The sequence below is a fragment of the Oratosquilla oratoria genome, chromosome 12 (assembly GCF_046742065.1).
Source record: "Oratosquilla oratoria isolate Oo_2021 chromosome 12, ASM4674206v1, whole genome shotgun sequence".
Taxonomy (NCBI): domain Eukaryota; kingdom Metazoa; phylum Arthropoda; class Malacostraca; order Stomatopoda; family Squillidae; genus Oratosquilla; species Oratosquilla oratoria.
In genome coordinates this window covers 43381359-43493051 of record NC_134788.1, presented here as the reverse complement: position 1 = coordinate 43493051, position 111693 = coordinate 43381359, and the positions used below count along the sequence as shown (strand labels likewise).

The window sequence follows — 111693 nt, the reverse complement described above, 5'->3', positions numbered from 1 at the left end:
GTCTAATATCGGTCGAACCAGCGCCTTGTAGAGAGGGAGCAGGATCTCCCGATCCATGTAGGTAAAATTCCTCTTGATAATGCCCAGTCTGCTATTTGCCTTGGCTGCAATCTTGGCTACATGTGTGGAGGACTTGAGGTCTGTAGAGACAAAAACTCCTTGGTCTTTTTCCACCGTTGACTTATGCAGGCTCCTTTCTCCAAGCTTGTAGTTTGTTCTGGGGTTCCCATGACCGAAGTGCATTGTCTTGCATTTGTCTACATTAAAGGTGAGTAACCACTTTCTGCTCCATTCAGCTACTCTGTTCAAGTCTCTCTGTAATGCCTCGACATCTTCCCGGGTCTTGATGTTCATATATATTTTTGCATCGTCTGCAAACAGACTTGCCGATGATTCCAAATTATGAACAAGGTCATTATAGATGATGAACAGAATTGGTCCCACCACCGATCCTTGTGGCACTCCGCTCTTCACTGGTAGCGACTCCGAGAAAGTACCCCTTATGCCCTTATACCCGGTGTGATCTGTCCCTCAGGAAGCTGGCAATCCAATTCTTGGTGTTACCTGTTACCCCAATTGCCTCCAGTATAGCTAACAGTCTCTGATGAGGAACTCTGTCAAATGCTTTCTCACAGTCAAGGTAAATAGAATCTATCCAGTACTGGTTGTCCACTGCGTTGATTACGTCATCCAGGTATGTCAGCATGTTGGTGAGGCAGTTCCGTCCAGACCTGAAGCCATGTTGTGCGTTGCATAGGATCCGGTTTCTATTCACATGGGCCATAAGTGCCTCCCTAACAAAGCCTTCCACCACCTTTGAGACTACGCTTGTGAGTGACACTGGTCGATAGTTAAGTGCTGTGCTCCTGTTCCCTTTTTTTGTGGATAGGCGAGATGATGTTGGCTCTTCTCCAGTCTTCGGGTACGTCGCTTGTTGTCAGGGATGAATGGAAAATCTCGGCTAGTGGTTCTGACAATACCTCTGCACACTCTTTCAATACGGTGGGGGAAATGCCATCAGGTCCAGGTGCCTTATTTGCATCTACTGTAGGGCCTCTAATTTCTTCCTAACCTCTGCAGCAGTTATGTGGACATCATTTATTTCTTGACTTTGGTTGGTAGGGTTTGTTTCAGGTATCTCTGCTCCATCTTCCCCGATGAAGACGCTATTGAATGCCTCGTTCATAGTCTGGGCTGCCTCATTATCGTTTTGTGTTAGGTTTCCCTCTGCCTTTCGCAAGCTTGAAACCCTCTCTTTAACATTGGTCTTGGACCTCACATATGCCCAGAAGTGTTTGGAGTTGTCCTTTGCATTGTTTGCCACATTCTTTTCGAATACAAAATTTTGCCTTCCTCACTTCTTCTGTTGCCTTATTTCTGATGTGATTGTAGATCTGTCGTCTTCTTGGTGTCTTTCTGGCCCTGTATCTTTGCCAAGCTGCTTCCTTCTTGTCGAGTGCATAATAATATTTTCTTTACCTGTGTGGTGTCCTCTGCTTACAATTTTCGTGACACTTCAGCGTCTCACAAAACTATTTCAAATATTCTTGCCAATGTAAAATGTAGGAAAATGTGGGAAACTGTCCCAATACCTATATGAGGATGCCGACATCTGTGTCTTCTTTATTTTTATTTTGTAGTTGTAGCCGAGTGACCCCAAAATTCTGAGAACTGGCCTGACCATATTTTCTGTGGTTATAATATACATCATGACTCCTTATATCATACATACAAACTATTACATTCTTTATTTCATAACATTATTTTATATAATACATACGTATACCAAACGATACATATACGCAATTAGAGTATATTTTGTATCTCTAATCGTGCATTTGCACCATTCTGTGTGTGACAAGGCAACCCCCCCCCCCTCAGACATCCAAATCTCAGACATGGAGGTGTCATGATATATGACGGCAATGATCTGAGGCAAAACTACTTAGGACTCGCTTAGATAATCAGGTGCAAATGAGTTGCCTCCACCAAGTCTCACAATACTAATATATCATGCTACTGTAGTAGTTTTAGTTTGGAACAACGGCAGGACAAATGGAAATCAACACAAAATATCTAATCTCCTTCTTTCGGTAATTAGCCACAAGGTGCGACACTAGAAGTGTCACATGAGAAATATAGGTGAAGCTCGGACTAAGGCCACAGCTTAGTGGAGCTTATGGTTGTAGCTGGACGTGGAGCCTAACGTCAGCGAGGCGGAAGCAGATGATGGCGGCGAGGCTCGATGCGACGACTAGAAGATTGGACGAGGAGATGTTGTTGTATGTGCTGGTCGGTACTGTTCTGCCCATCTCAGAGAAACGCCGACCTTTTAAGGGAGACTGGCGGGAACGTGAGGAGCTTTCCAAGTTCCTGATTGGCTGACCGCTGGCTGGCAGGGACACCCTTGCGAACTACGCTTGCCAACTACAGGAACTTGGAAAGGCTAGTTCCGAAGATTTCTTTGATCAGTGTGTGACGGGTCGTAGGATGCATCACGTCACTACACTACAATCATTCATTTTTCCGTTTCTTAAATTAATTTTTGTAAAGGTCAAGTGGCATTCCATGGATCTTCAGATTCAAACTTAGACCATTTCCAACAAATACAAATTGAGATCATTGTAATAGGTGAATCAGATTATTAGTATCAAGTTAATGAAATTAATTTGATCAATTCAAGGGTATCAAATTAAGTTAATCAAATTGATATAGTGCAAGTGCATGCGATAATGTATTATGGTTAAGAATCTTTTTTATATCATACACAAAAACTATCACATTCTTTCTATTTTATCAAATTATTCTATATAGTACATACTTATAAGGACACCTGGACTGCCTGCATGGGTGGAATTCCCGTCTTAGTCTCATGTAAAATATAACATATATATAATAACCTGTCACTACCTTACTGTAAGAGGCTGGTAGAAAAGAAGGTAGAAGCCTTGTGTAAGTAACAAAAATATTGTTTATAAATACGAGCCGGGGAGCTCGTGTGCATCGCTGAGATGTCATTCCTTTGAAACCTAAGTGAGAATTATGCATACTCGAGATTATTCCAAGAATGAGAATCAGGCAAGAAACAATGGTCTCAAACTGTCCGGAAATAGATTCAATTTGGGAGTGGGTAGAAACAACTTCGCCAACTGTGTAGTTAATTAGTGGAATAAACTTCCTACAGAGGCAGTACAATGTTGTTCAGTTCGAAGCTTTAAGAATCATTTAGATAAACACCTAAGCAAGATGCTGTATTGACTAACATTTATTTTTTATTATTTGTCTGTTTATTATTATTTGCTTCATTCTCATTTATTATTAGTTATATGTCAATTTATCTATTTATTTATCATTATTATGATTTTTCCGCATCCGACCTAGATATGGACCAAAAGGTCTCCTGTCGGCATGCTCCGCCTTTGTAATCCTTTGTTGTAATGTGGTGGAAGGGTGGAGGAGGAAGTTCGTTGGTTCACGTATGTGCGATCACGCCCTTTGGTGAGGAGGATCTTAAAGATAAAGTTAAGGCTCATTGAACCAAGGAAATCACCACGTCACTGCAAAGCTCACCTAGGATCTTGTATATGTCTTCTCGGGGGATTCCTACATTTTCATTCTCCCGGGCAGAAGATTATAACTAATAGAAGTGAGTCGCCATGTCCATAAGCAAGGATTACAAGGGCGGCGACAGTGGTGACACTTACATCTATATTTTCATGTATACTACTCTACCTGCATGGATGAAATTCCCAACGTAGCCTGGATACCGCTTTCTCCAAGCCATAACTGATTGCCATCCCATTACTCAACCTTGACAATCGCTTCCTCCTATGACTCAAACTTGAAAACGGCTTCGTCCATCCCTTGTATGTCGCCACCCATCCTAATTGAATTACATCGGGGATTCCTAATTATCTATATTTCTAGTGGTATGGGATTATTCAAACTCTCCCAGTGTCTCTCTTTGAAAAATGCTGATTCCGTTGGTATGGGAAAGGCACATACCAAACAGGTAGAAATGACAAGGGGAGGGGAGGGGAGGCGAGGGGAGTATACTTTACCACCTATGATTATATCTACGATTGCCTTGATTCCTGATTTCACCTCCCTTGTAGTCACTGTCACCACCACTGTCAAACCTCTTCCTCTATTCTATTAGTATTCACTTAATTTCCCCCCCCCACGTCTTTTCTTATAAGTTTTCCAGTCCTTTTTAAGCAGTAGGCCCCATGCCTAGTTTCACTAGTTTCCAAGTTCATTAGGCCCCATGCCTAGTTCTTGTCATGTACTTCAAATCAGTCCTGGGGTAAAGATATTGGTACTTTTCTTCTTTCACTGTAATTTCACAGTCTTGGTACACTCAGGATCTCTCTCTCTCGTCTGCTCCCACCGTCTCTCGAGATCCCCGTATCCTACGCTAAGCTACCTTCGTCTGACGTCACTAATTTTTCTAATCCAATCTCCTCTGACTTCTCAAATAAATGTCACTCCTTATGGGCGTGACTTTGAATTCATGCACCAATAGTTTTTCCTCCTTCTCCACCTTTTCTCCAATCCGGAAAGCCGTAACAATGTCACTAGCAATATCGTTTACCTCAGCTTAGTCAAACGAAAAATAACTTTGCGCTTACAGAGTTTTGATTACATCAGCGATTATAAAACAGTCACCACCGTCGGTGTGTTTACATAGACAGAACGACGCCTTCAATGTTATTAAACAGCAGGCGTCGAGCCTGAACTCGCTGACCCAGCACCAATGCCTCCCAACCCGATTTGCATTCGGTGAAACGAGTTTGAGCACTCGGGTGAAGACTTGGGGTGCTGTGGAAAGTCCAAAGCATAGGCAGGTGAACTGGAAGGTGTTGCCCCTGTGGACGATTCTAAGGAATTTCCTGGAGGAGGGATGCACTGGCATTTGGAAATAGACATCTTGGAGATCCAGTGACACCATGAAGTCCCCTTCCCTGATAAACGCCCTTACGGCCTCTGGGGTGTCCATTCGGAACTTCGTCAGGGAAAGGAACTTGTTGAGAGGAGACAGATCGATGACTGGTCTCCACCCCCCTGTTGCCTTTGCTACGAGGAATAGCCTTGAGTAGAACCCTGGGTCCGGAGTCGAGACTTCCTTTCTGAAGTAGAACGGAGATTTCCTCCGCTAGGGCCCGCCCGCAAGCCGAGTCCGGGTGGTAGCTGCTGACTTGGATGGGATAGGGGGAGAGGCTGGGGACGGTGTGAAAAGGAAGGCGATAGCCTGCCTTGATGACCTGTATGGTCCAGTCGTCCTCCCCGGCCTCCTCCCATGCCCTCTAGTAGAGAGAGAGAGAGGCAACCTCCTATCCTGTGCGGGAGGGCAGGCGAATTCCTACAATTTTCTGCGGGGGGGTCCGGAGCCTCGATGGTGTTTGCGCCTCTGTTCTCTATTCGGAAAGGGGCAGGGATTTTCTGTCTGTGTTTTCGACTTTGAATGGGGGGGGTGGCCTTTCTTCTCTCTTGGGGTGATGCAAAGGCTGCCTCTGCGTCTGAGAGGACCTAGGGGCCGATGGGGGGGGGGGTCCTTGGCCTCGAGCTAGGGACGGCTGTTCTCTCGATGGCTCTGTTATGCATCAATTGGTTCGCGCTTGCGATTGCACAGTCCACCATTTCCGGGGGAATCCGCGTGTGGGTGAGAAGGAGGGCCCTCTTCAATGGAGCATAAATCTCTCTGAGGAGGGGGTCACTGGGGTCCCCGAGGATGGTGTCTCTCCTGCGGGACTCGAAGTTGGCCCAGGACGTTGAGAGGCAGGCAGCCTGATGCTTCAGGGCTCTGCTCGCGCTTTCCAATAGAGCCTGGAGGTCGCATTCCTCCTGGGGTTGCAGTTCGGGTAAGAACTCCCTTACTGAGGCAAGGAGGCGTTCCAGCCAGGAGTTCACCGCAAGGGACAGAGCCAGGGATTGAATGTGGTCTCTGACTTCTCTGCCGGAAAGGAGGACGTTTCTTCTGCGTAGTGATTCCGCGTCCACTTTGACCAGCTCTGGTAATATATTCCAGCACCTATGTTATGTGGCTCGCTTCTAATGTCGAGAAAAGAGCAAGTGACGAGGTGGTGAGGGAGGTAACGACTTGTGTGTCAAGTCGTGTCCCAAGTCGATCTGCTTGCGGGATAGTTGGGTACGAGGTGAGAAAGCAGTCAGTGACCAGGCTTACAGCTTAACGCTCCGAGGCGATGTGGTTCCTTTACAAAGGATTACAAAGGCAAAGCATGCCGAAAGGAGACCTTTTGATCCATATCTAGGTCGGATGAAAAAAAAAAAAAAAATGATAATAATAATAATAATAATAATAATAATAATAATAATAAATTAAAACTATAACAATGTAAATAACAATTAAAATACATAAATAAATGCATTGGTATAGTTGAATAACAAACAAACAGGTAAATAGTAAATGATAATAAATTGACATATAACTAATAATAAATGAAAATCAGACAGACAAATTATAACAAAACAAAAAACAAATAATATAACATAAATTATAATAATTACAGCATCTTACTTAGGTATTTATCTAAATGATTCTTAAAGCTTCGAACTGAACTACATTGCACTACCTGTGCAGGAAGTTTATTCCATTCATTAACTACACGGTTGGCAAAGTTGTTTCTACCTACTTCCAAATTGAATCTATTTCCGGACAGTTTGAGACCATTGTTTCTTGTCTGATTCTCATTCAATGTGAACATTTGGTCACTTTTGATGTTGTCAATTCCCTTTAAAATCTTAAAGACCTGTATCAAGTCACCTCTGAGTCTACGCTTTTTTAGGGAAAACAGATTCATGTGCTTAAGTCGATTTTCGTATGATTTATTTTTGATATTTGGAATCAGTTTTGTGGCTCGCCGTTGTACTTTTTCCAGTCTGTCAATGTCTTTAATGAGATTCGGTGACCATACGGAAACAGCATATTCCAAATGTGGACGAACTAACGATTTATATAGCTTGTTAATGAGTGATGGACTTTTGAAATCAAAAGATCGCGCAATCAATCCCAGAATCTTATTTGCTTTCTCAGAGGCTGAAATACACTGCTTGGATGATTTGAGGTCGTTACTGATAATTACGCCGAGATCTTTTTCACTATCCACTTTTGTTAACGAATTTCCAAATAACTTGTAATCGTACTTGCTGTTATTTTTACCTATGTGCATTACCTTGCATTTACTTGTGTTAAATTTCATTAGCCACTTTTCAGACCATTGCTGTAATTTATCTAAATCTTCTTGAATATCTAATTGGTTTGAGTGATCATTTGCCACTCCGCACAGTTTTGTATCATCAGCAAATTTGGAAACAGTAGATTTTAGTCCATGGTCTATATCATTTATATATACTATGAATAGAAGTGGCCCAAGAACGGAACCCTGAGGAACTCCACTTGCAACACTTTTCCATCCAGAAGTTTTTCCATTTAAAACAACTCTCTGTTTTCGACCTTTCAACCAATTACTAGTCCAACCTAATAGGCTACCACTTATTCCATGCAAAGCTAATTTAGTAAGTAGTCTTTCGTGTGGGACAGTATCAAAAGCTTTTGCAAAGTCTAGATATATTAAATCTATATTGTTTCTTTTGTCATAATTCGAGATAACTGTGTTGTAGAATTCGAGTAAGTTAGTCACGCAAGAACGTTTCCGTCTGAAACCATGCTGGCTATCATTTATCAAACGGTTACTTTCTAAATGATATTCGATAGCATCTCTGATGATAGTTTCCATTATTTTTCCTACGATCGAAGTCAAACTAATAGGCCTATAGTTATTTGGTTTCTTTTTGTCACCTTTTTTGAATATGGGAGTAACGTTAGCTAGCTTCCATTCTCTTGGGACATCTCCGGATATGATGGATTTCTTGAAAATAATTTCTAATGGAACAACAATCTCATTTTTCATTTCCTTTAAGATTCTTGGATGCCAACCGTCAGGCCCTGGTGTTTTATTAACTTTGAGTTTGTCTATACACCTTTTAATTGTTTCTTTTGTTATATTTACCGTAGTAAGTTTACCCCAGACTTTTCACAGGTTTCAGTTTGGAATTCACTTTGAGGTGTTTCGTTTACGAATACCGAGCTAAAATAATTGTTTAAGAGATTACACATTCCTTCATTTGAATATTCAAGTTGACCGTCAGCAGATAATAGTGGACCAATGTGATTCCTAACAACCTTTTTATCTCTAATGTAACTATAGAATTCTTTGGGATTCTCTTTGGATTTCTCAGCGATGTTCATTTCGTATTGTCGTTTTCTTTTTCTTATTGTCTTTTTTTAAATCTCTCTGTATTGATACATAACTTTCATAGTCATTAGATGCACCCGAGCACTTATATTTCTTATAAGCCTGTCTCTTTTTAGCAATACTTTTTTCAGTTTCTTTGTCGAGCCACTTTGGGCGAGCCTGATTTGGGGGACGTCTGTCCTTAAAAGGAATGTAAGTTTGAATCATCTTAGTGAGCGTATTTTGAAATATTTCCCACATCTGATCTACAGGCCTTTCGTTTAATTTTTCCTCCCAATCTGTAAGCTGAAGCTCCTGACGTAGTTCTATGAAAATGAGCATTACTGAAATCGGGTATTTTAGAAGCACAAGTATCTATTCTAAAATTGTTTAGGAGTTTGAATCTGACTAAGTTGTGATCGCTATTTGCAACAGATTCACCGACTTCTACATCAGTTGCCATGCTTTCGCGGCTAGTGATCAATAAATCGAGTAAGTTTCCATATCTTGTGGGCTCTTTTACATGCTGAATTAAGTAATTGTCACTAAGAAAATCAATCAAGCGACTACCTATATGGCCATGTTCAAGGGTCATCCAATCAATGTCAGTAAAATTGAAATCACCCATTATCAATAAATCCCGGTTGCAGAAACTAGACAGTTCTTGAAATAACAGTTTGTCGTCTGCTAATGATAATGTCTTTGGCCTATATATTACACCTATATTCATTTTTTGTCCATTTGTTTGTGTTAACTCAACCCACAAACTGTCATATGCATCCTGTTTCACTTTCTCTAAAACATCTGTTTCGTCCATATTTATATACACGGGCAGGTCATGACCCATGCTCCTAATTAGGATAAGGTCGTGTGATGCGTGGCAAGTCAGACACGAACGCTCTTACACTGCCGACTAATGAAGACAGAGGGTATGCGTTCTTCAACGAATTCATTGTGCTTCCTCGCGTGGCTGCCAGACCGAGGCACTGGTTAGTCATCTTGGGGCCTGACAGGGTCCGTCTTAGGCTGGTGAGCTGCATGTGCGTTTCCTCAAAGAGGCCTTGTCCCACCCGTCGGCCTCAAGGAAGCTAGGTCGAGTCGACGCAGCTGGGCGGTACACGAGTCACACGGCTGGCACTGCGAGCGATTCCGTTGGGGGTCCTCGGGGTCAAAGGTCGTGGAACGGTGATGTGAGGGATAAGGACCGAGGTCTAGAAGTGAGGGAAACTTCCTAACAAAATCCATACCATGTGGGACTGTACGGACACGAGATGGTGGATGCTGCTGCCAAAAAGGGAGCCTTAGCACAGCAACAAGACCAGATCAACCATCCAGTACATGGTCAGCGGCGCTTTGCATCGTCTCGACAAAGTCATCTGAGAAACCTGAATGGCGGACTACACTGCCACCGCCATGGCCCGTCAATGGCCAATCCCTCTCCCACCCTTTTCCCTCTGTCCCACCATACATGTCAGCTATAATATCAAGAATAGGGGTAAATCATTGACACACACAATACATAAACATTCCTTAGATCTGCGACAAGGAACGAATCTCCTTTCACGACTGCCTGGTCTACTGTAGCCAAACGAGGGATCATTTCTAGCCACTAAGGGACTTCCTTGGGAATCCTTCCACTGCCCTACATCATCTGAGAACAGCTCCAACTCCAGATGAACACAGTCTTGGCAGCCAATCGTATCTGTTCCTCCCCAATGGGAATCTTTTTGTCACACGTTTCAGTTGGGACCAAACTAATTAACCACCTCTCAAGACTCCAGTAGAGAATGTAAAATCATCCCATATGCCATTCCTTTATGGCTACGTATAAAATCAATTACCATAAACTCTTGCCCTATCCCCATCCAGATATAAGACACCATTCTCAAAATCAGCAAGCTACACTGGAACTTTATATATATATATATATAAGATGCCCTACTGAGGATTCCCTATCAAGAACCTCCCAACTGAGGCAACCTTGATAAGAATCCTTACTGATTTAAACCCATTGACAGTTCTCCATGTGTACACTTTGTATATATGTATGCAATTTTCAACTTGGCATCTGTCCTTATTATCCAATTATCATACATAGATTTCAATTCTAGTATTGTTCCACCTTTGGCTATATTGTTGGTGTATTGTAATAAATTCACAATTCTGGCTACACTTAAGAAATACAGTCATTTCATAATGGCCAACAATAAAGCCACAGGAAAATTTACAACTTTGGTGAGGAAAATAAGTAATCAAACTAAAATATTCAAGTCACTGGGTCTTATTTCAGTCTCTTCTTCATTGCGACATCCTATTGTCTTCAGTACCCCCACAATACATTTTACTCGCCTAGTTTTATTTCTATTTAACCCACTGCCACAGGTTTCCTTTGCAGCTTATCATTTAATGTGGACAAGTTGAGAGACTAAACTATCCACGCTTAACATAATAAGTAGATACTTGAAAGAAAAATAAAACATCCACTGTTTGTTTGTTCGTTATAATACCTAGTCATATTTTTTCATATACTAAATTACACAAAGAAAAGTCCCTTTCTTCAGTACTCCTGTTCAAATCGATAACCAAACAGTAGTACACAGACAAGTTGATAACATTACACTAGTGTTTCATGTCATGGATATAGATTAAAATATCAATTGATAAGACGAGTGTGGTCTGTCAGGAATACATTTAAGTACTGCAATAAAACATTATTTCTATTGTGTTTTCTTTACTGTGAAGTTTCACAATGCTAATGAAGAGTACTACAATAATTCATTTATCTGTTTGTTTATTAATCTATTTCATTTATTCATTTGTTTTGTAAAGACCAAGTGGCATTCCATTGGTCCTATAACATATCAGATTCAAGCTTAAATGATATCATTTCCAACAAAAGCAAATTGAGATATTGAACAGATTTTAGATATGGTCCTATAAAACATTCACTAAAACTACTCCACTGAAGTTACCACAGTGTTGTTATATACATAATAACAATGCCATGCAGTACTTGTTCATATGGAACACCTGCATTTAAAGAACAAGTTCAAAATCACAAAAAAGAACTTACATATATTTATTTTTGTCTCAAATGCCATAGGTCTGAGTTTGAATCTAATAACTCCCACACACAGCTCCAGTCTTTACAGAGAAATGTGCAACACAATGTCACACTAGAAGTTTTGCTTTTGTGTGAGTTATCATGTAACTTTAGAAAGCATCTTATGAGAAAGCTGCATTACACAAATCATAATGGAAAGTCATCTCTCCTCAGTTGATCTTCATATGCTGTGTGATATTACTCCTTCATAAGAAAGCTGCACTGTACAGTTTACAGTAGAAAGGCTTCTCTCCATGTGGGACATCGAATGCTAATTTAGAGTACCCCTACAAAAAAAAAGTCCATGTCATAGGTCATGCTATTGAAAAGACCTTTCTCCGTTGTGGGCCACCACATGATATTTGAAATCATCCTTACTTGAGAAATCTGCATCACACACGTAACACTGTCAAAGGCTTCTCTCCAGAGTAGGTAAAATCATGATGTCTCTTGTAAGTTACATAATACAGGTCACACTGTGTGGGCCAACACGTGATGTCTGAGGACTCTTTTTCTAGAGAAAGTTTTATTGCACAGGTCACACTGGAAAGGCTTCTCTCCTGTGTGGGATATCATGTGATTTTTAAGATGTCCCTTTTGTGAGAAAGCTGAATCACACAGGTCACACTGGAAAGGCTTCTCTCCTGTGTGGGTCCGCATGTGACGTTTAAAGGTAGTCTTTTGTGAGAAAACTGAATCGCACAGGGCACAACGGAAAGGCTTCTCTCCTGTGTGGGTCATCATGTGATTTTTAAGACCACCCTTTAGTGAGAAAACAGAATCGCACAGGTCACACTGGAATGGCTTCTCTCCTGTGTGGGTTGTCATGTGATTTTTAAGACTACCCTTTTGTGAGAAAGCTGAATCACACAGGTCACACTGGAAAGGCTTCTCTCCTGTGTGGGTCCGTATGTGACGTTCAAAAGTAGCCTTTCGTGAGAAAACTGAATCACATACGTCACAACGGAAAGGCTTCTCTCCTGTGTGGGTCATCATGTGATTTTTAAGACCACCCTTTAGTGGGAAAGCAGAATCACACAGGTCACACTGGAAAGGCTTCTCTCCTGAGTGGGTCATCATGTGATATTTAAGACTAACCTTGTGTGAGAAAGTTTTACTGCACAGGTCACACTGGAAAGGCTTCTCCCCTGGGTGTGTTATCATGTGATGTTTAAGATCACCCTTTCGTGAGAAAACAGAATCGCACATGTCACAGTGGAAAGGCTTTTTTCCTGCGTGGTTCATCATGTGACGGCTGAGATTACCTTTTTGCGAGAAAGCTGAATTGCACCGAGCACACTGGAAAGGCTTCACTCCTGTCTGGGTCATCATGTGAAATTTGAGAACATGCTTTTGTGAGAAAGCTGAATCGCACTGGTCCCACTGAAATGACTTCTATCTTGTGTGGGTCATCATGTGACATTTAAAATTAACCTTTGATGAGAAAGCTGCATTAAAATGGTCACATTGGAAAAGCTTCTCTTTTCTTTGGGTTGTCACATGATATTTAAGATGATTTATGAGACAACTGTGCCACAGATGTCACACCAGTCTCTTTTGTATGAGAATGACATGGAATCTTCGGATAGCTTTCCCAGAGAAATATTGATAGTTACCCTTCTGAAAAAAGAGAAAACATAAGATTGACATCTAATCTTTTAGGTGTATAGGATTGTGGATGTTTTGTACACAAACCATTTCATTCTCAAATTCCTTTGTACCTACACAGAACATGTGTACATGTCATCACCTAACATAAAATGGGTAGAAATACTAACAGATATGGCCCTATGATATATTGCATTCTACCTTTTCATTAGAAGTGTACTGAAAACCATCCGTTACATGCATACTCACACCATCATGACTCGAAATTTCTCTAGCTTTATTTCATCTGGTCATAAGATTTGGAGGGGGGAATGGCCCATATCAGTCATTCTCTAATACAACTCCAATGGCTCACAATACCTGAATCTATAAATGACCTACTCTAGTAAGGTTCATTCAGTTCACCTCACTCATCTGACTGACATAAGGTTTTGTTTCCTCCACTACACATCAAATTGGGTCTTTGTTTGTTACAGCTCTTGACAAGGAGTCTGCTGTCTTGAAATATCTTCAAGACTTCTTTCCTAAACTTTCAGAAGCAAAAATGAAAGCTAGTATCTTTATTGGGCCACAAGTTACAAAAATTATGGAGTGTTCAGAATATCTACAGTTCACAGAAAATGAGAAAATAGCTTGGGAGTGTTTCATTGCTGTACTACAAGGCTTTCTTGGAAACAAGGCTGATAATCATATTGAACTGGTTCAAGATTTAGTGAAGTTATGGTGAGATGGGCTGCAGAATGTCCTTGGAGGTTCATATCCTAGATACTCACCTCAACAGCTTCAAGGACAATATGGGAGCATATTCAGGGTAAAATGGCTAATGCTTCCACCAAGGTATAATGAACTCTGAACAGAGATATCAGGGGACCTTCAATGAAAACATGATGGGAGACTACATTTGGGGGCTCACACATTAAAGTGATTTGTTGTATTCATGCAAATCAAGGAAAACTGTCCACTTTTAATCATAGAAATTATCTTCACATATATTATCAAATAAAAATTTAGCGTCATTTCTTTCTGTCCATAAATGGTGAAAATGGAAATTTAGCTATTTTGGGGCAAAAAATTATTCTAAAATCCATAAAAGTAAAGTTTGACAGGAATAAGTAAGATTTATATTGTTTTGCTTTGTAAAGAATTTGAAAATAATGTCTACCTAACTGGTTGTGACGCTGGTGATATTACTGGCAAAATATTTTTTTCCTCCTTATCTTTGTGGAAACTTTATTTGACATTACTATGAAAAAACATCCATCAGGAGCTAAGATGTGAGGGAGGAAAAAATGGTGGATGGGAGTGAACTGGGTGAGAGTAGTGGGTATGTCATTTTTTATTTGGTTACCTACCATACAATGGGGAAAAACCCTTGGTATATAGATAGTATTATCTCAGTTTAAAAAGTGTCCCTGCCTATCTACATGAACCAATATAAAATTGGGCATTTTGTGAGTTTTGGTCTCATTTGAACATTTCCTACATTACTGTTTCTCAAATACACTTCCCATATATAAACACTTTGTAGAAGAAAGTAGTACTAGTACATAAATATGCATTATCAACACCATTTATATCCAGTACACTGGTTGCACCCAAACCTTAGGGTACTGATTGGAAAACTCCTATACCCTCTTATGCCTTTATTTATTTATTCATCTATTTATTTTTTTAGGAATGTCCCCTGTGGGGCTACAGGGAGAAGGATGCCTAGTCCTAATCCCCATCCCGTTTTTGTCGCCTCTTACGATTCAAGTGGGAATACTTGGTGACCGTATTCTTTACTGAAGCAGCCTTGCTGTGGACGTGGTGTGTCTTGTGACACTGCTTCTGACCCAGGGCAGTGGAAAAGATGCAGGGATGACTCATCATCCAAGAGGTGCCAAGATAAGAGGGAGGGAAGAGGGTGGAGGGGAATGGAATGTGATAGGAATGGAATGGGTGGGAGTGGTTTTTATGCCCTTTTTTGGGGGGGCTACATCCCTTATGAGGGGGAAAAAGCCTTTGGTATATGTATGTATGTACATTGGTTGGACAGTGGCTTGTGTCAGAGAGTTGATCCAGCAACTTTATATTTTACACTTTGGTAAAAGAATATGAATGGGTCACAACACACACTATCATAATGACCAGTTTCACATTTTTGGAACTTTCACTATCTCCAAGAAGTTGATATGATGTGTGTAAATGGACATGATATTAATATGACCAAATACATAGTGACCAATAAATGCAGTCAAGTGTTGACTGGTGGCAAGTGGTATGGATACATAGATGGGCACTTTCTAATGACTAGGCAAGTAAAGCAGTATTTTCCTATAGAAGGGACACAGGACTTGGACACTGTATATGGCGTCAATGAATCCTGTTTTTATGGGTGTTTTCACCAATTTCATTTTATTGTGACCAAGCAAAAATTGGACCATGTGTAGTTAAGTGTGTATGTATGTATGTATGTATATATGTATGTATGTATGTATATATATATAAATATATATATATATATATATATATATATACACAATATATATATATATATATACAATATATATATATACATACATATACATATTGTACTTTCACTTGTCAATAGTTACATACTTTGAGGTAAGGGAGTTAAAAGGTGTTAAATTCCACTGAACTCAATTCATTTGAGCAGCACCCTTCATAAAAGGTTTGTATAGTTACTTGGAAATAAAGTCCATATAGCAACCGGTGCTATTAGTGGGGTTTGAATCAACAACTCAGCATATGACCATTGATAGAGTGCACAGCCTTATTCCATTCAGCTGCCCAAAGAACTCACAATCAGCACTGAAAGAGCCATGTTTATATACAATGACCTTTTTCCCTTATGGGGAGCTAGATAAATCAGAGGTACATCGTACCTATTCCCACCCACTTCACTTCCCTTCACCACCCTTTCCACCCCCTCCTTCTCAGATCCTCATGGATGGTCATCAGACCATATGGCCTATATTAGGCAGTTCTATGTTCTGTACCACCTGTCATCTACATTCATAAAGTTATCTACAAAATTTGGGCAGTCAAGCGAATTTAGGCTCTGTGCTCTCTCAATAAGCTGGTGTACAGTTGTCAATTTGAACCCATTAAAGTCACTTGTGCTTATGACATTTTGATTCCTAATAATCATACAAATAATTTGACTAAGGGAACCCCCCCCAAGTCAACTGAATTTGGTGGTGTTTATCATCATTTAATATATCATACTAACTTACACATGATAAAATAGAATGGGTTTAAAACACCCATAGAAACGGGAGACATACACATTACATCCACACCGCTTAATGTCCTAGCCCTGTACCACTTTCATAACAAAATGCTGCTTTGCATGCCTAGCCTTGAGAAGATGCCCATCTATGTAGCCACACAATATAATGGCGTTTGCTTTGACCTATTCCTACCGTTTTGTATTACAATGTAAACAAACACATAGTTGCCAGATTGATTCTCTGACATGAATAACTGGCCAAACTGTGTACCAGTTATAAATACTGACAATATCATATACCAACAGATCCATTCCTTGTAAAAGGGGGGTGGGTGGCAGAGTCAAAGCATACCTTTTGCCCATCACACATCCATTCATTCCTCTCAAACTCACGTAACTATGGGTTCAGATTCCAAGACTTCTCTCCAATTCCTATCTGAATTACCTGCCCCAACAATCCACCCACATATGGTAAAGGTGATAACTTTTGCTGCAACCATACAACTGGTCTAGGTCTCATCACCACGTACCTTCCTTTTCTTGATCAAACTTTACCAGAGGTCCACCACACATTCTCCTATCAAGGATGTCAGATATTAATGATTTAGTGCAAATCTTGTAAATCTGATAGATTTCTATTGTTAAACTCTTGTTTTCACTTTTTCAGGGGACCCACCCACTAGTTAATTTTGACAGACACCAAAAGCCTATAGATGAAACTGTAAAATCATGATTTCTGACACCCTTGCATGAAATGTAAATCAACCTACTAACCTAACTGGTCACCATCTACACCAGTGGTTGCCAACCCTTATGGCTACATCCATTTTTAAGCTTAATATAAATATTGTGCTATTGGATCCATAATATAAATATATATATATAAATAAAATAAATAAATAAATAATAATTATAACAAGTTCAGACCAAGAAAAGTTTTTCCACAATTATAATAACTGATGGTTACAGGTAGTTTCAAAAGCTGAACATATAAATTTGCCTGGAATGTTTACAAATTTACAGTATATGATATTTTCAACTTGATGGAATAATTATTTTGTAAGAAGCTTGTGGAGCCACATAAGTGGCCTCAAAGAGCCGCAGATTGCCGACCACTGCCCTATACCTACATGAGACTGGGTTGGTGGTTAGGTTAGACTCATCCCCACTCAAGCCCTCCGTTAACCACTACCACAACAATTTTGTGAGATTAGCTTATCGAGTACCACTACAAGTGAGTTACAATTATTTCTGTGTGACAAATTCGTGTCCTGTGGCAATTTTTACTTATAAATCAGAATGACAACACAAACCTACTTTTAAATTAGATTACAGTGAATTCCATTTTTGAGATATAGCTTTCATTATATTCTGAGTATTACGGCCAATAACGCATAAAACATCGGTAGCCCAGGAATGCAGTACACTAACAAATGTTCAATAATTTTTAAATATATCTCTTATATCTGTTACTCGCATGCCTGGCATGCAAGAATGTAAACACTGAACAAGCGCTTGATAAGCTGCCTTCATTTTGTCAAAGAATTTTGCAGCGGTGATCGGAGCCAATGAAAAACCAGGCCACATAAAGCAGCCTTTAAAGTGGTCACAAACTAAGCATTACTTGCTATATGCTACTCACTTTTGGCACTCACGTTGTTACAAAGCTCTTGCGTATCCGTCATCTACGAAATGTTTTTTTTTGGGGGGGGGCTACCGGGAAAAAACTAGCAAACATCTTTACTTATACCTAAAATAATAATTCTACAATTATTTAGTAGATAGATAGATAGATAGACTTTAATTGGCAATTTCAGTAATTCAAGCTCCCGCTCTTTCTCTCTTTTTTCTCTTTTTCTTTTAATCTCATTAACTCAAGCTCCCGTTCATGTCTCATTCTCTCTCTAGTTTAATTTTCTCTAATTCTAAAGATACTACTGATCTATTAAAGGGAGATTGGGGCGGAGCGCATGCTTCAGGCTGCAAGGGGGGATCACTATCACTTACAGGGTCTCCTTCAGTTATATCACGAGCACTCTCCTGACGCAGTAGATCGAATGCGTCTGCGTCCAGTACAAGCAAGTCTACGAGTGATCCGATGACCACTCGTTTGTGTTCATCTTTACGTAATCTAGCCGGAGCATTAATTTGGTAGGTTTGAGCCAACAGTTTCCAATCATCCATTTTGAGATCATACTCTAACTGATCCACTGAGGGATTTTTGATCAAAGTTTCTATGTGTATACATTGTGACGAATGTGGATAGGAGGTAAGGGAACACGGGCTGAGGGAAATACTTTTATTCCTGACTAGTTTCGCCTGAGTGGCTTCTTCAGAGGAACATAGTTTGAAGTCAAGTTGGTCAATATATATGGCAAAAGAAGGAACGTGGTAAAGTGTCAGGTTGGTCCCCCACTCGACCTCATCTGTCGGTGTGGCGGACTGTCACAGCGGGTGGACCAAGTATCCTCCTGTTGTTCGCGTGGCTGAAACGTCCGTCTGGCTCAGGGACTCTGTGTTTATCATTCGTTACGATGAAGTGTGCTGCTGCTTTAGCCCATATTAAATCCCCAGTCCTCTTATTGATGTTATCATGGATGTTGATAAAAACGGACTCCATCGCCTTTCTTTCCTGCCGTGTGATGTTATCCATCAGAATTTTTGCCTGGTCCCATTTTGGTAGATGGCCTCTTTCGTCGACATGGTTAACTAATGCACTACTAACCCTGTGGTGCCTTACATCTGCTCGGTGTTCTTTCAATCTGGTGTCTAAGCCTCTGCCGGTTTCACCGATGTATTTTCTGTCACATCCACCACACGGGATTTCGTAAACTACGCTGTTTGTATTTGTGGTTGGGTCTTTTTTCACATAAACACAGAGCCCCTTTTTTCAATAAACACAGAGCCCCTGATCCAGACGGACGTTTCCACGGCTGATTAATTATATTACAAGTGACGACTGACTAGTGCCCGGAGAACTCGTGCATATCAGTGCCACGGCATTCAGTGCTCCGCGTCCAGGAACATGTCGGCGAAGAGTGTTGCCTTCAGTGATTACCCAACCTAATTGGTCTGCAGTATCGCAGCAAGAGGGGTGCAGAATCGCTCCTTTCGGGACATCCTGACCGGAAAGGAACTGGCAAAATTACGGAGAGACGCCAGCATCACCGACCTCAATTCCCGCCCTGAGGTGCCACCCATGAGGTCGGTCAGTTCCCGCCGAGCTCAAGTACAAAGGCCTTCCCACCCCAGACGCGGACCCGCGCCTATTTGAAGACATCCCCGCAACCAGCAGAAGACGCTAAGAGAAGTAAAGAAAATACCAACTTAGTGGTTAAGTATTAGTTAGATAGGATACATAAGTGAAATTAGGTTATCTGTCATAATATCCTACTAAGTATTGAGTAGCATGGTTACAATGTTTGATTGTAGAAATAATCTTAATCATTAAAACTCACAATAGGATGATCTGTTTGATTAGCCTAGGACGGTCTACTTAATGAGGTGTCCCCCACCCCCCTCTTTGACTTATGTACACGCGCGCCGAGAAGGGAGCGTGCGTGGTCCCGGTCGGTGGCTCAAATCTTCTGGACTTCGGCTTTCCACTGCAGCTATCCACCCCCCTTCATCTCACCTAAGGTAGGTATTTCCCACGCCCCCACAACCTCCACCTCCTCCTTCCACTGTCCAGGGATTTTGTGACAATATATACTGTATATATATATATATATATATATATATATATATATTTGTATGTATGTATGTATGGTATGTATGATCAATTTAATCAAATGAATTTAGAAACTGTGAGTTTTGTCTCTCTTTTTTTCATTAAAATCCAAGGCAACCCCCCCCCCCCTTCACACATCCAAATCTCAGCCATGGAGGTGTCATGATATATGGCGGCAGTGATCTGAGGCAAAACTACTTAGGACTTGCTTAGATAATCAGGTACAAATGAGTTGCTTCCACCAAGTCTCACAATACTAATAAATCATGCTACAATCATTCATTTATCCGTTTCTTAAATTAATTTTTGTAAAGGTCAAGTGACATTCCATGGATCTTCAGATTCAAACTTAGACCATTTCCAACAAATACAAATTGAGATAATTGTATTAAGTGAATCAAATTATCAGTATCAAGTTAATGAAATTAATTCTATAAATTCAAGGATATCAAATTAAGTTAATCAAATTAGTATAGTCCAAGTGTATGCGATAATGTATTATGGTTAAGAATCTTTTTTATATCATACACAAAAACTATCACATTCTTTCTATTTTATCAAATCATTTTATATAGTACATGCATATATATAAGGACTCCTGGACTGCCTGCATGGGTGGAATTCCCGTCTAGTCTCATGTAAAATATAACATATATATAATAACCTGTCACTACCTTACTGTAAGAGGCTGGAAGAAAAGAGGGTAGACGCCTTGTGTAAGTAACAAAAATATTTTTATAAATACGAGCCGGGGAGCTCGTGTGTATCGCTGAGATGTCATACCTTTGTAACCTAAGTGAGGATTATACAGACTCGAGATTATTCCAAGAATGTGAATCAGGCAAGAAGCAATGGACTCAAACTGTCCGGAAATAGATTCAATTTGGAAGTGGGTAGAAACAACTTCGCCAACTGTGTAGTTAATGAATGGAATAAACTTCCTACAGAGGCAGTGCAATGTTGTTCAGTTCGAAGCTTTAAGAATCATTTAGATAAACACCTAAGCAAGATGCTGTATTGACTAACATTTATCTTATATCATTTATTTTTTATTATTTGTCTGTTTATTATTATTTGCTTCATTCTCATTTATTATTAGTTATATGTCAATTTATCTATTTATTTATCATTATTATGATTTTTCCGCATCCGACCTAGATATGGACCAAAAGGTCTCCTGTCGGCATGCTCCGCCTTTGTAATCCTTTGTTGTAATGTGGTGAAAGGGTGGAGGCGAAAGTTCGTTGGTTCACGTATGTGCGATCACGCCCTTTGGTGAGGAGGATCTTAAAGATAAAGTTAAGGCTCATTGAACCAAGGAAATCACCACGCCACTGCAAAGCTCACCTAGGAACATGTTTATGTCTTCTCGGGGGATTCCTACATTTTCATTCTCCCGGGCAGAAGATTATAACTAATAGAAGTGAGTCGCCATGTCCATAAGCAAGGATTACAAGGGCGGCGACAGTGGTGACACTTACATCTATATTTTCATGTATACTACTCTACCTGCATGGATGAAATTCCCAACGTAGCCTGGATACCGCTTTCTCCAAGCCATAACTGATTGCCATCCCATTACTCAACCTTGACAATCGCTTCCTCCTATGACTCAAACTTGAAAACGGCTTCGTCCATCCCTTGTATGTCGCCACCCATCCTAATTGAATTACATCGGGGATTCCTAATTATCTATATTTCTAGTGGTATGGGATTATTCAAACTCTCCCAGTGTCTCTCTTTGAAAAATGCTGATTCCGTTTGTATGGGAAAGGCACATACCAAATAGGTAAAAATGACAAGGGGAGGGGAGTATACTTTACCACCTTGGATTATTTCTACGATTGCCTTGATTCCTGATATGTTCCCTATAACCTATAAAAATAAATAATAGAATCAGGAGTGCCGGTATTACCCAATGAACTTGAAGTCTTTATCTCGTGCGAGTTATCATGTGACATTTGAAAGGATCTCGCGAGAAAGCTGCATCGCACAAGTCATGCAATCAAGTCTTCTCACCTGTGTTTATCATATGCTGTTAGATGCTACTCTTCCAAGCTGTTGGAATTTCCTTTTTTTTTCCGGAGTGGGTCATCACGTGATATTTCAAATCATCCTTATATCAGAAAGCTTCATCCCAGAGGTCACACTGTAAAAGGCTCAATCATGTGTGGATCATCATGCGACATTTGAGAAAAAAAAAATCGTGAAAAAGGTAATTTTCGCAGGAAATTTAATTTTTCCGACACAAACCTGAGGTACTCCTTACAATAGGATACTTCGCGTAGCGCAAATATTTCTACCGCTAAATTAAAATCCTCACTCCGTGGGTCTGGGCGACGCTTATCCTCGGTAAGGGGCCCTATTGGGGCAAGGGGGCCCTTCCCCTCCACCACAAGTCTCGCACACTATACTCCATTCTCTGAGCCAGGTATGAAATTAATCACAAGGTTTGTCAGGCAAGGGAGAAGGAACTTTTTAGAGGGGTGGCTGAGGAGGGCCATTAGAAGTAAGGAGTACCTCAGGTTTGTATCAGGGAAACATTAATTTTCTCACGAAAATTACATTTGTTCCGAAGAATACAAACTCTTCGGTACTCCTTATCACAGGAGACTCGGACTTAGGAGGAAAGGAAGTAGTTATCTAGCCTGGGAAACCTCCGTAAGGAAAACATTTTAGTGTGCTAAGACCCAAACTTTGAAGGGCACCTAGTTCTATTCCCAGGAGTGGAGACAGACAGGGCATACTCACTTTGTACCACCGGAAGGGCTTGAATTGATTCCCTTGGAATGCTTGAGAGCCCTCGGTGAGGTAAGGGAATGTAGGAGTATGAGAAGGACTTTGGATAGGTATCACCGTGTTTGCCGAGCCAGAACCTGGATGAGTTGTCAGGGTCGGTTGTGTGCTATTGGGGAGGGGTATATCATTTCAGGACTTCTTGGGCGGCCACTATGGGACCCAAAGAGAAGTTCCCTAAAGATTCCCACATAACTTCTCTGAGGTAAAAGGAAGTGAACGTAGTCTGGCTCTTCCATATACCTGCTTGAAGGACCTGGTTGACTGACAGATTCTTTCGGAAAACTAGGGAGGTCCCTATTGCCCTCAGGTCATTGGCTTTGGCTTTAGGGCAATCCGTGGGGCTCATTCCGTAGGCCCTGTGGATGACTTCCTTGATCCAGTAAGAAATGGAATTCTTAGTGACGGGCTTACTCTTACCCATAGTAGAGACGAACAACCTCTGCAATTCTGGTCTAAGATGTTTAGTCCTCTTGAGGTAGGTCCGGATGGCACGTACTGGGCATAGTACCATTTCCGCTTGTTCGCCCCCTACAAAGTCGGCTAAGGAAGGAACACTAAAGGACCAGAATCTAGGGTCGGCTTTGGCCGGATCCTGGTTTTTGGCAATGAATTGGGGCAGAACAGTGAAGAAGACCTCTTCTCATCCTTTTGAGTGGGCCACTCTATAACAGATGGCACGTAACTTCCCTACTCTCTTGGAAGATACTAGGGCTAAGAGAAAAATTGTCTTCAAGGTGAGGTCCTTCAGATGTGCGTCTCGGAGGGGTTCGTAAGGGGGACCCCGCAGAGAGTTCAGGACTAATGCCACATCCCACGGAGGGGACGTGATTTCCCTGGGGGGCACGATTTTCTGAAATGTCTGAAGAGCATAGAACATTCTGGTGACAAGGCTAGATCCATGCCCTTCAGAGAAAACACCTGATTTAGCGCCGCCCTATAGTCCTGGACTGCCGAGAGGGAGATCTTCTTGGACTTCCGGAGGAAGTGGAAGAAGGAGACAATCTCATGAATGGTGGCTTGATCTGGGATTACAGTCCGGGAGTGACACCATTCTGTAAAAGCATTCCATTTCCCTTGATAAAGGTTAGCCGAGGAAGAGCGAATAGGAGCGGACATGTCTTCCGCCACTTCTATGGGAAAACCCTTCTCTGAACGCGTGAAGCGAAAGAGCTGACGGGTTCTTGTGCCAGGACCCGTTGATGGGTTGATGTAGGAGGTCCTGGGAATGCCCGCTTGGAGAGTCCCGCCTGGGCCTGCGTGCGGATGGTCCGGGGGACTCAAAGGGGAGGCTACCTCCTCTGGACGAGGAGGAGTTACCCGCGAGTAACGCGCGCGTGGGTACACCTTGGGCCTCCTGCCCGTTAACGGGCATGGAAAGGGCTCCGTTGATCACCCGGCTCGTCTTACGATGGGTTCAAGGTGGACTGCGGGACTCCCGATCAGAAGAAGAGGCTGAGGCGCTCTTTGTCTTCGAACTCGGGTTCTTTGTCCGTTTGGGGGTTGAGCATCCGGGAAGGGCCGAGGGCGAGCCGCAAGCAGCCGCATTCGAGAAAAGGCTCGTACAGGAGCGGTAGTTAGAGGTGGCCGGAGGCGCATGTCCGTCCATGCTAACCGCCCTGGGTGAAGGACTAGGAGACAACTGGGCCCGAGATTGACTCGAGGTGGATGTTGTACAACCTTTCCGTCTACTACGCTTTGGAGGAGGGAGAGACCTGCTCGTCTCCTCCACAGGCGTAGTATGCCTTCTCTTTGTTTCGCCGGGTGACGGGGGAAGCCATTTTCTCTGCTTGCGTACCATGGTCCTTGCATGCACTCTCTCGTGAGCACGAAAATACAGGAACCACTGCTTATCATCCCATTGAGCGCACGTTTCACACGGGGATGAAGGAGAACACTCCATATTCCTACACTTGATGCACCAAATGTGTGGGTCTGTGTGTTTTGGCGGGAGCGGGGAAAGGCAGAGATATTTCCCTTCGGCGAAGGCACACAACCTATCTTGAACAACAACACTAGAACCAGATTCCATACTTACAGAGAAGGGTAGAATACTCGGGGCGGTTAAAGAAATGAAGCGGGATAGGAAGAGGGCACTCAAGAAATTCCAGTTGACTGGATGTTTTTGATACAAGACGCTCCAAAAAAGGACGCCGCTGGAAGGCTTGTGGAAATGGACGAAGCAGGTTGCCCTATTTTCGTCACTCCACAAACACAAATAGTGAACCGCAGAATAAGAAGGGTACACTATAGCTCGGTGGCAGTTATTTAAATAAGAGAAACTTCACTATCGTTCAAAGAAGGGAATTCTACCGTTCCCGAATTTCACCTCCTCTGTCACCACTGTCACCACCACTTTCGGTCCTCCCGTAATTCCACTCACAAAGCCCCTTGCCTTCGTTACGTCAGTTCCAATAACTTTTCAAGTTCCTCTTATGCAGTAGGCCCCATGCCTTGTATTTCTCATGTAATTCAGACCAGTCCTGAGGTTAAGGAAAGTTAATTAGTTTTTTTCATTTTCTTTTCACTACTATTACACTGTCTTGGTTACACTCAGGATCTCTCTCCCTCGTCTGCTGTCGAGATCTCTCTACCATACGCCAAGCCACCTTCGTCTGACGTCACTAATGTTTCTAATCCAATTTCCTCTGACTTCTCAAATAAATGTCACTCCTTATGGGCGTGACTTTGAATTCATGCACTAATAATTTTTCCTCCTCCTCCACCTTTTCTCCAATCCTGAAAGCCGTTACAATGTCACAAGCAATATCGTTGACCTCAGCAGCATTTGTCAAACAAAAATAACTTTGCGCTCACAGAGTGTTTTGATTACATCAGCAATTATTACAACAGTCACCTCCCGTCGGCCGTGTTTATACAGATAGAACGGCGCCTCAAATCTTTGTTTATAAAAACAGTTGATGCCGAGCTAACGCGAGTCTGACTAAGCAATTGTTGCTTGTCGGTGACTAAACAATTTGCTGATTCAGCATTTTAATATCCTAGTGTTTCCTAACCTTATTACCATTCGTACCTCTATCTACTGGCCTCTTATACCGAAACTGAACTTGGGTAAATTGAAGCAAGTATTGTGAGAGATGTCGACTCGTTGGCTACCGCGAAGAGAAAGGAGTATAGTGTGCTAGACTTGTGGGGGATGGGGGGGGGCGTGCCCCAGTGGGGCCCCTTACCGAGGATAACCGTTGCCCAGACCCACGGAGTGAGTTGTTTTAAAACAACACACAGTGTTTAGCGGTGGAAAATTTGCGCTACGCGAAAGTATCCCATGGTAAGGAGTACCGAAGAGTTTGTATTCTTCGGAACAAAGAGACTGTGCTGTACAATACGTAACAGGAAGTAGTCAAGGAATTATTACAAGTTATAGCACACCCTCCTTGAAATGATTGATACACATGTGCCAACTCATCAGCAATAGGGGGAAATGAGGTTTGTTGTATGTCTCTAATTATTGAGCCTCGAAGACAAGGGTGCACACTAGTGAAAATAATGTTGCATTTTCTTCTGTGACATTTCGACATACCATGAAAAAACATACACATTCTTGAAAATTCTTTAATTGTTTCTCCTGAGTTATCTGTTGCCAATTTATGCGGAGTTTTTGACAAAGGCTGGCAAATCCATTGCACCAAATGAAATATGCCAGAGGAAAATGGCATCAAAATAAAAAACGGATCTCATATCAGAAATGCCAATATCATGAATATTCTGGTAAACACTACTGACGAATGTCAATAACAGAAGTAATCCGCAAAACAAAGATATATTTCTCCATTGCGCATATCCGGAAGCTAGTTGAGACTAGATGTATGGGTTACCTAGTCTACACATATAGCCCAGTTCTTCAAGATGGTCGCACAGTCATGGCCATCTTCTTAGAAAATACCAAGAGTCCTCCTCTGTAAAGCTTGTACCCACCACGGTCTCGGCCGGGCTGATTACCATCTGTGAAGGAATAAAGAGGGTTCTCGTTTCCCCCATCCTCCATCTCGTGTCACCGTACCCTTGGACTCTGGAACCAGACTTATGGCACTACAAAAAAGGTCAACGCGCCCTGCGACCTGACACTTTGGACCTCAGTTGAAACCACAACAAAAAAGACATCTATTATCCTAGTTTCAAAGCAAACTCTGATGGAGTGTTGTTTTTATCTGATAATGAATACGGGCACCTATCTTATGTGGCTCGCTTCTAATGTCGAGAAAAGAGGAAGTGACGAGACGGCGAGGGAGGTGACGACTTGTGTGTTAAGTCGTGTCCCAAGTCGATCTGCTTGCGGGATAGTTGGGTAGGAAATGAGAAAGCAGTCAGAGAGCCAGGCTTACAGCTTAACGCTCCGAGGCGATGTGGTTCCTCGTCTATTTCGTCCATATTTGTATACACGGGCAGGCCATAAACCGTGCTTCTAATTAGGATAAGGTTGTGTGATGCGTGGGAAGTCAGACACGAATCGCTCTTACACTGCCGACTAATGAAGACAGAGGGTATGCGTTCTTCAACGAATTCATTGTCCTTCCTCACGTGGTTGCCAGACCGAGGCACTGGTTAGTCATCTTGGGGCCTGACAGGGTCCGTCGTAGGCTGGTGAGCCGCATGTGCGTTTCCTGAAAGAGGCCTTGTCCCACCCGTCGGCCTCAAGGAAGCTAGATCGAGTCGACGCAGCTGGGCGGTACACGAGTGGCACTACAAGCGATTCCGTTGGGGGTCCTCGGGGTCAAAGGTCGTGGAACGGTGATGTGAGGGATAAGGACCGAGGTCTAGAAGTGAGGGAAACTTCCTAACAAAATCCATACCATGTGGGACTGTACGGACACGAGATGGTGGATGCTGCTGCCAAAAAGGGAGCCTTAGCACAGCAACAAGACCAGATCAACCATCCAGTACATGGTCAGCGGCGCTTTGCATCGTCTCGACAAAGTCATCTGAGAAACCTGAATGGCGGACTACACTGCCACCGCCATGGCCAATCCCTCTCCCACCCTTTTCCCTCTGTCCCCCCATACATGTCAGCTATATCAAGAATAGGGGTAAATCATTGACACACACAATACATAAACATTCCTTAGATCTGCGACAAGGAACGAATCTCCTTTCACGACTGCCTGGTCTACTGTAGCCAAACGAGGGATCATTTCTAGCCACTAAGGGACTTCCTTGGGAATCCTTCCACTGCCCTACATCATCTGAGAACAGCTCCAACTCCAGATGAACACAGTCTTGGCAGCCAATCGTATCTGTTCCTCCCCAATGGGAATCTTTTTGTCACATGTTTCAGTTGGGACCAAACTAATTAACCACCTCTCAAGACTCCAGTAGAGAATGTAAAATCATCCCATATGCCATTCCTTTATGGCTACGTATAAAATCAATTACCATAAACTCTTGCCCTATCCCCATCCAGATAGACACCATTCTCAAAATCAGCAAGCTACACTAGAACTTTATATATATATATAAGATGCCCTACTGAGGATTCCCTATCAAGAACCTCCCAACTGAGGCAACCTTGATAAGAATCCTTACTGATTTAAACCCATTGACAGTTCTCCATGTGTACACTTTGTATATATGTATGCAATTTTCAACTTGGCATCTGTCCTTATTATCAAATTATCATACATAGATTTCAATTCTTGTATTGCTCCACCTTTGGCTATACATTTTACTCGCCCGGTTTTATTTCTATTGAACCCTCTGGCACAGGTTTCCTTTGCAGCTGATCATTTAATGTGGACAAGTTGAGAGACTAAACTATCCACGCTTAACATAATAAGTAGATACTTAAAAGAAAAAGAAAACATCCACTGTTTGTTTGTTCGTTATAATACCTAGTCATATTTTTTCATATACTAAATTACACAAAGAAAAGTCCCTTTCTTCAGTACTCCTGTTCAAATCGATAACCAAACAGTAGTACACAGACAAGTTGATAACGTTTCACTAGTGTTTCATGTCATGGATATAGATTAAAATATCAATTGATAAAGTGAGTGTGGTCTGTCAGGAATACATTTAAGTACTGCAATAAAACATTATTTCTATTGTGTTTTCTTTACTGTGAAGTTTCACAATGCTAATGAAGAGTACTACAATAATTCATTTATCTGTTTGTTTACTATTCTATTTCATTTATTCATTCATTTTGTAAAGACCAAGTGGCATTGCATTGGTCCTATAACATATCAGATTCAAGCTTAAATGATATCATTTCCAACAAAAGCAAATTGAGATATTGAACAGATTTTAGATATGGTCCTATAAGACATTCACTAAAACTACTCCACTCAAGTTACCACAGCGTTGTTACATACATAATAACAATGTCATGCAGTACTTGTTCATAAGGAACACCTGCATTTAAAGAACAAGTTCAAAATCACAAAAAAGAACCAAATACATATATTTATTTTTGTCTCAAATGTCATAGGTCTGAGTTTGAATCTAATAACTCCCCACACAGCTCCAGTCTTTAGAGAGAAATGTCCAACACAAAGTTACATGACAAAAGTTTTGCTTTTGTGCGAGTTATCATGTGACTTTTGAAAGCATCTTATGAGAAAGCTGCATTACACAAATCATAATGGAAAGTCATCTCTCCTCAGTTGATCTTCATATGCTGTGTGATATTACTCCTTCATAAGAAAGCTGCACTGTACAGTTTACAGTAGAAAGGCTTCTCTCCATGTGGGACATCGAATGCTAATTTGGAGTACCCCTACAAAAGAAAAGTCCATGTCATAGGTCATGCTATTAGAAAGACCTTTCTCCGCTGTGGGCCACCACATGATATTTGAAATCATCCTTACTTGAGAAATCTGCATCACACAGGTAACACTGTCAAAGGCTTCTCTCTAGAGTAGGTAAAATGATGATGTCTCTTGTAAGTTACATGATACAGGTCACACTGTGTGGGCCAACACGTGATGTCTGAGGACTCTTTTTCGAGAGAAAGTTTTATTGCACACGTCACACTGGAAAGGCTTCTCTCCTGTGTGGGTTATCATGTGATCTTTAAGATGTCCCTTTTGTGAGAAAGCTGAATCACACAGGTCACACTGGAAAGGCTTCTCTCCTGTGTGTGTTAACACATGATTTTTAAGTTGTCCCTTTCGAGAGAAAGTTTTATTGCACAGGTCACACTGGAAAGGCTTCTCTCCTGTGTGGGTTATCATGTGACTTTTAAGATGTCCCTTTTGTGAGAAAGCTGAATCACACAGGTCACACTGGAAAGGCTTCTCTCCTGTGTGGGTCATCATGTGATTTTTAAGACTACCCTTTTCTGAGAAAGCTGAATCACATAGGTCACACTGGAAAGGCTTCTCTCCTGTGTGGGTTAACACATGATTTTTAAGAAGTCCCTTTTCTGAGAAAGCTGAATCACACAGGTCACACTGGAAAGGCTTCTCTCCTGTGTGGGTCCGCATGTGACGTTTAAAATTAGCCTTTCGTGAGAAAACTGAATCACATACGTCACAACGGAAAGGCTTCTCTCCTGTGTGGGTCATCATGTGACGTTTGAGATCGCCTAGTCGTGAGAAAGCAGAATCGCAGAGTTCACACTGGAAAGGCTTCTCTCCTGAGTGGGTCATCATGTGATATTTAAGATTACCCTTGTGTGAGAAAGTTTTACTGCTCAAGTCACACCGGAAAGGCTTCTCCCATGTGTGTGTTATCATGTGATGTTTAAGATCACTCTTTCGTGAGAAAGCTGAATCACACAGGTCACACTGGAATGGCTTCTCTCCTGTGTGGGTCATCATGTGATTTTTAAGACCACACTTGTGTGAGAAAGCAGAATCACACAAGTCACACTGGAAAGGCTTCTTTTCTGAATGGGTCATCATGTGATATTTAAGATTACCCTTTTGTGAGAAAGTTTTACTGCACAGGTCACACTGGAAAGGCTTCTCTCCTGTGTGGGTCATCATGTGATTTTCAAGACCACACTTTTGTGAGAAAGCAGAATCACAGAGTTCACACTGGAAAGGCTTCTCTCCTGTGTGGGTCATCATGTGATATTTAAGACTAAACTTGTGTGAGAAAGTTTTACTGCACAGGTCACACTGGAATGGCTTCTCTCCTGTGTGGGTTGTCATGTGATTTTTAAGAGGTCCCTTTCGTGAGAAAGCTGAATCACACAGGTCACACTGGAAAGGCTTCTCTCCTGTGTGGGTCCGCATGTGACGTTTAAAAGTAGCCTTTCGTGAGAAAACTGAATCACATACGTCACAACGGAAAGGCTTCTCTCCTGTGTGGGTTATCATGTGATTTTTAAGACTACCCTTTATTGAGAAAGCAGAATCACACAGGTCACACTGGAAAGGCTTCTCTCCTGAGTGGGTCATCATGTGATATTTAAGACTACCCTTGTGTGAGAAAGTTTTCCTGCACAGGTCACACTGGAAAGTCTTCTCCCTTGGGTGTGTTATCATGTGATGTTTAAGATCACCCTTTCGTGAGAAAACAGAATCGCACATGTCACAGTGGAAAGGCTTTTTTTCTGCGTGGTTCATCATGTGACGGCTGAGATTACCTTTTTTTGCGAGAAAGTTGAATTGCACTGAGCACACTGGAAAGGCTTCACTCCTGCCTGGGTCATCATGTGAAATTTGAGAACATGCTTTTGTGAGAAAGCTGAATACCACTGGTCCCACTGGAATGACTACTATCTTGTGTGGGTCATCATGCGATATTTAAAATTAATCTTTGATGAGAAAGCTGCATTAAAATGGTCACATTGGAAAAGCTTCTCTTTTCTTTGGGTTGTCACATGATATCTAAGATGATTTATGAGACAACTGTGTCACATGTCACACCAGTCTCTTTTGTATGAGAATGACATGGAATCTTCGGATAGCTTTCCCAGAGAAATATTGATAGTTACCCTTCTGAAAAAAGAGAAAACATAAGATTGACATCTAATCTTTTGAGGTGTATAGGATTGTGGATGTTTTGTACACAAACCATTTCATTCTCAAATTCCTTTGTACCTACACAGAACATGTGTACATGTCATCACCTAACATAAAATAGGTAGAAATATTAACAGATATGGCCCTATGATATATTGCATTCTACCTTTTCATTAGAAGTGTACTGAAAACCATCCGTTACATGCATACTCACACCATCATGACTCGAAATTTCTCTAGCTTTATTTCATCTGGTCATAAGATTTGGAGGGGGGAATGGCCCATATCAGTCATTCTCTAATACAACTCCAATGGCTCACAATACCTGAATCTATAAATGACCTACTCTAGTAAGGTTCATTCAGTTCACCTCAATCATCTGACTGACATAAGGTTTTGTTTCCTCCACTACACATCAAATTGGGTCTTTGTTTGATACAGCTCTTGACAAGGAGTCTGCTGTCTTGAAATATCTTCAAGACTTCTTTCCTAAACTTTCAGAGGCAAAAATGAAAGCTAGTACTATCTTTATTGGGCCACAAGTAACGAAAATGATGGAGTGTTCACAATTTCTACAGTTCACAGAAAATGTACTACAACGCTTTCTTGGAAACAAGGCTGATAATCATATTGAACTGGTTCAAGATTTAGTGAAGTTATGGTGAGATGGGCTGCAGAATGTCCTTGGAGGTTCATATCCTAGATACTCACCTCAACAGCTTCAAGGAAAATATGGGAGCATATTCAGGGTAACATGGGGAATACTTCCATCAAGGTATAATGAACTCTGAAGAGATATCAGGGGACCTTTAATGAAAACATGATGGGAGACTACATTTGAGGGCTCACACATTAAAGTGATTTGTTGTATTCATGCAAATCAAGGAAAACTGTTCACTTTTAATCATTGAAATTAGCTTCAGATAAAAAATCTAGCGTCATTTCTTTCTGACCAAAAATGGTGAAAATAGAAATTTAGCTACCGCGTATTCTGGGGCAAAAAATAATTATGAAATCCATAAAAGCAAAGTTTGAATGGAATAATGAAGATTTATATTGTTTTGCTTTGAAAAGAATTTGAAAATAACGTCTACCTAACTGGTTGTGACACTTGTGATATTACTGGCAAAAGAATTTTTTCCTCCTTATCTTTGTGGAAACTTTATTTGACATTACTATGGAAAAGCATCTATCAGGAGCTAAGATGTGAGGGAGGAAAAGATGGTGGGTGGGAGTGAACTGGGTGAGAGTAGTGGGTATGTCATTTTTTATTTGGTTACCTACCATACAATGGGGGAAAAACCCTTGGTATATAGATAGTATTATCTCAGTTTAAAAAGTGTCCCTGCCTATCTACATGAACCAATATAAAATTGGGCATTTTGTGAGTTTTGGTCTCATTTGAACATTTCCTACATTACTGTTTCTCAAATACACTTCCCATATATAAACACTTTGTAGAAGAAAGTAGTACTAATACATAAATATGCATTATCAACACCATTTATATCCAGTACACTGGTTGCACCCAAACCTTAGGGTACTGATTGGAAAACTCCTATACCCTCTTATGCCTTTATTTATTTATTTTTCTCTTAATTTTTTTAGGAATGTCCCCTGTGGGGCTACAGGGAGAAGGATGCCTAGTCCTAATCCCCATCCCGTTTTTGTCGCCTCTTACGATTCAAGTGGGAATACTTGGTGGCAGTATTCTTTACTGAAGCAGCCTTGCTGTGGACGTGGTGTGTCTTGTGACACTGCTTCTGACCCACGGCAGTGGAAAAGATGCAGGGATGACCCGTCATCCAGGAGGTGCCAAGATAAGAGGGAGGGAAGAGGGTGGAGGGGAATGGAGTGTGATAGGAATGGAATGGGTGGGAGTGGTTTTTATGCCTTTATTTTTTGGCTACATCCCTTATTAGGGAGAAAAAATCCTTTGGTATATGTATGTATGTATGTACATTGGTTGCAGTATGTATGTACATTGGTTGGACAGTGGCTTGTGTCAGAGAGTTGATCCAGCAACTTTATATAACTTTATATAACTTTGGTAAAAGAATATGAATGGGTCACAACACACACTATCATAATGACCAGTTTCACATTTTTGGAACTTTCACTATCTCCAAGAAGTTGGTATGATGTGTGTAAATAGATATGATATTAATATGACTAAATACATAGTGACCAATAACTGCAGTCAAGTGTTGACTGGTGGCAAGTAGTATGGATACATAGATGGGCACTTTCTAATGACTAGGCAAGTAAAGCAGTACTTTCCTATAGAAGTGACACAGGACTTGGACACTGTATATGGCGTCAATGAATCCTGTTTTCATGGGTGTTTTAACCAATTTCATTTTATTGTGACCAAGCAAAAATTGGACCATGTGTAGTTAAGTGTGTATATATATATTTATATACAATATATTTTTTACAGTTACAGTTGACGTTTTACTGGAAGAGGGCTTATGTGGCCTGTGACTCCAGTGTGGCAGCCTGATGTCTAGTATGATGTTGGTACTGGCCGCGTGCACTGTTAATTTGTGCTCTATAATTATATATTTGCTCTTGTCCCTCCCAGAATTTGTCTAGCCTTGCCTCAAAACTTTTAACTGTGTCTGCATTTACCACCCATTGTGGCAGCTCATTCTAATTATTAATGACTGTTATTAAAGGAGTACTTTCTCAGGTCCAACCTTGCTCTTGGTTTAAATATCTTCCGACTATTTCCCTTTGTACTGGACCCCTCTCTAAATTCAAAGAGACCTTTAGTGCAGTTTCTGTCATATACACCAGTGACGATTTTGTATGTCTCAATTTGGTCCCCCCAGGATCTCCTTACACCAAGGTGGGCAAGTTCAACTTCCTCAGTCTCTCTTCGTACGATAACTCGTTGAGGGATGGCAATAATTTAGTTGCTCTCCGCTGTACATTTTCCACAACCTCCAAATCCTTCAACAGATGGGGACACCACACCGGGTTGGCGTACTCCAAGTGTGGCCTTACAAGAGCCGTGTACAGAGGCTTGAGAATGTTTGGTTCTAAATGTTGAAAGGTCCTTCTGATCAGTCCTACTAACATATTGGCTTTATTGATTTTTTCTGCCAAGTGGCTGCAGAAATCTAGTTTTTTCATCTATGATCACCCCTATGTCTTTTTCATTTCCTGTCTTACTGATGTTGCCGTACAAACTATAACCCTTCTCTTCCATTGTGGTCCTCCCTATCCTCATATACTTGCTCTTCTCTGGATGAAAACATAGGAGCCACCTCTCTGTCCATTCTTTGAGTTCGTCCAGGTCCCACTGTAACCTATCACAGTCTTCATTGCTTTGTATTGTCCTGTATATCTTAGTGTCATCTGCATATAGATACACTTTACTTCCATTCACTGCTGCTTCTGGCAGGTCATTTATGAATATTACAAAGAGCATGGGGCCAAGAACAGAGCCCTGTGGGACTCCGCTTTTTACTTCCTTCCATCTAGAAGCCTCTCCATTTATCAACACCCTCTGTTTTCTCCCTGTTAGAAAAGTTTAGAATCCATCTTAATATTTTACCTTCTATCCTGTAGCTTGATATTTTTCCCATCAGACGTTTATGTGGTACTTGGTCGAAGGCTTTCATAAAGTCCAAATACACCACATCCACAGCCTACCCTTCATCCATTGCCTCAGTCCAGTCATCCAGGACCTTTATTAACTATAGTGTAGTTGATCTCCCAGAAATGAAGCCAAACTGTTTCTCACTAAATAACTTATTCTCCTTCATATGCCTAATTACCTCCTCCTGCAACAGTGACTATATAAATATATATATATATATATATATATATATATATATATATATATATATATATATATATATATATATATATATTGTACTTTCACTTGTCAATGGTTACATACTTTGAGGTAAGGGAGTTAAAAGGTGTTAAATTCCACTGAACTCAATTCATTTGAGCAGCACCCTTCATAAAAGGTTTGTATAGTTACTTGGAAATAAAGTCCATATAGCAACCGGTGCTATTAGTGGGGTTTGAATCAACAACTCAGCATATGACCATTGATAGAGTGCACAGCCTTATTCCATTCAGCTGCCCAAAGAACTCACAATCAGCACTCAAAGAGCCATGTATATATACAATGACCTTTTTCCCTTATGTGGGAGCTAGATAAATCAGAGGTACGTCGTACCTATTCGCACCCACTTCACTTCCCTTCACCACCCTTTCCACCCCTCCATCTCAGGTCCTCATGGATGGTCATCAGACCATATGGCCTATATTAGGCAGTTCTATGTTCTCTACCACCTGTCATCCACATTCATAAAGTTATCTAATCTTCTAAAACAACCAATAGTTTCAGCACTTACTACATGGTTACTTGGTCTATTTCATTCTTAGTACTCATGTAGTAAGTGAAGACACTATTGGTTGTTTTGAAAGAAGCTTAGACACTACTGTAACTTGGGAATTATCACTGAATCAGTTGCCAGTAGTTACAATACTTGATGGCAACAACAGCAGACCTGTCTGTCATCATACCAATACTGCTTTTGCACATATAAACATCAATTCTCACTGCATGATATGAGCATACTCTTCAAATGTCTATGATGTGTTGGTGAGATCAATATACAATTCTACATAGTGCTGCATCCTGTCTGTATCCCATTTCAGTGAGGGTGAAAACCATGCATCTACTATGGTAAATAAATTTTGAATAAAATGAAGTTTGTATGCAGCAAAGTTTATCGAGTAATACAATATATTAAGTAATGGGTCCATCAATCTCCTATATCAATCAATTCATGATGTTTGTCTGGCGTAGAAGACATTATGTTCCTTACTAGTTGTAGGCTACTTATCTACAAACTTTGGGCAGTCAAGCGAATTTAGGTTCTGTGCTCCCTCAATAAGCTGGTGTAGAGTTGTCAATTTGAACCCATTAAAGTCGCTTGTGCTTATGACATTTTGATTCCTAATAATCATAAAAATAATTTTACTAAGGGAACCCCCCAAGCGAACTGAATGTGGTGGTGTTTATCACCTTTTAATATATTATACTAAATTACACATAATAAAATAGAATGGGTTTAAAACGCCCATAAAAATGGGAGACACACACATTACATCCACACCATTCAATGTCCTAGCCCTATGCCACTTTCCTAACAAAAGGCTGCTTTGCATGCCTACCCTTGAGAAGATGCCCATCTCTGTATCCACACAATATAATGGCGTTTGCTTTGACCTATTCCTACCGTTTCGTATTACAATGTAAACAAACACATAGTTGCCAGATTGATTCTCTGACATGAATAACTGGCCAAACTGTGTACCAGTTATAGATAATGACAATATCATATACCAACAAATCCATTCCTTGTAAAAGGGGGGTGGGTGGCAGAGTCAAAGCATACCTTTTGTCCATCACACATCCATTCATTCCTCTCAAACTCACGTAATTATGGGTTCAGATTCCAAGACTTCTCTCCAATTCCTATCTGAATTACCTGCCCCAACAATCCACCCACATATGGTAAAGGTGATAACTTTTGCTGCAACCATACAACTGGTGTAGTTCTCACCACCTACCTTCCTTTTATTGATCAAAATTCACCAGAGGTCCACCACACATTCTCCTATCAAGGATGTCAGATATTAATGATTTAGTGCAAATCTTGTAAATCTGATAGATTTCTATTGTTAAACTCTTGTTTTCACTTTTTCAGGGGACCCACCCACTAGTTAATTTTGACAGACACCAAAAGCCTATAGATGAAACTGTAAAATCATGATTTCTGACACCCTTGCATGAAATGTAAATCAACCTACTAACCTAACTGGTCACCATCTACACCAGTGGTTGCCAACCCTTATGGCTACATCCATTTTTAACCTTAACATAAGTATTGTGCTATTGGATCCATAATATAAAAATATATAATAAATAAAATAGATAAATAATAATTATAAGTTCAGATCGGGAAAGATTTTTCCACAATTATAATAACTGATGGTTACAGGTAGTTTCAAAGCTGAATGTATAAATTTGCCTGGAATGTTTACAAATTTACAGTTTATGATATTTTCAACTTGATGGAATAATTATTTTGTAAGAAGCTTCTGGAGCCACATAAGTGGCCTCAAAGAGCCGCAGATTGCCGACCACTGCCCTATACCTACATGAGACTGGGTTGGTGGTTAGGTTAGACTCATCCCCACTCAAGCCCTCCGTTAACCACTACCACAACAATTTTGTGAGATTAGCTTATCGAGTACCACTGCAAGTGAGTTACAATTAGTTCTGTGTGACAAATTCGTGTCCCGTGGCAATTTTTACTTATAAATCAGAATGACAACACAAACCTACTTTTAAATTAGATTACAGTGAATTCCATTTTTGAGATATAGCTTTCATTATATTCTGAGTATTACGGCCAATAACGCATAAAACATCGGTAGCCCAGGAATGCAGTACACTAACAAATGTTCAATAATTTGTAACTTTATATCTTATATCTGTTAATCGCATGCCTGGTATGCAAGAATGTAAACACTCAACAAGCACTTGATAAGCTGCCTTCATTTTGTCAAAGAATTTTGCAGCGGTGGTCGGAACCAATGAAAAACCAGGCCACATAAAGCAACCTTTAAAGTGGTCACAAACTAAGCATTACTTGCTATATGCTACTCACTTTTGGCACTCACGTTGTTACAAAGCTCTTGCGTATCCGTCATCTACGAAATGTTTTGCTGACTTTTTTTTTTTGGGGGGGGGGGGCTACCGGGAAAAAACTAGCAAACATCTTTACTTATACCTAAAATAATAATTCTACAATTATTTAGTAGATAGATAGATAGATAGACTTTAATTGGCAATGAATCAATGCACATGAAGTGCAAATAATGACAAGTACAAATAGTTCGAAATAAAAAAATGCAAATTACCGAGGATAACACAAAAAGCATGTACGCATCTGGAAACCATGGGGCTTCCGGCCACCAGGGAGCGATCAAAGTCATCCGAAGGTTGGATGCGTTTCTTACTCTCTGGAGCACCTTTTGTAGCAAGGGAAACGGTGGGAAAGCGTAGGTGTCGAGATTGTCCCAGCTTTGCAGAAGACCGTCCTCTCCTGCCGCCAGCGGATCCAGGAGAGGGCTGAAATATATTGGGAGCTGGTGATTCCATCTGGTGGCGAAAAGGTCCACCAGAGGGGAGCCCCATTTGTTGATGATGAAGTTCGCTACTTCCCGATGGAGGGACCATTCCGTGCTGATTACCTGACTCCTGCTGAGGTGGTCCGCCCAGACATTCTTCTTCCCTGGGATGTAGCGAGCTCTGAGTGACACTTGGAGATTCTCGGCTAAATTGAGGATGTCCATAGTCAGAAGGCATAGGTCCTGGGAGACTGTGCCCCCTTGCTTGTTCAGGTAGGCTACTACCGAGGAATTGTCCGAAATGACGCCCACTACTTTCCCCGAGATTTAATCCGTAAAGTGACGGAGAGCCAGCAGTACTGTTTTCAACTCTAGCCAGTTGATATGGGCTTTCCGCTCGACTGTGGACCAGGAACCGCTGACGTGATCGTCGTTGAGGTGGGCTCCCCAGCCCTCCTTGGAGGCATCGGAGAACAGGAGGACTTCGGGGGGAGATGGGCCGAGGGGCATCCCCACGAGCAGGTTGCACGGGTCCTTCCACCAGAGAAGAGAATCCTTGACTTCTCCGGTAAGGTTGATGCGTTGTCGGATTTTTCCCCCTTGCGGGGACCACTGAGACTTGAGGAGCCACTGTAGCGGTTGTATTCTTAGTCTGCTCCTGGGGATTAACCTCTCGACGGAGGCCATATGGCCCGGGAGGACTTGGCACTGCTTCGCCGTCAGGAACCCGGTCGATAGTGCTTGTACAACGAGAGAAGTGAGATTCTGGATTCTCTTCTCTACGGGGCAGGACTTCATTAGGGAAGAGTCCAGAACCATACCCAGGTATGTGACTCTGTCTTGGAATGAAATCTGACTTCGTCTGGTTGACTATGGTGCCCAATATGCGGACGAAGGCTAGGACCATTCCCAGGTGTTCCTGGCATAGCTGGGCGGACTGTGCAAGGATTAGCCAATCGTCCAGGTACCGGAGTAGGCGAATTCCCCTGAAGTGGGACCACGCTGAGACGAGTTTGAACACTCTGGTGAAGACTTGGGATGCTGTGGAAAGGCCGAAGCATAGGCAGGTGAACTGGAAGGTGGTGCCCTTGTGGACGATTCTGAGGAATTTTCTGGGTGAGGGATGGACTGGTATCTGGAAATAGGCATCTTGGAGGCCCAGTGACACCATGAAGTCCCCTTCCCTGATAGACGCCCTTACGGACTCTGGGGTGTCCATTCGGAACTTCGTCAGGGAAAGGAACTTGTTGAGAGGAGACAGATCGATGACTGGTCTCCACCCCCCTGTTGCCTTTGCTACGAGGAATAGCCTTGAGTAGAACCCTGGGTCCGGAGTCGAGACTTCCTTTCTGAAGTAGAACGGAGATTTCCTCCGCTAGGGCCCGCCCGCAAGCCGAGTCCGGGTGGTAGCTGCTGACTTGGATGGGATAGGGGGAGAGGCTGGGGACGGTGTGAAAAGGAAGGCGATAGCCTGCCTTGATGACCTGTATGGTCCAGTCGTCCGACCCGGCCTCCTCCCATGCTCTCCAGTAGAGAGAGTGGCAACCTCCTATCCTGTGCGGGAGGGCAGGCGAATTCCTACAATTTTCTGCGGGGAGTCCGGAGCCTCGATGATGTTTGCGCCTCTGTTCTCTATTCGGAAAGGGGCGGGGCTTTTCTGTCTGTGTTTTCGACTTTGAATGGGGGGGTGACCTGTCTTCTCTCTTAGGGTGATGAAAAGGCTGCCTCTACGTCTGAGAGGACCTAGGGGCCGATGGGGGGATGGTCCTTGGCCTCGAACTAGGGACGGCTGTTCTCTCGATGGTTCTGTTATGCATCAATTGGTTCGCGCTTGCGATTGCCGAGTCCACCATTTCCGGGGGAATCCACGTGTGGGTGAGAAGGGGGGCCCTCTTCAATGGAGCATAAATCTCTCTGGGGTCCCCGAGGATGGTGTCTCTCCTGAGGGACTTGAAGTTGGCCCAGGACGTTGAGAGGCAGGCAGCCTGATGCTTCAGGGCTCTGCTCGCGCTTTCCAATAGAGCCTGGAGGTCGCATTCTTCCTGGGGTTGCAGTTCGGGTAAGAACTCCCTTACTGAGGCAAGGAGGCGTTCCAGCCAGGAGTTCACCGCAAGGGACAGAGCCAGGGATTGAATGTGGTCTCTGGCTTCTCTGCCGGAAAGGAAGACGTTTCTTCTGCGTAGTGATTCCGCGTCCACTTTGACCAGCTCTGGTAACCTCACCGGGATCGAGGCTTCCCTGAGGTTTGTCCCCGATGGGGTGTAGAAGCGTTTTTGGTGTTCCACTGGAACCGAAAGCCAACGTGCCTTCTCGGTTGTCCTTTTTGCGAGAGCGTTGGAGGCCTGGGTCATGGCTCTTACCGTCTGCGTACTCCATGGAAGGTGGGTTGGAGGAGGCTTCGCTTTCTGAGAATTGCCCGTCTTGAAGATTTCAGACTCGAATGTGGCTTCCTCTTCTTTTGGTGGGCCCAGTCGATTCGCCCTCCGAACTCTCGCGAGGATGTCTGAGAAGGAAGGTTTAACCATCATCGGGGATTCCGACTGGGAATCGTGAGGGGATAGGGAGCTTGTCCCCCTCCCTTACGGCGCTGTGGACATCGTCGTCGTCGTCGTCGTCGTGGTAGGAGGGGTCTGCACGGTCAGCGAGAAACACCGCGCTTCCATCATCGTCACTGATGGGTTCGTGGGGGTTCCGATCAAGTGGAATATGGTCTAGGGGGGCCAGACCTTGGGGGTGGTGACTCCTGACGAGCTTCCGGGTGTAACATGAACCGTGCTTGGTGCGCCCGGATAAATTCCCGCTGTTCCTCCATCTGTTCTCTCATTGTATTAAAGAGTGAACAGAGAGTGGGGAGGTCCTGGGAATGCCCGTTAACGGGCATGGAAAGGGCTCCGTTGATCACCCGGCTCGTCTTACGATGGGTTCAAGGTGGACTGCGATTAGAAGAAGAGGCTGAGGCGCTCTTTGTCTTCGAACTCGGGTTCTTTGTCCGTTTGGGGGTTGAGCATCCGGGAAGGGCCCAGGGCGAGCCGCAAGCAGCCGCATCCGGGAAAAATCTCGTACAGGAGCGGTAGTTAGAGGTGGCCGGAGGCGCATGTCCGTCTATGCTAACCGCCCTGGGTGAAGGACTAGGAGACAACTGGGCCCGAGATTGACTCGAGGTGGATGTTGTACAACCTTTCCGTCTACTACGCTTTGGAGGAGGGAGAGAACTGCTCGTCTCCTCCGCAGGCGTAGTATGCCTTCTCTTTGTTTCGCCGGGTGACGGGGGAAGCCATTTTCCCTGCTTGCGTACCTTGGTCCTTGCATGCACTCTCTTGTGAGCATGAAAATACGCGGACCACTGCTTATCATCCCATTGAGCGCACGTTTCACACGGGGATGAAGGGGAACACTCCATATTCCTACACTTGATGCACCAAATGTGTGGGTCCGCGTGTGTTGGCGGGAGCGGGGAAAGGCAGAGATATTTCTCTTCGGCGAAGGCACACAACCTATCTCGAACAACAACACTAGAACCAGATTCCATACTTACAAGAGAAGGGTAGAGTACTCGGGGCGGTTAAGGAAATGAAGCGGGATAGGAAGAGGGCACTCAAGAAATTCCAGGCGACCGGATGTTTTTGATGCAAGACGCTCCTAAAAGGGACGCCGCTGGAAGGCTTGTGGAAATGGACGAAACAGGTTGCCCTATTTTCGTCACCCCACAAACGCAAATAGTGAACCGCGGAATATGAAGGGTGCACTATAGCTCGGTGGCTTATGTAAACAAGAGAAACTTCACTATCGTTCAAAGAAGGGAATTCTACCGTTCCCGAAACTAAAGTTGGGGAAGTCCAACATTTTCTAATTCACGAACAGCTGTTTTCAAGCACTCTTTTTCCTTCCTCGAGACTGTCACTGTATACTACTTTAAATGTTTCTCTCATAGTTGTTAATTGTGAAAAGAGAGTGTCAGCAGGAGCATATAATCCACCTCTATTTACTTCATCAATCCATGTTTTAGCCATGGCGGTAGGCCTACAGTCACTTGCTTTGTGGCCTAAGTGAGGATATTTTGACTATTTGTCAAATAAAACTAAACTTGAGAAAAGGGAAAATGAAGTTTCATGTTTTGATAAGAGGCAGTTGGCATCAGAACTGTACATTACTAGTCTCTGCTTCAAAGAGTTGGATGTTGGTCCAGATGTAAATTATGAGTATGATAAACATTGATGAAAACCTAAGAGACTGTGTAATCTCAGTTTCTAATCCACAGAAAGCAATCCACGTACTTATAAAAGAAGAATTCCTCAAATACATTGGTGGTTATATTGTTAAAAAATTTAACACAAAATATCCTCACATAGGCCACAAAGCATGTGACTGTAGGCCTACCGCCATGGCTAAAACATGGATTGATGAAGTACACAGAGGTGGATTGTATGCTTCTGCTGACACTCTCTTTTCCCAATTAACAACTATGAGAGAAACATTTAAAGTAATACACGATGACAGTCTCAAGGAAGGAAAAAGAGTGCTTGAAAACAGCTGTTCGTGAATTAGAAAATGTTGGACTTGATGTACCTCATGATGTCATATCATTTTTTGCCAAAATATCTGTGTACTTTAGAATTAGGAATCTAAATAGTAACATTAAGACAAATAAGAAAAAACATAAGTCATGCAAAGGTCAAAACAGAAAGCTAATGAAACTGACCACATGAATGAGATTTAGTTTACTTTTTCACTAGGACCATATTACCTGTTTTTCTTTGTTGTTTATGTTATGATTAAGTGGTTTATATTCAATAACAAATATTGAATATTTATGCTAACATTATGAATGGTGTGAAATTAATTTTTCTTTATATTATGACTACTGTTTGCCATAATTATTATGAATATATTTGTGCTTATAATAGACCCTTTAATATTCCAAGTGTTCATCTAATTAGTAATGCATGTAGGTAATATGTAATGCAGTTAAAAAAGGGGGGAGGGGAAGAGATAACAGGCTCCAAGGGTGGTCAAGTTCAAGTCAGTACCGTGAGTAGCTGGGAGGTGCGGCGTGGATGACGTCATCACCCCTCCTCGCCCGCGCTCGGTCCGCTCGGCTCGCTGACCAGTCTAGATGGACCTTGGGAGTACCGAAGAGTTTGTATTCTTCGGAACGAAGAGACTGTGCTGTACAATATGTAACGGGAAGTAGTCAAAGAATTGTTACAAGTTATAGCACACCCTCCTTGAAATGATTGATACACATGCGCCAACTCATCAGCAGTAGGGGGAAATGAGGCTTGTTGTATGTCTCTAATTATCGAGCCTCGAAGACAAGGGTGCACACTATCCTCTTCCATACGGTGTCGCCTACGTAGGCGGCATGAGGAGCAAGTGGATACGCGAGGCTGCCATATCGGCGTCTTGATTATATTTATTGTAGTTGCCCCTGCGTAATGACATACTCTCTAAACTGTCTTCATCACATTTTCTATGGTTATCAAAATTGACGGGTGAAAGAGAGAACGATCGATATAAGCGGTGACTATTTTCTATGATGCGAGTATTATGACGAAACATCGTACGTCTGGCAGCTAAGGCTGCCCGCGAGATTTTGGCCCATATTGAAGGGGCTAGTGAAAATAATGTTGCATTTTCTTCTGTGACATTTCGACATACCATGAAAAAACATTCTTGAAAATTCTTTAATTGTTTCTCCTGAGTTATCTGTTGCCAATTTATGCGGAGTTTTTGACAAAGGCTGGCAAATTCATTGCACCAAATGAATTATGCCAGAGGAAAATGGCATACAAATAAAAAACGGAACTTATATCAGAGAAGCCAATATTATGAACATTCTGGTAAACACTACTGACGAATGTCAATAACAGAAGTAATCCGCAAAACCAAGATATATTTCTCCATTGCGCATATCCGGAAGCTAGTTGAGACTAGATATAGGGGTTACCTAGTCTACACATATGGCCCAGTGCTTCAAGATGGCCGCACAGTCACGGCTATCTTCTTAGAAAACATCCAAGAGTCCTTCTCTGTAAAGCTTCTACCCACCTCGGTCTCGGCCGGGCTGATTTCCATCTGGGAAGGAATAAAGAGGGTTCTCGCTTTCCCCCATCCTCCATCTCGTATCACCGTACCCTTAGACTCTGGAACCAGCCTTATGGCACTACAAAAACCTCAACGCGCCCTGCGACCTGACACCTTGCACCTCAGTTGAAACCACAACAAAAAAAGATATCTGTTAGGCTAATTTCAAAGCAAACTCTGATGGAGTGCTGTTTTTATCTGGTAATAAATTCCAGCACCTATGTTATGTGGCTCGCTTCTAATGTCGAGAAAAGAGCAAGTGACGAGATGGCGAGGGAGGTGACGACTTGTGTGTTAAGTCGTGTCCCAAGTCGATCTGCTTGCGGGATAGTTGGGTACGAGGTGAGAAAGCAGTCAGTGACCAGGCTTACAGCTTAACGCTCCGAGGCGATGTGGTTCCTCATCTGTTTCGTCCATATTTATATACACGGGCAGGTCATGACCCATGCTCCTAATTAGGATAAGGTCGTGTGATGCGTGGCAAGTCAGACACGAACGCTCTTACACTGCCGACTAATGAAGACAGAGGGTATGCGTTCTTCAACGAATTCATTGTGCTTCCTCGCGTGGCTGCCAGACCGAGGCACTGGTTAGTCATCTTGGGGCCTGACAGGGTCCGTCTTAGGCTGGTGAGCTGCATGTGCGTTTCCTCAAAGAGGCCTTGTCCCACCCGTCGGCCTCAAGGAAGCTAGGTCGAGTCGACGCAGCTGGGCGGTAATCGAGCCACACGGGTGGCACTACGAGCGATTCCGTTGGGGGTCCTCGGGGTCAAAGGTCGTGGAACGGTAAGGTGAGGGATAAGGACCGAGGTCTAGAACTGAGGGAAACTTCCTAACAAAATCCATACCATGTGGGACTGTACGGACACGAGATGGTGGATGCTGCTGCTGCCAAATAAAAGGGAGCCTTAGCACAGGAACAAGACCAGATCAACCATCCAGTACACGGTCAGCGACGTTTTGCATCGACTCGACAAAGCCATCTGAGAAGCCTGAATGGCGGACTACACTGCCACCGCCATGGCCAATCCCCCTCCCACACTTTTCCTCCTCCCCCCCCATACATGTCAGCTATAATATCAAGAATAGGGGTAAATCATTGACACACACAATACATAAACATTCCTTAGATCTGCGACAAGGAACGAATCTCCTTTCACGACTGCCTGGTCTACTGTAGCCAAACGAGGGATCATTTCTAGCCACTAAGGGACTTCCTTGGGAATCCTTCCACTGCCCTACATCATCTGAGAACAGCTCCAACTCCAGATGAACACAATCCTGGCAGCCAATCTAATCTGTTCCTCCCCAGTGGGAATCTTTCTGTCACATGCTTCAGTTGGGACCAAAGTAATTAACCACCTCTGAAGACTCCAGTAGAGAATGTAAAATCATCCCATATGCCATTCCTTTATGGCTAGGTATAAAATCAATTACCATAAACTCTTGCCCTATCACCATCCAGATATAAGACACCATTCTCAAAATCAGCAAGCTACACTGGAACTTTATATAAGATCCCCTACTGAGGATTCCCTATCAATAACCTCCCAACTGAGGCAACCTTGATAAGAATCCTTACTGATTTAAACCCATTAACAGTTCTCCATGTGTACATTTTGTACATATATATGCAATTTTCAACTTGACATCTGTCCTTATTATCCAATCATCATACATATATTTCAATTCTTGTATTGTTCCACCTTCGGCTATATTGTTAGTGTATGGTAATAAATTAAGAAAAAAGACACAATTCTGGCTACACTTAAGAAATACAGTCATTTCATAATGGCCAACAATAAAGCCACAGGAAAATTTACAACTTTGGTGAGGAAAATAAGTAATCAAACTAAAATAATCAAGTCACTGGGTCTTATTTCAGTCTCTTCTTCATTGCGACATCCTATCGTCTTCAGTACCCCCACAATACATTTTACTCGCCTGGTTTTATTTCTATTGAACCCTCTGGCACAGGTTTCCTTTGCAGCTCATCATTTAATGTGGACAAGTTGAGAGACTAAACTATTCATGCTTAACATAATAAGTAGATACTTGAAAGAAAAATAAAACATCCACTGTTTCTTTGTTCATTATAATACCTAGTCATATTTTTTCATATACTAATTTACAGAAAGAAAGGTCCCTTTCTTCAGTGCTCCTGTTCAAATCGACAACCAAACAGTAGTACACGGACAAGTTGATAACATTACACTAGTGTTTCATATCATGGATATAGATTAAAACAGCAATTGATAAGGTGAGGGTGGTCTGTCAGGAATACATTTAAGCACTGCAATAAAACATTATTTCTATAGTGTTTTCTTTACTGTGAAGTTTCACAATACTAATGAATAGTATAACAATAATTCATTTATCTGTTTGTTTACTAATCTATTTCATTTATTCATTTGTTTTGTAAAGACCAAGTGGCATCCCATTGGTCCTATAACATATCAGATTTAAGCTTAAATTATATCATTTCCAACAAAAGCAAATTGAGATATTGAACAGATTTTAGATATGGTCCTATAAAACATTCACTAAAACTACTCCACTGAAGTTACCACAGCGTTGTTACATACATAATAACAATGCCATGCAGTACTTGTTCATAAGGAACACCTGCATGTAAAGAACAAGTTCAAAATCACAAAAAAGAATCAAGTACATATATTTATTTGAGGAATATATCACATTCATTTTTGTCTCAAATGTCATAGGTCTGAGTTTGAATCTAATAACTCCCCACACAGCTCCAGTCTTTAGAGAGAAATGTGCAACACAAAGTTACATGAGAAAAATTTTGCTTTTGTGCGAGTTATCATGTGACTTTTGAAAGCATCTTATGAGAAAGCTGCATTACACAAATCATAATGGAAAGTCATCTCTCCTCAGTTCATCTTCACATGCTGTGTGGTATTACTCCTTCATAAGAAAGCTCCACTGTACAGTTTACAGTAGAAAGGCTTCTCTCCATGTGGGACATCGAATGCTAATTGAGAGTACCCCTACAAAAGAAAAGTCCATGTCACAGGTCATGCTATTGGAAAGACTTTTCTCCGTTGTGGGCCACCACATGATATTTGAAATCATCCTTGAGAAATCTGCATCACACACGTAACACTGTCAAAGGCTTCTCTCCAGAGTAGGTAAAATCATGATGTCTCTTGTAAGTTACATAATACAGGTCACACTGTATGGGCTAACACGTGACGTCTGAGGACTCTTTTTCGAGAGAAAGTTTTATTGCACAGGTCACACTGGAAAGGCTTCTCTCCTGTGTGGGTTATCATGTGATCTTTAAGATGTCCCTTTTGTGAGAAAGCTGAATCACACAGGTCACACTGGAAAGGCTTCTCTCCTGTGTGGGTCATCATGTGATTTTTAAGATGTCCCTTTTCTGAGAAAGCTGAATCACACAGATCACACTGGAAAGGCTTCTCTCCTGTGTGGGTCATCATGTGATTTTTAAGACCACCCTTTAGTGGGAAAGCAGAATCACACAGGTCACACTGGAAAGGCTTCTCTCCTGAGTGGGTCATCATGTGATATTTAAGACTAAACTTGTGTGAGAAAGTTTTACTGCACAGGTCACACTGGAAAGGCTTCTCCCCTGTGTGTGTTATCATGTGATGTTTAAGATCACCCTTTTGTGAGAAAGCTGAATCACACAGGTCACACTGGAAAGGCTTCTCTCCTGTGTGGGTCCGCATGTGATGTTTAAAAGTAGCCTTTCGTGAGAAAACTGAATCACATAGATCACACTGGAAAGGCTTCTCTCCTGTGTGGGTCATTATGTGATTTTTAAGACCACCCTTTAGTGAGAAAGCAGAATCACACAGGTCACACTGGAAAGGCTTCTCTCCTGTGTGGGTCCGCATGTGACGTTTAAAAGTACACTTTCGTGAGAAAACTGAATCGCATAGGTCACAACGGAAAGGCTTTTCTCCTGTGTGGGTCATCATGTGACGTGTGAGATCGCCTGGTCGTGAGAAAGCAGAATCACACAGGTCACACTGGAATGGCTTCTCTCCTGTGTGGGTTGTCATGTGATTTTTTAGATGACTCTTTAGTGAGAAAGCTGAATCGCACAGGTCACACTGGAAAGGCTTCTCTCCTGTGTGGGTCAACATGTGACGTTTAAGATTACCCTTTATAGAGAAAGCAGAATCACAGAGTTCACACTGGAAAGGCTTCTCTCCTGAGTGGGTCATCATGTGATTTTTAAGACCACCCTTTTGTGAGAAAGCAGAATCACACAGGTCACACTGGAAAGGCTTCTTTCCTGTGTGCTTCATCATGTGATATTTAAGACTACCCTTGTGTGAGAAAGTTTTACTGCACAGGTCACACTGGAAAGGCTTCTCTCCTGTGTGTGTTATCATGTGATGTTTAAGATCACCCTTTCGTGAGAAAACAGAATCGCACATGTCACAGTGGAAAGGCTTTTTTCCTGCGTGGTTCATCATGTGACGGCTGAGATTACCTTTTTGCGAGAAAGCTGAATTGCACTGAGCACACTGGAAAGGCTTCACTCCTGTCTGGGTCATCATGTGAAATTTGAGAACATGCTTTTGTGAGAAAGCTGAATAGCACTGGTCCCACTGAAATGACTTCTATCTTGTGTGGGTCATCATGTGACATTTAAAATTAACCTTTGATGAGAAAGCTGCATTAAAATGGTCACATTGGAAAAGCTTCTCTTTTCTTTGGGTTGTCACATGATATTTAAGATGATTTATGAGACAACTGTGCCACAGATGTCACACCAGTCTCTTTTGTATGAGAATGACATGGAATCTTCGGATAGCTTTCCCAGAGAAATATTGATAGTTACCCTTCTGAAAAAGAGAAAACATAAAATTGACATTAATTTTTTGAGGTGTATAGGATTGTGGATGTTTTGTACACAAACCATTTCATTCTCAAGTCCCTTTGTACCTACACAGAACATGTGTACATGTCATCACCTAACATAAAATGGGTAGAAATACTAACAGATATGGCCCTATGATATATTGCATTCTACCTTTTCATTAGAAGTGTACTGAAAACCATCCATTACATGCATACTCACACCATCATGACTCAAAATTTCTCTAGCTTTATTTCATCTGGTCATAAGATTTGGAGGGGGGAATGGCCCATATCAGTCATTCTCTAATACAACTCCAAATGCTCACAATACCTGAATCTATAAATGACCTACTCTAGTAAGGTTCATTCAGTTCACCTCACTCATCTGACTGACATAAGGTTTTGTTTCCTCCACTACACATCAAATTGGGTCTTTGTTGGTTACAGCTCTTGACAAGGCGTCTGCTGTCTTGAAATATCTTCAAGACTTCTTTCCTAAACTTTCAGAGGCAAAAATGAAAGCTAGTACTATCTTTATTGGGCCACAAGTAACGAAAATGATGGAGTGTTCACAATTTCTACAGTTCACAGAAAATGTACTACAACGCTTTCTTGGAAACAAGGCTGATAATCATATTGAACTGGTTCAAGATTTAGTAAAGTTATGGTGAGATGGGCTGCAGAATGTCCTTGGAGGTTCATATCCTAGATGCTCACCTCGACAGCTTCAAGGAAAATATGGGAGCACATTCAGGGCAACATGGGTAATGCTTCCACCAAGGTATAATGAACTCTGAACAGAGATATCAGGGGACCTTCAATGAAAACATGATGGGAGACTACATTTGGGGGCTCACACATTAAAGTGATTTGTTGTATTCATGCAAATCAAGGAAAACTGTCCACTTTTAATCATAGAAATTATCTTCAGATATATTATCAAATCAAAATTTAGCATCATTTCTTTCTGTCCATAAATGGTGAAAATAGAAATTTAGCTATTTTGGGGCAAAAAAGAATTCTAAAATCCATAGAAGCAAAGTTTGACAGGAATAAGTAAGATTTATATTGTTTTGCTTTAAAAAGAATTTGAAAATAATGTCTACCTAACTGGTTGTGACGCTGGTGATTATTACTGGCAAAAGAATTTTTTCCTCCTTATCTTTGGGGAAACTTTATTTGACATTACTATGAAAAAGCATCAATCAGGAGCTAAGATGTGAGGGAGGAAAAGATGGTGGGTGGGAGTGAACTGGGTGAGAGTAGTGGGTATGTCATTTTTATTTGGTTACCTACCATACAATGGGGGAAAAACCCTTGGTATATAGATAGTATTATCTCAGTTTAAAAAGTGTCCCTGCCGATCTACATGAACCAATATAAAATTGGGCATTTTGTGAGTTTTGGTCTCATTTGAACATTTCCTACATTACTGTTTCTCAAATACACTTCCCATATATAAACACTTTGTAGAAGAAAGTAGTACTAATACATAAATATGCATTATCAACACCATTTATATCCAGTACACTGGTTGCACCCAAACCTTAGGGTACTGATTGGAAAACTCCTATACCCTCTTATGCCTTTATTTATTTATTTTTCTCTTAATTTTTTTAGGAATGTCCCCTGTGGGGCTACAGGGAGAAGGATGCCTAGTCCTAATCCCCATCCCGTTTTTGTCGCCTCTTACGATTCAAGTGGGAATACTTGGTGACAGTATTCTTTACTAAAGCAGCCTTGCTGTGGATGTGGTGTGTCTTGTGACACTGCTTCTGACCCACGGCAGTGGAAAAGATGCAGGGATGACCCGTCATCCAGGAGGTGCCAAGATAAGAGGGAGGGAAGAGGGTGGAGGGGAATGGAGTGAGATAGGAATGGAATGGGTGGTAGTGGTTTTTATGCATTTTTTCTTTTTTTTTTTGCTACATCCCTTATGAGGTGGAAAAAAGCCTTTGGTATATGTATGTATGTACATTGGTTGGACAGTGGCTTGTGTCAGAGAGTTGATCCAGCAACTTTATATTTTACACTTTGGTAAAAGAATATGAATGGGTCACAATACACACTATCATAATGACCAGTTTCACATTTTTGGAACTTTCACTATCTCCAAGTAGTTGGTATGATGTGTGTAAATAGATATGATATTAATATGACCAAATACTGTACATAGTGACTAATAACTGCAGTCAAGTGTTGACTGGTGGCAAGTGGTATGGATACATAGATGGGCCCTTTCTAATGACTAGGCAAGTAAAGCAGTATTTTCCTATAGAAGGGACACAGGACTTGGACATTATATACGGCGTCAATGAATCCTGTTTTTATGGGTGTTTTCACCAATTTCATTTTATTGTGACCAAGCAAAAATTGGACCATGTGTAGTTAAGTGTGTGTGTATGTATGTATATATATATATATATATATATATATATATATATATATATATATATATATATATATATATATACACACATATTATATATATATATATATATATATATATATATACATATATTGTACTTTCACTTGTCAATAGTTACATACTTTGAAGTAAGGGAGTTAAAAGGTGTTAAATTCCACTGAACTCAATTCATTTGAGCAGCACCCTTCATAAAAGGTTTGTATAGTTACTTGGAAATAAAGTCCATATAGCAACCGGTGCTATTAGTGGGGTTTGAATCAACAACTCAGCATATCACCATTGATAGAGTGCACAGCCTTATTCCATTCAGATGCCCAAAGAACTCACAATCAGCACTCAAAGAGCCATGTATATATACAATGACCTTTTTCCCTTATGTGGGAGCTAGATAAATCAGAGGTACGTCGTACCTATTCCCACCCACTTCACTTCCCTTCACCACCCTTTCCACCCCCTCCTTCTCAGGTCCTCATGGATGGTCATCAGACCATATGGCCTATATTAGGCAGTTCTATGTTCTCTACCACCTGTCATCTACATTCATAAAGTTATCTACAAAATTTGGGCAGTCAAGCGAATTTAGGCTCTGTGCTCTCTCAATAAGCTGGTGTACAGTTGTCAATTTGAACCCATTAAAGTCGCTTGTGCTTATGACATTTTGATTCCTAATAATCATAAAAATAATTTGACTAAGGGAACCCCCAAGTCAACTGAATTTGGTGGTGTTTATCATCTTTTAATATATCTTACTAACTTACACATGATAAAATAGAATGGGTTTAAAACACCCATAAAAATGGGAGACATACACATTACATCCACACCATTTAATGTCCTAGCCCTGTGCCACTTTCACAACAAAATGCTGCTTTGCATGCCTACCCTTGAGAAGATGCCCATCTATGTAGCCACACAATATAATGGCGTTTGCTTTGACCTATTCCTACCGTTTCGTATTACAACTTAAACAAACACATAGCTGCCAGATTGATTCTCTAACATGAATAACTGGCCAAACTGTGTACCAGTTATAAATACTGACAATATCATATACCAACAGATCCATTCCTTGTAAAAGGGGGGTGGGTGGCAGAGTCAAAGCATACCTTTTGCCCATCACACATCCATTCATTCCTCTCAAACTCACGTAATTATGGGTTCAGATTCCAAGACTTCTCTCCAATTCCTATCTGAATTACCTGCCCCAACAATCCACCCACATATGGTAAAGGTGATAACTTTTGCTGCAACCATACAACTGGTCTAGGTCTCACCACCTACCTTCCTTTTCTTGATCAAACTTCACCAGAGGTCCACCACACATTCTCCTATCAAGGATGTCAGATATTAATGATTTAGTGCAAATCTTGTAAATCTGATAGATTTCTATTGTTAAACTCTTGTTTTCACTTTTTCAGGGGACCCACCCACTAGTTAATTTTGACAGACACCAAAAGCCTATAGATGAAACTGTAAAATCATGATTTCTGACACCCTTGCATGAAATGTAAATCAACCTACTAACCTAACTGGTCACCATCTACACCAGTGGTTGCCAACCCTTATGGCTACATCCATTTTTAAGCTTAATATAAATATTGTGCTATTGGATCCATAATATAAAAATATATAGATAAATAAATAATAATTATAAGTTCAGATCAGGAAAGATTTTTCCACAATTATAATAACTGATGGTTACAGGAATTTTCAAAAGCTGAAGTTATAAATTTGCCTGGAATGTTTACAAATTTACAGTATATGATAACTTGATGGAATAATCGTTTTGTAAGAAGCTTCTGGAGCCACATAAGTGGCCTCAAAGAGCCGCAGATTGCCGACCACTGCCCTATACCTACATGAGACTGGGTTGGTGGTTAGGTTAGACTCATCCCCACTCAAGCCCTCCGTTAACCACTACCACAACAATTTTGTGAGATTAGCTTATCGAGTACCACTGCAAGTGAGTTACAATTATTTCTGTGTGACAAATTCATGTCCCGTGGCAATTTTTACTTATAAATCAGAATGACAACACAAACCTACTTTTAAATTAGATTACAGTGAATTCCATTTTTGAGATATAGCTTTCATTATATTCTGAGTATTACGGCCAATAACGCATAAAATATCGGTAGCCCAGGAATGCAGTACACTAACAAATGTTCAATAATTTGTAACTTTATATCTTATATCTGTTACTCGCATGCCTGGTAGGCAAGAATGTAAACACTGAACAAGCGCTTGATAAGCTGCCTTCATTTTGTCAAAGAATTTTGCAGCGGTGATCGGAGCCAATGAAAAACCAGGCCACATAAAGCAGCCTTTAAAGTGGTCACAAACTAAGCATTACTTGCTATATGCTACTCACTTTTGGCACTCACGTTGTTACAAAGCTCTTGCGTATCCGTCATCTACGAAATGTTTTTTTTGGTGGGGGCTACCGGGAAAAAACTAGCAAACATCTTTACTTATACCTAAAATAATAATTCTACAATTATTTAGTAGATAGATAGATAGATAGACTTTAATTGGCAATTTCAGTAATTCAAGCTCCCGCTCTTTCTTTCTCTTTTTCTTTTAATCTCATTAACCCTTAACAGGTAAAGTCTTTTTGACAAACGATTTAGGTAAAGCGGGGTCTGACAGACCCCAAACACAAAAAATAAAAATAAAATACTTCTACTGCATTTATTGACATAGAAATCAAAACATATGTACTTCAACTTATATTCTTCCATTTACATGCTTAAAAGTGACTATAATTGTTAGACATATATTTTAATGAAAATTACAAAAAAAATGATGAAAAATAAGATATTGTTGACCTCAGAGGGTGCTTGACTGAAAGCATGAAACATGAAGCGGTTGGTCATCATCATTTTGTAGAGACCAATGTCCCAACTATCTTTAAGGAAAAGCAGAGCTACAACAAATGAATAATAAATGTGTTTCATAAACCATGAAATCTGAAGAAAAAAAATGGTGATTATTTTGACTTTGACCAATTTTACGCAAAAATTATGGACTGGTTTTAATGAAATTTTCAGGGAAGGTTGATACTAGGTCCAGCAAACAATCTATAAGTTTTTAATGGTATCTAAGTTTATTATTTATAAGTTTTTATGGCTCTAAGCACTCCTACCCTGACTCAGCAAAACCCCATCCTTCGTTGACGGAAGTTTGTGGTCTCAGAGGGTTTTGAGTTTTCTTGAGAGGACATGAGTCGAGCAATTCATACATAATGCTAATGATAATGAAGAACATATTTTATTGGATATACTGAAAGTGGAATTTGTGATACTGAAGAATCTAATTGCAGTCATCGCAGATAGGGGTTGAATGGTCCTGACACACTGGTCTTTTGCAGTGTAGGCAGTAGTTCTTGGTCTTCCTGTCAGACTTCCGGTCACACAAGGCACATCGCTTTCTCATAGAAGAGGTATCCGCTTGCTGATGGGGCATGTTCAAGCCAAAGACCGTTCTGATAGTCATCAAAGTACTTTTGTGCATCCCCTTGAAGTTCATCCTCTCCTCTGCCCATGGCCGTATCATCTCTTCTGCCAGCTCAATCAGATACTTCCGGCGTGATGAAAGTTCCGCCTGTCCATCACGTTTCCTCATTTCATTGCAGGTGATATAGGAGTTGACACCGGCGGCGTTGACCAGTCCGTACATTATGCACAAAGGCCACCGTTTGGTTTTTCGGCTGCACGTATATCGGGCACACATTTGATCAAACGCGTCAACCCCTCCTTTTGTGTTGTTATAATACAAGATGATTTCTGGCTTCCCACAGTCATCCATAACAGGTTGTTGGTGCATTGAGGAGATCTGCTGCACAAATTTTTTCTTCTTCTTGTCAGGTAAATGTGACACAAGTGCCATGGTTGTGTCAAAGAGGAAAGCCGTGCACCCTTTTCTGATGACCGTCTTGTCTGTCTTGTCTGGTACTTGTGGCTTCTTGTCCCTCAGTGTGCCTACATATATGAGCCCATAATTTTTCAAAAGATCTTGTACAAGGTGGATAGATGAGAACCAGATGCATGTGTGGGAATAGAGTGGCTGAGGTGTCCTAAAATGTGGCGAGATGTCACATCTTATGATGATATGAGAATAGTGTGAGAAGAAACATATTATCAACAGAACAGAAAATATCAAACATTTATATGTAATACAAAATATGTGATACAAATTAAATTTGAACTAAAAGAGGGGAAGGATGAAATAAATTACAGCTGTATGTGTGGGAATAGAGTGACTGAGGTGCCCTAAAATGTGGCGAGATGTCACATTTTATGATGATATGAGAATAGTGTGATCTTGTTGTGAGAAGAAACATATTAACAGAACAGAAAATATTAAGCATTCATATGTGATACAAATTAAATTTGAACAAAAGAGGGAAGGATAAATCAATCAAATAAAATGTGGCTGAATGTCATGCTTTATGATAATATGAGTATAGTGTGACCATGATATGAAAAGAAACTCACATTACCAGAACAGAAATTAAACATTGTGATAAAAATTAATGTAATCAAAAGAGGGAAAATGGAATAAATTAAATAAATAAATTAAATAAATTAGATAAATAAATTAAATAAATTAAATAAATAAATCAAATCAAACTCGGATGTATGTTTTTCTGTTGATAAAAAAGAAGAAATAATTATTTAACCATAAGTATAAATGATAAAACATTTATATGACATGAACAAACCTCAGGTAAAGTGGGGTCTGACAAACCCCACGCTACTCACACCTCAGGTAAAGTGGGGTCTGACTGACCCCACGGTACTCACACCTCAGGTAAAGTGGGGTCAGACGGGCTCAAAAGCTCTATAAAGCTTATATAGAGCAAGATTCAGGAATAACCCTATCACCCCATTAAACTACTCCACTGATCAAGAAGGTATATGGGAGTACATATCTGTATGTAATATATTAGTATATTAAAATTAAAAAACAAAAAAGTATGGGGTCTGTCTGACCCCACTTTACCTGTTAAGGGTTAACTCAAGCTCCCGTTCATGTCTCATTCTCTCTCTAGTTTAATTTTCTCTAATTCTAAAGATACTACTGATCTATTAAAGGGAGATTGGGGCGGAGCGCATGCTTCAGGCTGCAAGGGGGGGATCACTATCACTTACAGGGTCTCCTTCAGTTATATCACGAGCACTCTCCTGACGCAGTAGATCGAATGCGTCTGCGTCCAGTACGAGCAAGTCTACGAGTGATCCGATGACCACTCGTTTGAGTTCATCTTTACGTAATCTAGCAGGAGCATTAATTTGGTAGGTTTGAGCCAACAGTTTCCAATCATCCATTTTGAGATCATACTCTAACTAATCCACTGAGGGATTTTTGATAAAAGTTTCTATATTGAAAGGCATGGTTAGTGTATATACACGAGAATTCCCTTCCAGGGATATTAATATAAACCAATTCTTGGACTTCACACACGAAAAATTGACTAAATCCCTGTTCAGGGGGAGTGAAATCTATGGTGGGTCTCTATAAGAACCCGGTCTATGAACATTTATTCTATAGACGGTGTGTATACTATGGTTCAGTGCTCAGACTATACGCCCGTAACTTACGTATAGTCTGCTTCGAGGTTTCCCGATAGGAAAGAGGATAGCTCACACATAGACTGTCGCTGAATCAGAATATGGCTAACTAATGGTCTGAATCTTAGAATACACGGCTTACTGTGCAGGTATAGTTAACTTTCGAAGCTGTGGGGGGATAGTATAAATCTCCTAGGCACAGTTACTGAGGAAAGGTCACTATAACGGGGTAGTAACTATTGTTCGACGTTAGGGCTACAGCAAGTGGGTAATTTAGGAAGATCGCTAGTTAACTCGAGAGGGAGGTGGTAGTTGAATACCGGTGAATTACTTGGGTGAGTTACTGCGAACTTATTGAATAGAGGTTCTCCTTTGGAACCGGTTGAATATGTCGGACATATGAATGTCGGGGTCTCACACACTTCGGATAATCGATACCTTAAAGTTTTGTATCCTATCATCTAACCTAACGTATTGATAATTAAGCACAAATCGAACACTTATAAATTTACATCCTATCATCTAACCTGACGTAATATTGAAAATTTAAATAAAGCATGAATAATTCAGTGACAATGAGTGTATGGTAATGAACAAAGTAACAATCGCACGTGTTACTGATAATTGACGTTAAGAGGTTAGCAGACTTCGATATTACCTACGGGTCACTAATCTATTTTACGTAAATATAGAATAACATATCTTTTGGCAGGCCCCCAATTGTCATGGGTTGCTTGCTTGGTTTGGCCTGAGTTAACGTACTGAGTGGAACTTCAGTCGAATCTAGGGGTAAGTCGAGTTCCAGTTGAGAAGCAAACCCACAACAATAACGTGGAACGTATAGGTAAAATGCGTTCCGAGGAAAAGCTCTATTTGAGACTGAATGTAAATAAGAATTATAAAAATTATGGTTGAGGTAAGATAGACGTCTGCACGAAACTTAATTAACTATATTTACACATAAAGAAAAAAAATAAAGTTTTACTGATCATTTACGAACACACACTCACATTATTCTAAGGAATAACATAAATACACTTTCCTAATAAAGAAAACAAACAATTCTCAAATCACTGAGTCTTAACATATATAATTAACACAAAATAATTAATAACCCTATACAAGTCCAAAATATGGTTTGTACTACAAATACTCGCGAACAAAACAGCAATGCACCAATATACAGCGTCGAAGAGGTGAGACCTGGGGTTGTGTGAGAGTGTGTGACAGGTGGAAACCGGGGAGGCTCTTTTTATACCCGAGGAAGGCGGGGCCAAAGTTTCATGGTGTCACGGTACCACCTCTAACCTTAAAGCAATTAGTTAGTAAATAAAGGATCTAGGAGGACAACAATAGATCTTGCCTCATCCCTTAAAGGTGGAGTGACAATAAACGGATATCTATTTCATTTCCTTCTTCACACTTCCTTCTGTAAATATATCTTATCCCCTTTCAGTTAGGAAAAATCATCATCCCACATTAATTATCATGATAAATGGAGGATACAAAAAGATAGTGGGTAATTTTCTCTATACCTATATTGAATAAGCCTAACAGTACAAGACTAAATGTACATTTATCTTTGCATCTCAAATCAAGTCCATTCTTATCATATGAGGTAATAATTCAATGTTTCCACTGCTACTCAGTTGAGCTACTGCCTGCACATCAACATAGTCATCATATTGCATTCCATGCAACTAAAACACCAATTCCTATTATCATCACGGTTCTACAAATACGCACAAATTATACAATCTCTATCTAACCACCTCAACAAGTTCTGCTCCTATAAACACATGAAAATTGGATCCTTGCTAATCATCTTAAATAACATACATCCTACCAAGATATGCAGTCATAACTTACCAGAAATCATTGCTCTCTCCCTCCTGCGTGTTTTCCATTATATCTATTCCCGTTATTCCTCCCATTTATTCTTTTCCCAACTATTACTTCCCCCAGCAAAAGGACTAAGCGTCCATCTCCCAATTCACGCTGCAGAGAAAGAGAAGGAACAAAGCACCCTTTGTTTGGATTTGAGTTGGCACCACGGTTCCAACAATCTTGGCATCATCCTAACGATACGTTCAATATCGTAAAATACACACCGTACATGGATCATACACCAAAAGCAATTACAATACGTATTTCTATAAATTCTTACATAACTAGAGCACCGTAAATCTCACAAGAATAAACGTATCTCTAGATACATTTTATCTAAAACACTTTAATATCAGACCGTGAATTCGCGTCTGTATGTAAACAAACCAACACTAGCTAGGCACTACCAGCATTAGGAAAAAATAGAGAATGTAATTAGCACCAGGGGGTGACTATGGTAACAATGGCAAGGTTCGAACTCATACGTTCATGCAACGTATACTGACCATGAGTCATGTTCGAAGCAGTGGGTAGTAGGCGGGCGATTTAAAAGTGGTTTGATTCACGGTTGGCTATAACAATATATATATTGTCACAACTTTGGGTTGTGACACACGGCCTACGATTTCTTCTCATTTTCTTACGTCTGCTCTCAAACCATAGTTACCAAATACTTTCGCTCAAGGGCCTAGCCGACGCAGGTTCCACAGTTTTTCGTCTCGTTTCAGCCCTTCTCGGCCATCAATTCCCTCTACTCTTGGGAATCACCGGAACTCTTAAGGCCCCTAGCAACTACTTCTTGATATTTTACCTTCTCCTTATCCTCATTAACTATTGTGCCAACTTGGCAATCAGTTACAGTGCCTTAACGAACTTGAGAGAGACTTCTAATTATTCAGGAAAACCCTCCCCCCTCCCTTTGGATCCAGGTTACATATGCCTGCAAGCAAAGATACGAATGTTTAATATTAAGTGTGGGATTCCACAAATGATCAAGTTTACTGTTCCTTCGTGCAGTTGTAAGTTGCTACTTTATGATTGGAATTAGTGTATTACATTCAAGAGTTACCGTTCAAATTAGTTATAACGGTTTCACCACCACCCCCTGCGCGTTTGCCATTTATTGTTTAGGCTAGTTTTAATTAGACTAGTTAGGATCATACCTTCCACTCTCGTGAATGGTGTCTACCCTCAAAGAACAATTAGAACTGTTTCAACTTCCATATAAACATTGCACTGCGCTCCCTTCAAAACTAGTGATTGGAAACGAAGAAGTAACGGCAACGGTGTATGCCATACAGTATGGGCAGGCAGCTGACCCCTTGAGTGCCTGTCCACCGGCAGTTAAGCTTGGGTTCACAGAGAGTGAGGTGGGACACACGTGTCCTCGGAAGGTCCAAATGTGCATCATTCTCTCGTAGAGTGGTCACTGCGAATTCCACTCATTGATACGAACTGTTTAATCACCGTCGACCATCCACGGCTGATTAATTATATTACAAGTGACGACTGACTAGTGACCGGAGAACTCGTGCATATCAGTGCCACGGCATTCAGTGCTCCGCGTCCAGGAACATGTCGGCGAAGAGTGTTGCCTTCAGTGATTACCCAACCTAATTAGTCTGCAGTATCGCAGTAAGAGGGGTGCAGAATCGCTCCTTTCGGGACATCCTGACCGGAGAGGAACTGGCAAAATTACGGAGAGACGCCAGCATCACCGACCTCAGTTCCCGCCCTGAGGTGCCACCCATGAGGTCGGTCAGTTCCCGCCGAGCTCAAGTACAAAGGCCTTCCCACCCCAGACGCGGACCCGCGCCTATTTGAAGACATCCCCGCAACCAGCAGAAGACGCTAAGAGAAGTAAAGAAAATACCAACTTAGTGGTTAAGTATTAGTTAGATGTCATAGACTCGCGCAGGGGATTAGTAAGGATACATAAGTGAAATTAGGTTATCTGTCATGATATCCTACTAAGTATTGAGTAGCATGGTTACAATGTTTGATTGTAGAAATAATCTTAATCATTAAAACTCACAATAGGATGATCTGTTTGATTAGCCTAGGACGGTCTACTTAATGAGGTGTCCCCCACCCCCCTCTTTGACTTATGTACACGCGCGCCGAGAAGGGAGCGTGCGTGGTCCCGGTCGGTGGCTCAAATTTCCTGGACTCTGGCTTTCCACTGCAGCTATCCACCCCACTTCATTTCACCTAAGGTAGGTATTTCCCACGCCCCCACAACCTCCACCTCCTCCTTCCACTGTCCAGGGATTTTGTGACAATATATATATATATATATATATATATATATATATATATATATATATAATATATATATACATATATATATATATACATTATATATATATATATATATACATATATATATACATTATATATATATATAATATATATATATATATATATATATATGATCAATCTAATCAAATGAATTTAGAAAGTGTGATTTTTGTCTCTCTTTTTTTCATTAAAATCCAAGGCAACCCCCCCCCCCCTCACACATCCAAATCTCAGCCATGGAGGTGTCATGATATATGACGGCAGTGATCTGAGGCAAAACTACTTAGGACTCGCTTAGATAATCAGGTACAAATGAGTTGCCTCCACCAAGTCTCACAATACAAGTAAATCATGCACGGGTCCTTCCACCAGAGAAGAGAATCCTTGCCTTCTCCGGTAAGGTTGATGCGTTGTCGGGTTTTTCCCCCTTGCGGGGACCACTGAGACTTGAGGAGCCACTGTAGCGGTTGCATTCTTTGTCTGCTCCTGGGGATTAACCTCTCGATGGAGGCCATATGGCCCGGGAGGACTTGGCACTGCTTCGCCGTCAGGAACCCGGTCGATAGTGCTTGTACAACGAGAGAAGTGAGATTCTGGATTCTCTTCTCTACGGGGCAGGACTTCATTAGGGAAGAGTCCAGAACCATACCCAGGTATGTGACTCTGTCTTGGTATGAAATCTGACTTCGTCTGGTTGACTATGGTGCCCAATATGCGGACGAAGACTACGACCATTCCCAGGTGTTCCTGGCATAGCTGGGCGGACTGTGCAATGATCAGCCAATCGTCCAGGTAACGGAGTAGGCGAATTCCTTTGGAGTGGGACCACGCTGAAACGAGTTTGAACACTCTGGTGAAGACTTGGGGTGCTGTGGAAAGGCCGAAGCATAGGCAGGTGAATTGGAAGGTGGTGCCCTTGTGGACGATTCTGAGGAATTTTCTGGATGAGGGATGCACTGGTATCTGGAAATAGGCATCTTGGAGGTCCAGTGACACCAAGAAGTCCCCTTCCCTGATAGACGCCCTTACGGACTCTGGGGTGTCCATTCGGAAATTCGTCAGGGAAATGAACTTGTTGAGAGGAGACAGACCGATGACTGGTCTCCACCCCCCTGTTGCCTTTGCAACGAGGAATAGCCTTGAGTAGAACCCTGGGTCCGGAGTCGAGACTTCCTTTCTGAAGTAGAACGGAGATTTCCTCCGCTAGGGCCCGCCCGCAAGCCGAGTCCGGGTGGTAGCTGCTGACTTGGATGGGATAGGGGGAGAGGCTGGGGACGGTGTGAAAAGGAAGGCGATAGCCTGCCTTGATGACCTGTATGGTCCAGTCGTCCTCCCCGGCCTCCTCCCATGCCCTCTAGTAGAGAGAGAGAGAGAGGCAACCTCCTATCCTGTGCGGGAGGGCAGGCGAATTCCTACAATTTTCTGCGGGGGGGTCCGGAGCCTCGATGGTGTTTGCGCCTCTGTTCTCTATTCGGAAAGGGGCAGGGATTTTCTGTCTGTGTTTTCGACTTTGAATGGGGGGGTGGCCTTTCTTCTCTCTTGGGGTGATGCAAAGGCTGCCTCTGCGTCTGAGAGGACCTAGGGGCCGATGGGGGGGGGGGGTCCTTGGCCTCGAGCTAGGGACGGCTGTTCTCTCGATGGCTCTGTTATGCATCAATTGGTTCGCGCTTGCGATTGCACAGTCCACCATTTCCGGGGGAATCCGCGTGTGGGTGAGAAGGAGGGCCCTCTTCAATGGAGCATAAATCTCTCTGAGGAGGGGGTCACTGGGGTCCCCGAGGATGGTGTCTCTCCTGCGGGACTCGAAGTTGGCCCAGGACGTTGAGAGGCAGGCAGCCTGATGCTTCAGGGCTCTGCTCGCGCTTTCCAATAGAGCCTGGAGGTCGCATTCTTCCTGGGGTTGCAGTTCGGGTAAGAACCCCCTTACTGTGGCAAGGAGGCGTTCCAGCCAGGAGTTCACCGCAAGGGACAGAGCCAGGGATTGAATGTGGTCTCTGACTTCTCTGCCGGAAAGGAGGACGTTTCTTCTGCGTAGTGATTCCGCGTCCACTTTGACCAGCTCTGGTAACCTCACCGGGATCGAGGCTTCCCTGAGGTTTGTCCCCAGTGGGGTGTAGAAGCGTTTTTGGTGTTCCACTGGAACCGAAAGCCAACGCGCTTTCTCGGTTGTCCTTTTTGCGAGAGCGTTGGAGGCCTGGGTCATGGCTCTTACCGTCTGCGTACTCCATGGAAGGTGGGTTGGAGGAGGCTTCGCTTTCTGAGAATTGCCCGTCTTGAAGATTTCAGACTCGAATGTGGCTTCCTCTTCTTTTGGTGGGCCCAGTCGATTCGCCCTCCGAACTCTCGCGAGGATGTCTGAGAAGGAAGGTTTAACCACCATCGGGGATTCCGACTGGGAATCGTGAGGGGATAGGGAGCTTGTCCCCCTCCCCTACGGCGCTGTGGACATCGTCGCCGTCGTCGTAGGAGGGGTCTGCACGGTCAGCGAGAAACACCGCGCTTCCATCATCGTCACTGATGGGTTCGTGGGGGTTCCGATCAAGTGGAATATGGTCTAGGGGGGCCGGCCCTTGGGGGTGGTGACTCCTGACGAGCTTCCAGGTGTAACATGAACCGTGTTTGGTGCGCCCGGATAAATTCCCGCTGTTCCTCCATCTGTTCTCTCATTGTATTAACGAGTGAACAGAGAGTGGGGAGGAGGTCCTGGGAATGCCCGCTTGGAGAGTCCCGCCTGGGCCTGGGTGTGGATGGTCCGGGAGACTCAAAGGGGAGCCCCCCTCCTCTGGACGAGGAGGAGTTACCCGCGAGTAACGCGCGCGTGGGTACACCTTGGGCCTCCTGCCCGTTAACGGGCATGGAAAGGGCTCCGTTGATCACCCGGCTCGTCTTACGATGGGTTCAAGGTGGACTGCGGGACTCCCGATCAGAAGAAGAAGCTGAGGCGCTCTTTGTCTTCGAACTCGGGTTCTTTGTCCGTTTGGGGGTTGAGCATACGGGAAGGGCCGAGGGCGAGCCGCAAGCAGCCGCATTCGAGAAAAGGCTCGTACAGGAGCGGTAGTTAGAGGTGGCCGGAGGCGCATGTCCGTCTATGCTAACCGCCCTGGGTGAAGGACTAGGAGACAACTGGGCCCGAGATTGACTCGAGGTGGAGGTTGTACAACCTTTCCGTCTACTACGCTTTGGAGGAGGGAGAGACCTGCTCGTCTCCTCCGCAGGCGTAGTATGCCTTCTCTCTGTTTCGCCGGGTGACGGGGGAAGCCATTTTCCCTGCTTGCGTACCTTGGTCCTTGCATGCACTCTCTTGTGAGCATGAAAACACGCGGACCACTGCTTATCATCCCATTGAGCGCACGTTTCACACGGGGATGAAGGGGAATACTCCATATTCCTACACTTGATGCACCAAATGTGTGGGTCCGCGTGTGTTGGCGGGAGCGGGGAAAGGCAGAGATATTTCCCTTCGGCGAAGTCACACAACCTATCTCGAACAACAACACTAGAACCAGATTCCATACTTACAAGAGAAGGGTAGAATACTCGGGGCGGTTAAGGAAGAGGGCAGTCAAGAAATTCCAAGCGACCGGATGTTTTTGATGCAAGACGCTCCTAAAAGGGACGCCGCTGGAAGGCTTGTGGAAATGGACGAAACAGGTTGCCCTATTTTCCTCACCACACAAACGCAAATAGTGAACCGTGGAATAAGAAGGGTGCACTATAGCTCGGTGGCTTATGTAAACAAGAGAAACTTTACTATCGTTCAAAGAAGGGAATTCTACCTTTCCCGAAACTGAACTTGGGGAAGTCCAACATTTTCTAATTCACAAACAGCTGTTTTCAAGCACTCTTTTTCCTTCCTTGAGACTGTCACTGTATACTACTTTAAATGTTTCTCTCATAGTTGTTAATTGGGAAAAGAGTGTCAGCAGGAGCATACAATCCACCTCTGTTTACTTCATCAATCCATTTTCTAGCCATGGCGGTAGGCCTACAGTCACTTGCTTTGTGGCCTAAGTGAGGATATTTTGACTATTTGTCAAATAAAACTAAACTTGAGAAAAGGGAAAATGAAGTTTCATGTTTTGATGAGAGGTAGTTGGCATCAGAACTGTACATTACTAGTCTCTGCTTCAAAGAGTTGGATGTTGGTCCAGATGTAGATTATGAGTATGATAACATTGATGAAAACCTAAGAGACTGTGTAATCTCAGTTTCTAATCCACAGAAAGCAATCCACGTACTTATAGAAGAAGAATTCCTCAAATACATTGGTGGTTATATTGTTAAAAAACTTAACACAAAATATCCTCACTTAGGCCACAAAGCAAGTGACTGTAGGCCTACCGCCATGGCTAAAACATGGATTGATGAAGCACACAGAGGTATTGTATGCTTCTGCTGACACTCTTTTCCCAATTAACAACTATGAGAGAAACATTTAAACTAATACACGATGACAGTCTCAAGGAAGGAAAAAGAGTGCTTGAAAACAGCTGTTCGTGAATTAGAAAATGTTGGACTTGTGTACCTCATGATGTCATATCATTTTTTGCCAAAATATCTGTGTACTTTAGAATTAGGAATCTAAAAATAACATCAAGACAAATAAGAAAAAACATAAGTCATGCAAAGGTCAAAACAGAAAGCTAATGAAACTGGCCACATGAATGAGATTTAGTTTACTTTTTCACTAGGACCTGTTTTCCTTTGTTGTTTATGTTATGATTAAGTGGTTTATATTCAATAACAAATATTGAATATTTATGCTAACATTATGAATGGTGTGAAATTAATTTTTCTTTATATTATGACTACTGTTTGCCATAATTATTATGAATATATTTGTGCTTATAATAGACCCTTTAATATTCCAAGTGTTCATCTAATTAGTAATGCATGTAGGTAATATGTAATGCAGTTAAAAAAAAAGGGGGGGAGGGGAAGAGATAACAGGCTCCAAGGGTGGTCAAGTTCAAGTCAGTACGGTGAGTAGCTGGGAGGTGCGGCGTGGATGACGTCATCACCCCTCCTCGCCCGCGCTCGGTCCGCTCGGCTGGCTGACCAGTCTAGATGGACCTTGGGAGTACCGAAGAGTTTGTATTCTTCGGAACGAAGAGACTGTGCTGTACAATATGTAACGGGAAGTAGTCAAAGAATTGTTACAAGTTATAGCACACCCTCCTTGAAATGATTGATACACATGCGCCAACTCATCAGCAGTAGGGGGAAATGAGGCTTGTTGTATGTCTCTAATTATTGAGCCTCGAAGACAAGGGTGCACACTATCCTCTTCAATACGGTGTCGCCTACGTAGGCGGCATGAGGAGCAAGTGGATACGCGAGGCTGCCATATCGGCGTCTTGATTATATTTATTGTAGTTGCCCCTGCGTAATGACATACTCTCTAAACTGTCTTCATCACATTTTCTATGGTTATCAAAATTGACGGGTGAAAGAGAGAACGATCGATATAAGCGGTGACTATTTTCTATGATGCGAGTATTATGACGAAACATCTTACGTCTGGCAGCTAAGGCTGCCCGCGAGATTTTGGCCCATATTGAAGGGGCTAGTGAAAATAATGTTGCATTTTCTTCTGTGACATTTCGACATACCATGAAAAAACATACGCACTCTTGAAAATTCTTTGTTTCTCCTGAGTTATCTGTTGCCAATTTATGCGGAGTTTTTGACAAAGGCTGGCAAATTCATTGCACCAAATGAATTATGCCAGAGGAAAATGGCATACAAATAAAAAACGGAACTTATATCAGAAAAGCCAATATTATGAACATTCTGGTAAACACTACTGACGAATGTCAATAACAGAAGTAATCCGCAAAACCAAGATATATTTCTCCATTGCGCATATCCGGAAGCTAGCTGAGACTAGATATAGGGGTTGCCTAGTCTACACATATGGCCCAGTGCTTCAAGATGGCCGCACAGTCACGGCTATCTTCTTAGAAAACATCCAAGAGTCCTCCTCTGTAAAGCTTCTACCCACCACGGTCTCGGCCGGGCTGATCACCATCTGGGAAGGAATAAACAGGGTTCTCGCTTTCCCCCATCCTCCATCTCGTATCACCGTACCCTTAGACTCTGGAACCAGCCTTATGGCACTACAAAAACCTCAACGCGCCCTGCGACCTGACACTTTGCACCTCAGTTGAAACCACAACAAAAAAGACATCTGTTAGGCTAGTTTCAAAGCAAACTCTGATGGAGTGTTGTTTTTATCTGGTAATAAATTCGAGCACCTATGTTATGTGGCTCGCTTCTAATGTCGAGAAAAGAGCAAGTGACGAGATGGCGAGGGAGGTGACGACTTGTGTGTCAAGTCGTGTCCCAAGTCGATCTGCTGGCGGGATAGTTGGGTAGGAGGTGAGAAAGCAGTCAGTGACCAGGCTTACAGCTTAACGCTCCGAGGCGATGTGGTTCCTCATCTGTTCGTCCATATTTATATACACGGGCAGGTCATGATCCATGCTCCGAATTAGGATAAGGTCGTGTGATGTGTGGCAAGTCAGACACGAACGCTCTTACACTGCCGACTAATGAAGACAGAGGGTATGCGTTCTTCAACGAATTCATTGTGCTTCCTCGCGTGGCTGCTAGACCGAGGCACTGGTTAGTCATCTTGGGGCCTGAGAGGGTCCGTCTTAGGCTGGTGAGCTGCATGTGCGTTTCCTCAAAGAGGCCTTGTCCCACCCGTCGGCCTCAAGGAAGCTAGGTCGAGTCGACGCAGCTGGGCGGTACACGAGTCACACGGGTGGCACTGCGAGCGATTCCGTTGGGGGTCCTCGGGGTCAAAGGTCGTGGAACGGTGATGTGAGGGATAAGGACCGAGGTCTAGAACTGAGGGAAACTTCCTAACAAAATCCATACCATGTGGGACTGTACGGACACGAGATGGTGGATGCTGCTGCTGCCAAAAAAGGGAGCCTTAGCACAGGAACAAGACCAGATCAACCATCCAGTACATGGTCAGCGACGCTTCTCATCGACTCGACAAAGTCATCTGAGAAACCTGAATGGCGGACTACACTGCCACCGCCATGGCCAATCCCCCTCCCACACTTTTCCTCCTGCCCCCCCCCCCATACATGTCAGCTATAATATCAAGAATAGGGGTAAATCATTGACACACACACAATACATAAACATTCCTTATATCTGCGACATGGAACGCATCTCCTTTCACGACTGCCTGTTCTACTGTAGACAAACGAGGGATCATTTCTAGCCACTAAGGGACTTCCTTGGGAATCCTTCCACTGCCCTACATCATCTGAGAACAGCTCCAACTCCAGATGAACACAGTCTTGGCAGCCAATCGTATCTGTTCCTCCCCAATGGGAATCTTTTTGTCACACGTTTCAGTTGGGACCAAACTAATTAACCACCTCTCAAGACTCCAGTAGAGAATGTAAAATCATCCCATATGCCATTCCTTTATGGCTACGTATAAAATCAATTACCATAAACTCTTGCCCTATCCCCATCCAGATATAAGACACCATTCTCAAAATCAGCAAGCTACACTGGAACTTTATATATATATATATATATATAAGATGCCCTACTGAGGATTCCCTATCAAGAACCTCCCAACTGAGGCAACCTTGATAAGAATCCTTATTGATTTAAACCCATTGACAGTTCTCCATGTGTACACTTTGTATATATGTATGCAATTTTCAACTTGGCATCTGTCCTTATTATCCAATTATCATACATAGATTTCAATTCTAGTATTGTTCCACCTTTGGCTATATTGTTGGTGTATTGTAATAAATTCACAATTCTGGCTACACTTAAGAAATACAGTCATTTCATAATGGCCAACAATAAAGCCACAGGAAAATTTACAACTTTGGTGAGGAAAATAAGTAATCAAACTAAAATATTCAGTCTCTTCTTCATTGCGACATCCTATTCTCTTCAGTACCCCCACAATACATTTTACTCGCCTGGTTTTATTTCTATTGAACCCTCTGGCACAGGTTTCCTTTGCAGCTGATCATTTAATGTGGACAAGTTGAGAGACTAAACTATCCACGCTTAACATAATAAGTAGATACTTGAAAGAAAAATAAAACATCCACTGTTTGTTTGTTCATTATAATACCAAGTCATATTTTTTCATATACTAAATTACACAAAGAAAGGTCCCTTTCTTCAGTACTCCTGTTCAAATTGATAACCAAACAGTAGTACACTGACAAGTTGATAACATTACACTAGTGTTTCATGTCATGGATATAGATTAAAATATCAATTGATAAGACGAGTGTGGTCTGTCAGGAATACATTTAAGTACTGCAATAAAACATTATTTCTATTGTGTTTTCTTTACTGTGAAGTTTCACAATGCTAATGAAGAGTATTACAATAATTCATTTATCTGCCTGTTTACTAATCTATTTCATTTATTCATTTGTTTTGTAAAGACCAAGTGGCATTCCATTGGTCCTATAACATATCAGATTCAAGCTTAAATGATATCATTTCCAACAAAATCAAATTGAGATATTGAACAGATTTTAGATATGGTCCTATAAAACATATAAAGAAAAGTCCATGTCACAGGTCATAATATTGGAAAGACCCTTCTCCGTTGTGGGCCACCACATGATATTTGAAATCATCCTTACTTGAGCAATCTGCATCACACAGGTAACACTGTAAAAGGCTTCTCCCCAGAGTAGGTAAAATCATGATGTCTCTTGTAAGTTACATAATACAGGTCACACTGTATGGGCTAACACGTGACGTCTGAGGACTCTTTTTCGAGAGAAAGTTTTATTGCACAGGTCACACTGGAAAGGCTTCTCTCCCGTGTGGGTTATCATGTGATCTTTAAGAAGTCCCTTTCGTGAGAAAACTGAATCGCATAGGTCACAACGGAAAGGCTTCTCTCCTGTGTGGGTCATCATGTGACGTTTGAGATCGCCTAGTCGTGAGAAAGCAGAATCACACAGGTCACACTGGAATGGCTTCTCTCCTGTGTGGGTCAACATGTGACTTTTAAGACTACCCTTTTGTGAGAAAGCAGAATCACACGTGTCACACTGGAAAGGCTTCTCTCCTAAGTGGGTCATAATGTGAGATCTAAGATTACCCTTGTGTGAGAAAGTTTTACTGCACAGGTCACACTGGAAAGGCTTATCCCATGTGTGTGTTATCATGTGATGTTTAAGATCACTCTTTCGTGAGAAAGCTGAATCACACAGGTCACACTGGAATGGCTTCTCTCCTGTGTGGGTCATCATGTGATTTTTAAGACCACCCTTGTGTGGGAAAGCAGAATCACATAGGTCACACGGGAAAGGCCGCTCTCCTGAATGGGTCATCATGTGATAGTTAAGATTACCCTTTTGTGAAAATGTTTTACTGCACAGGTCACACTGGAAAGGCTTCTCTCCTGTGTGGGTCATCATGTGACTTTTAAGACCACACTCTTGTGAGAAAGCAGAATCACACAGGTCACACTGGAAAGGCTTCTCTCCTGTGTGGGTCATCATGTGATATTTAAGATTACCCTTGTGTGAGAAAGTTTTACTGCACAGGTCACACTGGAAAGGCTTCTCCCTTGGGTGTGTTATCATGTGATGTTTAAGATCACCCTTTTGTGAGAAAACAGAATCGCACATGTCACAGTGGAAAGGCTTTTTTCCTGCGTGGTTCATCATGTGACGGCTGAGATTACCTTTTTGCGAGAAAGTTGAATTGCACTGAGCACACTGGAAAGGCTTCACTCCTGTCTGGGTCATCATGTGAAATTTGAGAACATGCTTTTGTGAGAAAGCTGAATAGCACTGGTCCCACTGAAATGACTTCTATCTTGTGTGGGTCATCATGCGACATTTAAAATTAACCCTTGATGAGAAAGCTGCATTAAAATGGTCACATTGGAAAAGCTTCTCTTTTCTTTGGGTTGTCACATGATATTTAAGATGATTTATGAGACAACTGTGCCACAGATGTCACACCAGTCTCTTTTGTATGAGAATGACATGGAATCTTCGGATAGCTTTCCCAGAGAAATATTGATAGTTACCCTTCTGAAAAAAGAGAAAACATAAGACTGACATCTAAATTTTTTAGGTGTATAGGATTGTGGATGTTTTGTACACAAACCATTTCATTCTCAAGTCCCTTTGTACCTACACAAAATATGTGTACATGTCATCACCTAACATAAAATAGGTAGAAATACTAACAGATATGGCCCTATGATATATTGCATTCTACCTTTTCATTAGAAATGTACTGATAACCATCCATTACATGCATACTCACACCATCATGACTCAAAATTTCTCTAGCTTTATTTCATCTGGTCATAAGATTTGGAGGGGGGAATGGCCCAGGTGGCCATATCACTCATTCTTTATGACTCACAATACCTGAATCTATCTCTATGGCTCACAATACCTGAATCTATAAATGACCTACTCTAGTAAGGTTCACTCAGTTCACCTCACTCATCTGACTGACATAAGGTTTTGTTTCCTCCACTACACATCAAATTGGGTCTTTGTTGGTTACAGCTCTTGACAAGGAGCCTGCTGTCTTGAAATATCTTCAAGACTTCTTTCCTAAACTTTCAGAGGCAAAAATGAAAGCTAGTACTATCTTTATTGGGCCACAAGTAACGAAAATGATGGAGTATTCAGAGTTTCTACAGTTCACAGAAAATGATAAAATAGCTTGGGAGTGTTTCATTGCTGTACTACAAGGCTTTCTTGGAAACAAGGCTGATAATCATATTGAACTGGTTCAAGATTTAGTGAAGTTATGGTGAGATGGGCTGCAGAATGTCCTCGAAGGTTCATATCCTAGATGGTCACCTTAACTTTAAGGAAAATATGGGAGCATATTCAGGGTAACATGGGTAATGCTTCCACCAAGGTATAATGAACTCTGAAGAGAGATATCAGGGGACCTTCAATGAAAACATGATGGGAGACTACATTTGGGGGCTCACACATTAAAGTGATTTGTTGTATTCATGCAAATCAAGGAAAACTGTCCACTTTTAACCATAGAAATTATCTTTACATATTATCATATAAAAATTTAGCATAATTTCTTTCTGTTCATAAATGGTGAAAATGGAAATTTAGCTATTTTGGGGCAAAAAATAATTCTAAATCCATAGAAGCAAAGTTTGACAGGAATAATGAAGATTTAGATGGTTTTGCTTTGTAAAGAATTTGAAAATAATGTCTACCTAACTGGCTGCGACACTTGTGATATTACTGGAAAAGAAATTTTTCCTCCTTATCATTGTGGAAACTTTATTTGTCTTTACTATGAACAAACATCCCTCAGGTGCTTAGATGTGTGGGTGGAAACCTTGGTGGGTGGGAGTGAACTGGGTGAGAGTAGTGGGTATGTCATTTTTTTTTTTTTGGTTACCTACCATACAATGGGGGAAAAACCCTTGGTATATAGATAGTATTATCTCAGTTTAAAAAGTGTCCCTGCCTATCTACATGAACCAATATAAAATTGGGCATTTTGTGAGTTTTGGTCTCATTTGAACATTTCCTACATTACTGTTTCTCAAATACACTTCCCATATATAAAGACTTTGTATAAGAAAGTAGTACTAGTACATAAATATGCATTATCAACACCATTTATATCCAGTACACTGGTTGGACCCAAACCTTAGGGTACTGATTGGAAAACTCCTATACCCTCTTATGCCTTTATTTATTTATTCATCTATTTATTTTTTTTAGGAATGTCCCCTGTGGGGCTACAGGGAGAAGGAAGGATGCCCAGTCCTAATCCCCATCCCGTTTTTGTTGCCTCTTACGATTCAAGTAGGAATACTTGGTGGCAGTATTCCTTACTGAAGCAGCCTTGCTGTGGACGTGGTGTGTCTTGTGACACTGCTTCTGACCCAGGGCAGTGGAAAAGATGCAGGGATGACCCGTCATTCAAGAGGTGCCAAGATAAGAGGGAGGGAAGAGGGTGGAGGGGAATGGAGTGTGATAGGAATGGAATGGGTGGGAGTGGTTTTTATGCCCTTTTTCTTTTTTTTGGGGCTACATCCCTTATGAGGGGGAAAGAAGCCTTTGGTATACGTATGTATGTATGTACATTGGTTGGACAGTGGCTTGTGTCAGAGAGTTGATCCAGCAACTTTATATTTTACACTTTAGTAAAAGAATATGAATGGGTCACAACACACACTATCATAATGACCAGTTTCACATTTTTGGAACTTTCACTATCTCCAAGAAGTTGATATGATGTGTGTAAATAGATATGATATTAATATGACCAAATACATAGTGACCAATAACTGCAGTCAAGTGTTGACTGGTGGCAAGTAGTATGGATACATAGATGGGCACTTTCTAATGACTAGGCAAGTAAAGCAGTATTTTCCTATAGAAGGGACACAGGACTTGGACACTCTATATGGCGTGAATGAATCCTGTTTTTTATGGGTATTTTCACCAATTTCATTTTATTGTGACCAAGCAAAAATTGGACCATGTGTAGTTAAGTGTGTATGTATGTATATATGTATATATATATATATATATATATATATATATATAAAATATATATATATATATATATATATATATATATATATATATATATATATCTTATTTTTTTACTTTGACTTGTCAATGGTTACATACTTTGAGGTAAGGGAGTTAAAAGGTGTTAAATTCCACTGAACTTAATTCATTTGAGCAGCACCCTTCATAAAAGGTTTATATAGTTACTTGGAAATAAAGTCCATATAGCAACCAGTGCTATTAGTGGGGTTTGAATCAACAACTTAGCATATGACCATTGATAGAGTGCACAGCCTTATTCCATTCAGCTGCCCAAAGAACTCACAATCAGCACTGAAAGAGCCATGTATATATACAATGACCTTTTTCCCTTATGTGGGAGGTAGATAAATCAGAGGTACGTCGTACCTATTCGCACCCACTTCACTTCCCTTCACCACCCTTTCCACCCCCTCCTTCTCAGGTCCTCATGGATGGTCATCAGACCATATGGCCTATATTAGGCAGTTCTATGTTCTCTACCACCTGTCATCTACATTCATAAAGTTATCTACAAAATTTGGGCAGTCAAGCGAATTTAGGCTCTGTGCTCTCTCAATAAGCTGGTGTACAGTTGTCAATTTGAACCCATTAAAGTCGCTTGTGCTTATGACATTTTGATTCCTAATAATCATAAAAATAATTTGACTAAGGGAACCCCCAAGTCAACTGAATTTGGTGGTGTTTATCACCTTTTAATATATTATACTGACTTACACATGATAAAATAGAATTGGTTTAAAACACCCATAAAAACGGGAGACATACACATTACATACACACCGTTTAATGTCCTAGCCCTGTGCCACTTTCACAACAAAATGCTGCTTTGCATGCCTACCCTTGAGAAGATGCCCATCTATGTAGCCACACAATATAATGGCGTTTGCTTTGACCTATTCCTACTGTTTCGTATTACAATGTAAACAAACACATAGTTGCCAGATTGATTCTCTGACATGAATAACTGGCCAAACTGTGTACCAGTTATAAATACTGACAATATCATATACCAACAGACCCATTCCTTGTAAAAGGGGGGTGGGTGGCAGAGTCAAAGCATACCTTTTACCCATCACACATCCATTCATTCGTCTCAAACTCACGTAATTATGGGTTCAGATTCCAAACTTCTCTCCAATTCCTATCTGAATTACCTGCCCCAACAATACGACCACATATGGTAAAGGTGATAACTGGTGCTGCAACCATACAACTGGTCTAGGTCTCATCACCATACCTTCCTTTTCTTGATCAAACTTTACCAGAGGTCCACCACACATTCTCCTATCAAGGATGTCAGATATTAATGATTTAGTGCAAATCTTGTAAATCTGATAGATTTCTATTGTTAAACTCTTGTTTTCACTTTTACAGGGGACCCACCCACTAGTTAATTTTGACAGACACCAAAAGCCTATAGATGAAACTGTAAAATCATGATTTCTGACACCCTTGCATGAAATGTAAATCAACCTACTAACCTAACTGGTCACCATCTACACCAGTGGTTGCCAACCCTTATGGCTACATCCATTTTTAAGCTTAATATAAATATTGTGCTATTGGATCCATAATATAAAAATATATAAATAAATAAATAATAACTATAACAAGTTCAGATCAGGAAAGATTTTTCCACAATTATAATAACTGATGGTTTAGGTATTTTCAAAGCTGAATATATAAATTTGCATGGAATGTTTACAAATTTACAGTATATGATATTTTCAACTTGATGGAATCATTATTTTGTAAGAAGCTTCTGGAGCCACATAAGTGGCCTCAAAGAGCCGCAGATTGCCGACCACTGCCCTATACCTACATGAGATTGGGTTGGTGGTTAGGTTAGACTCATCCCCACTCAAGCCCTCCGTTAACCACTACCACAACAATTTTGTGAGATTAGCTTATCGAGTACCACTGCAAGTGAGTTACAATTATTTCTGTGTGACAAATTCGTGTCCCGTGGCAATTTTTACTTATAAATCAGAATGACAACACAAACCTACTTTTAAATTAGATTACAGTGAATTCCATTTTTGAGATATAGCTTTCATTATATTCTGAGTATTACGGCCAATAACGCATAAAACATCGGTAGCCCAGGAATGCAGTACACTAACAAATGTTCAATAATTTGTAACTTTATATCTTATATCTGTTACTCGCATGCCTGGTATGCAAGAATGTAAACACTGAACAAGCGCTTGATAAGCTGCCTTCATTTTGTCAAAGAATTTTGCAGCGGTGATCGGAGCCAATGAAAAACCAGGCCACATAAAGCAACCTTTAAAGTGGTCACAAACTAAGCATTACTTGCTATATGCTACTCACTTTTGGCACTCACGTTGTTACAAAGCTCTTGCGTATCCGTCATCTACGAAATGTTTTGCTGACTTTTTTTTTTTTGGGGGGGGGGCTACCGGGAAAAAATAGCAAACATCTTTACTTATACCTAAAACAACAATTCTACAACTATTTAGTAGATAGATAGATAGACTTTAATTGGCAATTTCAGTAATTCAAGCTCCCGCTCTTTCTCTCTTTCTTCTCGTTCTTTTTCTTTTTCTTTTAATCTCATTAACTCAAGCTCCCGTTCATGTCTCATTCTCTCTCTAGTTTAATTTTCTCTAATTCTAAAGATACTACTGATCTATTAAAGAGAGATTGGGGCGGAGCGCATGTTTCAGGCTGCAAGGGGGGATCACTATCACTTACTGGGTCTCCTTCAGTTATATCACGAGCACTCTCCTGACGCAGTAGATCGAATGCGTCTGCGTCCAGTATGAGCAAGTCTACGAGTGATCCGATGACCACTCGTTTGAGTTCATCTTTACGTAATCTAGCAGGAGCATTAATTTGGTAGGTTTGAGCCAACAGTCTCCAATCATCCATTTTGAGATCATACTCTAACTGATCCACTGAGGGATTTTTGATCAAAGTTTCTATGTGTATACATTGTGACGAATGTGGATAGGAGGTAAGGGAACACGGGCTGAGGGAAATACTTTTATTCCTGACTAGTTTCGCCTGAGTGGCTTCTTCAGAGGAACATAGTTTGAAGTCAAGTTGGTCAATATATATGGCAAAAGAAGGAACGTGGTAAAGTGTCAGGTTGGTCCCCCACTCGACCTCATCTGTCGGTGTGGCGGACTGTCACAGCGGGTGGACCAAGTATCCTCCTGTTGTTCGCGTGGCTGAAACGTCCGTCTGGATCAGGGGCTCTGTGTTTATTATTCGTTACGATGAAGTGTGCTGCTGCTTTAGCCCATATTAAATCCCCAGTCCTCTTATTGATGTTATCATGGATGTTGATAAAAACGGACTCCATCGCCTTTCTTTCCTGCCGTGTGATGTTATCCATCAGAATTTTTGCCTGGTCCCATTTTGGTAGATGGCCTCTTTCGTCGACATGGTTAACTAATGCACTACTAACCCTGTGGTGCCTTACATCTGCTCGGTGTTCTTTCAATCTGGTGTCTAAGCCTCTGCCGGTTTCACCGATGTATTTTCTGTCACATCCACCACACGGGATTTCGTAAACTACGCTGTTTGTATTTGTGGTTGGGTCTTTTTTCACATAAACACAGAGCCCCTTTTTTCAATAAACACAGAGCCCCTGATCCAGACGGACGTTTCCACGGCTGATTAATTATATTACAAGTGACGACTGACTAGTGACCGGAGAACTCGTGCATATCACTGCCACGGTATTCAGTGCCCCGTGTCCAGGAACATGTCGGCGAAGAGTGCTGCCTTCAGTGATTACCCAACCTAATTAGTCTGCAGTATCGCAGCAAGAGGGGTGCAGAATCGCTCCTTTCGGGACATCCTGACCGGAAAGGAACTGGCAAAATTACGGAGAGACGCCAGCATCACCGACCTCAATTCCCGCCCTGAGGTGCCACCCATGAGGTCGGTCAGTTCCCGCCGAGCTCAAGTACAAAGGCCTTCCCACCCCAGACGCGGACCCGCGCCTATTTGAAGACATCCCCGCAACCAGCAGAAGACGCTAAGAGAAGTAAAGAAAATACCAACTTAGTGGTTAAGTATTAGTTAGATAGGATACATAAGTGAAATTAGGTTATCTGTCATAATATCCTACTAAGTATTGAGTAGCATGGTTACAATGTTTGATTGTAGAAATAATCTTAATCATTAAAACTCACAATAGGATGATCTATTTGATTAGCCTAGGACGGTCTACTTAATGAGGTGTCCCCCACCCCCCTCTTTGACTTATGTACACGCGCGCCGAGAAGGGAGCGTGTGTGGTCCCGGTCGGTGGCTCAAATCTTCTGGACTTCGGCTTTCCACTGCAGCTATCCACCCCTTTTCATCTCACCTAAGGTAGGTATTTCCCACGCCCCCACAACCTCCACCTCCTCCTTCCACTGTCCAGGGATTTTGTGACAATATATATATATATATATATATATATATATATATATATATACACATACACACACATATATATATATATATATATATATATATATATATACATATATATATAATATATATATATACATATATATATATATATATACATACATATATAAATATATATAAATATATAGATATACATATATACATATGATCAATTTAATCAAATGAATTTAGAAAGTGTGAGTTTTGTCTCTCTTTTTTTCATTAAAATTCTAGGCACCCCCCCCCCTCACACATCCAAACCTCAGCCATGGAGGTGTCATGATATATGACGGCAGTGATCTGAGGCAAAACTACTTAGGACTCGCTTAGATAATCAAGTGCAAATGAGTTGCCTCCACCAAGTCTCACAATACTAATAAATCATGCTACAATCATTCATTTATCCGTTTCTTAAATTCATTTTTGTAAAGGTCAAGTGGCATTCCATGGATCTTCAGATTCAAATTTAGACCATTTCCAACGAATACAAATAGAGATCATTGTAATAAGTGAATCAAATTATTAGTATCAAGTTAATGAAATTGATTTTATCAATTCAAGGGTATCAAATTAAGTTAATCAAATTAATATAGTCCAAGTGCATGCGATAATGTATTAGGGAATCTTTTTTATATCATACACAAAAACTATCACATTTTTTTATCTTATCAAATTATTTTATATAGTACATACATACATATAAGGACACCTAGACTGCCTGCATGGGTGGAATTCCCGTCTTAGTCTCATGTAAAATATAACATATATATGATAACCTGTCACTACCTTACTGTAAGAGGCTAGTAGAAAAGAGGGTAGAAGCCTTGTGTAGGTAACATAAATGTAATTTTCGCAGGAAAATTAATTTTTCCATGATACAAACCTGAGGTACTCCTTACAATAGGATAACTTCGCGAAGCGTAAGTTTTCTACCGCTAAACACTGTGTGTTGTTTTTAAAACACCTCACTCCGTGGGTCTGAGCAACAGTTATCCTCGGTAAGGGGCCCCTCCCTCCCCTACAAGTGTACCGCACACACCATTCTCTTAGCCAGGTATGAAATTAATCACCAGGTTTGACAGGCAAGAGAGAAGGAACTATTAGAGGGGTGGCTGAGGAGGGCCATTAAAGGTAAGGAGTACCTCAGGTTTGTATCAGGGAAAAATTAGTTTTCCTGCGAAAATTACATTTGTTCCGAAGAATACAAACTCTTCGGTACTCCTTACAATAGGAGACTCGGACTTAGGAGGGAAGGAAGTAGTTATCTAGCCTGGGAAACCTCCGTAAGGAAAATTTTGTGTGCTAAGACCTACGTTCACCAGACCCTTATACATTCCCCTAAAGTTTAGAAGCACCTAGATCTGTTCCTAGGAGTGGAGCCAGGCAGGGCATACTCACTTTGTACCACCTGAAGGCCTTGAATTGATTCCCTTGGAATGCTTGAGAGCCTTCGGTGAGGTAAGGGAATGCAGGAGTATGAGAAGGACTTTGGATAGGTATCACCGTGCTTGCCGAGCCAGAACCTGGATGAGTTGTCAGGGTTAGCTGTGTGCTATTGGGGAGGGGTATATCATTTCAGGACTTCTTGGGCGGCCACTATGGGGCCCAAAGAGAAGTTCCCTAAAGATTCCCACATGACTTCTTTGAGGTAAAAGGAAGTGAACGTAGTCTGGGACTTCCATATACCTGCTTGAAGGACCTGGTTGACCGACAGATTCTTTCGGAAGACTAGGGAGGTCCCTATTGCCCTCAGGTCATTGGCTTTGGCTTTAGGGCAATCTGTGGGGCTCATTCCGTAGGCCATGCGGATGACTTCCTTGATCCAGTAAGAAATGGAATTCTTAGTGACGGGCTTACTCTTACCCATAGTAGAGACGAACAACCTCTGCAATTCTGGTCTAAGATGTTTAGTCCTCTTGAGGTAGGTCCGGATGGCACGTACTGGGCATAGTACCATTTCCGCTTGTTCGCCCCCTACAAAGTCGGCTAAGGAAGGAACACTAAAGGACCAGAATCTAGGGTCGGCTTTGGCCGGATCCTGGTTTTTGGCAATGAATTGGGGCAGAAAAGTGAAGGAGACCTCTTGCCATCCTCTTGAGTGGGCGACTCTATAAGAGATGGCATGTAACTGCCCTACTCTCTTGGAAGATGCTAGGGCTAAGAGAAAAACTGTCTTCAAGGTGAGGTCCTTCAGATGTGCGTCTCGGAGGGGTTCGTAAGGGGGACCCCGCAGAGAGTTCAGGACTAATGCCACATCCCACGGAGGGGACGTGATTTCCCTGGGGGGCACGATTTTCTGAAATGTCTGAAGAGCATGGAACATTCTGGTGACAAGGCTAGATCCATGCCCTTCAGAGAAAACACCTGATTTAGCGCTGCCCTATAGTCCTGCACTGCCGAGAGGGAGATCTTCTTGGACTTCCGGAGGAAGTGGAAGAAGGAGACAATCTCATGAATGGTGGCTTGATCTGGGATTACAGTCCGGGAGTGACACCATTCTGTAAAAGCATTCCATTTCCCTTGATAAAGGTTAGCCGAGGAAGAGCGAATAGGAGCGGACATGTCTTCCGCTACTTCTCTGGGAAAACCCTTCTCTGAACGCGAAAAGAAGCGAAAGAGCTCACGGGTTCTTGTGCCAGGCCCCGTTGATGAGTTGATGTAGAAGGTCCTGGAAATGCCCGCCTGGGTGCGGATGGTCCGGGGGACTCAAAGGGGAGGCTACCTCCTCTGGACGAGGAGGAGTTACCCGCGAGTAACGCGTGCGTGGGTATACCTTGGGCCTCCTGCCCGTTAACGGGCATGGAAAGGGCTCCGTTGATCACCCGGCTCGTCTTACGATGGGTTCAAGGTGGACTGCGGGACTCCCGATCAGAAGAAGAGGCTGAGGCGCTCTTTGTCTTCGAACTCGGGTTCTTTGTCCGTTTGGGGGTTGAGCATCCGGGAAGGGCCGAGGGCGAGCCGCAAGCAGCCGCATTCGAGAAAAGGCTCGTACAGGAGCGGTAGTTAGAGGTGGCCGGAGGCGCATGTCCGTCCATGCTAACCGCCCTGGGTGAAGGACTAGGAGACAACTGGGCCCGAGATTGACTCGAGGTGGATGTTGTACAACCTTCCTGTCTACTACGCTTTGGAGGAGGGAGAGAACTGCTCGTCTCCTCCACAGGCGTAGTATGCCTTCTCTCTTTTTCGCGGGGTGACGGGGGAAGCCATTTTCCCTGCTTGCGTACCTTGGTCCTTGCATGCACTCTCTTGTGAGCATGAAAATACGCGGACCACTGCTTATCATCCCATTGAGCGCACGTTTCACACGGGGATGAAGGGGAACACTCCATATTCCTACACTTGATGCACCAAATGTGTGGGTCCGCGTGTGTTGGCGGGAGCGGGGAAAGGCAGAGATATTTCTCTTCGGCGAAGGCACACAACCTATCTCGAACAACAACACTAGAACCAGATTCCATACTTACAAGAGAAGGGTAGAGTGCTCGGGGCGGTTAAGGAAATGAAGCGGGATAGGAAGAGGGCACTCAAGAAATTCCAGGCGACCGGAGGTTTTCGGTGCAAGACGCTCCAAAAAAGGACGCCGCTGGAAGGCTTGTGGAAATGTACGAAGCAGGTTGCCCTATTTTCGTCACCACACAAACGCAAATAGTGAACCGCGGAATAAGAAGGGTGCCCTATAGCTCGGTGGCGGTTATGTAAATAAGAGAAACTTCACTATCGTTCAAAGAAGGCAATTGTACCGTTCCCGAAACTGAACTTGGGTAAATTGAAGCAAGTATTGTGAGAGATGTCGACTCGTTGGCTACCGCGAAGAGAAAGGAGTATAGTGTGCTAGACTTGTGGGGGAGGGGGGGGGGCTCCCGTGCCCCAGTGGGGCCCCTTACCGAGGATAACCGTTGCCCAGACCCACGGAGTGAGGCGTTTTAAAACAACACACAGTGTTTAGCGGTGGAAAACTTGCGCTACGCGAAAGTATCCTATGGTAAGGAGTACCGAAGAGTTTGTATTCTTCGGAACAAAGAGACTGTGCTGTACAATACGTAACAGGAAGTAGTCAAGGAATTATTACAAGTTATAGCACACCCTCCTTGAAATGATTTATACACATGCGCCAACTCATCAGCAGTAGGGGAAAATGAAGCTTGTTGTATGTCTCTAATTATTGAGCCTCGAAGACAAGGGTGCACACTAGTGAAAATAATGTTGCATTTTCTTCTGTGACATTTCATACCATGAAAAAACAGACACACTCTTGAAAATTCTTTAATTGTTTCTCCTGAGTTATCTGTTGCCAATTTATGCGGAGTTTTTGACAATGGTTGGCAAATTCATTGCACCAAATGAAATATGCCAGAGGAAAATGGCATACAAATCAAAAACGTAACTTATATAAGAAAAGCCAATATTATGAACATTCTGGTAAACACTATTGGAAAAGGATCTGTTTTCGTCATCCAAACAAACAACTTCTTACTATAGTTAGACTAATTCAAAATGAGAAAGTTCAATCTTACCTTCTTCTAGATATTTAGATGTAATTTATTGAAAAGGCGAAGACTTTTCGAGAGACTGGTTTTAACTCGGCCGAGTATGTACTTACTCTCTTTCGCCTTATTGAGTTTATCCAATTGTTATTTTAAATTGTGATGCAATCCTCTTTTGTTTTTAAAGAAAGGTTTCTCTTTACAGTTGGGAGTAAATGTTCCTCCGAAATTGACTTACAGTAATTTTATATTACTTTTATTTGACACAAATTCTCAGCGTCTTAATTTCACGGAATCAGAGATTTGAAACCGAAGCTAGCAGCTAGCAGTAAGCAATAGCTATATATGACTCGACCATTGTTTACTTTTTCACCGACCAGAATTTTCGGTATCTATTTCAAATACTTATATTTTTCAATAGACTACAAATCATCAGTAGCCATTGATCATTAAAATGATTAATTATTCAGATTTTATCCAATATTCTAGGTATATATAATTTATTACTTTAATGAAACTAAACCTCCAGAGTTCAATAAATGAGTTCAATATGACGTCCCCTTTTACGTAATTTCTAATTACACTACTGACGAATGTCAATAACAGAAGTAATCCGCAAAACCAAGATATAGTTCTCCATTGCGCATATCCGGAAGCTAGTTGAGACTAGATATAGGGGTTACCTAGTCTACACATATGGCCCAGTGCTTCAAGATGGCCGCACAGTCACGGCTATCTTCTTAGAAAACATCCAAGAGTCCTTCTATGTAAAGCTTCTACCCACCACGGTCTCGGCCGGGCTGATTACCATCTGGGAAGGAATAGACAGGTTTTTCGCTTTCCCCCATCCTCCATCTCGTGTCACCGTACCCTTAGACTCCGGAACCAGCCTTATGGCACTACATAAACCTCAACGCGCCCTGCGACCTGACACTTTGCACCTCAGTTGAAACCACAACAAAAAAGACATCTGTTAGGCTAGTTTCAAAGCAAACTCTGATGGAGTGTTGTTTTTATCTGGTAATAAATTCGAGTGACGAGATGGCGAGGGAGGTGACGACTTGTGTGTTAAGTCGTGTCCCAAGTCGATCTGCTTGCGGGATAGTTGGGTACGAGGTGAGAAAGCAGTCAGTGACCAGGCTTACAGCTTAACGCTCCGAGGCAATGTTGTTCCTCATCTGTTTCGTCCATATTTATATACACGGGCAGGTCATGATCCATGCTCCTAATTAGGACAAGGTCGTCTGATGTGTGGCAAGTCAGACACGAACGCTCTTACACTGCCGACTAATGAAGACAGAGGGTATGCGTTCCTCAATGAATTCATTGTTCGTCCTCACGTGGCTGGCAGACCGAGACACTGGTTAGTTATCTTGGAGCCTGACAAAGTCCGTCTTAGGCTGGTGAGCTGCATGTGCTTTTCCTCAAGGAGGCTTTGTCCCACCCGCAGACCTCAAGGAAGCTTGGTCGAGTCGATGCAGCTGGGCGGGACATGAGTCTCACGGCTGGCCCTACGGCAAGCGATTCCGTTGGGGGTCCTCGGGGTTAAAGGTCGTGGAACGGTGCGGTGAGAGATAAGGACCGAGGTCTAGAAGTGAAGGAAATTTCCTAACAAAATCCATACCATGTGGGACTGTACGGACACGAGATGGTGGATGCTGCTGCTGCCAAAAAAGGGAGCCTTAGCATAGGAACAAAACCAGATCAATCATCCAGTACACGGTCAGCGACGCTTTGCATCGACTCGACAAAGCCATCTGAGAAACCTGAATGGCGGACTACACTGCCACCGCCATGGCCAATCCCCCTCCCACACTTTTCCTCCTGTCCCCCCATACATGTCACCTATAATATCAAGAATAGGGGTAAATCATTGACACACACACAATACACAAACATTCCTTATATCTGCGACAAGGAACGAATCTCCTTTCACGACTGCCTGTTCTACTGTAGACAAACGAGGGATCATTTCTAGCCACTAAGGGACTTCCTTGGGAATCCTTCCACTGCCCTACATCATCTGAGAACAGCTCCAACTCCAGATGAACACAGTCTTGGAAGCCAATCGTATCTGTTCCTCCCCAATGGGAATCTTTTTGTCACATGTTTCAGTTAAGACCAAACTAATTAACCACCTCTCAAGACTCCAGTAGAGAATGTAAAATCATCCCATATGCCATTCCTTTATGGCTACGTATGAAATCAATTTCCATAAACTCTTGCCCTATCCCCATCCAGATATAAGACACCATTCTCAAAATCAGCAAGCTACACTGGAACTTTATATATATACATACTGTATATATATATATATATGATGCCCTACTGAGGATTCCCTATCAAGAACCTCCCAACTGAGGCAACCTTGATAAGAATCCTTACTGATTTAAACCCATTGACAGTTCTCCATGTGTACACTTTGTATATATGTATGCAATTTTCAACTTGGCATCTGTCCTTATTATCCAATTATCATACATAGATTTCAATTCTTGTATTGTTCCACCTTTGGCTATATTGTTGGTGTACTGTAATAAATTCAGAAAAAATCACAATTCTGGCTACACTTAAGAAATACAGTCATTTCATAATGGCCAATAATAAAGCCATAGGAAAACTTACAACTTTGGTGAGGAAAATAAGTAATCAAACTAAAATATTCAAGTCACTGGGTCTTATTTCAGTCTCTTCTTCATTGCGACAACCTATTGTCTTCAGTACCCCCACAATACATTTTACTCGCCTGGTTTTATTTCTATTGAACCCTCTGGCACAGGTTTCCTTTGCAGCTGATCATTTAATGTGGACAAGTTGAGAGACTAAACTATCCACGCTTAACATAATAAGTAGATACTTCAAAGAAAAATAAAGCATCCACTGTTTGTTTGTTCATTATAATACCTAGTCATATTTTTTCATATACTAAATTACACAAAGAAAACTCCCTTTCTTCAGTTCTCCTGTTCAAATCAATAACCAAAGAGTAGTACACAGACAAGTTGATAACATTACACTAGTGTTTCATGTCATGGATATAGATTAAAATATCAATTGATAAGACGAGTGTGGTCTGTCAGGAATACATTTAAGTACTGCAATAAAACATTATTTCTATTGTGTTTTCTTTACTGTGAAGTTTCACAATGCTAATGAAGAGTACTACAATAATTCATCTATCTGTTTGTTTACTAATCTATTTCATTTATTCATTTGTTTTGTAAAGACCAAGTGGCATTGCATTGGTCCTATAACATATCAGATTCAAGCTTAAATGATATCATTTCCAACAAAAGCAAATTGAGATATTGAACAGATTTTAGATATGGTCCTATAAGACATTCACTAAAACTACTCCACTCAAGTTACCACAGCGTTGTTACATACATAATAACAATGTCATGCAGTACTTGTTCATAAGGAACACCTGCATTTAAAGAACAAGTTCAAAATCACAAAAAAGAACCAAATACATATATTTATTTTTGTCTCAAATGTCATAGGTCTGAGTTTGAATCTAATAACTCCCCACACAGCTCCAGTCTTTAGAGAGAAATGTGCAACACAAAGTTACATGACAAAAGTTTTGCTTTTGTGCGAGTTATCATGTGACTTTTGAAAGCATCTTATGAGAAAGCTGCATTACACAAATCATAATGGAAAGTCATCTCTCCTCAGTTCATCTTCACATGCTGTGTGGTATTACTCCTTCATAAGAAAGCTCCACTGTACAGTTTACAGTAGAAAGGCTTCTCTCCATGTGGGACATCGAATGCTAATTGAGAGTACCCCTACAAAAGAAAAGTCCATGTCACAGGTCATGCTATTGGAAAGACTTTTCTCCGTTGTGGGCCACCACATGATATTTGAAATCATCCTTGAGAAATCTGCATCACACACGTAACACTGTCAAAGGCTTCTCTCCAGAGTAGGTAAAATCATGATGTCTCTTGTAAGTTACATAATACAGGTCACACTGTATGGGCTAACACGTGACGTCTGAGGACGCTTTTTCGAGAGAAAGTTTTATTGCACACGTCACACTGGAAAGGCTTCTCTCGTGTGTGGGTTATCATGTGATTTTTAAGACCACGCTTTAGTGAGAAAGCTGAATCACACAGGTCACACTGGAAAGGCTTCTCTCCTGTGTGTGTTAAAACATGATTTTTAAGTTGTCCCTTTCGAGAGAAAGTTTTATTGCACAGGTCACACTGGAAAGGCTTCTCTCCTGTGTGGGTCATCATGTGATTTTTAAGATGTCCCTTTTCTGAGAAAGCTGAATCACACAGGTCACACTGGAAAGGCTTCTCTCCTGTGTGGGTTATCATGTGATTTTTAAGATGTCCCTTTTGAGAGAAAGCTGAATCACACAGGTCACACTGGAAAGGCTTCTCTCCTGTGTGGGTTAACACATGATTTTTAAGTTGTCCCTTTCGAGAGAAAGTTTTATTGCACAGGTCACACTGGAAAGGCTTCTCTCCTGTGTGGGTCATCATGTGATTTTTAAGATGTCCCTTTTCTGAGAAAGCTGAATCACACAGGTCACACTGGAAAGGCTTCTCTCCTGTGTGGGCCATCATGTGATTTTTAAGACCACCCTTTAGTGAGAAAGCAGAATCACACAGGTCACACTGGAAAGGCTTCTCTCCTGTGTGTTTCATCATGTGATATTTAAGACTAAACTTGTGTGAGAAAGTTTTACTGCACAGGTCACACTGGAAAGGCTTCTCCCCTGTGTGTGTTATCATGTGATGTTTAAGATCACCCTTTTGTGAGAAAGCTGAATCACACAGGTCACACTGGAAAGGCTTCTCTCCTGTGTGGGTCCGCATGTGATGTTTAAAAGTAGCCTTTCGTGAGAAAACTGAATCACATAGATCACACTGGAAAGGCTTCTCTCCTGTGTGGGTCATTATGTGATTTTTAAGACCACCCTTTAGTGAGAAAGCAGAATCACACAGGTCACACTGGAAAGGCTTCTCTCCTGTGTGGGTCCGCATGTGACGTTTAAAAGTACACTTTCGTGAGAAAACTGAATCGCATAGGTCACAACGGAAAGGCTTTTCTCCTGTGTGGGTCATCATGTGACGTGTGAGATCGCCTGGTCGTGAGAAAGCAGAATCACACAGGTCACACTGGAATGGCTTCTCTCCTGTGTGGGTTGTCATGTGATTTTTTAGATGACTCTTTAGTGAGAAAGCTGAATTGCACAGGTCACACTGGAAAGGCTTCTCTCCTGTATGGGTCAACATGTGACGTTTAAGATTACCCTTTATTGAGAAAGCACAATCACAGAGTTCACACTGGAAAGGCTTCTCTCCTGAGTGGGTCATCATGTGATTTTTAAGACCACCCTTTTGTGGGAAAGCAGAATCACACAGGTCACACTGGAAAGGCTTCTCTCCTGAGTGGGTCATCATGTGATATCTAAGATTACCCTTGTGTAAGAAAGTTTTACTGCACAGGTCACACTGGAAAGGCATCTCCCTTGGGTGTGATATCATGTGATCTTTAAGATCACCCTTTCGTGAGAAAACAGAATCGCACATGTCACAGTGGAAAGGCTTTTTTCCTGCGTGGTTCATCATGTGACGGCTGAGATTACCTTTTTGCGAGAAAGTTGAATTGCACTGAGCACACTGGAAAGGCTTCACTCCTGTCTGGGTCATCATGTGAAATTTGAGAACATGCTTTTGTGAGAAAGCTGAATAGCACTGGTCCCACTGAAATGACTTCTATCTTGTGTGGGTCATCATGTGACATTTAAAACTAACCTTTGATGAGAAAGCTGCATTAAAATGGTCACAATGGAAAAGCTTCTCTTTTCTTCGGGTTGTCACATGATATTTAAGGTGATTTATGAGACAACTGTGCCACAGATGTCACACCAGTCTCTTTTGTATGAGAATGACATGGAATCTTCGGATAGCTTTCCCAGAGAAATATTGATAGTTACCCTTCTGAAAAAAGAGAAAACATAAGATTGACATCTAATTTTTTAGGTGTATAGGATTGTGGATGTTTTGTACACAAACCATTTCATTCTCAAGTCCCTTTGTACCTACACAGAACAAGTGTACATGTCATCACCTAACATAAAATGGGTAGAAATACTAACAGATATGGCCCTATGATATATTGCATTCTACCTTTTCATTAGAAGTGTACTGAAAACCATCCGTTACATGCATACTCACACCATCATGACTCGAAATTTCTCTAGCTTTATTTCATCTGGTCATAAGATTTGGAGGGGGGAATGGCCCATATCAGTCATTCTCTAATACAACTCCAATGGCTCACAATACCTGAATCTATAAATGACCTACTCTAGTAAGGTTCATTCAGTTCACCTCACTCATCTGACTGACATAAGGTTTTGTTTCCTCCACTACACATCAAATTGGGTCTTTGTTGGTTACAGCTCTTGACAAGGCGTCTGCTGTCTTGAAATATCTTCAAGACTTCTTTCCTAAACTTTCAGAGGCAAAAATGAAAGCTAGTACTATCGTTATTGGGCCACAAGTAACGAAAATGATGGAGTGTTCAGAGTTTCTACAGTTCACAGAAAATGATAAAATAGCTTGGGAGTGTTTCATTGCTGTACTACAAGGCTTTCTTGGAAACAAGGCTGATAATCATATTGAACTGGTTCAAGATTTAGTGAAGTTATGGTGAGATGGGCTGCAGAATGTCCTCGAAGGTTCATATCCTAGATGGTCACCTTAACTTTAAGGAAAATATGGGAGCATATTCAGGGTAACATGGGTAATGCTTCCACCAAGGTATAATGAACTCTGAAGAGAGATATCAGGGGACCTTCAATGAAAACATGATGGGAGACTACATTTGGGGGCTCACACATTAAAGTGATTTGTTGTATTCATGCAAATCAAGGAAAACTGTCCACTTTTAACCATAGAAATTATCTTTACATATTATCATATAAAAATTTAGCATAATTTCTTTCTGTTCATAAATGGTGAAAATGGAAATTTAGCTATTTTGGGACAAAAAAGAATTCTAAATCCATAGAAGCAAAGTTTGACAGAAATAATGAAGATTTAGATGGTTTTGCTTTGTAAAGAATTTGAAAATAATGTCTACCTAACTGGCTGCGACACTTGTGATATTACTGGAAAAGAAATTTTTCCTCCTTATCATTGTGGAAACTTTATTTGACATTACTATGAAAAAACATCCATCAGGAGCTAAGATGTGTGGGAGGAAACAGTGGTGGGTGGGAGTGAACTGGGTGAGAGTAGTGGGTATGTCATTATTTTTTTTTTGGTTACCTACCATACAATGGGGGAAAAACCCTTGGTATATAGATAGTATTATCTCAGTTTAAAAAGTGTCCCTGCCTATCTACATGAACCAATATAAAATTGGGCATTTTGTGAGTTTTGGTCTCATTTGAACATTTCCTACATTACTGTTTCTCAAATACACTTCCCATATATAAAGACTTTGTATAAGAAAGTAGTACTAGTACATAAATATGCATTATCAACACCATTTATATCCAGTACACTGGTTGGACCCAAACCTTAGGGTACTGATTGGAAAACTCCTATACCCTCTTATGCCTTTATTTATTTATTTATCTATTTATTTTTTTAGGAATGTCCCCTGTGGGGCTACAGGGAGAAGGATGCCTAGTCCTAATCCCCATCCCGTTTTTGTCGCCTCTTACGATTCAAGTGGGAATACTTGCTGGCAGTATTCTTTACTGAAGCAGCCTTGCTGTGGACGTGGTGTGTCTTGTGACACTGCTTCTGACCCACGGCAGTGGAAAAGATGCAGGGATGACCCGTCATCCAGGAGGTGCCAAGATATGAGGGAGGGAAGAGGGTGAAGGGGAATGGAGTGAGATAGGAATGGAATGGGTGGTAGTGGTTTTTATGCATTTTTTCTTTTTTTTTTTGCTACATCCCTTATGAGGGGGAAAAAAAGCCTTTGGTATATGTATGTATGTATATTGGTTGGACAGTGGCTTGTGTCAGAGAGTTGATCCAGCAACTTTATATTTTACACTTTGGTAAAAGAATATGAATGGGTCACAACACACACTATCATAATGACCAGTTTAACATTTTTGGAACTTTCACTATCTCCAAGAAGTTGATATGATGTGTGTAAATAGATATGATATTAATATGACCAAATACATAGTGACCAATAACAACTGCAGTCAAGTGTTGGCTGGTGGCAAGTAGTATGGATACATAGATGGGCACTTTCTAATGACTAGGCAAGTAAAGCAGTATTTTCCTATAGAAGGGACACAGGACTTGGACACTGTATATGTCGTGAATGAATCCTGTTTTTATGGGTGTTTTAACCAATTTCATTTTATTGAGACATAGCAAAAATTGGACCATGTGTAGTTGTGCGTGTATATGTATATATATATATATATATATATATATATATATATATATATATATATATAAATATATATATATATATATATATATATATATATATATATATGTATATATATATATATTACTTTGACTTGTCAATGGTTACATACTTTGAGGTAAGGGAGTTAAAAGGTGTTAAATTCCACTGAACTTAATTCATTTGAGCAGCACCCTTCATAAAAGGTTTATATAGTTACTTGGAAATAAAGTCCATATAGCAACCAGTGCTATTAGTGGGGTTTGAATCAACAACTTAGCATATGACCATTGATAGAGTGCACAGCCTTATTCCATTCAGCTGCCCAAAAAACTCACATCAGCACTGAAAGAGCCATGTGTATATACAATGACCTTTTTCCCTTATACGGGAGGTGGATAAATCAGAGGTACATACCTATTCACACCCACTTCACCACCCTTTCCACCCCTCCATCTCAGGTCCTCATGGATGGTCATCAGACCATATGGCCTATATTAGGCAGTTCTATGTTCTTTACCACCTGGCATCCACATTCATAAACTTAACTAATCTTCTAAAACAACCAATAGTTTCAGCACTTACTACATGGTTACTTAGCCTATTTCGTTCTTAGTACTCATGTAGTAAGTGAAGACACTATTGGTTGTTTTAAAAGAAGCTTAGATACTACTGTAACTTGGGAATTATCACTGAATCAGTTGCCAGTAGTTACAATACTTGATGGCAACAACAGCAGACCTGTCTGTCATCATACCAATACTGCTTTTGCACATATAAACATCAATTCTCACTGCATGATATGAACATACTCTTCAAATGTCTATGATGTGTTGGTGAGATCGATATACAATTCTACATAGTGCTGCATCCTGTCTGTATCCCATTTCAGTGAGGGTGAAAACCATGCATCTACTATGGTAAATAAATCTTTAATAGAATGAAATTTGTATGCAGCAAAGTTTATCGAGTAATACAATATATTAAGTAATGGGTCCATCAATCTCCTATATCAATCAATTCATGATGTTTGTCTGGCATAGAGGACTTTATGTTCCTTACTCGTTGTAGCTGGCTACTTATCTACAAACTTTGGGCAGTCAAGCGAATTTAGGCTCTGTGCTCTCTCAATAAGCTGGTGTACAGTTGTCAATTTGAACCCATTAAAGTCGCTTGTGCTTATGACATTTTGATTCCTAATAATCATACAAATAATTTGACTAAGGGAACCCACCCCCCAAGTCAACTGAATTTGGTGGTGTTTATAACCTTTTAATATATTGCACTAACTTACACATGATAAAATAGAATGGGTTTAAAACACCCATAAAAACGGGAGACATACACATTACATCCACGCCGTTTAATGTCCTAGCCCTGTGCCACTTTCATAACAAAATGCTGCCACACAATATAATGGCGTTTGCTTTGACCTATTCCTACAGTTTCGTATAACAATGTAAACAAACACATTGTTGCCAGATTGATTCTCTGACATGAATAACTGGCCAAACTGTGTACCAGTTATAAATACTGACAATATCATATACCAACAGACCCATTCCTTGTAAAAGGGGGGTGGGTGGCAGAGTCAAAGCATACCTTTTGCCCATCACACATCCATTCATTCCTCTCAAACTCACGTAATTATGGGTTCAGATTCCAAACTTCTCTCCAATTCCTATCTGAATTACCTGCCCCAACAATCCACCCACATATGGTAAAGGTGATAACTTTTGCTGCAACCATACAACTGGTCTAGGTCTCACCACCTGCCTTCCTTTTCTTGATCAAACTTTACCAGAGGTCCACCACACATTCTCCTATCAAGGATGTCAGATATTAATGATTTAGTGCAAATCTTGTAAATCTGATAGATTTCTATTGTTAAACTCTTGTTTTCACTTTTACAGGGGACCCACCCACTAGTTAATTTTGACAGACACCAAAAGCCTATAGATGAAACTGTAAAATCATGATTTCTGACACCCTTGCATGAAAAGTAAATCAACCTACTAACCTAACTGGTCACCATCTACACCAGTGGCTGGCAACCCTTATGGCTACATCCATTTTTAAGCTTAATATAAATATTGTGCAAGTGGATCCATTAAATAAATAATATAAATAACTAAAATAAATAAATAAATAATAATTATAACAAGTTCAGATCAGGAAAGATTTTTCCACAATTATAATAACTGATGGTTACAGGTAGTTTCAAAGCTGAAGTTATAAATTTGCCTGGAATGTTTACAAATTTACAGTTTATGATATTTTCAACTTGATGGAATAATTCTTTTGTAAGAAGCTTCTGGAGCCACATAAGTGGCCTCAAAGAGTCGCAGATTGCCGACCACTGCCCTATTCCTACATGAGACTGGGTTGGTGGTTAGGTTAGACTCATCCCCACTCAAGCCCTCCGTTAACCACTACCACAACAATTTTGTGAGATTAGCTTATCGAGTACCACTGCAAGTGAGTTACAATTATTTCTGTGTGACAAATTCGTGTCCCGTGGCAATTTTTACTTATAAATCAGAATGACAACACAAACCTACTTTTAAATTAGATTACAGTGAATTCCATTTTTGAGATATAGCTTTCATTATATTCTGAGTATTACGGCCAATAACACATAAAACATCGGTAGCCCAGGAATTCAGTACACTAACAAATATTCAATAATTTGTAACTTTATATCTTATATCTGTTACTCGCATGCCTGGTATGCAAGAATGTAAACACTGAACAAGCGCTTGATAAGCTGCCTTCATTTTGTCAAAGAATTTTGCAGCGGTGATCGGAGCCAATGAAAAACCAGGCCACATAAAGCAGCCTTTAAAGTGGTCACAAACTAAGCATTACTTGCTATATGCTACTCACTTTTGACACTCACTCTGTTACCAAGTTCTTGCGTATCCGTCATCTACGAAATGTTTTGCTGACGACTTTTTTTTTGGGGGGGAGGGGGATACTAGCAAACATCTTTACTTATACCTAAATAATTCTACAATTATTTAGTACTTGGATTTGTTCTAAAACATCAGTATATACTGTTTACAATACCTAATTTTATCTCATTACTAACCTACAGAATTCTTTCTAAAGTACTCCAACACCTAGACAGCTACAACCATGATATTGTAATGACCTGCAACTTTCAGGCATCAATCTAATCATGTTGGCTCGGTTAGACAAACGCCTACAATAATCTTTTATTTACCTGTGTGGTGTCCTCTGCTTAGAATTTTCGTGACACTTCAGCGTCTCACAAATGTTTAAACTATTTCAAATATTCTTGCAAATGTACAATGTAGGAAAATGTGGGAAACTGTCCCAATACCTATATGAGGATGCCGACATCGGTGTCTTCTTTATTTTTATTTTGTAGTTGTAGTTCCCGAGAACCTATAAACATAAATAATAGAATCAGGAGTGCCGGTATTACCCAATGAACTTGAAGTTCTTATCTCGTGTGAGTTATCATGTGACATTTGAAAGGATCTCGCGAGAAAGCTGCATCGCACAAGTCATACAATCAAGTCTTCTCACCTGTGTTGATTATCATATGCTGTTAGATGCTACTCTTCCAAGCTGTTGGAATTTCCTTTTTTTTCCGGAGTGGGTCATCACGTGATATTTCAAATCATCCTTATATCAGAAAGCTTCATCCCAGAGGTCACACTGTAAAGGGCTCAATCATGTGTGGATCATCATGTGACATTTGAGAAAAAAAAATAGTGAAAAATGTAATTTTCGCAGGAAAATTAATTTTTCCCTGATACAAACCTAAGGTACTCCTTACAATAGGATAGTTCGCGTAGCGCAAATATTTCTACCGCTAAATTAAAATCCTCACTCCGTGGGTCTGGGCAACGCTTATCCTCGGTAAGGGGCCCTATTGGGGCAAGGGGGCCCTTCCCTTCCACCACAAGTCTCGCACACTATACTCCATTCTCTGAGCCAGGTATGAAATTAATCACAAGGTTTGTCAGGCAAGGGAGAAGGAACATTTTAGAGGGGTGGCTGAGGAGGGCCATTTGACAAAGGAGTACCTCAGGTTTGTATCAGGGAAACATTAATTTTCCTACGAAAACCACATTTGTTCCGAAGAATACAAACTCTTCGGTACTCCTTATCATAGGAGACTCGGACTTAGGAGGAAAGGAAGTAGTTATCTAGCCTGGGAAACCTCCGTAAGGAAAATTTTGTGTGCTAAGACCTACGTTCACCAGACCCTTATACATTCCCCTAAAGTTTATAAGCACCTAGATCTGTTCCTAGGAGTGGAGACAGACAGGACATACTCACTTTGTACCACCGGAAGGGCTTGAATTGGTTCCCTTGGAATGCTTGAGAGCCCTCGGTGAGGTAAGGGAATGTAGGAGTATGAGAAGGACTTTGGATAGGTATCACCGTGTTTGCCGAGCCAGAACCTGGATGAGTTGTCAGGGTCGGCTGTGTGCTATGGGGGAGGGGTATGTCACCTCAGGAGTTCTTGGGCGGCCACTATGGGGCCCAAAGAGAAGTTCCCTAAGGGTTCCCACGTGACTTCTTTGAGGTAAAAGGAAGTGAACGTAGTCTGGGACTTCCATATACCCTCTTGAAGGACCTGTTTGACCGACAGATTCTTTCGGAAGACTAGGGAGGTCCCTATTGCCCTCAGGTCATTGGCTTTTGCTTTAGGGCAATCCGTGGGGCTCATTCCGTAGGCCCTGCGGATGACTTCCTTGATCCAGTAAGAAATGGAAGTCTTAGTGACGGGCTTACTCTTACCCTTAGTAGAGACGAACAACCTCTGCAATTCTGGTCTAAGATGTTTAGTCCTCTTGAGGTAGGTCCGGATGGCACGCACTGGGCATAGTACCATTTCCGCTTGTTCGCCCCCTACAAAGTCGGCTAAGGAAGGAACACTAAAGGACCAGGATCTAGGGTCGGCTTTGGCCGGATCCTGGTTTTTGGCAATGAATTGGGGCAGAAAAGTGAAGGAGACCTCTTGCCATCCTTTTGAGTGGGCGACTCTATAACAGAGGGCATGTAACTCCCCTACTCTCTTGGAAGATACTAGGGCTAAGAGAAAAATTGTCCTCAAGGTGAGGTCCTTCAGATGTGCGTCTCGGAGGGGTTCGTAAGGGGGACCCCGCAGAGAGTTCAGGACTAATGCCACATCCCACGGGGGGGAAGTGATTTCCTTGGGGGGCACGATTTTCTGAAATGTCTGAGGAGCATGGAACATTCTGGTGACAGGGCTAGATCCATGCCCTTCAGAGAAAACACCTGATTTAGCGCTGCCCTATAGTCCTGCACTGCCGAGAGGGAGATCTTCTTGGACTTCCGGAGGAAGTGGAAGAAGGAGGCAATCTCATGAATGGTGGCTTGATCTGGGATTACAGTCCGGGAGTGACACCATTCTGTAAAAGCATTCCATTTCCCTTGATAAAGGTTAGCTGAGGAAGAGCGAATAGGAGCGGACATGTCTTCCGCCACTTCTATGGGAAAACCCTTCTCTGAACGCGTGAAGCGAAAGAGCTGACGGGTTCTTGTTCCAGGACCCGTTGATGGGTTGATGTAGGAGGTCCTGGGAATGCCCGCTTGGAGAGTCCCGCCTGGGTGCGGATGGTCAGGGGGACTCAAAGGGGAGGCTACCTCCTCTGGACGAGGAGGAGTTACCCGCGAGTAACGCGCGCGTGGGTACACCTTGGGCCTCCTGCCCGTTAACGGGCATGGAAAGGGCTCCGTTGATCACCCGGCTCGTCTTACGATGGGTTCAAGGTGGACTGCGGGACTCCCGATCAGAAGAAGAGGCTGAGGCGCTCTTTGTCTTCGAACTCGGGTTCTTTGTCCGTTTGGGGGTTGAGCATCCGGGAAGGGCCGAGGGCGAGCCGCAAGCAGCCGCATTCGAGAAAAGGCTCGTACAGGAGCGGTAGTTAGAGGTGGCCGGAGGCGCATGTCCGTCCATGCTAACCGCCCTGGGTGAAGGACTAGGAGACAACTGGGCCCGAGATTGACTCGAGGTGGATGTTGTACAACCTTCCTGTCTACTACGCTTTGGAGGAGGGAGAGAACTGCTCGTCTCCTCCACAGGCGTAGTATGCCTTCTCTCTTTTTTCGCGGGGTGACGGGGGAAGCCATTTTCCCTGCTTGCGTACCTTGGTCCTTGCATGCACTCTCTTGTGAGCATGAAAACACGCGGACCACTGCATATCATCCCATTGAGCGCACGTTTCACACGGGGATGAAGGGGAACACTCCATATTCCTACGTTTGATGCACCAAATGTGTGGGTCCGCGTGTGTTGGCGGGAGCGGGGAAAGGCAGAGATATTTCCCTTCGGCGAAGGCACACAACCTATCTCGAACAACAACACTAGAACCAGACTCCATACTTACAAGAGAAGGGTAGAGTACTCGGGGCGGTTAAGGAAATGAAGCGGGATAGGAAGAGGGCACTCAAGAAATTCCAGGCGACCGGATGTTTTTGATGCAAGACGCTCCAAAAAAAAAAAAAAAAAAAAAAAAGGACGCCGCTGGAAGGCTTGTGGAAATGGACGAAACAGGTTGCCCTATTTTCCTCACCCCACAAACGCAAATAGTGAACCGCGGAATCTGAAGGGTGCACTACAGCTCGGTGGCGGTTATGTAAATAAGAGAAACTTCACTATCGTTCAAAGAAGGCAATTCTACCGTTCCCGAAACTGAACTTGGGTAAATTGAAGCAAGTATTGTGAGAGATGTCGACTCGTTGGCTACCGCGAAGAGAAAGGAGTATAGTGTGCTAGACTTGTGGGAGAGGGGGGGGGGGCTCCCGTGCCCCAGTGGGGCCCCTTACCGAGGATAACCGTTGCCCAGACCCACGGAGTGAGGCGTTTTAAAACAACACACAGTGTTTAGCGGTGGAAAACTTGCGCTACGCGAAAGTATCCTATGGTAAGGAGTACCGAAGAGTTTGTATTCTTCGGAACAAAGAGACTGTGCTGTACAATACGTAACAGGAAGTAGTCAAGGAATTATTACAAGTTATAGCACACCCTCCTTGAAATGATTTATACACATGCGCCAACTCATCAGCAGTAGGGGAAAATGAAGCTTGTTGTATGTCTCTAATTATTGAGCCTCGAAGACAAGGGTGCACACTAGTGAAAATAATGTTGCATTTTCTTCTGTGACATTTCATACCATGAAAAAACAGACACACTCTTGAAAATTCTTTAATTGTTTCTCCTGAGTTATCTGTTGCCAATTTATGCGGAGTTTTTGACAATGGTTGGCAAATTCATTGCACCAAATGAAATATGCCAGAGGAAAATGGCATACAAATCAAAAACGTAACTTATATAAGAAAAGCCAATATTATGAACATTCTGGTAAACACTATTGGAAAAGGATCTGTTTTCGTCATCCAAACAAACAACTTCTTACTATAGTTAGACTAATTCAAAATGAGAAAGTTCAATCTTACCTTCTTCTAGATATTTAGATGTAATTTATTGAAAAGGCGAAGACTTTTCGAGAGACTGGTTTTAACTCGGCCGAGTAAGTACTTACTCTCTTTCGCCTTATTGAGTTTATCCAATTGTTGTTTTAAATTGTGATGCAATCCTCTTTTGTTTTTAAAGAGAGGTTTCTCTTTACAGTTGGGAGTAAATGTTCCTCCGAAATTGACTTACAGTAATTTTATATTACTTTTATTTGACACAAATTCTCAGCGTCTTAATTTCACGGAATCAGAGATTTGAAACCGAAGCTAGCAGCTAGCAGTAAGCAATAGCTATATATGACTCGACCATTGTTTACTTTTTCACCGACCAGAATTTTCGGTATCTATTTCAAATATTTATATTTTTCAATAGACTACAAATCATCAGTAGCCATTGATCATTAAAATGATTAATTATTCAGATTTTATCCAATAATCTAAGTATATATAATTTATTACTTTAATGAAACTAAACCTCCAGAGTTCAATAAATGAGTTCAATATGACGTCCCCTTTTACGTAATTTCTAATTACACTACTGACGAATGTCAATAACAGAAGTAATCCGCAAAACCAAGATATAGTTCTCCATTGCGCATATCCGGAAGCTAGTTGAGACTAGATATAGGGGTTACCTAGTCTACACATATGGCCCAGTGCTTCAAGATGGCCGCACAGTCACGGCTATCTTCTTAGAAAACATCCAAGAGTCCTTCTCTGTAAAGCTTCTACCCACCACGGTCTCGGCCGGGCTGATTACCATCTGGGAAGGAATAGACAGGTTTTTCGCTTTCCCCCATCCTCCATCTCGTGTCACCGTACCCTTAGACTCCGGAACCAGCCTTATGGCACTACATAAACCTCAACGCGCCCTGCGACCTGACACTTTGCACCTCAGTTGAAACCACAACAAAAAAGACATCTGTTAGGCTAGTTTCAAAGCAAACTCTGATGGAGTGTTGTTTTTATCTGGTAATAAATTCGAGTGACGAGATGGCGAGGGAGGTGACGACTTGTGTGTTAAGTCGTGTCCCAAGTCGATCTGCTTGCGGGATAGTTGGGTACGAGGTGAGAAAGCAGTCAGTGACCAGGCTTACAGCTTAACGCTCCGAGGCAATGTGGTTCCTCATCTGTTTCGTCCATATTTATATACACGGGCAGGTCATGATCCATGCTCCTAATTAGGACAAGGTCGTCTGATGTGTGGCAAGTCAGACACGAACGCTCTTACACTGCCGACTAATGAAGACAAAGGCTATGCGTTCTTCAACGAATTCATTGTGCTTCCTCACGTGGCTGCCAGACCGAGGCACTGGTTAGTCATCTTGGGGCCTGACAGGGTCCGTCTTAGGCTGGTGAGCTGCATGTGCGTTTCCTCAAAGAGGCCTTGTCCCACCCGTCGGCCTCAAGGAAGCTAGGTCGAGTCGACGCAGCTGGGCGGTACACGAGTCACACGGGTGGCACTACGAGCGATTCCGTTGGGGGTCCTCGGGGTCAAAGGTCGTGGAACGGTGATGTGAGGGATAAGGACCGAGGTCTAGAAGTGAGGGAAACTTCCTAACAAAATCCATACCATGTGGGACTGTACGGACACGAGATGGTGGATGCTGCTGCTGCCAAAAAAGGGAGCCTTAGCATAGGAACAAAACCAGATCAATCATCCAGTACACGGTCAGCGACGCTTTGCATCGACTCGACAAAGCCATCTGAGAAACCTGAATGGCGGACTACACTGCCACCGCCATGGCCAATCCCCCTCCCACACTTTTCCTCCTGTCCCCCCATACATGTCACCTATAATATCAAGAATAGGGGTAAATCATTGACACACACACAATACACAAACATTCCTTATATCTGCGACAAGGAACGAATCTCCTTTCACGACTGCCTGTTCTACTGTAGACAAACGAGGGATCATTTCTAGCCACTAAGGGACTTCCTTGGGAATCCTTCCACTGCCCTACATCATCTGAGAACAGCTCCAACTCCAGATGAACACAGTCTTGGAAGCCAATCGTATCTGTTCCTCCCCAATGGGAATCTTTTTGTCACATGTTTCAGTTAAGACCAAACTAATTAACCACCTCTCAAGACTCCAGTAGAGAATGTAAAATCATCCCATATGCCATTCCTTTATGGCTACGTATAAAATCAATTACCATAAACTCTTGCCCTATCCCCATCCAGATATAAGACACCATTCTCAAAATCAGCAAGCTACACTGGAACTTTATATATATACATACTGTATATATATATATATATGATGCCCTACTGAGGATTCCCTATCAAGAACCTCCCAACTGAGGCAACCTTGATAAGAATCCTTATTGATTTAAACCCATTGACAGTTCTCCATGTGTACACTTTGTATATATGTATGCAATTTTCAACTTGGCATCTGTCCTTATTATCCAATTATCATACATAGATTTCAATTCTTGTATTGTTCCACCTTTGGCTATATTGTTGGTGTATTGTAATAAATTCAGAAAAAATCACAATTCAGTCATTTCATAATGGCCAATAATAAAGCCACAGGAAAATTTACAACTTTGGTGAGGAAAATAAGTAATCAAACTAAAATATTCAAGTCACTGGGTCTTATTTCAGTCTCTTCTTCATTGCGACAACCTATTGTCTTCAGTCCCCCTGCAATACATTTTACTCGCCTGGTTTTATTTCTATTGAACCCTCTGGCACAGGTTTCCTTTGCAGCTGATCATTTAATGTGGACAAGTTGAGAGACTAAACTATCCACGCTTAACATAATAAGTAGATACTTGAAAGAAAAATAAAACATCCACCGTTTGTTTGTTCGTTATAATACCTAGTCATATTTTTTCATATACTAAATTACACAAAGAAAGGTCCCTTTCTTCAGTACTCCTGTTCAAATCGATAACCAAAGAGTAGTACACAGACAAGTTGATAACATTACACTAGTGTTTCATGTCATGGATATAGATTAAAATATCAATTGATAAGACGAGTGTGGTCTGTCAGGAATACATTTAAGTACTGCAATAAAACATTATTTCTATTGTGTTTTCTTTACTGTGAAGTTTCACAATGCTAATGAAGAGTATTACAATAATTCATTTATCTGCCTGTTTACTAATCTATTTCATTTATTCATTTGTTTTGTAAAGACCAAGTGGCATTCCATTGGTCCTATAACATATCAGATTCAAGCTTAAATGATATCATTTCCAACAAAATCAAATTGAGATATTGAACAGATTTTAGATATGGTCCTATAAAACATATAAAGAAAAGTCCATGTCACAGGTCATAATATTGGAAAGACCCTTCTCCGTTGTGGGCCACCACATGATATTTGAAATCATCCTTACTTGAGCAATCTGCATCACACAGGTAACACTGTAAAAGGCTTCTCTCCAGAGTAGGTAAAATCATGATGTCTCTTGTAAGTTACATAATACAGGTCACACTGTATGGGCTAACACGTGACGTCTGAGGACTCTTTTTCGAGAGAAAGTTTTATTGCACAGGTCACACTGGAAAGGCTTCTCTCCCGTGTGGGTTATCATGTGATCTTTAAGAAGTCCCTTTCGTGAGAAAGCTGAATCGCATAGGTCACAACGGAAAGGCTTCTCTCCTGTGTGGGTCATCATGTGACGTTTGAGATCGCCTAGTCGTGAGAAAGCAGAATCACACAGGTCACACTGGAATGGCTTCTCTCCTGTGTGGTTCATCATGTGACGTTTAATATCGCCTAGTCGTGAGAAAGCAGAATCACACAGGTCACACTGGAATGGCTTCTCTCCTGTGTGGGTCAACATGTGAGATCTAAGATTACCCTTGTGTGAGAAAGTTTTACTGCACAGGTCACACTGGAAAGGCTTCTCCCATGTGTGTGTTATCATGTGATGTTTAAGATCACTCTTTCGTGAGAAAGCTGAATCACACAGGTCACACTGGAAAGGCTTCTCTCCTGTGTGGGTCATCATGTGATTTTTAAGACCACACTTTTGTGAGAAAGCAGAATCACAGAGTTCACACTGGAAAGGCTTCTTTCCTGAATGGGTCATCATGTGATATTTAAGATTACCCTTGTGTGTGAAAGTTTAATTGCACAGGTCACACTGGAAAGGCTTCTCTCCTGAGTGAGTCATCATGTGATTTTTAAGACCACCCTTTTGTGAGAAAGCAGAATCACACAGGTCACACTGGAAAGGCTTCTTTCCTGTGTGCTTCATCATGTGGTATTTAAGATGACCCTTGTGTGAGAAAGTTTTACTGCACAGGTCACACTGGAAAGGCTTCTCCCCTGTGTGTGTTATCATGTGACGTTTAAGATCATCCTTTCGTGAGAAAACAGAATCGCACATGTCACAGTGGAAAGGCTTTTTTCCTGCGTGGTTCATCATGTGACGGCTGAGATGACCTTTTTGCGAGAAAGCTGAATTGCAAAGAGCACACTGGAAAGGCTTCACTCCTGTCTGGGTCATCATGTGAAATTTGAGAATATGCTTTTGTGAGAAAGCTGAATAGCACTGGTCACACTGGAATGACTTCTATCTTGTGTATGTCATTATGTGACATTTAAAATTAACCTTTGATGAGAAAGCTGCAATAAAATGGTCACATTGGAAAAGCTTCTCTTTTGTTTGGGTGGTCACATGATATTAAAGATGATTTATGAGACAACTGTGCCACGGGTGTCACACCAGTCTCTTTTGTATGAGAATGACATGGAATCTACAGATAGCTTTCCCAGAGAAATATTGATAGTTACCCTTCTGAAAAGAGAAAAAAACATAAGATTGACATCTAATTTTTTGAGGTGTATAATAGGATTGTGGTTGTTTTGTACACAAGCCATTTCATTCTCAAGTCCCTTTGTACCTACACAGAACATATGTTCATGTCATCACCTAACATAAAATAGGTAGAAATACTAACAGATATGGCCCTATGATATATTGCATTCTACCTTTTCATTAGAAAATGTACTGAAAACTATCCAATACATGCATACTCACACCATCATGACAGGAATGACTCAAAATTTCTCTAGCTTTATTTCATCTGGTCATAAGATTTGGAGGGGGGAATGGCCCAGGTGGCCATATCAGTCATTCTTTATGACTCACAATACCTAAATCTATCTCTATGGCTCACAATACCTGAATCTATAAATGACCTACTCTAGTAAGGTTCACTCAGTTCACCTCACTCATCTGACTGACATAAGGTTTTGTTTCCTCCACTACACATCAAATTGGGTCTTTGTTTGTTACAGCTCTTGACAAGGAGCCTGCTGTCTTGAAATATCTTCAAGACTTCTTTCCTAAACTTTCAGAGGCAAAAATGAAAGCTAGTACTATCTTTATTGGGCCACAAGTAACGAAAATGATGGAGTGTTCAGAGTTTCTACAGTTCACAGAAAATGATAAAATAGCTTGGGAGTGTTTCATTGCTGTACTACAAGGCTTTCTTGGAAACAAGGCTGATAATCATATTGAACTGGTTCAAGATTTAGTGAAGTTATGGTGAGATGGGCTGCAGAATGTCCTTGGAGGTTCATATCCTAGATGCTCACCTCGACAGCTTCAAGGAAAATATGGGAGCATATTCAGGGTAACATGGGTAATGCTTCCACCAAGGTATAATGAACTCTGAAGAGAGATATCAGGGGACCTTCAATGAAAACATGATGGGAGACTACATTTGGGGGCTCACACATTAAAGTGATTTGTTGTATTCATGCAAATCAAGGAAAACTGTCCACTTTTAATCATAGAAATTATCTTCACATATATTATCAAATCAAAATTTAGCATCATTTCTTTCTGTCCATAAATGGTGAAAATAGAAATTTAGCTATCTTGGGGCAAAAAATAATTCTAAAATCCATAAAAGCAAAGTTTGACAGGAATAAGTAAGATTTATATTGTTTTGCTTTGAAAAGAATTTGAAAATAATGTCTACCTAACTGGTTGTGACACTGGTGATTATTACTGGCAAAAGAATTTTTTCCTCCTTATCTTTGGAGAAACTTTATTTGACATTACTATGAAAAAGCATCAATCAGGAGCTAAGATGTGAGGGAGGAAAAGATGGTGGGTGGGAGTGAACTGGGTGAGAGTAGTGGGTATGTCATTTTTATTTGGTTACCTACCATACAATGGGGGAAAAACCCTTGGTATATAGATAGTATTATCTCAGTTTAAAAAGTGTCCCTGCCTATCTACATGAACCAATATAAAATTGGGCATTTTGTGAGTTTTGGTCTCATTTGAACATTTCCTACATTACTGTTTGTCAAATACACTTCCCATATATAAACACTTTGTAGAAGAAAGTAGTACTAGTACATAAATATGTATTATCAACACCATCTATATCCAGTACACTGGTTGCACCCAAACCTTAGGGTACTGATTGGAAAACTCCTATACCCTCTTATGCCTTTATTTATTTATCTATCTATTTATTTTTTTAGGAATGTCCCCTGTGGGGCTACAGGGAGAAGGATGCCTAGTCCTAATCCCCATCCCGTTTTTGTCGCCTCTTACGATTCAAGTGGGAATACTTGGTGACAGTATTCTTTACTGAAGCAGCCTTGCTGTGGACGTGGTGTGTCTTGTGACACTGCTTCTGACCCAGGGCAGTGGAAAAGATGCAGGGATGACTCATCATCCAAGAGGTGCCAAGATAAGAGGGAGGGAAGAGGGTGGAGGGGAATGGAATGTGATAGGAATGGAATGGGTGGGAGTGGTTTTTATGCCCTTTTTTTGGGGGAGGGGGGCTACATCCCTTATTAGGGGAAAAAAAGCCTTTGGTATATGTATGTACATTGGTTGGACAGTGGGTTGTGTCAGAGAGTTGATCCAGCAACTTTATATTTTACACTTTAGTAAAAGATTATGCACGGGTCACAACACACACTATCATAATGACCAGTTTCACATTTTTGGAACTTTCACTATCTCCAAGAAGTTGATATGATGTGTGTAAATAGATATGATATTAATATGACCAAATACATAGTGACCAATAACTGCCGTCAAGTGTTGACTGGTGGCAAGTAGTATGGATACATAGATGGGCACTTTCTAATGACTAGGCAAGTAAAGCAGTATTTTCCTATAGAAGGGACACAGGACTTGGACACTGTACATGGCGTCAATGAATCCTGTTTTTATGGGTGTTTTCACCAATTTCATTTTATTGTGACCAAGCAAAAATTGGACCATGTGTAGTTAAATGTGTATGTGTATATAAATATATATATATATATCGATAATTTTTTTGTGACAGTTGCATATTTTATTGTTGCATATGAAAGGCAATTTTATTAGAAACAAAATGCTTTTTAGTTTTTTGAAATAGCTAAAAAAATAAGGGACATACGAATTTTTTTAGTTATTTTTTAGCCTGCATTTTTGGCTGGACTTCACCATAGCAAAGTGTTAGAATTAAGTGTGGTCATTTGTAAAGATTTCGGTAAAGAAACACACATTAACTCTAAACCACTGGTCCAATTTTATTAAAATTCGGAATATATGGGTTTTAAGGATCAACAAATCACATGAGCATGTCAAAAACAATGTAAGACATCTCCATCATACCATATTTGCCTTTTCATGGCAACCATGAAGTTGTCAATTTTCAGATTATCATCAATAAAAACCAAACCCTTGGCCCAACTCACATGCAACTTGGCATTTCTAGGTTTTATGGGTCAATAAAACACCTGAGCATGTCAATAACATTGCAGGACCTTCTTCTGATACCATTCTTACTAACACCTATCACGTTGTCATGGCAACTGTTGTCAATTTAGACTCTCCTGAGCATGTCATTAACATTGCAGGGCCTTCTTATACCATTCTGTTGTCAATTTAGACTCTCCTGAGCATGTCATTAACATTGCAGGGCCTTCTTATACCATTCTTACTAACACCTATCATGTTACCATGGCAACTGTTGTCAAACTGGAAATAATGATAACATACGAACCATTGGCCGAATTGACATGCAACTTGGCATGTGAAGATTTTTGGGTAAAAAAATCACCAAGTGTATATTGTCCAACGATCTTGAGCTGCTCAAATATGAAAGAAAATAGGTTAAAAAACAACATTCTTACATTACAATAGTATGTTATTGATGTCTTACCTTAATATTTTCACTCGAAAAACTAATTTGACAAGATTGATAACGAAATTTGCGTTGGAATCGGTGAATATTAGCTTTCTTTGAAAGATTTGGGCATACACTTGTGTAATAACAAGATAATTTGAATACCCTGCGCATGCGATGAACGTTCAAAGCATTCAAACTAAGCGATACAAAATCAAATGGGTCGCAAAAGATGGCGTTGTAAACAATAACAGCGCGATAGTGACGTCACGCTTGTTTTTCGCACGTACCTAATATATATATATATATATATATACAATATATATATTGTACTTTCACTTGTCAATGGTTACATACTTTGAGGTAAGGGAGTTAAAAGGTGTTTAATTCCACTGAACTCAATTCATTTGAGCAGCACCCTTCATAAAAGGTTTGTATAGTTACTTGGAAATAAAGTCCATATAGCAACCAGTGCTATTAGTGGGGTTTGAATCAACAACTCAGCATATGACCATTGATAGAGTGCACAGCCTTATTCCATTCAGATGCCCAAAGAACTCACAATCAGCACTCAAAGAGCCATGTATATATACAATGACCTTTTTCCCTTATGTGGGAGCTAGATAAATCAGAGGTACGTCGTACCTATTCGCACCCACTTCACTTCCCTTCACCACCCTTTCCACCCCTCCATCTCAGGTCCTCATGGATGGTCATCAGACCATATGGCATATATTAGGCAGTTCTATGTTCTCTACCACCTGTCATCCACATTCAAAAGTTATCTAATCTTCTAAAACAACCAATAGTTTCAGCACTTAATACTATATGGTTACTTGGTCTATTTCATTCTTAGTACTCATGTAGTAAGTGAAGACGACACTATTGGTTGTTTTAAATGAAGCTTAGACACTACTGTAACTTGGGAATTATCATTGAATCAGTTGCCAGTAGTTAAAATACTTGATGGCAACAACAGCAGACCTGTCTGTCATCATACCAATACTGCTTTTGCACATATAAACATCAATTCTCACTGCATGATATGAGCATACTGTTCAAATGTCTATGATGTGTTGGTGAAATCAATATACAATTCTACATATTGCTGCATCCTGTCTGTATCCCATTTCAGTGAGGGTGAAAACCATGCATCTACTATGGTAAATAAATTTTGAATAAAATGAAGTTTGTATGCAGCAAAGTTTATCGAGTAATACAATATATTAAGTAATGGGTCCATCAATCTCCTATATCAATCAATTCATGATGTTTGTCTGGCATAGAGGACTTTATGTTCCTTACTAGTTGTAGCTGGCTACTTATCTACAAACTTTGGGCAGTCAAGCGAATTTAGGCTCTGTGCTCTCTCAATAAGCTGGTGTACAGTTGTCAATTTGAACCCATTAAAGTCGCTTGTGCTTATGACATTTTGATTCCTAATAATCATAAAAATAATTTGACTAAGGGAACCCCCCCAAGTCAACTGAATTTGGTGGTGTTTATCACCTTTTAATATATCATACTAACTTACACATGATAAAATAGAATGGGTTTAAAACACCCATAAAAACGGGAGACATACACATTACATCCACACCATTTAATGTCCTAGCCCTGTGCCACTTTCATAACAAAATGCTGCTTTGCATGCCTACCCTTGAGAAGATGCCCATCTATGTAGCCACACAATATAATGGCGTTTGCTTTGACCTATTCCTACCGTTTCGTATTACAACGTAAACAAACACATTGTTGCCAGATTGATTCTCTGACATGAATAACTGGCCAAACTGTGTACCAGTTATAAATACTGACAATATCATATACCAACAGATCCATTCCTTGTAAAAGGGGGGTGGGTGGCAGAGTCAAAGCATACCTTTTACCCATCACACATCCATTCATTCGTCTCAAACTCACGTAATTATGGGTTCAGATTCCAAACTTCTCTCCAATTCCTATCTGAATTACCTGCCCCAACAATCCACCCACATATGGTAAAGGTGATAACTTTTGCTGCAACCATACAACTGGTCTAGGTCTCACCACCTACCTTCCTTTTCTTGATCAAACTTTACCAGAAGTATACCACACATTCTCCTATCAAGGATGTCAGATATTAATGATTTAGTGCAAATCTTGTAAATCTGATAGATTTCTATTGTTAAATTATTGTTTTCACTTTTTCAGGGGACCCACCCACTAGTTAATTTTGACAGATACCAAAAGCCGATAGATGAAACTGTAAAATTATGATTTCTGACACCCTTGCATGAAAAGTAAATCAACCTACTAACCTAACTGGTCACCATCTACACCAGGGGTTGGCAACCCTTATGGCTACATCCATTTTTAAGCTTAATATAGATATTGTGCTATTGGCTCTACAATATAAAAAATATATAAATAAATAAAATAAATAAATAAATAAATAAATAATAACTATAACAAGTTCAGATTGGGAAAGATTTTTCCACAATTATGATAGCTGATGGTTTAGGTATTTTCAAAGCTGAATATATAAATTTGCCTGGAATGTTTACACATTTACAGTATATGATATTTTCAACTTGATGGAATCATTATTTTGTAAGAAGCTTCTGGAGCCACATAAGTGGCCTCAAAGAGCCGCAGATTGCCGACCACTGCCCTATACCTATATGAGATTGGGTTGGTGGTTAGGTTAGACTCATCCCCACCCAAGCCCTCCGTTAACCACTACCACAACAATTTTGTGAGATTAGCTTATCGAGTACCACTGCAAGTGAGTTACAATTATTTCTGTGTGACAAATTCATGTCCCGTGGCAATTTTTACTTATAAATCAGAATGACAACACAAACCTACTTTTAAATTAGATTACAGTGAATTCCATTTTTGAGATATAGCTTTCATTATATTCTGAGTATTACGGCCAATAACGCATAAAATATCGGTAGCCCAGGAATGCAGTACACTAACAAATGTTCAATAATTTGTAACTTTATATCTTATATCTGTTACTCGCATGCCTGGTATGCAAGAATGTAAACACTGAACAAGCGCTTGATAAGCTGCCTTCATTTTGTCAAAGAATTTTGCAGCGGTGATCGGAGCCAATGAAAAACCAGGCCACATAAAGCAGCCTTTAAAGTGGTCACAAACTAAGCATTACTTGCTATATGCTACTCACTTTTGGCACTCACGTTGTTACAAAGCTCTTGCGTATCCGTCATCTACGAAATGTTTTGCTGACTTTTTTTGGGGGGGGGGGCTACCGGGAAAAAACTAGCAAACATCTTTACTTATACCTAAAATAATAATTCTACAATTATTTAGTAGATAGATAGATAGATAGATAGACTTTAATTGGCAATTTCAGTAATTCAAGCTCCCGCTCTTTCTCTCTTTCTTCTCGTTCTTTTTCTTTTTCTGTTAATCTCATTAACTCAAGCTCCCGTTCATGTCTCATTCTCTCTCTAGTTTAATTTTCTCTAATTCTAAAGATACTACTGATCTATTAAAGGGAGATTGGGGCGGAGCGCATGCTTCAGGCTGCAAGGGGGGATCACTATCACTTACAGGGTCTCCTTCAGTTATATCACGAGCACTCTCCTGACGCAGTAGATCGAATGCGTCTGCGTCCAGTACGAGCAAGTCTACGAGTGATCCGATGACCACTCGTTTGAGTTCATCTTTACGTAATCTAGCAGGAGCATTAATTTGGTAGGTTTGAGCCAACAGTCTCCAATCATCCATTTTGAGATCATACTCTAACTGATCCACTGAGGGATTTTTGATAAAAGTTTCTATATTGAAAGGCATGGTTAGTGTATATACACGAGAATTCCACTCCAGGGATATTAGTATAAACCAATTCTTGGACTTCACACACGAAAAATTGACTAAATCCCTGTTCAGGGGGAGTGAAATCTGTGGTGGGTCTCTATAAGAACCCGGTCTATGAACATTTATTCTATAGACGGTGTGTATACTATGGTTCAGTGCTCAGACTATACGCCCGTAACTTACGTATAGTCTGCTTCGAGGTTTCCCGATAGGAAAGAGGATAGCTCACACATAGACTGTCGCTGAATCAGAATATGGCTAACTAATGGTCTGAATCTTAGAATACACGGCTTACTGTGCAGGTATAGTTAACTTTCGAAGCTGTGGGGGGATAGTATAAATCTCCTAGGCACAGTTACTGAGGAAAGGTCACTATAACGGGGTAGTAACTATTG

The 111693-nt window shown here is 41.4% G+C and overlaps 4 protein-coding genes across 8 annotated transcripts; all 4 read right to left on the bottom strand.

The window, feature by feature from the left end:
- Window positions 1-11391: 11391 nt before the first annotated feature.
- LOC143030719 (uncharacterized) lies at window positions 11392-18249 on the bottom strand. Of its 2 annotated transcripts, none has more exons than XM_076193911.1 (2): window positions 18209-18249; window positions 11392-12978 (listed from the first exon to the last, which is right to left on the bottom strand). In XM_076193911.1, exon 2 carries the CDS (start codon window positions 12688-12690, stop codon window positions 11830-11832), a length of 861 nt encoding a protein of 286 aa, XP_076050026.1. In that variant the 5' UTR covers window positions 12691-12978; window positions 18209-18249; the 3' UTR covers window positions 11392-11829. The 2 variants fall into 2 exon arrangements, with proteins under 2 accessions (XP_076050026.1, XP_076050025.1); XM_076193910.1 differs by lacking the exon at window positions 18209-18249 and adding an exon at window positions 17844-17902.
- A 10312-nt stretch (window positions 18250-28561) lies between these two features.
- LOC143030358 (uncharacterized) lies at window positions 28562-35436 on the bottom strand. The gene is made up of 4 exons (XM_076193509.1): window positions 34766-35436; window positions 34503-34701; window positions 31562-31633; window positions 28562-31430 (listed from the first exon to the last, which is right to left on the bottom strand). Exons 1-4 carry the CDS (start codon window positions 35091-35093, stop codon window positions 29645-29647), a joined length of 2385 nt encoding a protein of 794 aa, XP_076049624.1. The 5' UTR covers window positions 35094-35436; the 3' UTR covers window positions 28562-29644.
- An 11372-nt stretch (window positions 35437-46808) lies between these two features.
- On the bottom strand, window positions 46809-76958 carry LOC143030357 (uncharacterized). The gene is made up of 9 exons (XM_076193508.1): window positions 76884-76958; window positions 70710-72020; window positions 68665-68881; window positions 66938-67076; window positions 63884-64127; window positions 62299-62721; window positions 57349-57543; window positions 49680-49751; window positions 46809-49526 (listed from the first exon to the last, which is right to left on the bottom strand). Exons 2-9 carry the CDS (start codon window positions 71730-71732, stop codon window positions 48099-48101), a joined length of 3741 nt encoding a protein of 1246 aa, XP_076049623.1. The 5' UTR covers window positions 71733-72020; window positions 76884-76958; the 3' UTR covers window positions 46809-48098.
- A 9020-nt stretch (window positions 76959-85978) lies between these two features.
- LOC143031553 (uncharacterized) lies at window positions 85979-108121 on the bottom strand. Of its 4 annotated transcripts, none has more exons than XM_076195565.1 (2): window positions 107345-108121; window positions 85979-89424 (listed from the first exon to the last, which is right to left on the bottom strand). In XM_076195565.1, exon 2 carries the CDS (start codon window positions 89134-89136, stop codon window positions 87436-87438), a length of 1701 nt encoding a protein of 566 aa, XP_076051680.1. In that variant the 5' UTR covers window positions 89137-89424; window positions 107345-108121; the 3' UTR covers window positions 85979-87435. The 4 variants fall into 4 exon arrangements, with proteins under 4 accessions (XP_076051680.1, XP_076051678.1, XP_076051677.1 ...); XM_076195563.1 differs by lacking the exon at window positions 107345-108121 and adding an exon at window positions 95097-95283; XM_076195562.1 differs by lacking the exon at window positions 107345-108121 and adding an exon at window positions 94757-94830.
- Between the last annotated feature and the right edge of the window lie 3572 nt (window positions 108122-111693).

Coding starts and splice junctions, on each gene's coding strand:
- LOC143030719 (XM_076193911.1), bottom strand. CDS start 12,690: ATGATGACCCAGACAGGAGTGAAGCCTTTCCAGTGTGCTCGGTGCAAT.
- LOC143030358 (XM_076193509.1), bottom strand. CDS start 35,093: ATGCTCTTTGTAATATTCATAAATGACCTGCCAGAAGCAGCAGTGAAT. Junction 34,702..34,765: donor TAGATTTCTGCAGCCACTTG/GCAGAAAAAATC, acceptor TTCAACATTTAG/AACCAAACATTCTCAAGCCT. Junction 31,634..34,502: donor TTGAACTTGCCCACCTTGGT/GTAAGGAGATCC, acceptor CTCTTTTTTCAG/AAGGGTAACTATCAATATTT.
- LOC143030357 (XM_076193508.1), bottom strand. CDS start 71,732: ATGATGACCCAGACAGGAGTGAAGCCTTTCCAGTGTGCTCAGTGCAAT. Junction 67,077..68,664: donor AGCTTCCTTGAGGCCGACGG/GTGGGACAAGGC, acceptor CATATTGTACAG/CACAGTCTCTTCGTTCCGAA. Junction 64,128..66,937: donor GCACCTCCCAGCTACTCACC/GTACTGACTTGA, acceptor TCTCGCAAAAAG/GACAACCGAGAAAGCGCGTT.
- LOC143031553 (XM_076195565.1), bottom strand. CDS start 89,136: ATGATGACCCAGACAGGAGTGAAGCCTTTCCAGTGTGCTCAGTGCAAT.